Raw genomic sequence first — 144179 nt, forward strand, 5'->3', positions numbered from 1 at the left:
TTAAGTAATAGAGAAAGCTATGAAATTAAGATGAGAATAAAATAATCCCTTAAAAGGGAGTTTACAAATGTTACAGGATGTTCATTTAATTTATCACAAAATGCAATTGGTATGAATCAAATTTTTAATGAAAAAATTAAAATCTCCAAACTCTCTTAGCATAAACTTTTAGATTTAATAGACTTTAAAATGTAGGGGAAGGGAAAATACCTTCAAAACATAATTTAAGAATTGTTAGATAATTAGAACTGAGCTGTTTAACTGACTAATGAAATTAATTAATAACGCATCTGATCCATTTTAATTTAGATTTCAAAAATACATAGTAATAAATCAGCAGTAAAGGGACATTAGTGTAATTGGTCTTCTTGAGAATAAGATGGGGTTTCTGTGAGTTGTGTGAGAGATAGTAAATTAAAATTAATTTTAATTGATTAATTAGAAAAAAACAGCTTCACTTTTGATGAACGACAATGAATTTGACTGTGATGGTATTGCTGTCTTTCCATCTGACCTCTGAAGAGACCCATAGAGTACCGCACAGCCAGAGTGAAGGAAGAGTCAAGTTCAAATGTGTTAGGCATTATTTAGCCATATCAGAATTGCTTGACTTACCCTTTTTTATGTTAGTAACTTTTGAAATTACCAGATTCTCATTTTTAATATCAGTAGAGTTTATAGAATCATTTCTAAGAAATCAATTAATGATGTTATTGGTTAAGCATATACAAATTTCATGAGTTAACATAATTAAATGAACATCTGCATGATTGTTTCCAAGTGAATGCATACTAAATTCACCAGAAAACTGATTTTCTATCATTTGGGGTTGGGGAGACATAATACCACAAAAGTTGTATAACACTTTGAAGATGACAATTAACCAATTATCAATAATATTGTTCTGATGTCTTCTACAATTGTGTTCTATGTCTAATTCCAGAAAAAAGATGTTCTTTTGTTCTTTAAATTCCACTTTGCAGCTGTAATATAGGACTGGGAAAAAAATTAAAATGATGATAGGAAGAGGGTGATATTAAGACAGACACAATTCAATATTCTACCATCAAACACTGCCACAATACACACACACACACACACACACACACACAAATATACACACATACACACACACACATACATACATACATACACACATACACACATACACATACACACACATACACACACACACACACACACACACACACACACACACACACACACACTTTCCAGGACTTCCTTCAACTCATGAGCCTACTTCTTCAGACTCCTAAGTATTGGGGTGACAGACACACACCATCACACTTAGCTTAAGAGAAGCCTGATGTTTATGATTCTCACAATGTCTTTATTTTTCTGGTTGTTTGTTTTATTTTCTTGGGGACTGAAAGCACTTTTTGCTTTTCAAATAATTTACACACAAAAAAAAAATAATAGGAACCATCATGATAGTAAAGAAATAGAATTAAAAGGAAATGCAAATTAGCAACATAATATAAAAAAATTAAGATGATAAATTGAACATTCTGGAAAAGATATAAAATACTGTAAGATTTTAGAATTAAGAATATCTGGACTGAGCCCTCAGATTATATATCTGCTTCTAAATGCAGGTATCTTAGCTAGATGTCCTTAGATGTGTTCTGTTGCTTTGGAGCTCCATGTGACTCTGTTCACTGTATAAAACTTTGCAACATAAAAAGTCTTTTAGAGCTGGAATTCACCTGTATCAAATAAGTTTGTGTAATTTGTTTTGCAGTAAACCATGTAAGAAATGAGAATACTTTTCATATAAATTCTCCCAAATGCCAATTACTTTAACAAAATAGAAGCAACGAAAAATGGAACTAAGTTCAAAATTCGTACTTCACCTCTTTTAAAAAATGTTGAAAAATTTTGAACAAGTTATGTGACTTTACGAAGCTATAAACTTTAAATATCTCATAACAAAAAATAGGTTAAGATGCTCAAAAATAACAAGTAATATGTTTTTTAAGTTAATGGGTGATGAGTCAGCTATATGATCCACAGTTTTGTGTAGCACAAATTTTACTGATAAAATCAAACCTGGTGCCAGTTATTGGGGTGAATGCTGGAAGATCACAGAAGCAGAACAAGCCACAGCCACCTCACCTTGCCAATTCCTCAGCTGATCCTGTTTCCTCAGACTGGAAGCCTCTGAGTCTTTATCCAAATGGATCTCAGCAGAACTGCTGCTAAAAGCCTAAAAGCCTAACTGACTCTAGTTCCTGTTCTTCACACCTTATGTACCTTTCTGCTTTCTGCCATTACTTCCTGGGATTAAAGGCATGAGTCACCATGCCTGGCTGTTTCCAGTGTGGCTTTGAACTCACAGAGATCCAGATGGATCTCTGCCTCCAGAAAGCTAGAATTAAAGGTGTGAGTGCCACCATTTTCTGGCCTCTATGTTTGTCTAGTGGCTGTTTTGTTCTCTGACCCCAGATAAATTTGTTAGGGTATATGGTATATTAGGGAACACAATATCACCACAGTTTTGTGCTTCCATCTTCAAAAGTGGATGTAATTTCTGAGGCTATCATTTCATTGATATACTGAGACATTCCTGTAATCTGTGCTCATGATCTCCTCCTAACTGTGGCATAGGCAGAGAGGGCTGTTCATCTGAATGATTCCACTCTTCCTCAACCTTGATCACATGATTGACATGACTGAATAAGCAGTGCCTTGATCTGTCCTTACACGTTAAAGCAGTGAACAGAAGAATAGGCTAACAGGGTTTGCTATTTACTCTTAGGAAAGAGCAGGTCAATTCCTATGTTCATAGGTATCACTAAGGTATAAACTATAAGGATTCTGTGTGCAAAATGTGGTTATCTTGGTGCTTCTCTGTACCATAGGACCCTTCTGTGGCCACTGGCATCTAGCTTAATGTTCATTGAAACAAAAACTTCAATGTATTTCTCTGATTGATAAATAAAAAGCTGATTGGCCAGTAACCAGGCAGGAAGTATAGTATAGGCAGGACAAGCAGAGAGGAGAATTCTGGGAACAGGAAGGCAGAGACAGGAGTCACCAGCCAGACACAGAGGAGGCGAGATGTAAAAGTACTGGTAAGTCACAAACCACGTGGCAAGTTATAGATTAATAGAAATGGGTTAATTTAAGATATAAGAACTAGATAGCAAGAAGCCTTCCACGGCCATACAGCTTATAAGTAATATAAGACTCTGTGTGTTTATTTAGCTCTGAGTGGCTGTGGCCCTATCGGGACTGGAGAAAACTCCAACTACAAAATATAAATGTACCAAAATGTGGACAGGTAACTATTTACTCTGTGATAATAAGTCTAATTAATACAACAAAAATTATTGGTGATGTCATAAAAACTAAAACAAAACTGCCTATGAGGCAAAATATTATTTAGGTGTGACTTGTAAAAGTTGCTATCTGTTGTGAATTAGCAAGAACATAGGGTGTCTGAGGTAACTCAGGAAATCCAGAAGTAATCTAATGGACTTTCTGAAGAACTGGATGGATTAACTTGCCCAGTTGTGTTTAACCACCTGATGGCAACCCAGACACCCTCCTGCAGCCACAGTGTAATATTGGGGCATGTTAACTTGTCAGGCAAAGACATGATATGAGTTCAACAGATGCTTGCTGAAATGGCTTATCACTTTAAAATGTTTAAATAAACATATACTTACTGTAAATGTTCTTACAAACAGATGCCTTCATCATTCATATGAGATATTGGGGAGTTTTATCAAGTGACTTCTCTGAATAATTTTGGGATCTTGTATCAAATTATTGTAAATAATGTAAAAGTAAATAATGAAAGGTGTAAGAACCTATGAGTCATGGTTTTATGGTAATTATTTGATTAACCCATTTATCCAAGATGTGTGAAAGAAAGTTAATTCATTCCCGTTAGAAACAAATGACAGATACTATTAAGTAATTTTTAAATCTCATTTTACGGGAAAGCAGATAATTAGCAAAGACAATTGTAATACCATATTTGTTTTTCTAAAAATAATTATGGCTAGGGTCCTTTGTGGTGTGCAGTGTGGAATATATTACTTCTGTGTTAATGAATTCAAGGGAAGGCAACACCACTATTAGTAATAGCTTTTTATTCGGAGTCCTCATTTTCCAGACAGGTCACATGAAACACAGCCATTAAACAATAGCGTTGAGATAAATCCATACAATGTATGCTGCTTTTGTTGTTGTTGTCCTTGTTCACCAATCACTTGGTGCAGGAAGAGCCTTATGAAGTGATGGGACTGAGAAATGGAAATAGCTAACCTGCAAAACACCGGGGACAGGAGAGTCAGGACTTTAATCAGGTCTCATTCAATTATGTTTCAAATCAACACATCTTGATAGCCAAAACGCTCATGGAGTTAATGCTCTAATAAATGTTGTCTCTCTGTCAAAAGAATATAATTAGACAATAATGAGTAGATATATAGTATGCTGGTCCTTAGTCTATTCGTTGACCCCAGTAACTTCCACTTCATTGGACAACAAACAGCTTTTAACCTGGTTCTCATAAAGCATACTGCTCATTACTACATGACTATCTTTTAAGGTGCTTTTTTTTTTTTTAAATTTGAACAGTGCCTACATCCTTAAAAGGAAATTTATGTTTTACAAGCGCTCAGTTAATTTAGGGAAAGGAGCAATCAATTTCTCACCCAGTGATTCAGTGAATATAAGAAACAGGGTCCAATTTTTATATGTTGTTTGCAGTAGGGATACATTCATTGGATAAAGAAACAATGTGAAAACCTTCTTTGAGATTACATAATATATTTCTCTTCAGTGTTTACTATGATATAGTATAACACTGATTCTTACTATTTTGAACTTTAAAGAAAACATTTCCATTATTAACAGATGGTGAAATGATTTCATTACTGAAGTTTTATTTGCAGTTCACCATTAAGCAATTTTTAGTTTTTTGAGTCTTTTACTAAAATTTCCAAAATGTAGTTTTCCTCTACTTGAATAGCTCTAAACTTAAAAGACATTATTTTTCGTGTGTGTGTGTGTGTGTGTGTGTGTGTGTGTGTGTGTGTGTGTAAAGCATTCTAAATTCCAGAAACCCCTTTAACTCTATTGATGATATACCACCCATTAGAAACATTGTTCCCCAAAGGTATGATTTTGGCATCACAAAGGTTTCCTTGGAAGCCAAGCACCAGAGTTCTGTGGTAAAGGCAGGTCCCAGGGAGATGAATAAAAGCAAGATTCCCTTAACTATAAAAACTCAGAGTACTGACTTACACTACCACCAACTTGTAAATAAATAATCACTACTAAATCCAGATAATGTATTAAACAGCTAACACTAGTAAATTACTGGTGGCAGCTTCAAGTCAATCCCTCACATATTGGCACAATCAATTTTGAGACTCACATGGTGTTGTGGTGTCGTCAGACACTGACAATACATTGAACAGCTGGTTACTTATAATTAGGAAGTTTTTAAAAATAAACCTACTTTTTGTGTTGAACTTATTTGCACATTGCTTTAGATTTTACTACGTGGTTATCTGAAGAGTGTGAGAGAGGCAGAGCTTGGAAAGACTAAAAGGAAACAGTTTTCCATCAACTTTCAACTATCTATCAAGCTAAGTCATTTTGTAGTCTCCTGGAAAAAGTAACATCATAGAACAGAGACAACACACTGGAGATACATAAGTTGGCCAAAATATAGTGTCAATTGGGTTTCACATGTACAAGATCCCTTCTTTTCTAATTTAAACATTTACAGATAACAAAAAGCAAGAGTAGAGCTGTGGAAAGGTTGTTACCAAGAACCAAATGCAGTTCTCAAGAGAATAAGGCTGATGGGAGTCACCCATTCTCACCCCTAGAACAATTTGGCGAGTGAGGTACAATCTAAAACTTTCGTGAAATGGTGGAAAAATTTCCAGCAGATTTTTTTTTAATTACAAACTTAATTTAGTTCAATGTTTGTTTTGCTTTTCCTTCTGTTTTTAGTATAAGGATTTTATGACATTTATGCTGTTTCTACACTGGCTTGGTGGCCAGAAAAGAAGGCACAAAATTCTCTCCCAGTTTGTAAATAATCTTTTTTTTTTCTGTTCCAGTGCACAAACAGCCTTTATTTAACTCAGCACCACGTTTTCCAAGGTATGGGCTCAAACTGTTTGCCATGAAGCTGTTAAATGCCAAAAACAAAATTTTAATGCTGAAGAAAAATGTCAATCAAGGCTTTTCTCCATCTGCTACTACTTCTGTGAGTGCTAATTTTATTTTTCCCAATTCCTGAAATTAGAGTTGTCATAGCTTAAGAAGGAAGTAGGTTGGAAACTTGCTAAATGTCACAAGAAAAGGTGCAACCAAGTGATGGAATAAAGGGTATTGTTCTCAAAGGACACCAATAAATGGAGGCAGAAGAGCACTGAGATAAAGGAAAACAAATTTTGTTAAGACCAAGACCTCTTGAAACACAGTACACAATGCATATAACCAGCACTGGTACCACACATGCATTAAAACATTTGTCATGTTTAGTAATACAATGTGTACACACACCTGAACCACTGAAGATACTTTTGAGAACCAATCCATGTTATGATATCTACATAGGCAGAGCTTTATGTTACTGAAAACATGGTAAATGAGTTTCAGGTATTGGTACAAATGTAACTCTCATGATTTAGCATGACTTTAATCAAAGCTTCTACAAGGACTTGCACAGAACTATGACTGACAGATGTATTTTTTTTTTGACCTTTCAGTTAGTTCCATCAGCTCACTCAAACACATTTTGAACAGAATTATGTACTGTAGTACTTGGTAGACTATACATTAAACAAGAGACTTTGCTCTGAGGCACTGCTTCCCACGCTCCATGGGGAAAAGGAAGCAGGAAAAAACAAAACTCATAGAGTTCGACAGCTACCGAGGCAACACTTGCCATTTACAATATAAGCCCAAATATTTTTGCAACACAACTATATATTAATTTAATAAAATACACAATATAGCTCTTATACACTCAACAATTTGGCTCATATGCACGGAATCTGCAATAAATCAATAAAAAATATGTCATTTGATGTAAACACATTGAATCTTCTTACATCTGCACATTTAAATGGTCATGTGATTTGTTATGTCTAAGACTTTTTTCACTTTCCTGAGCTATTTTAGTGTCCAAGAATGAATAAAATATTTCAGTTACGTTAATTTTCTCTCGGTATTACCATTCAATGATAACCATAATTCAGAATTGCTCCAATATAAAACAAAGTCACCATCATTTACATCTTTGTTGGACACTAAAATGCTAAATAGACATTTTAAAGTCTTCAAATTTTCTTTAATGAAGTGAATAGGTCTACATGTGCTCAGGACAACACGGACTATATCTTTTTACATTGAACTTTTATACGACATGAAGTGTCTTACAAATGACCAAGGGTTTTTGTTGTTGTATTTTTTTTTCTGTTTTGTTATTATTATATATATATTTTTTTTTTGCTTTCTGACTAATGATATGGAATGGTCTTTGTGTTTCTATGCTTGGCAGGTACTTTATACAGAAATGTTTACCACAAATATGTGTTAATGTTTGGTGTAGCTTGGACTACTGCAAGGTCTTTTCAGGACTTTCAGTAGAAGCCTGTGATGTCAGCTAGAAATCCACCACAGATAACAAATATGACCCTGCTTTGTATGGGGTTTATAGGTAAACAGTTAAGTCAGCATCGATCTCGGAGGACAGTCTTAAAGTGATCAGAAACATTTTAAGTCGCACGTTGTATACCTTCCTAACAGATTGTCAAAAGGTAACTTGTCTCCTCATCCTCCTTTTTCTTCTCTCCAGTTTCTTCTCTCTCTCTTTTCTTGTTTCTCCTTATGCGTCATTAATTCTGTCCTAATATAAGTTTGGTCAAAACCATTGTTATTTCTGTAAAAGAAACAGCAGTGAAAAGAACATACTTGTGGGCACTTCAGATGTTCACTAAAAGCCTGAAAGCAGCATTGGTCCTTTTCCATCCCTGTAAAATGGGTTGTCACCGGGAGTAATCATTTTTAAATCAACAGAAGAGACAAGAAAATGCCAATTGCCTTTCCCCCTCACTTTCTCACAGCTACAGGATCATTTCCCCGGCAGTCCTGCAAGAGCTTATCAATCTCTCTCACAACTTCTTCCGCATCCACGGATTCTCTACCCAGATCTCTGTTGGGGTGATCAAGCTGCTCCAGCACGGCTCCCATCTCGTTGGACTCCCGGCTGGCTCTGGAATGCACATCCGCAAATACTCTCGCCATCTGATCAGAAGCCATGAAGGAAGGGTCTCTTGGTTGCTTACTGGGTGACAGATACTGACTGTCAGTGGGCAGATAGGAACTGCTCGCTTCGGCTAGAGCCCCTGATTTTGCTTCACAGCCATCCAGGGAGCCTTTTGTGGAGGCGCAAGGCTCAATGCATGCCTTGGTGGGGCTGCTAGATGCTGAGGGGACCTCTTGTAGGAGAGGGCTCAGGGCACGTTTGGCTTTTAAATAAGGTTTCACATTGGCAATGAGAATAGTGTGCTCTCGCTTGTCTTTTCCAAATGTACAAAAAGTCTTTTTCCCAGTGGGGTTCACAGTTTCATAAGTCTCAGTCTCAACATTAGCTTCAACTGTGGGTACAAAGAGATTTGTGCGGTAATCTGCGTTTTCGGCCTGATTGGCTGCAGGGAACTGTGGCATCCAACACCTATCAGAATGACCAAGCACTCGGCATTCATCTGTGCAATTAATGCACTCTTCCGGTTCTGCAAAACAAAAGAGAAAACGGCAAATCCAATCATTAGAGTGTCTCTGACATATCTCCTTGAGGCTGTGATCAGCTCTCAGTGGGCTTGCTTGACCTCTGGTCTCTTAATTAAAAAGGAAAAGAAAACAATAATTAAAACATTTCAGGATGGTTGCATAGACCTGCTGGTTGAGACAATGGTTTTATTTAAGTCTAGTCTCCAGATATTAACGAATTCCCATAGCCTGGGAAGAAGTAAAAAGTGGTCACTGGAGAATGATTCTCAGTGGAATACAGCATCACTATAACCTAATCCCCTGAGGATCTAGTCTTTGTTCTATGTAGCCCGTCCTGGAAAGAGTGAACTTCAAAAAGGTTGATCAGGATTCATTTTGTTAAATCAAATAATAGGTAAAGAGTGGATCACAACTTTCCATAATAAGTGCTAAGGTGATTTTAAAATATTTCATCCTTATTTTACTTGTAATTGTTATTTTGGTGACAGTCATGAAATAAAAGGGTTGCGTCCTAAGCTGATTTTTTTTTCCTATTGAGTGTGGCAAATGGATTTTTTTCCTATCAGACTGTGTTATGAATAAGCTTGTCAAAAGGGCACTTTCCTGCCTTATTATATGAGCATGCAGATCTTGTTATGCATCTCCTTCACTTTTGGTTTTTATTTTTGGTGTAAGTAGGTATAATGGATTTACTCAACAGGTATAGTTCAGAATAATGACACTTCATGATTTCCTATCCTAAATATTAATGTTTTCTGTGAGAACTTGTACTTCTCTCTTTTGCCAATAGAGGTATGGAGAGTCTATATAAAGCATTATTTAATGATTACTATTTTAAAGATGCTGACGAGGAAACATGAAGTACAATGCCTTTGTTCTGATGGTAGCTATGAACTTCCCATTGACTCCAATATTTTCAACCATGCCTTTGAATTACATCTTCTCAATTGTTCCTTCCTCTGTGAATGGTTGCTTCCCTTTTGTTTAATGATGCATTTTAGATCAGGGACTTCTACTAGGAGAAGAGGATATTTACAATTTACTTCTATGTGATGGGAGTAGAATTCCCTACACATTTAGGAGCCCTAGGGATCGTCTTTTAATTGATGCTAGATGATCCCTACAAATAAATGGTGTATTTTGCAAGGAAAGAGAAGTCTGCAAACAATATATGATATAGGAAAAAGCAAATTTAAAATGATTTGTGTGGTAATGTTTCAAAGTCATGCAAAGATATTTGATTTTTATATTTAAAGCCCATAAAGAACTTATCAGTCAACCAAACACACCTACAAACTATTTTACCACAAGAAGTTTGAGCCATGAAATAATTATTATGTTACCAAGTATCAGAGTGGCACCTTGACAAAACAAAATATTGTGGTATCTCATAGCATGCGTAATTTACACTTGTGGACTTTTCAGATGTATTTAATTTGCTTGCATCTATTTTAACTTGTCATTTTTAAAGAAATATTTTCCTTGGAATAAATGCAGTATTACCTTTTAAATTTATTATGTAAAGCAGGCAAGAATCTTGAGGAATAGACTGAATTATGCACCAACAGAGTAAGACAGTCTCTGATTGGATTCCTGCTAAGAGGAACTTGAACCACTTGAGAAGAACCTAGACCCCCACCCCCAGAACACTGTGGAAAGACATGTATTTAAATCAGAGCTCATATTAAAATGTGTTTTTAATGTCTCAAAGATTCAGCATCAGGTATGTTTGTTACCTAACCTGAATGGCTATCATATGACTTTGTTAATCTTTTGTATCCTTTAGAGCCAGGCATTTTATCTTAAAATGATGTACAACTAATACACTCTTTGAAATTTGCCGACATGGTTTTATATTTCACTATTGACTGGACTTCCATTTCAGTTACTTAAATAACCAGCATTGAATGAACTCAACATGGATTTAAGGTCAGAGAAACAGATAGACTAATGCAGATTTAAGGAAATGTGAATCGACCCTGAATTTGAAACTGCCAACATAAAAATGGCTGTTTGTGTTCACTGCTGCACATCACAGCTTTAGGCTGGACTCCTTTATGTCACATTCAGGGGAGCAAATTTTGAGTATGGATTATGATACATTACAAGCTATTCACCTTGTGCTCAGACTGTAATTTTGACGCCAGCAGTTCACAGACAGTGAGGAAAATCGAATGGCATTTTTATATAAACAGCAGAAACTATGAGCATAAAGTAAACTATCACTGCCAAAGTTCAAGAAAGAATTAACGAGTGGAACCTTCCTGAATGAACATAAATAAACAGACAAATGGGTAGGTATGAAAAAGGCATGGTTATACTCAGGGAATAGTTAGCAAGAAAGAAGGTATCAGGCAAACTGAAACAGTCGAAAGTAAGTAAAGAGTGAATAGTAAAAGGAAGGATAAAGGAAGTAGGAAAAGATGGGGTGGAAAAGAACGCAGAGGATTTAGACAAGGAGAGAGGTAAAGGTAGAGGAGTGATAGAGGAATATGAAGAGAAAGAAGGCTGTTAGGAAGGTGTACACTTAAAACACAGCTCCATCCACTAGGAGGATAGGGGCCACACACACCATATATATATATATATATATATATATATATATATATATATATATATCCTCAACTAAACTAAGTGTGTATAATAAAGAGAAGCATACAGAGTATTCTGTCAGACATTATAGTTACAAAAGAATATAATTAATTTGTTCTCTGTGTCTTGGAAGGAATGATCCAAGAAAAGACACATGGAATAATAAAACTTCAAAATTGGAGACTGTGGACAAGCACATCATCTGTATTTATATAGATTTGGTATTTGTGTTAGGCAAGTAGAGAGGCCCTGGGAAGAAGATCTCGCAACAAAGTTGATCTGATCCAATTTACCTTCTAATTTGAGATTACCTAGAAATAATTCACGTTTATTGTCATCCTTGCTTCAACACAATGCATTCACCCTTTCAAAGAATGTGGTCATTCTAGGAAAAACTGCAGAGACCTAAAGGAATCCACATGACAGAAACTGAGGCGCTATAAACAAACAAACAAACAAACAAACAAACAACAAACAGACAAAATTCTGAATATCGACAAATAATGAATAGAAGTTATAGAGTCTGATCTCTTAAGTATCTAATTCAAGGAAACACCTCATGAAAACAAGTAGCTTCAATCATTTACTTGGTGTTAAGATTCATTTTCAGCTAAATGTGGTGGTAGATGCCTGTAACTTTATGACTTGGAATAGTGAGGTAGGAAAGTTCTGAATTTCAGAGAAGTCTGGACTGGGACTCTGGACTACATAACCTCCAAATGTGGAGATATGTATGTATGTAGGTATGCATGTATGTATGTATGTATGTATGTATGCCATATAACCACCACTCAGGAAGCTGAGGTAGGAGGACAGCCCGTTCAGTATTTTAGTCTGGGCCACATAGTAAGAGCTTGTCTGAAAAAAAGAAAAGAGAAAAAAACAAAAAACAAAGAAAGAAACAAAGATAGATAGATAGATAGATAGATAGATAGATAGAAAAATAAAGAAAAACCAATACAGGACATTTTAATTGTCACCTTTGTTGTATAGTTAAGAATGTGAAATCAGTGAGTAGATCAATAACTTAATTATATTTAACTTTATATTTTCATAATTAAACACAATACACTTAAATAATTGGACTTTTATCATCCTTAGTGAAAAGGACAGGATTTACCTTTTACACTCAGAATTTAATCTTGGAAGTCACTACATCATTAGACATACTTAGCCATTCCAATGCTCAGTGAAAGATGTTGGCAACTACAATGAACAGTAAAACTAAAAGTCAAGACATTGGAGCCAGCAAGGGTTAGCAAAGAAAAGTGAGCTTTTGTCAAATGTAAGTATTTTGCAGAACTCAGATGATTCTCTGTTATGCCATGTGTGTGTGTGTGTGTGTGTGTGTGTGTGTGTGTGTGTGTGTTTTGTCTACTATAGAGGAAACCTATTGAATAATCAGCCAAAGAAATCTTAATTCATAGTGAAACTATTTTATTATTCTTTTCTGTCTTGCTCTCAGTCGGAAACTTATCATGAATCATAGGTTTAAACTTATTCCCTTGTCTTAGCACTAGACAGCACACCTAAGAAAAAATACTTAGCAATTAACTTGTTACCATTTAGGGAAGTAGTAGAGGACATCAAAAAATTCCCTGCTCTTGGTTTCAGATTTATTTGCTACTTGCAAAGTCTGCATGTTCTTATATCTGAGAAAACACACACACACACAGACTTTCTAGCATCAGAGTTAACATATGCATACAGTATCCTACTCTGATCTACTTAAAAATACTCATATATATGTATATATAATGATGTAGTAATATCTCTGATGCAGACGTTTGAAAACCTGTCTATAAATCAGAGTGTCAGTGAGGAAGTTTCACAGCGCTGTGTCTGTGGGGATTGGTATTTAGAATGCTTCTGTGTTTTGTGACTACTGAGATGCTTTCATTTCTGTTTTGTAAACAGCTTTAAATAGACACAGTGCTCTTCTATTACAGCAGTTTTTGGTAGTGTTTCTTAGAACATCTTAAAATTAGAGTTGTTTCCACGTAGATCACTCTATAAATGGAAGTCCATTTTTATTCTCATTTTATATTTCTAATTTATCTTATTTGACCAATGTAAGCTTCCATAACACCTATTAGCTGTCTGGAAAGTGAACTAGGCATTAATCTATATTTCTAGCTGGCATGGTTCTCTTTAAATTAGTTCTACAGAATCTAAACACAGTATCCATCTCAGATTCTCATCTACCTGCAAATCTTGACAAAACAAGGCCTTTGAATGCAAATCAGGGCATAGAGCTTCATACATCAGCCTGCTGTTTCTCTTTTCTCTCTTTAGTGCATATGCATAAATGCACATATCAGGGTGTACATGCTTCTCTATGAACAAAACACATTGCAATTTCTTCAAATATATTCTTATATTTCAGAAAAAAGTATCACTGCCAACTTGGGAATCTTGTTAGAACACAGTTGAGTAAACCCAATAAAGCTGGCTTTCTTTTACTAAGTTGGCATGACTTGTAACATCCTGTGAAATGACACTTCTCTAACATAAACAGTGTTTTTTTCCCCCTTTTTTTGGCTATATTATTATTAATTCGCTTCCCTTTGCCATTCTGTAAATCCCTAGAGTCTGTGGTGATGACGTGAGTCGTTACAAACAACTAGGATCTTAACAATTTAGACGCATACAAATTAATTCCAGTTACAACTTATGTGACCCCATTTACTAGAATATTTGATAAAAATAAACCTTGTTTCACTGTCCTTGCCTATGAATGGATGGAATACAGATTTCACTTTCAATATTATCCTGAAGAATGTGTAGTAAAGATATGTTGCCTCAAAGACTGTTCTTTTCCCTTTTAGTATACAAAATTATGATAATGTAGCCGTTTTAGATGTACGGTTTTTCTTAACAAGTACTCATGCAACTCACTTGCTTTATTTTAACCACCTTTTAATAAACGTGTCATGTGTTTCATGCAAGAGAAGAGGAGAACGGGGATGGAACATTGTGATGTGGGAAAACCAATCACTTACTTAGCTAGACAATCTTTCATCCACTGCTTTGTAGTTCTTGTATTTCTTATTTGAGCACAAGGGGCTATATTGTTTATAGGTGGAGGTAAGGTGTTAACTTGCATTTTAGTTTTGATGAAATAAATAAAATACCATATTACAATCTACTCATTACAGGAGGCACTTGTTCACACTGCAGTGATTTAATGGGTGTGGGGGGAGAAATCCTTACTATTAGAAACAATAAGTGTAATTATTTTCTAATAATTATCCATAAATGATAAGAATTTAGATACATAATTCACATGACAAAAATACAGTGATATTTTGATGACACAAAAACAATTATTTGGGTCTTAAATGTTGTAATTATTTTCAATAAAACCATATTTTAGTAATTTTGTATAGAAACATAATTATTATTTGATTTAAGAATGGTAATATTAGTTTATTGCATAGAGTCAAATATTGTAAAATGGATCAGGAATCACAGTTTGAAATATCCCACCTAAAAACAAGATGTCTTAATACTTAAGATGTACAAATTACTTCTGAACAAATGTGAACATATCACTCATTTCAAAAAAAAAAAAAAAAAAATACAGTGAAAGAAGCACTCGTACTTTAGCTGAATGCACAGCCAACTCAGCTTGCAGACTTTATTTTAGTTGTGAGATGCCATTCTATCTGCTTTAGATAGGCAGAGAGCACATTTTGAAGAGGAGGTTATTATAATACCATCAAATAGTCAAACCGTGGCAGCACTGAAGCACCAATCCTCAAGCGTGCACCTGCATTGCACAATGCTTCTAAATGTATTGCCACGGATGCATTCAGACACCAGAAACCACTGGCCTATATTGTTCAAGTGAATCCAATCACAGCTGGGTATTTGGAGCTGCTTGGAGCGGTAGCCCTCACTATTTAATGCACCTGCTCACCTTCAGGGATGGTTTTAAGTGCCTATGACCTCTTGGACATAATAAAATGCCTATCAGAGTGGCTTTTTTAGAATATATATATATATATATATATATATATATATATATATATATATATACATATTGATAATGCATAGCAAGTGCCTAGAGATGAAGAAAAGCTGAGATAAATTGAAATGAAATTTATGTTACGGAACAAGTACAAAACAATATAAGGAAATTTGATATCGAAGTACTCGGTATATAAAACAATGAGATTCTAAACCACACGGTGGAAATTTATGGCACAAATATAAGTGTGTCCCACGGCACACTTCTCTGAGATTATCATTTAAAATTTAGTTGCCCTCCTCCCTTAGTCCTGTTATGTGGGCCTGTCTATCACCTGGGGCACCAGCAGATGCTTGGATGTGAAGGCACAGCTAAATGGAGCTATCTCTTTCCTAACAGGCACCCTTAGGAGAACTGGCTCTCAGACTTAGTATAGTACACAGATATGGGTTTGCATATGCTTTTAGAAAAGGACTGTTGCAGAACCACCAAAAGCAAAACAGTGTAATCCCAGTGTTCCAATATAGAGATTCTGTGGGTTCATGAGCTCTGCATGATTCTTCAATTTCTTTAAAGATTGTGCTTGATGATTCATTGTGTATCAATGTATTAAGCAACTACTTTATGTCTAAGTGTTATACCAGGTAGTGGTTTATGGCAAATGAACCACTTTTATATTCACAAGTTTGTGACATTTTAACTCATCCCCAAGGAGCTTAAATTTCAAAAAAGTATGGAGTAGATTTGAATTACACATAAAGGAAATGATTCATGAACAATTACATTTTGAACGGTGTCATAGTAATGCCAAGGTACAGAAATCTGGAGAATGGTGTAGATAATAATATCATGAAGGAATTTATACAAAAGATGCTATTTGATCTTCAATTCAAAGGATGAATAGCACTGATATGGAATTTTAGAAGAATGTGTTCCAGGTAAAGAAGTGGAAACAGAAACAATAACCACATAGAAATGTACATTTCAAGAAATTGTGAGAGATTAGCTTTATCAGTTTAAGAATATATGCTGCATCACCAAACAATAATAAAAAATAAAATTAAATAACCATGGTAGTAAAATTAGCTAGCACCTGGAAATAGAATAGAAAAGTTCTGAATGAGATTATAGACTCAGGTCAGCAGGCATGCAGCACAAAGGTGGTTGAGCAGTTGACTACATGTCTTGTAAGGTATTTGATTTATCTGAGCTTTTAATGGGGAAGATAATGAACACCATTTATGACCCTACAATACTTAGATGCACTAAGAACAATATTATCCCAGTCAGCATGGTTTTCAAAAGGCTTGTATCTCAAATCTTTCTATCTTTAACAGAACCGTTTCCAGAACTGTTCTCAGGCATGGTCATTCTGTTCCCAAATATTTGCTATTCAGATTCCATTTTACTATGCAACCTCTCCTATTTTAAAGACAATCTTAAAGTCTTTAGGTTCAAATAACATTTTTTTCATTTTTCAGTATAGATCCAATATAGATTGCAATCATGCATCAGATAAATGTTTCCTATTCCTATTCCAACCTCTATCTTTCTCTAATATTCCATCATCATCAACCAGCTTTCATATATGTGATTACGTATATAAAGAAGTAAAACCTTTTAGAAAATAAAGTATGTATAAGAGGAAGAATAATCTCAAATAAGGCAACAGTATGAATCTTTGAACTCTATCCAATAATGCAGATAATTGAAATCAATAGGAATAAACAATTACATGAAGCCTCTAAAAAATTTCTCCAAAATAAGCATTTCAGTTTCAGATAATGAAAATGTAATGATTTTCCCAATAATCTGCAAGGTCCATCATTGTGCCCAAATATTTATTTTGGTTAATCCATTCGCCTTAAGAAATAATTATGTCTACTGGATTTGCATCCCCATGGGAGGCCTTGCCTTCTTGTGGGAAGGAGTTGGGGGTGGGTTGCAGGGAGGGAGGCTGGGGGGGGGTGGGAGGAGCAAAAAGGAGGATCTTTGATTGTGTGTAAAATGAATGAAAACATTTTCTTAATTAAAAAAAGAAAAGAAAAAGGATGATTCTGAGTAAAAAGAAAGAAAGAAAGAAAGAAAGAAAGAAAGAAAGAAAGAAAAGAAGGAAGGAAGGAAGGAAAGAAGGAAGGAAGGAACAATTATGACCCTTGAGGAAGACAATAGTATACATACTTTTCAGTTCACTATACTGTGAAAGAATACAATTCAATTTTTTTTATATATATTTCCAAAGGAGAAAAAGAGACTGTGGTAGGAAGGAATGCTAAATTTAAAAGTTTCCAAAGCCAATTAGTGATCTGCAATAGGAACAATTACTTTCCATAATTTAAAACATTTGTTTCAGTGCTTGTAGTGTCAGTTTGCAGACTGATCCAGAAGCTACAAGTTTTACATAGTAGCTCTCTGTGCCTATGATATATGCAATGCTTAGGGTAAAATCAGGTCCATTTGTTAAATACCGTGTCTGTAGAAAAATCCCAAGTTCTAAAGATATCAATTTTAAATGATAAAAAAAGAAATTTTGTCTGGCAATATTATTCACTCAAATTCATAGGTCTGAATACTTTCCCTATGGAAAAAAAATAATAACCAGTGAGACTGCTATTGAAATCAAAATCTATATTTAAATAATCCTTTAAAATTATGGAATTACTGAGTATCTGGGAGGCCTACACTTCATCACATACAGGTTTCTCTTACTGTCCTTTTATTCTTCTGTCTTCTGTGGCAGTGTTGTGTAAATTGAGTCAGCTTCTCCTTTGTTTGAACTTAGCTGCCTTTGTATTTCAGACTCTATCAGAAAGCTGCCATCTACATATAAATTAATGTCTTCGTAATTGTTGGGTCTTGAAAGAGTTAAGATGTTTCCAGAAGAACCTAATTTACATTCAGTGTGAAACCTAAGCTCTGGTATGCAATAGTTAGCAAAAGCTGTTTAGTTTACAAGGACAAATTTAAATTCTAGCAACTTAAATAATTGTGTGAACTTCAGACCAGAGACTATGTAAATATGCTACTATTCTTTGTCTTCCCGGAGGATGCTTTCTTTATGCCTTTATTGCCTCTGTAAGCTAACCCTATCTCTGATAATGGCACCATTTCTGATGACATGGATGAATACATTTAAGATTCAAGTCATCTTCCTAGCAAAGTGGTAATCCTGTAAGGAAGGTCAATAAAAACATGCCCATTAAGCCAAATTCTGTAAGCAGCAAGCAAGATAGTCTTATTAGTGTCTCTCTCTCTCTCATGCCTGCTATCTGATTTCTTTGGGGAAGTACATCTATTTACCAATTTAAATCCTGTTGTTCAGCTCATTTCTAGCATGTCTTTGTTTTCAATTTCTAGAAACAAGTCAACAAATTCAATGTCACTCTTAGCTTCCTTAGAAAAAGAGTTAAGTCATAGGTATCTAATTTTCTGCTTATTACTTATGGACCAATCAACATCTTTCAAAAGATGATAGCTGTTGTAAAGGATGGATTTTTAAGAAAGATTTTAATTGCTTAGATTATCTTTCAATGACATCCTAAAAGAGACAGAGACAGGTAAGGTTTCAATTGCTGAACTAGATGGATATAATTCCAAATGAGCAGATAGGTGCCCTACTTACATCACATCAATATTTTCAAAGTGTGTGTGTGTGTGTGTGTGTGTGTACATATGTATGAAACAGTTGCTATAATAATAATAATTCATCTCCACTAAGGATAAAAAGCAAAATGAAGCATCCACCACGGGTGTGTTTTCTTTTTTTGTTTGTTTTTGTTTTTGTTTGTCTGGTTGGTTGGTTTAGTTCGCTTTGTTTTTTTGTTTTTGTTTTTGTTTTGTTTTTTTGAGACAGGGTTTCTCTGTGTAGCTTTCGAGCCCTTCCTGGAAGTCACTCTGTAGCCCAGGCTGGCCTCAAACTCACAGAGATCCACCTGCCTCTGACTCCCCAGTGTTGGGATTAAAGGTGTGTACCACTACCACCTAGCCATGGGTGTGTTTTCAAGTGCATGTTCACTCTCACAACATTCATAAATCATAAGAAACATGTACTTTCACTAAATTGCATTGTCTTAAAGGAAATTTTTCTAATAGAGTGTTAGATAGTATCTAAAAGTTAATTCAGAGTGAGATATTGGAAGTTTGAATCTCAACAATTTCAACTTAATTTCACTAAAACAATTCACCTATCACTAGACAGCTGACATCACCATTACCACTAACACTAAAATCAAAAATATTAAAAATGAAAGAATTGTTAAAAAAAAGGAGCTATAGAAAACTTTCCTGTCTTCTTGGAATATTTTTCTGAAATCATCTGTTGTTAGTACCTGTAAGCATGCTGTAGTTTTATTGGAAGCAAATGTTTTTATCATGCACGGTTGGGTCATCCCAAGCACGAAAATTTAAGTAAAATCAATAGATTCAATTTCCATGTTCTAGAGTAAATATACTGAAATGTTTCTTGTAATGGATTTTACTGGCAAGGGCAAGCCTTTTTTCTAGTAACGGATTTAATATTCTGTAATCATTAAGACACACTGAAGAGATGAAGAGGCCGAAAAGGAAAGGTCAGGAAACTCAGAGAGCAAAGACATGTGGCCCAGTAGGCTGGGGCGCTGTGCAACCAATCAAGGGCCCAACGCTCCTGACACTTCCGTGTGTAATGCAGCCCACACATCAGAAGATATCTGCAGTGGGTTTTTAAACTCGTCCTTATCTTAGAGAGCACTTCTGATTTAATTGATAATCAACCACATCCAGAACAAAGAAGAGATGATTAAAGGGAAACATATTTCCCCTGAGCAGTAGTACCAGGAAAACAAATTCAAAACGACATGAGAACATATTTAAGTTTCAGCCTTGTAATCTAAATCTAATTTTAAAAAACAAATTCATATTGACCTCACAGGGAGAATTCATTAGGATGTTCTTCTCTAATTCAGGCATGTTGGACTTGAATTTTTTCTCCTCTAAAGCTGTATGCTCCATCTTAAGAAAGAGTGATCTGGTTTTGTTATTGTTGTTGTTGTTGTTGTTGTTGCATTATTTCCCTGGTACTCACCAAAAGGGCAAGTCATTTTAACTACTCAGTGTTGAAAGTGCTCCAGAATCAGGCTGACATAAAGCTTTAGGCACAAGAAAAGAAATGCCTGCGTGTTAATGTTGTTAATCTCTCTCCCTCCCTCCTTCCCCGTCTCCATACTCTAGTAGAAAGATATCTATTCAGTATATTACAAAGGGCAGCGGACTGGGAAGTAACAAGCGAACTGCCTGCAGCCTTAAGCAAATCTCCTTGCAATGTCATAAAACTGCAGCAATCTCTCAACTAAAACCTAAAATTATTTTAGAAATAACATTACAAAAGTCAGAATATGGAAAGCTACTGAGCACAGAGATGGAATCACAAAATTTCTGCTCAAAGGAGAAAACAACATAAATTTGTATAGCAGTCTATTCTCACCTAAAATTCATCCATGCCTTACTTTGTAAGCCTCAGGTATGTATATTCTTTAGCCTATAATTGTTCCTAATAAAATCCCTAGGCTCACCTCAAAATGGAATACAATTTTAACTATTGTATTTGGTAGTTTTCTAGTAAACTGTTTAGTGTTCATTTATTGAATTTATAAAAATGTATATGAGCATGAAAGACACAAATCTGGGTATTTGTAGAATTACTGAAAACTGGAAAATAATATTAGGCTAGCAGTAGTTGGTAGATAGAAACTTCCTGCTCATTTTTCTTTATTTACTAAATAAGCAGATTTTATTATTAAAATTTAAATATATTTACATACACCTTATAAAAATGATGTATTACTTGCTTTAATTTGTTTTTATATACATGACTTATTTCCTTATTGCATATACAACAGAAAGAGTGACAGACTTCCTTCTCGGTATCCATAGGAGCACCTGATATGCTCTGTAGAAAACCATTTCTCAATCTCTAATAAAATGGGATGACTTCTGATAAAACTTATACATATCCACCCACATACTTTAATCATCTCTAGGTTACTTCAGACATCTAGGACTGTAAGTACTTTCTAAATAGTGATTCTAATTTGTAAGTTAATAATGACAATAAAATATGTGCATTTTTAATTCAGATACAATTTTCTTCAAAGTTTATTTTACCTGGCTGGTTGAATATATAACTCTAAAACCCTTGAATACAGATGGACAATTGGACCTACATGAATGATTTATTTATATGATAGTAGATAGTTTTATTTATAAAGTGCTTCTATTCTAATTATTTTACAGTGTTAGGTAATGGTTATATCATGTATGGTAGTTTTGTTATAAGAGACACAAATAAACACATAGATGTTAGGAATGTGTTAAATTCAGTAAATATCCACAATTTATTTCTAAATTGAAGCTTTATTACATAATATATGATAATGAATGATTTTTCAAGCTTCACTATGTTGATGATCTTGATATTTTCAACAACAAACTGCAAATATTAAGATAACTGCAAATGATAAGATAAGTTTAAATTTGCTACATAATTATCACCAAAAGATACTAAATGTAAGGCACACAGGCATATATGTGCACTTTCTGTAAACATGGTAAAATTCCTATACCACATGGAAATGAATGGAAAGGATCTTTCCTTAAGGCAAAAGGCAAGAACTACCCACTGGATATGGAAGTAAAGCTTTTCTGCCTAACTACAGTTTTGGACTTCTTGGTGCTAGGTCACAGCTCACAGTCAGCTCAGAAATTCAAATTCATCAATGATCATGCAAACTACACGTATGTCTTTGAATATGTGACTATGTACCTGATAATACATATGGTATGCACTTGAGCACAAAGTGGATGTCATATCAAGAGAAAAATGTACATAGAAACATAGGGAACAAGGTATGGAAATTTGCATTCTGAAACCTAAGAATATTTTTTGGCATATACATTACCCTTAAAATTAATTTGTACTAAATTACAAAATAAAACTTTCCTTTTCTACCGGTTAAAATGAATCAATTCTTTAAGGGAATTATTTATGATAAATTATTTAAGGAAAAAATGAAGATTTTATATAGACTATGTCTCTATGTGTAGGTACGAACACAAACCTGAGTTTTCAACTTTAACTTAAAAATCTCCAAATCAGAGACAGGAATAATTTTTCACACCAAATGTTATCCATTTAAGGCTTTATTTTCTTTATGTCTTATCTCCAATTTCCATTCATTTCCATACAGGAAATAAGGCAATCTTTTCTCTATTACTGACATAAGTCAAGCAACACAAATAAACTAACAGTGATTTATACATTGCCAGAATATACCTTTATATATTTTTTTCAACACAGCAACAGCCTGACATGACCATTTTCTCCAGTGACTAGGCCTTCCCATATGCAGAGATTAAACTACTCAGAGAGCAATCAAGTCTCTTTAATACATTCAAATGATTCAGTACTGAGACTATACAAATCCAGACACAGAAATATATATAATATGTTGAACTAAGACTTCTCCCCATTCTCCTTCCTGCTTTCCACTCAGCTGGACCAGCTATGACAAACCTCATTCTGCTCAGATTATCTATATCACATCCAGAGCATGCTTAGAGATTAGAATATATTGACAAATTGCCTCCACTTCAGAGTGTTGTGATGTTGTGCTCCACCAGCTATTCAAATTCATATGAATTGGTTGCTTCCTTGCCTCTAGGAATTCACATTTGAATGATGTGTAAAGATTTTTTAAAGTAGTGCATAAAAAGCCTCTAATAAGTTCCCATAAAAGGAGTCTTATCTAAGATGACCAGCAACTGGTTGTCCAAAAAGACACAAGAATTTTGGGGACCTAGATTCTCTGGCAAAACAGAGTTCTTCGGACTGTGGCTGTGAAGTACATTGCCCTACACCCACAACGTATGTAAAAGTCAAGACTCTCTTCCCTGTACAGGCCACTGCAGTGCGTCATTTTTTTTTTTCACTTGGCAAAACCTATCCTGCCTACAATGTTAAATTGGTACAACTGATAGATTTTACATATGAAATGATTGTCAATGACCCACTAAACTCACTGACGTACAATAAGCAACAGAAACCCAGATCTCACGCATTATTTGTATTCTCACTTTGACTCCACGCACACAACTCTTCCCGAAATTCTAGTAGGGCTGATGCAGAAGTAGCAGCAAATCACTACTATTTTTCCTTTAAAGAACTAAGATCTATATTTCTGCATGGCAAATGCACAGTCAGAGGAATGCCATCATCTAACAAGTAAAATTCGGACCACAGAGAAGAAAGCTAGCAGATGAAGAAATTGCTCACCTGGAGGAAGCGGGTCAACAGACTGAAGTCTAGTAGTGATGGTGTGTAGGGTGAGGATAGCAAAGGAAAGCAAAGTCGGGAATGCTTGAAAAATAAAATATTTTTAGTTAACAAATAGAAAGACCAAGTGGGACAAAAAGGGCCAACTGAATCACGAATCCTTCCTTATCAATTTGATTTTTTTAAATGAAATTCCAGAGAACAATCAATTCCAAAACGCTATGGTCACTGACAATTCCTCTTACATAAGATGAGCTTTTCCCATAAAAATTACTTTAAAGGAGATTTCCATTTAACTGAGGTGGAAACAGTACAGAGTAACTGCCAGACTCTCTGTCAGTGGAACCCTTATCAGTATGATGATACGTTCATGTATTCAGCTAAATAGGCTTCTACCTGAGTAAGTCAAAGATGTAAACCAGCAAATAACCAAAATTAAAGTCCGAAACTATTTTCTAACACACCCACAGATCAAGCCTTGTTCAAAATGTTCACTGCATTTTACTATTAGTTGTATCATGTAGGTTGTCTGAAGTCCAAACAATATATTATACATAAATTAGCTTTGTAGGGATCAATTAATATTTATGAACGGATTTACTTTGGTAATGGTTATCTATTAATATGTTATCTAATGATATATTATCTATTAATATATCCTGAAATATGTAAAAAAATTATGTATACCTTCTAAGGTACATTTATATATTGCAATGAGTATCTCTTTCATCCAAAATATACATCCTAATACTATATAATACTTATTTTAAAATTGCATATGTATACATTTTGTGTGTAATTTTTAGTTAAACATGAAAAGAGTAACAACATAAATTTAGAAAAATACAACACATTTTTCCTTTTGATATTTTTGTTTCTCATTTTATGAGCCTCTGACTTAGGTATATCATGGGCATGTACAATTGGTCTACTTCCTAAAATAAAGAAAAAAGAAAGAACATTTCATTTTGCCTTTGTATTACTGAAATGTGCAATGAATATGTGGAATCAATTGCTGCCTAAAAGTCCTACCAGAAACAAACAAACAAACAAAAAAGTAAAAATAAATGATTACTGATGAGCAAAAGTAACTTCATTTTTTTTTTTTTTTAACAATCTCGTTTTCTTAGCTTCATGACAAATTCCACATCTTGTGCTCCCCTTCCCCTGGAATGAGAATATGCGGATTTGGAGGTAAAGTAGGTTGAGTAGTTATTAAGAGTTAAAATATTTGTTCACTATTGCCCTACACATATTTTTCCTTCTCTACCTTCTGCCAGCTTCCTTTTTAATTTGTGTATTTTTCTCCCACTCTTAAAGCACAACTCCAACAACAGATGGAACACCTGAAAAGGTCTGCCTCATGACATGTGTAAATGTAATATTCATCACAGAAAATGAAACTCAGAATCTGCATAATACAAACTGTCTCAAGGTATCCTCATTACAGTGGTCACTTAAAAATTCTGAAAGAACATCAGTTCTTATCACAAGCATAGAAAAAAATGTGTATGTCCGGTGGTATTCATTGATATTAATTGTTAGTAGATATAACGTCATTTCTGCATATGACTCACTTTTCTTATATTTTTAATCCTATCAACCAATAAATAAACCTGCTACTCACCAGTCAATATCTAATGTATTTTAGATATAGCCAAACTACTGTATAGTTTTACAATAATATGGGTAGAGCTGTCTAAAATACAGACCAACTTTAATTAGGAAAATTCAGTAAGTTTATGGCTGTACAGTGAGTAGAAACTAAGACCTCAAATTTTATTTCCATCTAGTACTAGCACATAGGAACTTAAGTATAAATAGGGTCTTTAAGCATGAAATTCCCATGATGAAGTCATACTGGATTACAGTAGGATTAATACAAGGATTGCTGTATGAAGACAAAGCAGGGACATAAAGATAGGCAGGGAGATCTCAGTGGGACCCTGGTGGTAGCCATTAGAAGAGGGTTTGATATTATTGATAACCACCAGAACCTAGGAAAAAACAAGGATGACTGCCTGCAAGAGCATGGCCCAACTAGATCCTTAACTTTGTATGTGTAGACTCTGTACCTGTGAGATCTTAACAACTGCTGTTTAGAGCTACGCAGTCTCCAGTAACTTACTACAGAAGCCCTTGCAAACTAACACTGCCTATTCAAAAAGAAGCATCAAGTCATTAAAAAAAAAAGAGAAAAAAGTATCTATGGAGAAAGGGATGGGACAATTAGGTACAAACTTCGAAGTTAAAACATGACAAGTTAAAAGTAAATTGTTTTTGTTGTTGTCATTGATGTTGTTTTCGATACAATGAGGCTTAAATCCTTTGGCCTGAAGAGTTAAGAATACATGCTGCTGACAATTGGTACTACTGACTACAGGACTTGACAGAGCATCCAGAGAATTAACGTTTTTTTTTTTCTGAAATCTAAAAACTCCTTGAATTACAGATAATCATATTCTTAAACTTACGATCATTCAACTTAGGATTCTTTGACCTTATGAGAATGGAAAAACTGGCATGAATCCAGTAGAAAATACTTTTTATATATTTTCATCGTCTTTCAGATAACGATGCAGGGTCTGATGCTCTCATGAGGACTCTCAGCTCCCCGTCAGCCAGCTGATAATAGGGGAAATCCTTGGTAACACAATGCTGCTTAGCATGGATGCACCCTTGGTCAGGTGAATTAAGTTAATGTTCACAGCTATTGTTGATTTCAGGATAGACTGAGGAGGTGCAACCCCAGAAAAAGGCAAGGAGGCAATGTAGAATTCTTTCTCAAAATGTCTACACTTAGCTGCTTTTGCTGTTTTCTAAAATGGCTGAGGCTTTTCTTTTCATCTGCTATTGGGTTTGAATTTTATGGACATTACAGCACATTGATAGTTCCACAAGAAGGGGCAACTTTACTTAAGGTGTTTTCTTGTCCTTTATTATTAAACAAAATTTGTAACTGAAGGCATTTTCACATCTATGTGTGACTATTTTTATGATCAATAGCAACAGCAACAACAGTGGAGTACTTATCCTCTGCGGATTTCTACAGTATATTTTTGTACTATTCTTTCTATCCCTCATCTCCTCCCAGAGTCTGCCCTCCATCCACCCAAATTCATGATCTTGTTCTCTCTTAAAAAACAAAAGGACAAAAGCCACCAAACAATCATGGAGTCTATGTTTTATACTGCTCCTAGCCTGTAGTATCTATACAGTGTCACTCCATTGACAAAGGTGATTTTCCCTCTCAAACAGCTATAAATTGCAAATACCTCCTTGACAAGGTATACTTCTTTGTGCCAACTTCTCCTTTTCCATGCTGAGGTTTTGTCTGGCATGAGGTCTTGTGAGTTCTGTCACAGTTTCAGTGAGTTCTTATGTGGGTCTGCCTTTTTTTTTATGGAAAATGCTGTTTCCTTAAAATGATCCAATAATACTGGATAAGCTAATTTATTACCTAGACTATTTCTTTTTTATTTTATTTCTAAATATATTACTATAGATTTTTCTCAAGTATACTGTACTTGAATAGATGCTGTGGAAAGGAAGATGAGATGCCAAGAATGCAAGTTTTTACACAAAACAGTATTACATGAGAGCCAGAGATGGATTTGTAAGGATGGTGATGCTGAATGTGTGTGGGGCAGATAAGAAAGGATGTGGATGGCTGCAACCAGAATACATTACATATACATATGAGATTGCTAAGGAACACATTTAAAGTTTAAAAATTTAGTAAAATTTTTCCAGTCTGTTGTGAACTAGATTAAATCATATTATTTTATAAGTAATTTAGATAGTGTTCATCTGCCCCAGTAAGTGCAAAAACAGAGTAAGAATCATCTGTCTATCAAGTTGTATAATACTGATCAACAAGGTGATTTGAACCAATGGTGTTTTAAATGTAACAACTGTTTTAAAATGTTTATTTTATTCATTATTATTTTAAGCGTATGTGTATATGCTTAGGTAAGTTTGTGTGCACCACTAGGATACAGGAGCCTGCAGAGGCCAGAATAGGATCTCTCTGAAACTTCTGATATTGTAGTTACAGGCAGTTCTGAGGCACCATTTGGTTGCTGGGAATTGAACCCTGCTCCTCTGCAAAAGCAGTAAGCTTTATTAACTGCTGGTCAATCTCTACTGTCCCAACAATAGTATTTAATACATGGATGCAATAAAATGTGACTTTCTATTTAGTGATACTGCTCACAGTAGAAAATTTTACCATGTGATACCAGTTTCCTTATGTAACAACTCAAAGCCCATTTTATTATAGTATAGTAAGTTACCGCTTCAACTTCATTTCAAATAATGTTTTCTGAGGAATCAGTCCACATCTTCATTTCAGTAGTTTGTTAATAGGGATTGAGTCACTGGAGCCAGGTTTCACTTTCGAGAGTAGCGATTAATATTATTATTAATATTTGTCTGTTAGTCACTGTAATGACCCAGAAATATAATAGAAAGTCGGATTTAAAAAAATCATTTTGCATTATAGTAACCAAAATCAAAGGGAAATTGTTTGATAAGTTTTTGATTTTCTACAGAATTTTTCTTGCCCACTAGGCTGCTTTAGTGATCAGCTTTCATTATCTGTAATGTTTTCTAGAAAGTCAGAAAGACATAAAAGCCATGCAATAATTATTATTCTTAACAATGGCTACAAAAATCGGTAGAATGACTGAAATCCTTTCACTTTTATGTCAAAACAAAATGTTATATTGGTAATTTCACACTGTGTTTTCATAAAATTTCAGAGACTAGGAATGTATATAACTAAATTCTCATTCATTTAGTCTTAAAGTCAGAGAACAGGTATCTATGGGTATAAATATATCCAACAAGGTCAGAAACAAATCTTATCTAAAGTTCTCTATGCGAATTTCTTTAACTTTACAACAATAGCAATAGCTGTAAATGGAAAAGAGATACATCAGCATTCATAAGACAGAAAACAAACGGTGCTTAACTATATAGTTAAGCATATAGATTTTTATAGGTATTCCACAATTACAGAAGGATTGTTTTCTTATTCACTTTGGAGATTGTTCATTATTTCACTTTTTGTAATTTTAGTGTATCTTATTACATAATAAAAATATTTTACTATGTAAAATGTGAATTTTAAATAAGCTTATAGATTAGTTAACAAAAGCATAGTAAAGCATGTTGGTGCATGCCTTTAATTCCATCACTGAGAGGCAGAGTCAATGGGATCTTTGTGAGTTTAAGGGCAGCCTAGACTACAAAATGAGTTCCTGGACATACAGGGTATATTACACAGAGAAACCCTGTCTCAAAAAACAAAAGCATAAACAAATAAACAAATAAAAACAAATTTTTTCTTAAAAAGCATGATGAATTCAGGCAGTAAATAACAATACTAACAATCTCAAGATAATTAAGTCCTAACAACAGAGAAGAATAAAATACAATAGAAGATCAGGTTGAAAACTACTAGACTCACTTCTCAGACATGCATGTGACTCTCTGAAGGTATGTGAAACACTTTTATCAACTTTAAAATTCATTTCTTTCCCCCTTCTTATTTCTCTACTTAACACTCTTTATCTGTACCCTAAACTTAATTTTCTTTTCTTTCACAATTAGGAACCATCATCTGGGTTTTATTAGCCTGACCTTAGGACTCTTGTATCCACTCAAACGAAAGGCATTATCCTTCATTAAAACCTTCTTTACAGTCAACCAACACATAGTTACTACAATGCTAGGCCTAAAAACACACTGTTAAATTATACCTTAAATATCAAAGAAATAATCCACCTTTTTTGAACTTTCAGAATAACTTCTTGGCCAATAAATATGTGTCTTTCAGAAGGGCAAGAATTTCAAAAGTGGGTTGACTCTTCTGTTTATGAAACTGTGGTAAAAGTAAGTAGCGATAGAAACCTGGAGACATGGCAGAACACACATCTATCCATGCACATGTTCTCATACACACTTCTGTAAGGAAAGAGGCCAAAGGGCCAGTAACATGCGAAGCCTGTAGTATCTCTACCTGAGCCATTTCCGGTAGACTTGCCTTCTTCCCACATTGTGAACTGGCTGCCAGCACCAAGTGTTTGGGTTTTGAAAAGGACACATAGAGCAAAAGAACATCCTTTTATGAGTTCATGTGCCTCATTTGTATTTAATGCAGATGTGTCACTTATATTTGGTACAAATGAGTATATTTGGTTCATGTAAGTTATTTCAATTTGAAGCAGATGGGTCATTTATATTTAGTACACATGGATCATTTATATATCTTGTCCATGGTCATGCACACTCAATGCATATGGGTCATTCATATTTGGACTACATAGGGCTTTCCATTTTGTGTACACATGTCACCTGAAGGTCAAAGATACTTGTACTCTCACATGCAAGTGCATTTAATGCCATTGACTTCTCACAGTATGTAAAGGGAACTCTTAAGACTTTAGCCACCTTCTGTGTTTCAGCTCAAATGTTCAACCATGGGACTTAGATTTTAAAATTCTGAATAAATAAAATTGAGCAGCAGCATTAGAGAAAAGCAAGTTGAATTTAACTAGGTTCAAAATTTTACTTGATGGAATATGTACATGATGAAATCCCTGAAGCTCTATATTGGCTTCATTTTCTTCTCTATAAAATGGGGAATTCATTCTCATTTGCTTGTTTTGAAGACAAAGTGCACCCATCTATGCAAAGCCCTCAGGTCAGAATTTAGTAAAATTTAGTATTAAGTTACCATGCTACAGCAAGTTTGGCATGTCAATGCAAGTGCAGTGTAATTCAGACAAACTCTAGCTGACTGCAGGGCATTTGTGATGTCATTTGTTTTGAGACTCTAGCATTAGTTTTTATTATTTTAAAATGCTTAGTATTATACTGCTCATTTAATGTAAGCATACAATGTTCAATACATATAGTTTTTGGGTGGTGGTTCATTTATAACTAAAGGAAATGGGAACATATATGTGACATTCATTGTCTCTGTTTCATATCTGTAATGAATTGACTTGGATATGGAATGTCATTGATAATCTGTCATCATGATTTTCTCTTTTCTTTCTTAAATTTTATATGTATGAATGTTCACCTGTATGTATGGCGGTACACCAGGTAAATGCCTGGTGTATTTGGAATCCCAAAAAGGTCATCAATTTCCCCAAGAAATTAAGTTACAGGTGGTTGTGAGCCACCACATAGGTGCTAGGAATTGAGGTGGGTCCTCTTCAAGAGCAGCAAATTCTTTTAACAATTGAGTCATCTCTCCAGTCCTCCTGACTTTCTGACAGGAGACTGTTTACAGAGATACATTGCTTGCACATTTTCTTTTGGAAAATTATTATTAGAAAGAATGAATTGATTTCTCTTAATTGTCAAAATTTTTGAAAATAAAGCAAATCTGAAAAATACAGTGAAGGGAAATTTATGTGACAAAGGCCACCCAAACTTTAGAAGTTAAGGCAGTCTAGAATGTATGTCAGTTTCTACTACAAGATGATTGTTCCACTCTCCATCTATAATACATGGAACATAAAATAAGAAGGAAAAAAACAGAATCATACTATGAAAGTGAAATTTGATAAAGTATAAAAGATGATAACACATGTTGTCTTTCTAACAACTTTTTTCAGTAGGCTATATTTGGATTTAAAAAATATATTCCACCAGACCTCAGTTCTGAAGGAGAATAATGAAGGTGTATTTTGGCTTAACTTAATACTCACCATCTACATATCATTTATTAAAACTTAATAAAATGGTAAATCAAAAAAGGACAACTTATTTACTTTTTCATTGAACTTTTTTGATCAACTCCTATCTTCAGAACTGTTTGCACTGAGCTGTTCTAGTCTACCTACTTCAAGTTTCCATGATCACAGTGGATTTCCCATGCAGAGAGTGATATCTGAAGTCATGGATTTATTTTATATATTTTTCCACACACACTTGGTTAGTATTGAGATAACTCCAAACAAAAGAGAGGAAATATTAATTTCTACAATCTAGCTTTTCCAGTCTCTTAAAACCCATACAGATATCCAAGCCTCTTCCCTTGAAGCTTCTGTTTATTTGAATCTCAAATGGAATGTGAGATTGCTTGTGGTTTATCAAGGTGGGGCGACTTTTGTGTCATATAATAGAATGTCCATTTTTCAGATAAAGATATTGAAGTTCAGGTCAGTTCGTGGCAAAACAAAACTTATTCTCCTGGAGCTTATCTTCTCTACACACCACAACAAAATGTTCCCTATTGTTTCACTTGGATGCCGTCATCTAGAACAAGTTGAGGACATAAGGTTTTGTCTAACCAGTAATATTTCAGAAGTTAGGGATTTCTATTGAAAGGCATGCCTAGATAAAAGGTACAGAACTTTTCTATGGTAATGGTAATACATGGTGACTTGTCAAATATGATAAGGCAAAAAAGATAAAGTTTATTAACAACCTTGATACGCAAATATCATTTAGAAAACAAATTGCATTTGAGACTAATAATCTCAATATTATGGATAACAAAGTGAAATATTAACTTCTTAAAATTGAAAACAATTACAAGTGCATTGACTAATGTTTTCATCTTAGTACATAGAAAACATAAGAAAGAAAAGCTTTATTCGTTTTATGGGTAACAAGGACAACCCACATAAACAAAATCAATGAAATGGTAGAAAGAACAATATAAAATATTAGGCTAATCCTATATGTTAAGATAAACTGAAAAATTATAAAATATAGCAATAAAACCATGACTTAAAGAATCTAATCAACAGATAAGAAACTAAAGCCCAGTACGTATTAAAATTGAGAAAAAAGCATTAGAATTAGAATGAAAACATTAACTATGCAAGGAGACTGAAATTAAACACTTGAAATGAAAAGGAAAATACAATGTGCAAATGGGGAAAGAATTTCTATGACACACACTGAATAATCAGAGGAAGTCAAATCAATAATCAAAATTACAGAAAGAGCTGAGAGAATAGGCTCTTAAACGCAAGAAATTGTTATATTCTTTCATCTCCCCCACCCCTAATTTAGATAAGAGAAAATAGAGGTATGGATTGTTTTATATGCACAAACTTTAAAAACACAAATCAATGGAACATAATGGAAGTTTATATAAACTTCCAAATGTCTCTTTGACACAACATCAATGCCTTCAAGGGAATGCACACACATAACAGTAACAGAGACGGAAGTCATTCAGATTTACCACAGCTAGTAATTATCTAGGACACCAAAGATCCTAGCAACAGCTAATCTAATAATTCTGCCATTATCTCTAATACTTCAGATCTTTGCCTGGAGCTAAACAGTTGTCAGGATGGAGCTCTGTTTACATGTAACTGAATCTGATTTGGGGGGAGAGATGCCAAGGCTAGTATAATTAGCTATTTTTTTCTTTTAACTTTATACCTGTAATAGTTCACTGATGTGTTATTCTGATGGTCTATGGGACACTAAAGTTCTTTTTCTTTTTTCCTCGTGAATACTTGTGCCTGCTCATTTGAGTTTTAAGCTCCAAAAGCCTGCTTTATCTATGTATGTAACACCATTCCTGATTTTCATATCTCTATGGCTTTAATAAAGCCACCTCAGAGTGGGAGAGAGCATGTAGGGGCATTCTGAGTGCATTTCTGTGTAATAGGTAAATTCACTTTACTATATGGGAATCAAAATATGTAATTGAAATTACGATAACCATAATGTGCTTTTTTATGTGTTTTTCAGTAACACAAACACAGGAAGCTGTCAAAAGTTCATAATATCAGTTTTCCAGGAAGATGAAAGAAAAGCAATATGAATCTGTAAACTTCTGAGGACAAGTATTTGAACTCCAATTTTCCTTAAGCTGAAAATACTATGATAGACTGCTTGGCATCACTTTCCCCATATGATCAAAAGGACAGTTTTATCCCCAAAATATTTTCCAGGAATGGCATTTAAAATCAGAATAAATCTTCAATTTACAAAACAATTTACATACTCTAGTTCCTTCTAAACAGCCTCTTCATAGGCATGTGTGTGTGTGTGTGTGTGTGTGTGTGTATACATGTGTGTGTGCATACGTGTGTGTGTGTGTGTGTGTGTGTGTGTGTGTGTGTGTGTGTGTATGTGTGTGCGCACAGGCAGCCAATTCAGTCAGTACAGAATGTTTTTATTTAGGATAATATGAAGCATGACAAATTTAGAAAAAAATATACTTGATAAAATATCTTTGCCCAATATTACACACCCAAACATTCTACTACTTTGTCACAGCTCCAAAGGCGTCTGTACCCCACCGTGTGGCATGGTCTCCTATAGTAGCCACTGAAGAACAGCTAGGATACTGAAATAAGTCTTAACATATTTAAAAAAAAATAATGAAAACAAGAATGAGAATTCTGGCCTATTTGACAACAGAGTCACTTTAGATTTATATAACATACTGTCACCAGAATAGGTGTTCATGTTCTGTGGATTCTTTTGACCCTATCCCAGCTTTCTTTGTAACCCTCACCATAGTCATTTTTGCTTGGAGCTGCAAGATGTTAAAGCCTTGTACTGCATTTTACTATTTGTATCCCACTATTTTTTTTCAAGAATAACTGACTTTGGCATAAAGGCAATCATATTCTTACTCATATATTCTACATAAATGATGTAAATAGATCCATTCTTATCCAGGGGGTATGATCTAGAAACAGCGTGTTACAGTTAACTCTTGGTAGAAATGTGACAATAAGGTTGAACTAGCAGAAAGTGTGTCTGGAGAGCTAGCTATTCACGCTGTATATGTAATCAGTTACCTTCTTAATATTTAGCATATTTTGCTTTTTTGTACAAAATTAACACATTGTTTTATATGTGCATTATACTATCAGATGTAAAACTTATTAACATAACTCTTAAATAACAGCATACATCAGTGAGAAGAAAAACTCATTTTAAGTTACTTGCATGAAGCAATCATGTGAAAATTTTCATTTCAACCTCTCTTACATTGTTAACTGTATAAAAATCATTAATTTTATCAGTAAGTAGGAGATATTCCCTATAATCATGGACAAGAAATAGTTGAAACTTAGCCTGAATTCATGAGTTCTTCCCTTACTGGGCAGTGCAATTCAGTGAAGAGAGAGGCATAAAAAATGTAAGCAGGTATAGCAATGCATAGATTGTCTCTATGCATTTGCATTATGAAAAGCAAATGACCACATCTGAAGCGATAGTTTCCCAATTTCCTCAAGCCTACTTAAAAAATCCAAAGTAAGTTAAAACAAACCAAGTGGGCAACTATCAGTTTGCTGAGTGCCAGTGAAGTGGCTGTAAGAACAGGAGTCCATATTCTTGCTGCTAGTGGTCATGTTTGACTCTCTCCTTTTAACAGACAAATACTTCAGGAGCTTCTCCACCATTTAGAGAGAGGGGAAATGGCTTTACTATTCATTGTGATTTTTCAATGCATAATTATTTTATCATTTCTATTGTCAATATCCAAGATGTGTAAAATCATGAGTCTTGCTCAAAAAAGAAAATCATTAACATCTTTATCTGGTGTCAATGATAAAAATATGCTTCATTAACTGTTAACACTGTCATATATATATATATATATATATATATATATATATATATATATATATATATATATATATACAGGATATAGCTTCAGAGAGACTGTAAAATATTAACTAAAAGACATTTAAAATTAGTATAGTTATTTTCTTTAAACTGTTGTTTGCAAAATGGATAAACCTGTATTTCCATCAAAAATAACTACCATTTTCTGTTTTAAAAAATCCTTTCTTACATATGTTTCTGTATTCAATCATTTTCTTTAAATGTCATATCTAAAATATGGTACATTTATACGGAATTTTAAGTCCTTTGAACACATAAAAGCAGCATAATTTGACTACCTAAAAATAAATATTTACAAAGGTTTTTTTCTTTCTGTTTTTGACAACCAAGACGACCTGTATTTCTATTTGTTGTATATTGGCTATTGTCCAAATATTGTCTATTGAAAGTTGAAAGTAACTGATTGGAAAGCCAATGTAGTGGTTATGGACAAAACACAAATTATCAGCTTGTATTCCTTCTTACCAGCAACAACTTTTATATCAGCATCAACTTAGCAGTTACACAGTTTACCCATTGCTTTCCTGTAGGAATAGACTTGAACTTCATCTTGAGGGAGGTGGACATTGATAGGCCTGGATTTCAAAAAAGATCCTAAATCTAAATCGGTAAAGAACCTTGCTATGCTTCAACACATATGAATGAATGTTTTAATGAGAATTTGGATTTTCTGCTCCATTATCTATTGTTCTATTAAAGAGGAAAGTGCAACAGAGCCTGGGTTACATAGAATGCCCAGTGACTACGATGGCTTTTCTAGCAGGGTGCTAGCCTCTGTTACAGTAGGTTTTATCTGGGAGGAAACACCTAATACATAATGGAAGTGAGAGGAATCAGATACCTGGGAAACTTCGGGTTGTTTACGTCCCAGGGTCCATGGGTCAAAATTCACCACAACGTCCTAACTCAAAATGAGTTTATTCAAAAAAGCTTTACTTCTTGAGGAAAAGATTGTTATCGCTAGAAAATAAAAATTTGATTCCCTCTTAAGTAACTAAAGCACTTTTTAAAAATATCTAATGAACACTCAGGTTACCTTTAGAAAAAATTCCTTCTTCCCTTTCTCCCCCCCTGCTCTCTCCTGATAATTCCTCCACTTTCTCCTTGTGTTCTGTTTTCTTCCATGCTCTTATAGTTAGTCTCACTTTTACCCTGGCTGGATTTCTATGGAATCCTGGTTTTGGTAGCATGTCAAAGCCAGAGTTCTGCTCAAAATGCTACATGAGAGGTGACAATTTACATACTACATATGACAGTGTCTTTCCTTTTTGACAATTATTCATGAACTTTATCCACCTACCTGATATCACCAGTTGATAGCATGTTCTCCTTAACAGGAAGGAGGTAACCAGACTTCCCTTCTCCATAATTTTTATTTTCAAATTATTTACAAAGAGAAATGCCATTTATTCCTTTTCTTTTCCAGGAAGTGGAAGACTCCAAATATTTCAGTCCTTGGATGACTGAAGCCTTCGCTTACTATAACAGAAGAGAGTCTAGCTAAAAAGGTAAACTGCAGCAGTGACGAGGTTTGTAAAATACAAAACATTACAGTCTATGTAGCACGAAAGCTCAATATCGTTCTACTCCTCGCCAGGGAATTATGAAAACATCCTGACCCAGCTTCGCTGGCACACAGGTGTTGCTACAGGATTCAGACCTTTGATTAATAAACTCCAGAAGGATACATCTGTACACCCGGCAGTGGCCTACATAGGACTTCTCTGAGGACTGGGGAAAAAATAGACCATCAAAATGGAACAGTCACGTTATGGCATACCATAGCTGTTTTTATAGATTGCATGAAAAAAGAAAAAGGTTGAAATTTAAAAAAAAATAAAATGATGGCTTCATAAGAAAAGATTTTACTTACAGAGAATGTGATATTTATATATGTATATATATATGTGTGTGTGTGTGTGTATACAATTTACATATGTATATATAACTTACCATTATAGTCTGTATTTTGAAGACTGAGAAGAATGTTGAATGAATTTACTCAGATTATATTTTGAAAACTCACATTAGCCTTAACTTCCAATTTTTCTTACAGTATCTGGACACTTAACTTATAGAAGAAACTTCTATATATAAGTGGCAGAAAGTGTGCATTATCAAAATATCTCTGCATATTCAATACTCGTAGGATTTAAACCACTCTGTTTATGGTAACCATGTGAGATATTGCTGATATAATGGTTACAGATAAGACAGTTGTGGTGGCAATCATATTATATCTGAAAAGTATTTCAAAGATTAAAGCCTCTCCACTGGGCGTTTTAGCATAAAACAAAACAAACACCATCTTGGGCCAAGAGAACAGCTTAAGATTCTCATGTGTGAAGTTATTTGCTTGTTTCTGGTGCTCACATCTTGACAATTACTCGACTTTAACAACACCAAGGCAGAAATAATTTAGTTTTTTATGTAATTGGATCTAGATAGAAACATAAATATCAAGGCTAGGCACAGGAGCAGATGCCCATAGACTCAGCAACTTGGGAGGTTTAGACTGGAAGACGGAGTAAACCCAGAGTCTTGTTCTAATCTGGGCAATATCTCATCATGCCTGATATATCCTGTATCTCTATATGTAGTCCACACTAGTAATATATTATATTGTATCATATATAATTATGAAAAAATATATAAACTTGGCTACAAAATATCCAACATGTATTTCTCAAAGTTTCTTATGTCATTCTTCAAGTAATTTGTCTAAATTATACCTTATTCAATGCTACAGTACTGTTTCTAATTGTTATGTAGACACAATTTATGAATTGGAAGTATCTTTACAAATATTTTGCCTATAGTCTCTGAAGACACAACTTACATTATTATATAGGGAGAAAGACACTCTAAAAACTTAAAGTTCAAAAGAAAAAAATATTTAAATACAGTATTTTTCTAATAATATAAATACTTCAAAAACACAGATATGTATGTTCATAGATAAATAGATAGATAGATGATAGATAGATAGATAGATAGATAGATAAATAGATAGATAGATAAATAGATCGATCAAGAGAAAAATAACACAAAATCCTTTTTCAATCTAAGAAAATGATTATTTGGCTGAAAAATGCTGTACAATTGTTTAAAACTCCTCTTATCACAAAATTTTCTGAAATGGAGGGAAAAATTTTAAAAAATAAACTGTTCTCATTGTTGAATAGCTGTGTTTTCCTATCATAATATTTGAAATAATAAGATCCCAAGTCATTTGATTTCCCTCACCTTTGCAAATATTGCATATACAATTTATTCTCACTCTGGCCCATGTGTAATCCCCTTAATAACATATTGAACCTTAAAAATAATACATGAAAATATATGGATTCATAATATATCTATTTCAAAGCTGAACAATTACATTAGAGAAATTATGTGGGGGTCTTCATTATTGATATGTCTATTAAACTTCAGTGAATATATCATGTTTTCTATATTAATTTTTCTACCTCACATATTTCATCTTATAATAGTATATAATATTGATTATGAAAAATATTGTTGTGTTTTGGAGTATCTACCTTCCCTTAACACTAAAGTTCTTAGTGTTTGAAAACTGGAGACCTGGAAGCAGAAATGCTAGTGACTTTGCCACTCTTGAGGTCAGTAGTCTAGAATCATCCCTGCAGTCCAACTGCCTCACAGATAGATTCCTTTCGGATATGGGAATCTCCAAGATTTGTGTCATTTTTCAACTCAAGAAATCATTAAACCTCCTTTGACATTTCTGTATATAAGAGAAATGAACATAAAATAATTTGAACGTAACACAAGCTCAAATAAATCTAAATTCAAAGTATACTATATAGTTTCATTATTAAATGACTGTTTATATGTGTTCATATAATTTGTTTTTAGTGGAAATAGTGACTTTGAGAGTGAGATTTAGTTTTATAACCTAAGCATGGTTAATAAAATGAGCAATATCTTCCTCCTTTTTAAAAAAAGAAAGCTTGAGAGGATACTGTAAAGAGATGAGAAAGGAAGAAAAGTTGTATTTGATCTAAAAATTAGTGAAAAATTGTGAAAATACAAGTTAATTTGTCTTTCTTCTTATGTTCTTCACTTAACATTGTACGTTTTCATTTTGTATTTAGAGATATATCCTTACAAAAGATATGAAACTCATTTTAAAATTACACAACGTAGATGTAGCTTTTAGATATTAAAACTCTTAAATTACTACAGAATTAGTCGAACTGGTTTATAGTGTATCTTAACTCAGTTTAATAGGAAAGATTAAATGTCTTATTTCAGTGTGAATATTTCACTACCATCACCCTTCTTAACCTGAGAACATATTACACTATAGAAAGAACTTAAAGGAAATTAACTCTTGGTAAGCCTCATTATCTGAAAAGGTATCAACTTCTATAGAGATCATTTAAAATTATCACTGTGCTTTCTGGGAATGGCTGAAAAAATTGAATATCCCTTATTTCCTTCTCCATTACATAGCAAACAATTTAGTAATAGGCATGAAATTGTTATTCAATACATGACAATGCTAACTGTCAATGCCTGGATACCAGAGAACTGAGGATAAAGAGAAAATGTTGTCAGCCTGCACCATGAAACATTATGAAGTTAAAATTATCTTCCTGAGTTTTATAAGCCTTTTAACTTCCTGTTCTCATTGGCATTTATTAAACCATAAGTCATCTTAAATTGGTTTACTGGAATTAAAATTTAATAAGCCCAACTGTACTTTCAAAATAGAAAGACACTGTTTTATCTACACTCAAACATGCGTTTGCCTTGAATTAAAAAAATCAAATTCCTTTATCAGCTCATATCATAATAATATTATTATTTAGAAAAAGTTAAATATATAGTACAATATACTTTCTATATGTAGCAATTATTTAGCCTAAATAGGCTTGATAATCTGAGTTCAAAATTAAATGATCTTCTTTCATATAGATTTTCTTTGAACTTTATCATTTTTACTAAATAAACAAGGAAAATACATAAAGCTAACAGTAAAACTAATGCTGTGTAGTACACATATTAAATCTATGTATAGTGCATATAGCTTGCATTATTTTTAAAAATTAAAATAAAAATAATAAAAGATTTTGTATTAAAAATAAACACTAGAGAACCAAAAAGAACAATATTTGGTTTTTCAGCTCATGTTTTATTTTTCTGCTGTAGTTAGGCTTAACTATGAAGTCACTAATAAATTTTGTATTATTGTATCTTAAAAAATGTGAAGAGCATTGTCTTAAAAATATTTATGTGTTTGGCTAACAATAGTTCAGGCTGGTCCTGAAATATGAAGTGAGGTGCAATATTAAAAATATTCTTTTCACCATCAAAAAATGTACTGTTTAAGATAATGAATTACATATGATCATCCTCCTTCTAGTATTACAAAGCTACTGATAAATATGTGAAGTTCATTCAAATGAAAGAGTAGTTTTCTTCATTTCCCTTGTCTTTTATCTCACTGAGGATTATTATTTTGGTTAAAATAGTTAAAAATCTGGTTCTCATTATTTCATATTTGATTTTTGGAGGTCAACTGACTAGTAGATTGAGAAGTAATAAGTCAAGACTTGTGAGATAATGAGACTTCCAGTGAGCTAGTAGATGAAAACATATACTGCAGACATTTTTCTGAGGACATGCTTTTTAACTCAAATGAATGTAAGTTAAATGTCTGCAAAATGCTTCTGCCAAAATGTTGATGCTGCATTTAAAAGCCACAAGGGGTAGAATTTTCAAAGGTTATGCAGTTATTGTGTCAAATGAAGGGCATGCAGCAAAGCTGGCGTAATGCAATTAGTATACACATTGTGTTTGGGTCACTGTGAAAACTGTCTAAGGCATAGCTGAAGGGGACATGATTAATATCACAAATACAAATGCTACAATAAAAGATTTGTGTTTATAGGTCATTGTTATACCATTCTTACTATGGGAATTTTCAGGTCTTTTTCAAATGTCATAGTCTATGATCTCAGATACACACTAAACAATTTTACATGTTAGCAATTCATGATTGTGCTAAATTTTTTCTGTCCTGTTCAGTTTCAGTCATATAATTTGATGAAATAAGGTGTATTTGCTTCTGAATATTAGTTCTAAGGTTTTTGTTTTTAAACTGCTGGGTCTGAATCTTGAACCTATTAAATGAACTCATATTCTCGTTGCATAAAAGACCTCTTGTCAGAATCCTCTATACTTTCCACTGCACAGCCGTATATAGGAATTCCAGAAAATGATTTGTAAGAAACACCTTTTTTTCTCAAATAATGAAGACAACATAAAATATACAGCTTGAAGATTTTTAAAATAAGTGTCTCAAACTAAAGTAATTATTTTAATGCATGATTTTTGAATTCTAATTATATTTACTTCTTAATTCCTTTTAGTTTGCTGCCCTAGTTTTAAATGTGAAAATTGTGAGTTTAATTTGTTTTAGATGCCTGTAAAGTTTTAGCATCTGTCAAGAATACTTATTTTAAAAGTGTTCATATTTTTTCAAACTGCAATTTCATTCAAAGTATCTAACTTTGTGAAAATAAAAAGAGGTATTATTGTAAAAGTCATCTTTAGAAGTATATTAATTTCAAATGTAACTAGAATAGCTCAGTATTTATAAATAATAATTAAAAAATATACATACATCATTTTAAAAAATTGAAGAATGGTTCAACAAATATTTGTTCAATGACAGTTTTTAATATTAAATTGAGTAATACTAAGGATTGAAGGTACTTATGGATCAAGGATTTACTCGGAATGTAATACTAATTGTAAAGAAAAAGGCACAGATTATATGTTAGAAATGACTCCCTATATGTATATACAAAAATTCATTATATTCATTATAGATGCATTTAAATATGTATTTTACATACAGAAATATGATATTTATAATGCATTAAAAGTCTGTATTAAAAATATCTATTTAGGAAGAAACCTCATCTAGATGACTCCTTCTGGGGAACCAGAATATAAGACAGATTGACAGCACTGTCACTTAAGGTGATAAGCAGGAATCCTGCCTCTCTCTCTTTTCACAATATGACATACAATCCATTCTCCTTTCTACAGGTCTTCTAATTTAATCTCATGCTAAGTTGGGTAGGACTTTTTGGGTTGTTGTCCTCATGTCTGACAATTGGGAAGCACAGTGGTCCTGCTTTCTCCTTGCAACTCCCCCTAAATCTTCTAGATCCCTCACCGACTCCCTTTCACTCTTTAGCTTTCATATAATGATGAGAAAGACCTATTCTCCAAAATCCATATCTGCCTTATTGTCAATATTCAGTAAGCTTGTTAAAGGAATGAATTACTTGGGTTGGAAAATATTTATAATGATTAACATTCTATAATCCTATTTGTCATGCTGTTTCCCACAGCATCAATAGGACAGCTGACACTTTTGAAGAACACAAGTGTGTTTCCTTTCTAAAGAAATTTTTAGGGATTAATTTCATGAAATTCATCATTGCTTTTTCTATTTCAAGAAAATAACTGGTGGAATTTGAATAGAGTTTGACAAATCAGTCATGCAATGGCAAAACTTTTTAGTTTCCACAATATGAGGTGCTTAGAAAAATCAAAATTAGTGTGTTCCTCCTATGTGTGGCAATTAAGATACAGTCAAATAAGGGAAGCTCTTAACCAAAGACAGTTATACAATTGGTGTTGTTACTACATCAACAGTAGAGTTAAGTCTACTAACCTGATCTCGTATTCAACACAATCATGTAGAATATTTGAAGTCTCCTGCTGTGTATTTATTTGTCATATTAAAAATACATTGATATAGCATTAGCAATTACCTGTGAGACTCAGACACTTAATGATTAGGAGGAATTTAAAAAAGAATGCAATCACTTAAATTAAGGGGAGAATGGGCTTTAGTGAAAACAGTCACTAACCTTACTGGTACCTGATTGAAACAATTAATTTCATTAGTATGCATTTATAAATATCAAGAGGGAAAATTGTATTATATTTATATGAATATGATCTCCCCCAAATTTACATACTATACCTGTGTAAGTGAATCTCCCAATCTTTAACTGTTGCAGAAATTGAGTTGAGTGGAGAGGAATGATGCTATTAAATTTTTTATACAAATAAAAAAAGTTTCAAAAAATGTCTATATCTCACTTTAGCATTAATGATATAAATTCATCTAGTCTCTGCAACTGATTTTATGGACACCCTCACAGGATTCCACCCATCATGAAACTCTTGCAGCTACTAGAAGGGCAAACATCCGATAGGTGTGAGGACATAGCCCCAGTTTTGCATCCCTTCCACTGCCCCGTCTTGAGTGATTACGTTATATAGTGAACTAGTGGACACCTCATCCTTACAGAGGAATGCTTGTGCACTAACTCTTTTATCCATTATAGTAATGATGTTCTAAGTTGTACTTCACTGAGTTTGAAAGAAAAATGTTCTAGAGGTCTATACGATTTAAATGAAAGTCTATTTTTAATGCTTTGTTTTCTAAAGACATTCTTCACATGAAATCTTCTGATACTGCTACTAGATTTTTTTAACACAGTGTCCAGCTTCTTTTGAACCAAGAACATAGAAAAAAAGAGTTATTGGAAGTTGGTGAGCTTAGGGTATGGGTTGATGAGTGGGTAGTAATAACTTAGATAGAAGTCATCTGCAAGGAGATTATATCAACCAGCATGGATACTGATGATGATAATACACGGTATGTTTCATAAAACCTGTAACAAGAGCCATGAAATAACCACACACACACACACACACACACACACACACACACACACACACACACACAAAGACCAATAACTGTTTCAGGAGGTAAGATAATAGACATGCTTATTCTTGAACATTATACCATGTGGCATGTACCAAATCATTGTATGGTACATCTTATGCACGAACACTTTTTATTTATCAATTAAAGAAACAAAAGTGAAAAGGGATAATTTTAAGAATCTACTCTAGTTTATAAAATGAAAGACTAACCATATCTGGGACTGTTTCATTTATTAGGAACTTCTAAATAGAGTATTTCAAAGCCCCATTTATTGGATTGTTCCATACATGTGAATAGTGTCCACTGCCTCTCTGAAGTTAGTACTGGTACTTTATGGGTCACTTCCTAATTTCAACATTACAACCATTCAACTGCCTGTGAAAATTTCAGAGGTAATTCATTTACCACTTATAAAATGCAAAACCCAAAAATGCTTTTAATAGTAAAAGTAAAACTGCAAATGAAAGTAAATAAGTTGACTCCCTAAAACTTCATTCTCTCCCATCAACTCAAACTTTAAACATATCTTAATTTAGATTATTCTAACAATTAGTATTTGAGAGATATGACAGAGATTTCTGATGGAATGATAGCCTAGTATTGAGCTGATGTGGCTCATTATGGATTCATAATAAAATAGTGTTTTGAACAATAGTCCTACTGGCATTAACAGACTGTAAAACACTGATAGCCAGGTCCAAAATTCTAGGTATTCCTTGATCATTTCTGAAAAAGCTTTAAATTGTTTAATCAAAGAACATTCTTGAAGTAAGTTAAGCTTTCCTTTAGCCTTGCAAATCCAAATGCATCTTCTTTTAGCCTATCTTGCTTGAACCAATCAGGGGCTGTATATTCTAAGCTGAAGATAATATGCTATTTCCCAATTCCAAATCCAGTTCATCGTGTTCCAAATTTCCTCTCTCAATTACTCAGACATTTTTCTCCTATAACTTCATAACCAAAGGCTTGTCAAATATTGTTGATGAGAACCGGAGATAAAAACTGGAGAGGCAGTTTTAGTGACAGTGACCTCCAGAATGAGCAGTTCTGATTCTTGTCCTAAGCCAAAATCTGGATATGTCCTTGGTTTTGTCCTGGCTGGAAGCCAGAAATGCTAGATGTGTTATTTGCTCTGGCTCCAGGTCTTGTGTCTTGCTATCAGTCTTCTGTAAGACAACAAAGAGCACAGTTGTCTGGAAACTATCACAATGGTGTGAATAAAACTAAAGCATGTGACACCTGCTTCTGGATGGGACAGTTGGACTGACAAGCTCCTCCCACCCCTTACCCAAGCCATTAAAGCCTCCTTAACCCCTGGAAGGAGGCTTTGACAGCAATCTTTTCTTGGGACTCATTCCTGCTATTCAGGGTCTCTGCTTGCTTTACTTGGAACACTCACCTATGAACCTATAATAGATTCCTAAAACCTCACTCTTCCTGTCAAGTTCGTTCCTCAAGTTCAAGATAAAAAGACCTTGACATCACTGGCTTTCTGATTTCAGTGATGGTTGATTTTCAGAGACACAAGCCCACACCTTCAATGACTTCTCAGTCACTTTCAAGAACTCCCACCACTCACTCTGCACACCTGCATTGTTAGTTGTTTACAGAGTTTCTAGTGTATATCTTCCTGTACATAATCACTACCACATGGCCTCTTGTCTTTCTTTAGTTTATATGAAACTTTTTGGCTTAAAATGATGCCCTTATAACACATTTGCTTCCTAAATTTATTTGTGTGGTCATAAAAAGCATCTTCATGCATGATAACTTCTTTAATTGAGTTATGGTTGGCAGAAAATTTTCAGTAATAGTCTACTGGTTATTAAAATGTTTAGATTCTTAAGTTAAAAACAAAAGTCTAGGCAGTTTGATTTCAATGTATTTTGTTGTGATAAAGTTTTCAAATTGCCTTTGATGTGGAATAATTTTATATTTGCAGAAAATTTGAGATGATACGAGAGAAAACTGCAAACACACCCTTCACCTACTCACGGTAAGTGTCCTCCCATTCATTCATCATCCTACTCAATGTTTACCATCAACTCTCATCATTCATTGACATTCACATAATAGGTCTAAATGTTTTGTTTTTGTAGGTTTTGTATTTTAAAGGTTTGTGTGTATCACTAGCTCAGTGTGAAACCAAGCACCATGTTCTAAAAATTTTGAATATCAAAAATACCAACTGAGAAAATGAGCAAAAAAAGGCTGAGATTAGTCTTATTTGTGGTATTTTTATCATTAATGCCTTGTAACCCATTTGTCAAAAAAAAAGTCTGTGGAATCCTCAATGAAAACTACACTTGAGAAAGTAGGAAAGAATTGATCCTAATGCATTGAAAAATCAAAAAGTTTCCCTTCAAACATAATTATTTTTAGGTATTTTTCTCTTGTTCAATATTTAAATAGATAATGTATTCAAAAGCACAAACAAAATTATATGAAATACTAGTAGCATTAAAGAAATGAGCTAGCGACCCAAGAAAGTGTATTAACTGCTATCTATTCATCTTTACAATCATAAAGGTTTATAAAGTGACACAATACTGACTCAAGTTGACTTTCATTGTGACATTGAATCAAAGCATGTCATAATTTGACTTCTTGTTAAAATTATTCATGATGCATATAAATACCCCCAGGTAGCATTAATGACATTGTTGTATTATTAAAGTGAATTTGAGTGGTTTGACATCATTGAACTGACATTAGACAAATATTAGTTTCCTCTGAAGGAAACAAGAACTCTCTGCTCAAAGAGCGAAAACACTAACAAATATACTGAGTTCTCAAATGGATTGGGGAAGGAGAAGTAACCAACGCACTGAAATGAAAGCATATGTTTATATTTACAACTCAACATTTTAAAAACTAATTAAGGAAAGTCCTTAAATTCTCTTTGTAAAAAGCATAACAAGTACTCATGGCATAAAATGAGTTACTTGCCTATAGCTTTCTGAGAGGTGTTTTTGTTTTCTTATTTTTTAAACTTTATTTATAAAATGGTGTTTAGTAAAATATTAGAATGTGAATGCAAAATAATTAAAATGATAAATAATGTATTTGAATAGTCTCATGCCAGGAGGTTTATGTGAAAATCCAGTATTATATATTTGTTTATACACATTTTGTAGTTTCAAGGACAAGTTTCCTGTGATCTGAAACAAAGTCCATGCACATCACGATACATTTGACACAATTCTACTCTGAAAATCTTTGCTAATTATAAACTTATAAGTGATAAAGATTTTGACATTCAAAGTTTAATGACAAATATAAATGTCTCAAATATATTATGCATATTTGACCAATATATGTGAGAGCATAGGCATGGAATATGTTCAGTAATCAAACATAAAAAAACTAAAATCACAACTCAAAGAAATGTAAGAGAAGACTTATTTTCTAGCCTAATGGAATGCCTAATTTTTTAAAATTTCAATATACTACCAAAAGGGAATTCACCCAGATAGTGCTGCTATTCTCAATAAATTTCCAGAAGAAGACAGAAAAATTCTAGCCTCTGGAGAGATGGTTTAAATTTCCAGAAGCCAGAAAAACTCTAGCCTCTGGAGAGATGGTCTTTAACCTTTTTATTAAAAGTACATATTCTCCTTAAACTCAAGGGGATCTCATATCATGCCCTGAAGAGGTACACTTAGCCTTCTCTTTAGGAACTATTCACTAAGTGAAGAATTTCTGACTATTCTGTTTCTTAGTGATGTTTACCCTTTTGACAAATCCTTTACTTTTCCACCACTATTTTCAGCGAATCTTTACTGCTCTAGATGGATGTACATAAAACTGATTGATTTTAAAATCAGTATATATGCATTTTACACTGCACCAATAATATTTATGACAATAAATGAACACTTTCATCTGGCTACTCAAAAATCTGGCTGTTTCATTGCAAATATGTCTTCTGGGTCTAGTAATATGAAGTCCTATTTCCGATTCCCGAGACATATTTACCAGACTCTTACGTGTTTTGACAGGGTTTCTCTGTGTAGCTTTGCGCCTCTCCTGGAACTCACTTGGTAGCCCAGGCTGGCCTCGAACTCACAGAGATCCTCCTGGCTCTGCCTCCCGAGTGCTGGGATTAAAGGCGTGCGCCACCACCGCCCGGCCCTCTTATGTGTTTTATATTGTGTTAACTAACAGGACGAGTTTTCTCTTGCTGATTTGTCTTCTCTTTTCAGTGTCAATTTGATCAACTGTTCTTCTGAATGTGTCAATTTTTTACTTGCTTTGTTGTATATACTTTATAGTACATATTGTATATATGTTTTGTATATACTTTATATATGTGTTGTATATATACTTTATAGTATATATTGTATATATGTTTTGTATACACTTTATATAAATTATTTAACAGACATTCAAATGTAAGATAACTCATTATACTCTGAGGATGCCCACATTAGTTAAAAGCAGGCATATGCTTCATATGATTCAGTAGATTGTGCACAGTTTTCCATTGTCATTTCTCTTGTAACACTGATGTTCTCTGTAAGTTATTTTCGCCAAACAACACTATTCACTTGCCTGATAATATCCGTAACACAGTCTCAAAATATGACCATATCTCTGATTCTTTGGGAAATGATGAGAACGTTATTTCTTTGCTTTCTATTTTTCTTTCTTTTCTGTTTATGGTTTTAACATTGTTGCTTCTTTTGTTTCTTATTTTGAGACCATTTCTGTAGATGTAGCCCCTGCTGGACTTGACATCTAATCCCTACAACTTCAATTTCTCTTTTCCCGAGTTGTTGTATTACAGGGTGCTTACCTTGGCTTAGAACTTCCCTATTTCTCACATGAATTATGGGCACTGTGAAATACAGAAAACCCACGAAATTAGAATTAGATATCCTGACAAAATTTTGTATTTGTGTCCTTAAAATCTCAGTGACTAGCTTTTCTCTAGTTTTTCTCTTCAGAATGGACACAGCAATGCCTATCTCATGAAATTGTATGCACAAAATATGAAAAAATGGGGAAATGTACATAATTAAGTTCTTTGAAAACCCACTTACATATTAGATCTAAGAGAACTGGCTTCCCTGAAGCTTAAGGATGAATAAGTATGACGTCTTTATTTTAATCAAGATCCTCTCCTATTCACCTATTGAGTTCAAGTTTTCTAAAATATGTTACTGCCCCCAAGCTTTATTCTTGGAAAGTAGCTGGTTTTGTTTCTTGTTATTTTTCTCTTGTTATTTTAGTAGCCATTAAGAATGCAGTGGTGGATCAGAGAAATCACCCCAAACCACATACTGCATCCAGATTATTGAAGAAAATAAATCAGTGCAAAAATATCTCATCATAAAAAATCTCCATGTGAAAAAAAACAAAAAGAAAGATAGAGGAGAGAGAGAGACAGAGACAGAGACAGAGACAGACAGAGACAGAGAGAAAGAGAGACAGAGAGAGAGAGAGAGAGAGAGAGAGAGAGAGAGAGAGAGAGAGAGAGAGAGAGAGAGAGAAGAAGAAGAAGAAGGAGGAGGAGGAGGAGGAGGAGGAGGAGGAGGAGGAGGAGGAGGAGGAGGAGGAGGAGGAGGAAGGAGGAGGAGGAGGAGGAGGAGGAGGAGGAGGAGGAGGAGGAGGAGGAAGAAGAAGAAGAAGAAGAAGAGCAGGAGGAGGAGGAGAAGAGGAGAGGAGAGGAGAGGAGAGGAGAGGAGAGAGGGGAGATGGTAGAGAGGGGAGAGAGTAGAAAGAAGAGGACAATGAGAATAGCTGAAGCCGGGGAGATGATGAAAAATCTCTAAACCTGTTTCAAAATGAGGTCCAGGGTGTGACACAAATATGTTGTTGATATGTTTCATAGTTTTAGTTTGTTCTGGTTTGGTTTCTCATAGTTTCCTGTAGTTAACTGGAGGAGAGAAACAGCGTAATTTACATCTCAAGGAAATAGATATTCATCTTGCTAATGGTGGGTAATTAGACTGGAAAAAACTAAACCCACCTGAGGAAATACTAGTAGATAAAGCTGACAATCTAGGCTGTGAGGCACAGCAGGGTCAGAAATTGTAGACACTCCCTACAGAATTGAGCAGTGCTAACCACCTACGATAGATGGATGTTGATATAAAGAAAAAACTAGAAAAATAAAAAGACCTGTGTGTGCAGCAGATTGGAAAGATAAGGAAGGTACGAGGCTTATAAAGGGCTGGCTGGAGACAGTTCCTGTTGGAAATGGAGCTATGGCGCTGCCAAGGGTAGGGTAGAAAAAATAAAGAGTTGAGCAGAGTTCTGTTTTGTCCTTTTTGCTGCATTTTCTTTATGATATGGCTCGGAATAGGGACTTGAAGATCTTGAACTTTCTTTTCTTCTTTTTATCTGATTTTTTCTTTTATTTTTGAGATTATGATACAATATTTCTCCCTTCACTGTCCTGCTTCCAAACTCTCTAATCCCTCCTCTCCTTCAAAGCATGACCTCTTTATTCACTAATTGTTGTTAATATGCACATAATTATGCATATACATATATCTTCCTAAACACAAATTGTCATGATCTCTGTTACTTTATGTATGTTTCCAGGGCTGAATTTTCTAATGCATGTAGACTACAGTATCATGCATTCAATTCTCTAACAAGTACAGTAAAATTTATTTATATAATATATTTGTGAGTAGTTTATTAGTCTTAATCATACCACTAACTTATTACTGAAACATAATAAAATGGTATTTTACTCAGATTTTATTTATTGCCCTCAAATTAGTAGAAGTGTCATCCATGTAAATCTAAGAGGTGCTGCATATGAAGACAGTGCATACAGAGGAACAAGCAAAAACTGGAGACTTGAAACCTTGTACTTTGTATTTAACAAAATAATCTAATAGCAAAAACAGTGATCTTGATGATGATGACCAGCATTAAATCAGAAGATTATAGATGATGTGGAAATGCCCTTCATAAATCTATATGTGTTAATAGAAAGAAGTCAGTTGTAATTCTTTTTAAAGTGTCATAGCCTATTTTTAACTTAAGAGTTACAACTCTCATTAACTTCCGAACATGCCTTTCACGTTACTATTGAATTTGGTAAATAAGTAACTAGGACAAAAAGAAAGGATGAAGGCTTCATATCATACAAGAACTGAGGCTCTGTTAAGGGCAGTGACTCAGGCCAGGCTCTCGTGTCCTCGGAGTTTTAATTTGCAAACCATCTTTGCAGCCACATATACTGCTGTAGGACATATTGGCTTAAAGGTACTTCGTGCAGAATTTCATAGCAGACGCTCAATATATGTTCTGTTTTGATCTTTTCCTTCTTAGTTACCTGGTAGTACCAGATTATGATATCTGATAAAGTTTACAATGTTATGCACTTATAATCCTTTAAAAGTTTCATTAAAGTTGTATTTAAGTGCCTGGGTGGGCATGGTGGTATATGCTTTTAATCCTAGCACTCACGAAGCAGAGGTAGGTGGGTCTTTTTACAGTTCTAGGACAGCCTGGTGGGGACATCATTTGTGTTATGAGAGAAAATGAAATGAAAAAATCAACTTTGAGTATTATCTAATAATAATATATGATAATATCAGCCAATATATGATGTTTGGTTATTTGTTATTTCTTATGAATTATACTGATTGTTCAGAATGAAATTCTTATAAGCCACAACTAATGTTTAAAATCTAAAAGAGAATTAACAATAGCTCTGCACTTTTGTACCTGATTGTGTGATCTCTTTGACCACAGAACTCTTCCTTTCCAAACATGCTCTGGTCTGTCATTAGCACATCAGTTCTAAGACTAAAACCTGGTTAAATATATCTACTCAAAATAAAGTTTTTAACTACTAATAAAAATCCAGCTTATTCTCCAAAATAAGCCAAAATAAGGCAATGAAACTTCTCTGCAATCAGACTACAAACAGCTCCTTTGTTCTAATCTATCTCTACACTCCACAGCTTAGTGAAAGCACATCTGCTTTTTATTGTATTTTTTATTTTTGCTATTCCTAGGCTGTGCTATCACTTGCCAAATCTCCAGCTCTTTGATGGTATGTTTATTCCACTTGCAATAGTCAACTCACTTTTTAATCTCATAGTCATACTCCACATTCAAGACCTTATTGAATGCCCATCTATTCATTTCTAAAGAAGTTCGCATAGCATAACATATATACATATATATATATATGTATATACTTGAAAATATCGCTGAAGGAATAGATTCTTGGTATCCTTGAAGACTAAGGACCTCATTGATAAAATATCAGAATATTATCTATATGAATTCTATAGTATTATGCACTGTTAATTTATAGATACATTATTTAAAGTTTATAAGATAAGCCCTGAGCAAAATTCACATATAACCTCATAAAACCACCTTTAAAATGTGATTGAAATTTCCTTAAGATTCAGCCTACTTTATGCTGTTTTTAGCAGTATGAAGTAATACTAGCATGTCTCGTGAAATTGTTCAGTATAATACATTAAAGTTTCCCAGGGCTTTTCTCGTCATCAGCTCTTAAATCTTTAAATACTGCTAACACATAAGAGTAAAAGTTCAGTTATCAAGTTCAGTATCAGCTATCTAAGAGTCCTATTTAGTATGTAATAAACAAGCAAAGCAATTAAAATTAGGAAGGAAATGACTCAGGATCCAAACCAAAAAATAGCAACAATGTCTTCCTCCTATATGAATTTCAAAACTTCAAAGAAAAAAGTCCAGAGGAGGCAAATCAATTTCCGCAAAATATATATCTTGTTTCAAAAAATAATTTCAGTGGATGTGCTATTGTTACTGACCTGCAATTCCTAACTTCTTTACTCTAAATGATTCTATAGCTAAACTATTTTGATGGTCAATATTGTCTTATTCCTACCACAGAAAGATGAATATCATATTAAAATTATTACAAAGTAATAGATTATTTTTCCTTTATTGAGTCCAGTGCTGATCTCAACTCTATAGTGTACTATGGTTTCACAGGACAATGGCTATAATAATTTCTCTGGGGAAGATGATTTTTATTATACTGACACTTGAGTGCTTACCATTATAACAGACTATCAAGAATTTAAGGAAGAAAAGGTACAGCATACAAATTCACTCAAGTGTATATATTCCTTATATTCTATTTAGAAATAGAAATACTCAGGTGAGAATAAAATTGACTTGAACTGACTAGAATTGGTATTTCTGTTACTTATTCACCTTATGTAGTATGAACATTTGAACTTTTCACCACAAACCACTGTATTTGAGTTGGGATGCTGCCACAGGCTGTAGTCTCAATCTTTAATAATATGTGGAAGAAACATATAAATTCTCATGGATATGAAAAATTCTTGTTTCTAAAAACTGCCTTATCCTGGGAATTATAAGATATATCATGGTATCAGCTTTTAATTTTTTTAACATAAGAGCTTGAAAAATGAAAGGCAAATGAAATTTGTATGTTGATATTAATATACTTAATTTGATGTATCAAGGTTTCCAATTTATTGTCTTTTACTTAATATAACACAATAGCCCCCTGTATTGACAGATGAGGATCTCATCATAGACTATTTTGTAATTCCCTGATTATTTCTGGGTTTTCACAATATCTGCAAGTCATTTATATAACAAATATTCTATGGAGTAGAGAGAAATAAGATAAATTCCATCTTAGACATTATAGGGAAGATTTAGAAACATCTATTATGAACAGTATTTTTTCCCTCTGTATCCATCTTGCCAAATTTGTCTCTTCTTTCTCTCTGTTCAAGACAGAGAGTTTCTTTGAAACCCTACTATATGTCAGCGAGTCTTTTTTCTCTATTCCAGTGCTTCATATGTGTCCTTCTGATTAGAGCTCTTACATCATTCTATATCGTTTCACTTACTCTGAAAATCCAAGTATTTTCAGCTGTGGGATTCTCTTTCCTAGCTGCCTTCCTTTCCATATGCCCTGTGCTTCTCCCTGCTGCCTTGCCTAATATTTGCTGTCTTCTCAAAGGGGCAGACATCGTCTCTGATTTCTGGCCTCACTTTCACGGTCCACACTCCTGAAGCATCTTTTTTTTTTTTTAATTTTCATTTATTTATTAGTTTGAAAACTATGTCATGGATGTTGTTATGGAAATCAAATGTGACCTGTTCGTTTTCAGTGGAAAGCTGTTCCTTGAGCTTCATTTTGCAGGAGTTTCCTAGTGTCTCCCATTGTTTCTTCCTTACTATTTTTAGCCACTATGACAATGTGACTTCCTACCCACCCTCCTTTCCTTAGTGACATTTTATTTCCTGTTGTGACTGATAATTCCTTCCTCATGCCCTTTCTCCTTTAAATACATCAAACTATTCATTGTCCTTCAAGGTTGGATATATTTTGCATAGACAATGTTTATGCTACTTATGGAGTTTATATTACTTCTCAGAGTAAAAGTCATGTTTATGTATTAAGTTTTAGCCCAAATTTTATCTTGTTTGAATTATATTAAACAACTGAGAGTGTTGTGTGCCCATTTTGCAAGCCATATAATCCCTATTTGTCACATTCTGTTAAGTGTTGAATTGTCTATCCTTATCATTTAGACTACAGGTTCCACAATGCCGGAGAATCCACTAAGAAATATTATCTTCCAGGAACCAAAGTTCTGTGTGAGCTAGAGTATTTGCTTCATTTCCTCAGTCCTTACTGTTTAGAACAGTGACTGGCACATACTAGAAACTCAGTAAATTCTGCATAAGGAGTCAGCATAGCAAGTAAAGTAGTTCTCGATGCATAGTGCACTCAACAAAAAGAGGTACTAACAATTCAGAGTGTAGTATTTCTTCAAAAGAGAGCATAATTGGTGTCCATTAGGCTAGGGATGCTAAAACACACATTTAAAACTAGGTTCAGATTTAGTTTGTGAACTATAAAATACAACAAAATCAATATCATTTCATTTTAGAACAAAACAGCATTGCTTGACTAATGTATTGATTTAACTTGACTACCGATTGTATTTAACTGTCAAATTCTAAAAACTCTAGGCTATAGTTAAATAATTTGAGCAGATGTCTCCTGATGTTGGAGTCACCCAGAACACATGTAATCATTTCTTTACCTAGGAAAATGATTATTGGATTCTATGTCTTCTGAACTTTAAAATATTGAGTTTGGTAGATTCTAATCTGGTCCATGTTTCCTTTCCAGCAAAAATTCTCATCAAGTTAACTGGATTTATGTATAATCTACAAAAATGACTTTCTGTTTATATATCTTGACCTCTCTGATTATCAAATAAAATTTTTAGCTGCTTGACATATCAGTGTCTCAAATGTATCTACACCAGCACGTCCAGTGTATTTCCCTGTAAATTCACCCTTTCTTCGCCACTTTAGCAGCCTGAATCCTTGCCTACTGAGTTTCAGAAGTCACACTCATAAGCTTAAACAACTTACCGAGTTTAAACTACCTTCCTTCTTTTTGAAATACTATCTACATGACTGGAAGTTTTATCTATCTATCTACCTATCTATCTATCTATCTATCTACCTACCTACCTACCTACCTATTTATCAGCAGCATTGTTGACACCTTAAGTGATAAGTTCTTATCTGATTAATTCTTTACTAATTTCTATTAAAATAAGAATTGATCATTTGGAGAAAAGTAATATGGAAATATTTGCTGTAAAGAGCTTTTAAGTCACAAAAATTAAACAATGATTCATTATGGCTCTACTGCAGGCACCAAAACATCTTCATCTCTCCCTGTGCTCACTCCTGCTACCCTTCACTTCCCAAATGTCTTTTCCCTACCACCCTAGCTACATTCCTGTATCCCAAGACATTGCCAGAAAAAAAATCTCTCTAAAATGAACGTTTGAACCGTTCTCTCCTGATGATCCAGTGATCCTCCATCTCCATCGTGTTTCACGTCACTGGGCTTCCAGCCACCTCCCCAGTCTCACATCTGCCACTCCTCACACTTCCCCACCCACCTGCTCCTAAAAGCAACTTTTCACACATTGATTCACTTCATCTGTGCTTCTGAGAGGGTCCTGTCACCTCCCTTCCTCCAACTTCACTATGCCAGGTTAACAGAAGGATCTGCTCAGATGTCTCCTACTCCAGAAATCTTCAGGGTCTTTAATCTGGGCTGAATTTTCCTTCCAGAATTACATGACTCATATGGAAATAAATCACATTTCTCTGATATCATAATTTATATACAGAATTCTCTTCAACAATGAAAGATTTTGAGGATCCAATCTGGACCTTAACACATATTAGTACCATTAACAGAGTTATGCTTTATTAGCGGAATGAGTGAGCAAACAAATGCATAAAAATTCCTCTGCATCCATCATTCCTCTGTGCTCCAATGTATCAGGAACTAAAAGTTGGGAAAAGTATAGCTATTGTGCACAGCAAGAAATGCTCACAGTCCTAGTGTTTGGCATTAAATAGTACGGCATTATCTGTGACTACATCTAGAACAATATATTTCATTATCCTTTGAAAGGTTCATACAATATCTGATCTAGGATCCACAATCAAGTTGTAAAATACGACTGCTTAAATCTTCAGATTCATAAGAAATAGAAGGTACTACAGAGATCAACTGTGTGTTATAGAGGGATAGTGTAGAACAGAAGGAGCTGTAGCATAGAAATTTACAGAATTGAGACTTTTATCCCTCTCTGCCACTTTTGTCACTAATAGAGAATCTGCCTTCTTGTAAAAAGCATGATTACATGTCAGCTTTCTTCTAACCTTAATGACTGATAATATCACTTTGATTAAAAATCAGAAAACCTCTATATCAGGGTTATGTTATCAAAGTGAAAAAATTCAAAATTTGGGAGAGGGTAGTTTTAGATATATTAAATAAGCAAAATGATTTTATTGCTGTTTAATTAACAGATAAAGTAAATATTATTCTGAATGTTTGTAGTTTAAAGACATGCTCCTAATTTCAAAAAACATGTACTGAATATTAGTAAAAAATTATTAAAAAAAACACAAAAAGTAGATCTTTGCTTTTGCCGGGTTCTTTGAGGAATATAATCATTCTAAGGTAGGGTAGGTTACTCTTTGGGATTGGAGAAGTGGTGGATCAAAATTTGTGAGTGAATTTTTTTTTAAGAAAAGTCATTTTTATATGTATTAAAGGAAGAAATTCACAAAATGACATTGAATCTATCATAAATTATTACACTATTCATAGGAGTGTTTAGAATAAGCAAAAAATATGAGAGAATAAAATCTGTCTGTGTGTTATCAGTTGCCAGATAGGAGAAGCAGATATCTTCACTGAAGAAAGGGGCCACAGAAACTTCATTCGCTGAACTATAGCACAACTGTAATAGACTATAAGCAAAACCAAGCCATAGTGTTCACAGTATACTGAATGATTTTTTCCCTACACAAAAGAAGGTGAAGTGAATGCTGAAATCCTTAGAAGGCAACTAAGAAGTGTGGGGCTACTTATACTGACATGCCAGAGGACAGAAACGGTTTCAGAAAAATCTTAGATGAGTAGAAAGTCCTTGCAAGTCTTGACAAATGATGCAATTTTTAAAATGTCACTTACGAGGAAGAAATGTGCTGTGGATATTGCTCTGTATAAATAAAATGCTGATTGGCCAGTAGCCAGGCAGGAAATATAGGTGGGACAAGCAGAGAAGAGAATTCTGGGAACAGAAAGGCTGAGACAGAGAGACACTGCCAGCTGACATGATGAGAAGCAGATGTTAAGATACCACCGGTAAGCCACGAGACATGTGGCAAGTTATAGATTAATAGAAATGGATTAATTTAATATCTAAGAACAGATAGCAAGAAGCCTGCCATGACCGTACAGTTCATAAGTAATATAAGTCTCTGTGTGTTTACTTGGTTGGGTCTGAGCGGCTGTGGGACTGGTGGTTGACAGATTTGTCCTGACCATGGGCCAAGCAGGACCAGGAAATCTCTAGCTACAGAAATGTCTTTGAAATTTTGTACATGACTTTTTCCTAGCATTAAATATTCAACAGCCCCCTTTTACTCTTCTTACACGAAAATAATTTTCAATTTCTTTCCTAAGATAAATTTATTGTTAATGAGTTTACAGCAGCATTTTTAAAAACTGGCATCACAGATTGACAAATCGCTACTAAGAGGATACACTAGGCCATCCCCTTCCCTCCTCTTGCTGTGTGGAAATGGATTTGATTCTGCACTCATGGGAAGGTTTGGGAAAAGGAAAGGATTTTGTTATGAGTTGGAACTACAGAAACCAGAACACAGAACACTTGAGAAGGCAGAAATGTTGGCCTGACTGAAGTTCCACGTTAAGAGAGAATTTTGAAAGTAGGTCAAATACGTTTGCACTCCTAATCCTCTGGTTGAATAATCTACCTAAGTCTGTGCATTCTATGTACACCTAGGTGAGCAAGAGCCTTAACTCCATCTCTTATTTCCACCATAGCTTCTCTCACTAGTCCTCTATGGGCAAAGGACAAGTTGTTAAAGGCTTCCTAAATTGTCTTCTTCTCAGGCATAATTAAAAATACAGTGGAAATACAGTCATATCCAGGAAATTAGAGTAAGTTATTTGATAGGATGGGGAACACTCTCCATGAAACTGAAAAATCATAAAACAAAGACAAAATACTTAAGATAGCCTACATGTACTTTGATTATAGAGTCCACAAGAAAATTCAAATACTAACTGAAACAGACAAAAACCACTAACTTTAGTTTCTGAAGTTTCTAAAATATTCTTTAGGGAGAGGAAAGTCAATTATTGACACAATTTAGCTTGAACAATGGAATTAATTGTAGCAAATGAAGACATTTGACATTTCTAGTCTCAGTTTTCTGTGAATTTTTAATAATTGGGTTTTGATCAAGGACTCTATTGTGAAGTCTGTCTTAATAGACTGCAATTTAAGAAGACAAGATCTCTATAAGTAGAGAAAGGATAGAATACCCATATATTAGGACAAAGCTATAGAAATGACTTCTAAAATGAGCTATGAGAACAAATTTCAACCTAACAGCATGTAGGACGTTGAAGAGTTACCAGAAACCTGGCACAGATGAATGAAGTCCTCCCAACAATGCCTTAGATTCTGTAATGTGAACCTGCCACCTCTGATGAAGGCTGCCAATAAAGTTGCAAAACAAAATTCTATTCTGCTAGCTTCTTCTGACTTGGCATCAATGAAACATGAAAAGATCACAAGTACTGTTTGTCATTGGAAAATTCAAAACTTACATCCAGCAGGCAAGTGGTTGGCAAGTGTTTATGAAGACATCCATTTACTATTTAGGAATCAAACAAAATGACTGTCTTTTAGGTAACGTTTATAAATTATTTGAGATGAAAACATTATTCTTAACATTAAAGTCATTTATAGGACTTCTAATGGATAGAAATCCAACAGTAAATACTTTTTTAAAGAAGTCAAAGTGTGACAAGTATTCTGAAGCATAAATCTAAATTTGCTTCAAAAGCTCTTAAAAGAGATTTAGTATAATAAAACCATATATAGTTCACATTTATAAAAAAAGTATTGTTTGTATTTTATTGGGTCTTGATGTAAGTCATTTTTATTCTAAAATATTAATCAATAAAAGGAAAATTGTGTGTTTTGCTCAGTTTCTTGCCATTATTCATAAAAAATGGTTTACTAAGAATTATAAAAATAATTACTTTTCTTACCAGATAGATGTGCTATTAAACTTGTACTTGCTTGTTTTGTAGGGCTACCTAATTATTTATCTATCATCTATCTATCATCTGTTTATGTATCCACTCACTTATGTACCTTTATTATTTGATAAATGTTGAAAGGGACACATGGAAAACATACTTAACAAATGCAGAAGAAGGGTACAAAATGCAGTCAAAATAAAAAGAACTTAAGTAAATTCTTTAAGAAAAAATTTAAAACACAGCAAAAGAAACTAAAATAGCTTTTTTCTCCTAGAGGTTTTATTAACATAAAATCCTTAAAGCTATTGTTAGCTACAGTACAGTACATCACACCTTCAATTAGCTGCTGAATCCTTTCAAGTATTTTTTGCTAAAATAATGGGCAATGCATACTAGTGCTCTGTATTTGGTATTATTAAGCTGATGGCAGCAAAAATACAGAACTATCAGGAGCAGAACAAATGGATGAAAAAATTAACCCCACCAAAATGGAGGAAAAAAAAAAAACCCTAGCATTTAAATTAATAAAACAAAATCTCAAGATGTCTGAGTCACTTCAAAACGAAAATCATTTTTATCATTGAAAGTATGAAGAATGTATTTGGAATTGCTTCTAATTTACGAGTTTGAAATATTATAATTAAGAAATAAAACATTATTTTTGTAAAGAAACATCTTTTAAACAGGAAAATAATCCACAGGAAATGTCACAAAAATATAAAATACAATATAGTATTGTTTTTTAACTCAAATCACATAAAGTGTTGTCATAAATTTTGTAAGACAAATAGGCAAATGAGTTATTTTATTTAATTTCTATTCTGGTTTTCTTTAGAAATTGTCAAGATTTAATATTTGAACCCTACATGAGATCATTATTTGGACATGGCTGTCATCATCAGTAAAGAAAGTTGTCTCCTATACATGTTCACTCAAGTATTTGTGGCACTGCCTGGTATGATGGTTATCAAACAAATTAGCAGAATATATTGACCAAGAAAATAGCAATATACTTACTCAACATTCCCAATTTCTTCTGAGTAAACTGTTCATCATGTAAATTGTATGAAATACAAATTAAAAGGTAGGCTCTGAAAGCATATTTTTTGATTTATCCTATGCTGTTTTCCTTCAAGTACTGCCTTCACTGTTTATGACTGGCACGCATTAAAAGTACATATATCCATTAAATGTGAGAGCAATAACACTTATCTGTTTGTAAATGATATGAAAATAAATGGATAAGATTAAATGGATAAGTAAAGTGAGTGTTTCATACTCAATCAGTATATACCAGGGACTTTAGTTTCCTTCCCTAGCTCAGCCAACATCAACTCAGGTATTAACTTACTCATTAATGGTGTCCTGATATTTCATCAAAGCAACCAACATGAATCAAAATGGCTACAGGAACAAATCCTCTAATTTAGAGACAGTTTTATAGAAAATGCACATGTTTTGTTCATATATATTCCTACTATTAAACATAGGCTTCTTAAACAAGTTAATAAATTCTAATAACCTTTACTTTCTCATGTCAGATAAAAGGAGATTTTTTTTTAGATATTTCATGTTAAATTGGTTAATGTAACAAATTTTCCATTGTTTATACATAGTACTAAGAACCTAATAAACTCTAATTCTGTTCTCTGAATCTAGATACCTGGGAAGAAAAACAAAAATACATATACATAAGAAAGACAGACAGGTAAGGTAGATTGAACTGAGAGAGATGAGAAAAGGAAAGAGATCTCAACTATATTAGTTATATATGATTATTTGAAGGCAACATTTAGGGCCATTTATTATGAAGTTTCTAAACTTTCATCATTCCTTACTTACATATTAAAATAGATACTTACTAAAGTAATGAATAAAAGAAATGAATAGATCCACAAATTTAGGGAATATTACAGGTAAGCTTATTATTTTTAAAACCAGAAGGTCTGCTGCCTAAATCATAGTTCTCGTAAGTCTGCTTTTCAATTTTATAAGAACCTTTCCGTGTATTTCACAGCAATGTTTGCAAATGATTTACTTTGCAAGTGACATTACTATTGACAACCTCATTCTTGTATTAGCAATTATTTCATGAGTAATAGTAATTCAAATATGTGATTAATTGGACCTTCTTTTAAGAATGATAGTCACTTTCCTAAGACATTATCTTTTAATATCGAACTTGAAGACATAGTATTTTACTATAATTTATATTTTGAGGCATAATTAGCTAGACATTTTTTTCTACAGGGAAAATATACCAAATACATTACTGTAATGATTTAATGTATATAAAAGAATCGGAGTTAATGTTTGCAATGGCTAATGATTTTTTTGCTATGCTTATTATTTAAAAATGTCCTGCAAAGATGTCACAACATATACAAACTTCATTTACTGTATATTGCAGTATAAACTATATTCACAGTGTTATCTCTTATTCTTCTTATTTATCACACACCCAAATGGGCCAGTTTTGTGCTGTGTATTCATATAATAAAATCCAGCAGTAAAATGTGCCTAAAATGTTTATATAAATTATAAAGTCACACTCCAACCATGACCATTTAAGTCTCTTCAAGTAGTCATCCAAAGCTAAAGGAATTGTGCATACTAAAGAAATATTCCACTTGCTTCTGTTAAGAATAAGTTTTAAAACAGTTGTTTCATCACCCAGGATGCTATTATGGTAAATATATAGAAATAGCCATTTATCTAAACCTTATTATTTAAACAGGTATTTATGTGAGAGCATCCTTAAATCCAATAAAACTTTTGGAGTGAACAAATATTTATTGTTCTACGCTGAATATACATTTACTTTTGTATATGTAGGCATAGGCATTTTGACATGTAGGCAAGTACATGTTTATAGTGAAGTTTCACTATGATTTGAAAATCCCTAAAATAGTACTGCAATGCAGACAAAAACTTATCTTGCAAGAATCATCACTAATAGAAGCTGCATGCCCTTGGTTTAAGTATGGTCTCTCACTAGAAGGAGTCTACAATAGTATGTCTTAAATATAAATACTGTTAATATCCTGAAGACTAATGTTCATGTAATTTAATTAGGGTATCTTTATTTGCAAAATTTGATTCATGTGACAATTCTTTTCATGGTACGTAGAACAGAATTAAAATCTCTTCATTGTCTTACATAGGATAGCATCTTAGTTGACTGTGAAGGAATCATTAACAAATGTCTCATAGTAACAGAAATAACTAAAACATCAAAATAATATGAAGTTATACCAAATGTACCTAAGAAAATCTTTTAGAAGGGTAATCCATACACAATATCTTGTATTTCTTTTTCATCTATATCAGTGTAAACAAGTTTATATTAATTTGATATCTATGAGAACATATAGATGTAAATCCAGAGCAGCTGAATCTCTCAGCTATTATTGCATTCCTAAAAAATCTATTTTGAAACTATAATCAAAGCTAAAAATAAACCAACATTGATAAGAAATATAAAATCTGTATCAAGTTTTTTCATCTAAAATTGCTTTCCAATTTGAATAATATAAATGATAGCACAATGTTCGTAAATATTAAGCTGGTGCATGCCAAATTTTCCTTTTTAGTCAAACCCAAATTAGGCCCGGTTAGGAAACATCCATAAAGTCAGAACCTAGTGTGTAGAGTCAAGTTCCCATTTTAAGAACCTCCAAGGGCAGTTATCCATTGTGGTTGTGATAAGGAAAAGCTTTGTTGTTGAGAATTACTGTGGGCCTCACATTTTCTCTGATATTATCAACAGTCTAGTTCACTGTGACAAACAGCATTGCTAGTCCTGATAAGCTTATGCAGATGACTTAAGCTTTACACTTGGTAAGCACTGGAAGACATCACTCACCTTGTTCAAGTGGTTGACTTTTAGTTGAAGTAGTTTTCATCTTGAGTGCCTCCCTAACAGACATGTCACAGCAGGAGCCTTTGTTAGTGTCTTGGTCACTGTCAGCCTGATCACTGTCCCCGTGCCCACTGTCTCTCAGGCTGGCTCTTTCTGGGTCCTTAAACGTGGAGCTACTGAAATACATATAAAGAAAAAGAGGAGAAAGTGTTGTCTCGACCAGTTTAAACCTGGAGTGTAGTCTCTTGCAAAGCAATTTTGTCACAAATGCAAATGGAGAAGCCGAGAAAGTTATTTAATAGGCCTTACCTTTGAACAAACTGCTGCCTGCTGCCCATGTAATTGGGCTCTGCGGGAAAATTGTCTGTCTGTGAACGAGAAGGAAAAAAATACGTATAGTTGTACACTGGACAAATCTCCTGCAGAGCAACAAGATTTCCTAGTGGAAAAATGATTAATAATTCAAAAATTCCCTTAATCTTCAGATTTGTACATTTTAATTAAATTGGAAATTGCTGACATGTAATTATGTTCTCAGAACAATTAAATGATTCCGGTCCACAAATTACCTGTTAAAGTAAACAATGAACTTGTCATAACTGGCATTATCCATTAGTACCAGGATGAATAACACTATCTATGTTGTTTCATTACGTAGATATTAAGATTGAATATTTGTGGGAGGAGTGGAAAAATGACCTAATTTCTCTATATTAAAAGTGTGCATTATTTAATAACTCTCATTTTTATACATAATTGCATCATCTGCTGGGATTCTATGCCCTTCCTGATATAATATCATGTAAAGTCGTCTACTCCATGAAAAGATAGATGGCCTTTCCTCAAAATTTTTCTAGAAACAGATACAAACATGTTATGAATGGTTGAATTCATTTTTTATTTCATTCTTAACTATATCCCAACTACAAAAACTATATGCAAACAATCCATTGGAAATGGATATCACTTTCTGGGTCTTTAAGACAAAGTGAAATTAAAAAAAAATTAAAGTTATTTAAGTATTAAGAGTAAAGACATTGAAAAGCCTGTCTTGTAGTTTTTACTGCTTTCAAACTGACATGGATGTCTGCCAACAAGAACTGAATTCTCCTTGTATCTTGGAACAGAGTCTTTTGGGAGAAATAGACTGGATCTTTCATAGATTCCCCTGTACTGTACATTCACACACGATACTTCTTCGTGCAGCTGACTCAGTGACAATGTTTCTCCTGTTTTCTGCATTCCTTCATATCACACAATTATGTGCTGGAGCAGCTCTGGGTTAGTACAAGACCATCCAGCACACAAGTATCAGACATGCGAAGCATGCAACCCATGAAACCAGAGGACCAAGGTAAGGCTTAGTGCAGTGAGATGTGTGCTTTCTTTATAAATGAGGGGAGGGTAGATTTTTTTTTATTTTTGTTTTTGTTTTTCTTTCTATGTATTAATTGAATTTATTTTCTTTGGGAAGTGCTGCTGGAAAAAAATTTAAAGGGTTGAGGAAAGTATTATACAAATTTGCTTGCCTGTAAGTTTGAGATTATAAAAATACACTCACAAATTTCTTAATCTGTAATCATCTTATTTTGTAGACATGGTGACCTTTATCAAGCTACATGAAAAATTAGGTGAACTGTGTGGATACATGTTTCGCTGTAACTCTATTTAATGAACAGCTGGAGGCCTATAGTTTTCGTCATCATGTACCTGAATCTGGATTCAGTGAGGCATCTTCTTTTTATTCCCATAATGACAAACTAACAACTTCAAGGAAAACTTTGTCTAAATGAATATGGCTAAACTAAAGAGATGGCACAATGTTTACAAATATGTTGGCTAATTCTAACAGTATCTATAAACTTGGGAATACTACAAATTTTATAAAATATAATTAGTCAATTAAGATGGAGAAAATCTGTATCCAGTTCATTATTACTGCCAGGAAAAAAAGCCTAACATAATTATCTCATACGGTTTCAGAATAACAGAGTTCAGTATGTTAAGAACAAAGTAAGAGAGTAAAGTGAAATTGGAAGTTAGTTAGAAAATATTGGTGTATACTATACTATAAAGAATATTACGACTCCAATGGTTTTAATTAGGTGAAACTTCTTATGTATGATTTATATTTGGTGATACATAAGATAAAGACTGAGGAAACTTTTTCCTCTCATCCTAAGGACAGTTTCTGAAAATCCATGCACGTTAGTAAAGTACATTCTCCCTTTGAATAACAGATTATAAAGTGTGCCCATAAATGCATGCATGAATACGTGTGAACACAACACATCAGTACTGCTGTCTACAATTGTTCAGAGGAAGGTAGAAGAATGAAAGGAAGGGAGAGAAATAGTGATTTGGTGAGGGAAAGAACGAGAAAAAAAAGGAAAGAGCTGAAGGGACAAGCTAAAGGAAACTACAGAGAAGAGGAAAAGAGAAACAAAAGGACTGTCTATGAAGGAGGCAAAGGAGAGAGGGAGTGAAAGAAACATCAGAAAGAGAATGCATGGCTTAAGATCCTAGAGCTTCCAAAACTGCAAACGTAAGAGCTTATGATTTTATCAGTAACAAAGTGTCCAATGTTTAGGAGTAATGTCTACTTTTTAATTAAAGTAACTTGGAAAGCAAGAGACTGTATTAGTTTCTGTGTAATTAGCAGAGTAGCCATTTGGCGTTTTACAAACATACAACTAATTCACTCTACAAAACACACAAGTTTAATATAGACCGTAAAATTCTCATTATCTATGCTCAGGGGTGTCTGAAAATTCATTTAACATTATCTGACTATTAAATAACACTATTTTCCTATAAAAGAAAAAAAAAGTAAAAGAAAGTCAGAAGTATCAGCTTCATTCATTAAATTTAAATAGAGAATCTCTTCCAGCTAATGTACAGGACTGTACTTTAAAAATTGAGTTCTGGTTTGTACAGGGATGACTCTTCAAGTTTTAAATCTTCTAAGAGAACAAACATGAGCTCAGACCTTTACAAATCTGTAGCTCTCTGGAGAGTTAGTCCGTATTTTCTCATAACAAAACAATTCTGAACTAAAATAAAACTGAATGTGGCTTTCTCATTTTGTTTTGGTATGGTTATTTTTTTTGTGACGATAAACATTTGGAAATTCTTTACTTTTGGGATAAATGAGCAAATCAATACTCCTAATCATCAAACACTTAAGTTGATTAAGTTTTGTAGAATATAAAAATCTTTCTTGATGATTTGCCCTCATTTCTCCACCGGTACTTATCAAAGTACATGGTATTAAGAAATCATGGTCACATAAGTATTTGTATCAGCAACAATAAATAACAAGCTATTCCTAAGTTATATCACCTTCTGAAATATGCTCCTCCTCATTGCATTATGAAGCACAACTCCTAACTTGAAACAAGTAACTGGGTAATCCTTAAAAAGTATACAGTAAGACTTAATCATGTTGGCTGAAATGAGTAACATTTTATTTATGAAAGAAAATATGCTATGTCATTTTCATACACCTTAGATGTGAACATAAAGTAGATCATAAATACAGGGAGAAAAGATTTTATATTACTAAAATAGAATAAATGGAAATTCAGAAAGCATCAAACAAACAACATCAATTGTAAAAATTCTCTGTCAGCGTGAAACAAATTCCTCAAGTACATTAATTGGAAAGTCATGACAATCAAATATATTAGTAAATTAATACTGTAAAACTAGACTTACAGATAGTTATAAGCCCCTATGTAGGAGTTGGGAACCAAATATGGGTCCTCTGCAAGAGCGATAATTCACTTAACATTCACTTAACTACTGAGACATTTTTCAAGATAACAACTAGTGTATTTTTTAATTTGAAAAAAAAATCTATTTTATAATTTCCCCACAGATTCTTCTTATATCTCTTTTTCTCCTTCAGGGTAAAATTAAGGCGAGTAAGAGAAGATAGATTCCAAAATTAAAGTTGGGACTTTAACTTCATTATGCCTTTACATTTTTTAATCTTTACATTTTTATATGATCCTTACTTAGTACTAGAAATTATATCAACTCTAGCACTGTTTTTATTATTTGATTTTGGGCTCAATATGAGTTTTATTTTCCATTTACATTATAGCCGTGAAATTCTTTCTCTAATTTCAGGTATTGTTAGTTATAGGTGATTTAAGGCTAGATATTTTTATACAACTTATGACGTGAGCTAAATGTGCACTAGTGACACGACCTTGTCCTTTGATCTGAGGAACGCACTTAGGTTCACAGGCCTCCCATCTGGTAAAGAAGAAAGCAAGGTCTAAGGACATCAAGAAAATACTAACAGTTTCAATCCATGGCAATCAAGTCCCCTCAAAAGGTCCCCAGAAATGTTTGTACTGCCTGGGCTGTCAATATCATCCTCTTAATAGGAAAGGCTAACTCACTGTGGTTAGTATACGGTTATTCTGGCTAACGAAGCATGGGCAATATTGTTTTATATTTAATGACCAAAGTGTGATTATAATGATTAGAGATTTCATCCCAGCAATATTTACTTAAGTGGTGTGGATGATGGTGAAAAGCTTCCTACAGAACCCAGCTTCCCAAAGCTCACGTGATTCTCTCTTCTTTTTGCAAGGGCATTTCTCAAGACTAGTATTCCACCATTTTTAAAACATTGATTACAAATTCCAATCAAACACCAGGGTTTTTATTTTTCTAATCCTACAAATACTTTACAGAATACAAGAATAGTTTATAATTTTATCCTAATTTTATTTTATTATTATTTCCTCCATTGCCATGTTATAAATAGGATTTATATTTTTATAAATATACATTTTTTATCACTTAACTAAGAAATCTTATCATCCAGCTAAGAAATCTGCACAAATGTTCTTGTAGAAAACATGCAGCCATGCACTCTAGACAGCATTAGCTTCATACCACTGTCAAAGTTGCAAAATTATTTTGACAATATTCTGCATATGCAATATACCTCAGACATTTACATTAAATATCTTTTAAATGTTTGCAAGCATATGCTACTAAATTATCTCCAAAAGTAGAGACAACTTTACAAGGCATAATTCACTTGGAGAATGTGTCCCTTCATAAGATGGCTCCCAGTGTTCCATGTTTCAATCCTGTCTATTTTCCGTTTAAGATGGGTGCTGCCCCTTTACTGGGCCTTTAGGTGAGTATCTTAGAGCTGTTTGACTTGTGGATGTTGTTAGATCAATCTTCATGTCCAAATGAAGATGAGCTCTCTTCACAGATTTTAGCATTTTGACTCAGCATCTTTTTAAAAGTCAAAAGCAGAACTACTCTGCACTGAGAATGTTTACTCAAATAATGTGCAATTGTATAATCATTTGCTATGGAGAGAGAAATGGCCTCAGCAGACAATAGATCCAGATGATCATGCTAGGTATGCTTCAGCTATTATCACTTGCTTTTTACTTAGTATACTGTAATATGAATGTTTGCGGGGGCATATAGTTCTATGAATTCTTAAACATCTGTAGCTCCAAGCAAAAAGCAGTATAGCAAGCAAGTTGTGTGTCATGCTAATTTTCTCTTGTTCGCTCTGGCCACTTCTCTTCACCTTTAACACCTGACAACTAGTGACCTCATCTGCATTATAATTATATACTATATATAATTGTAACATCTTACACATGGAATCAAATGGTTTGCAATTTGGGGGAAGTAGTTTTATTTATTTTTTTTTAGTTGATTCTAATTTGTTGCATTATTAGTTCATTTATCATTTAAAAAGTGTTTCAGGATAGCACACTGGCTTAGTAGCTAAAAATGCTGTCTAAAATGTGAGTTCCTAGGATACAATTGGGGAAAGGAGAGAAATGACTCTGACAAGTTGTCCCCTTCCCACCACACAAAGACAAACTGGGCCATATATGTGCGCGCGCGCGCGCACGCACACACACACACACACACACACACACACACACACACACACACACACGCATAAGTGTAATAAAAAATAAAAAAATTATTTCATTTTACATGCATCCAGCTGTTGATTTACTTAATGATATCTAGCTTGACTCCAGTTTGGGGGAAAAGTTTCTATAAATATCCACATGCAAATATTTGTGACAATAATATTAATCTTTGAGGGGAAATTTGGAAATAAACATTTTAGAAATTAAAAAAATATATTCTACTTCATAAGAAATTGTCATTTTTCTCCAGAATAGCTATATATTTTTGTGTTCCCAAAAGAGTGTAAAATATATTTAATTACTGTTAACTATTTTGTTTAATAAAGGGCTATGTAGTAATGCTTAAATTGACTTAAGTTGAAACTCCTTATTGTTATTATTGTGTGTGCCTTTTCATGTGCATGTAGGTCACTAATACAATATAATGAATGGATTGCTCAAATACTTTTTATTATCTTGTCATTTAATTTTGAGAGTATATTGTACTAAAAAGTATTCCCCAAATCGGTGACCTGTCTTTAAATCTCATCAAGTGTCATTAGCAAAACTAACATAATTTGATAAAGTTCTATCTTCTCTGGATCTTGGTTTTTTGGTTGTGTTTGAAAGTTCTGCTTAAAAACAATAAAGATTTTTTTGCTGTTTCCTTTTTTTCCTGGACTTTAGAGTTTAATGCTTTACATTTAGAATTGTGATTCCCTCTCTTTCTCTCTCTCTCTCTCTCTCTCTCTCTCTCTCTCTCTCTCTCTCTCTCTCGTGTGTGTGTGTGTGTGTGTGTGTGTGTGTGTGTGTGTGTGTGTGCATGTGTGTGTACAAACTGTGAAATGTTGATCGTGGTTCATTTCCACTGATGTACTATTGAATTGACTCGTCATTTTTGTCCAAAATCAATTTGCCATATTTGTGCAGACTGACTTCTGAGCAGTGTCTTTTGCTCCATTGATCTTTGTTTCCCTTCTTGGGATAATGCTGCAGTGTCCTGATTAGTACAACTTCAATACAGCAGTGTGACTCCATCTTAAGGCTTCTTTTTTGACATTGATTTTGCTCATCTAGTTCAAGTGTGTTTCTGTACAAATTTAAGCATTACCATGTTTGTATCTACAGGGACTCCTTCTACAAATTGAATGGAATTAGGGTTTCTTTATTGATTGCTTGGGGAAGATTGACGTCTCTACTGTCTTCTGTGTGTCTACTGTACACACGAGTTGACTGTCCATTTAGCCCTCTGGATACAGAAAAGGAAATAGTGAGTGAAAATGAAAGTAGGTCTTTCATTATTTGTAAACATGATAAAGAAATCAGCTAATTGGGGGTTGAGGTAACATACACACACCTGTTTGCTAAAAGCCACTGGCTCTCTGAACACTGTGAAATTCCGCTGGAGGTACAGTTAAATTTAAATGCTCAGGATTCAGACACAATGTAGAAAAAGTTTGAAAAATTCCTTTGAATTGGGGACACGAGGTTGATTGTACACATTGATGCCAGGGGTTTAAAAACAAAACAAGTTGAATGCTTCCTTTAATTCAAAGGCACTGCTTTCCACACTGCTAACAAGCATTCTTTTTGCAGCAGACTAAACACCAGGGAGTGTTAAGAGGAAAATAATTCATTTTCAGCCTTTTCATACAGACTTTCCTTCTGATAGCTTTGCCTTCCACAGATTATATGGTGCCGTTCTTTCTACATTGCTGAAGTCGGCAACAGCATTTTAAGTCACTACTTATAAAGTTATCCGACAGCATCCATGGCTTTGGATTTTCTAAAGTGCATGAAGCATGGCAATAACTGCATTTATCAGTGGTTTTCAGAATAATACATTTTATACAAGTATGGTATAGTAGACATTTGTGATTTGTTACTAAAGGGATCATAAAAGACTGGATATTCTCACCATGCAAGCAAAAGTCTGTGTCCTTTAAAGTAAGAAAATGGGAATGGTTATGCCCTGTAAAAGAATTTTGCATCTACCACTCAATGAGTATGACTTAGACTTTTTAAGGAGATACGGTGCTGTGTTAAAATCCTCTGCAAATGCTAACTGTTCTATAAATGACACTGAAAACTTTAGTAATTTAGGTGCCAGAATTTAATTATGCAATTTATAGACCTTTAAGAAAATCATCCTTGACAAGAGCAAAGTTGAGATAATCAGAAGGTAAGATGAGTGCTATTTTGTTATCTGAAGACAGATACCATGTAGAGAATGCAGCTCATTCCCTTTATATGTTTGCTGGTTGAGTACTGAAACCCAGGGACACTGACAGATCACTAAAAGCTAGATGTGCTTCCTCTTTGGCAGTGGTATAGCACTTGCTGTTACTGGACATCATGCAAGAAATAAAACCACGTTTGGTGGTTTTTCTTCTAGCACCCTCCCACCTCCATTCACTGCACTCTCAAGCCTTTCTTCCTCTGTGAGTGCAGTGCAGGTGGCAGGGGGAAGGTCAGAGTTCTTTCTTTTCTGCCTTTTGTTATTTCTCAGGCGGACTCCTTGTCTCTGGAGACTGGTTTCTCCCCTGTCTGCTTTCTTTCCATCTCTCAAAAGAGGACTGAAGGAGTGCTTCCTCTAGAAGTAACACCTAAAGTGGGTTCTCTGCAACTGAGCCTGCAGGACTAAGAACTCAAACATTACATGTGACCAGCAGAAAGCGATTGCAACTCTGAAAAACATTGGCTTTTTCCATTGGCACCAAGGCTTGTAGAGACAGGAAGAGAAAAGTGAAGGAGCTAAATCAGTAATCGTATTTTACTTATCACCACTGTGAATGCTGAACCTTTTGATAGATGAACATTCCCTCAGAATCAGAATTCATTACTTTTAAGGAATTTGGAAAGAAACATTTTTGTGAACTAAATTGTGGATTCAAACCAGTTTTTAGTAGGCTAATTCACTTAGGAATTGAGGAGATGCTGTGAAAGCCTATGGCACTGTTTAAGTGTCTGTTTCTGGAGTATTTTTGTACGTTTGGCAGTGGTGGATTAGCAGTGCTCTGTCTTATGTTAGGGTCTACGAAACAGTATTATTGGGTGTTTATTATTCATTCATCTCAATTGCCAGAGTAGATACACTGGAGTTATTGTCCACATTCATTTTAAACAGAGAAACTGCTGCTAAGGGACTGCCACAGAGTCGCCTGTCATCTACCCAATTCATTTCCAAGCAGTGACACTTGGCAGAGGCTTGCCATGACTCTCCAATTCTATGCTGTCTCTCTCAGATAAGGACGGGAAATAATGTGCCATCTCAATATTTTTAGAAATAAGTTAATGAGAAATTAATGTAACTTTCCTTAAAGGTCTTTTAAAAATTACTGTTATTTACTAAGCAAAATAGTACTATTATCATCCCTAAAAAGTGACTGTGCACTTTCATGTTAAATGATTTTAATATATTGAATACATATACACATATATACAAAATTTTAATAACTAGATTGTTTTTCTGTGACTAGTAACTTAAAAGGATCATAGTGACCATTTATTATCAAAACTCAAATGCATGTATTAGGCTTAACCATATGATTACCTACCAAAACTATACTGAAAGAAATTGTTAGCACAGGAAATTCTAAGTATTTACTTTAGAAATACAAATGAAATTTAAGACATTACGTTTAACCAATAATTATACAAAATTCTCAAGCAAAAATATAATAAAAAAAGAGGAGCTGATTTCATCTGCCTATTTTGTCAAGATTCTGAGGTTAAAAGCATTAAGAATGTAATGGTTTTCTATTAAATATGGTTCAGTAATCTTATGACTCAAAATATTAAATAATCTGTCAAATGATAAGATCAATTATTGTTTTGATATAGGTGCATTTTGTAAAAGAGAACAAAAAAATAAAAGGAAGAATTCTGTGGTTCTTGTGATTTTGTATCATTAATTCATGTTATCAGTATTACAGGTGAATTCCAATTCTTATTTAAATAAAAAAAAAGTTTAAGACTGAGGAAATCCAATGTAAAATTGGTACATGGATTTCTGTTTATATTCCTTCTTCTAACTTTCCATAGGCATAGGGAATTAATTATTGATAAGTATAAACAAGTTAGCCAACTCATTGCTCAATGCATTTTACCATGGCTGGTAAATACTTAGTGGTAATCTAAAGTCTTCAACCTTCCTTATGTGCTGGGGATGTCTTTCTGTATGCTGTGAATTGTTGCTCTGATTGGTTAATAAATAAAATGCTGATTGGCCAGTAGCCAGGCAGGAAGTATAGGCAGGACAAGCAGAGATGAGAATTCTGGGAACAAGAGGGCTAAGTCAAGAGACGCTGCTAGCTGCCGCCATAAGAAACAAGATATGAAGGCAGAACTGGGAAAAGGTACCAAGCCACGTGGCTAAACATAAATAAGAATTATGGGTTAATTTAAGTGTAAGAGCTAGTCAGTAATAAGCTTAATCAAATGGCCGTACAGTTCATAAATAATATAAGCCTCTGTATGTTTACTTAGGTCCAAGTGGCTGTGGGACTGGTGGGTGAGACCACCAGCAGGCTGGACCACAGGAAAACTTTAACTACACTTATGGGCTTGAAAGGTAATTTTTCTGTTAAGCACAAACAAGTCCCACAGTGATGCAGAATTTTGAATTTCCAAAATGTTAATGCATTAGATCAAATTCCTGCTTTAAAACAAGAGTAATTTAAGACCCAATTGAGGAAAATGAGGATAAAATATTCAAACAATGGTGGACTTTTGTTCAGAAAGCAGTATGACAAAACAAGGAGTATTTCCAGATTTGAACACATTGTTAAGTAGTCACAGGACATTATTGAATTAATAGGATATCATTTTTCTATAACATATAGTAGGAAGTATAAAATTCAGTATCTATAATTCAAGAAGAATAGTCTCCTTGAGTTAGGTAGTCATATATGAAATTAAAATCAAACAAAGGTTCTTTACTAATATTAATATTGTTAAGGAAAAAAGTGAATAGTCATATCTCTTCTTTTTATCAATGTCACTTAAATATCCAGTCCTAAAAGTGTGTAGGTTTTACTTTGCCTGGTTATTTTAATTCCAAGAAATTTCTTCCTCTAGGGCAAGAACTGCCCTGATATGATGACAGTTACTTAATAAAACAGTAGCTCAGATTGCTTGAACTCTAGTTTGAAATTTTAAGCTGCTAGTTTCACTTTGTTGAAAACTGCTTAGAATTCATATGGTATAAATTTACTTACACACACGTAACTTAAAATGAACAAACAAATAAAAAACTAAATATTGCTGAGTCATTAATGCCTCACAACAGCCTTTGACCCATGGCTCGTAGCATTTTTAAAAGCAAAATTCTATCCAAATCCTGCCATGTCCATGGAATCCTAAGCTGTCCATAGCCACCTTTATGCTTTAGCAATAGAACAGAGTGATTATGAGAGATTGCTTTAATCACACACCCAAAATGTTGATCATCTAGCCTTTAAGAAAAAAAAAGTCTTAGATATATCTCAATTTTTAATTAAATGATTTAAGCATTTACCATTTATTTCTGTACTTAAAAATAGTAAGACATATTGATATTTGCACTATTTTAATTAAGTTATAGCCTAGAAAAACAAAAATAAATCACTTTTTTTCTCTCTAAGACATAGATGTTGCTCATAGTGTGTACGTTTGAAAAGCACCTGACTGAATAAACTGCTCATATTTTTAAAGTGGAACCAAGTGCTAGGTGATTTTTAGTATGTTTATGTTCAATTCCAAAGTACTTAAAACCATACAAACAGTACCGCCATGGGAGCACCTGAAAATGAAATGCACTTAGACACACAAGGCTTCCTGAAGTATATTACAAATTCCTCTAGAGAGCTCTTATGGGAAGAGTAGGTAACTGTTTTTTTGTGTTTTTTTCCCCCAGTGACAGTGCTCTCAGCTCTGTTATTTCAAAGAACGTTCTATCTCACATCCATTGTGTGTTCTTTTGATGCTGTGCTTCATTCCCCCCTTGACCAGGTGATAATACCACTGTGCAGCAACCCCCTTCAAGTCCAATATTTCCGGTCACCCTCACCTAGAGTAACAATAAGGACACTATCATTAGTTTTTGAGATGGAAAATACTATCTGTGGAGCTGACCGAAAGTAAGTACTGTGAATCAAACTTCTTTTGATTCAAAATTTCTACTCAGGTTATACATGACTCATCTTCTATGTGTATTACACTTACTATTCCATCCCAATCTTTTATATTTATCATTGTTGTTTGTATTTTATGGACTTATGATTGTTATCCAAGGAATAATTGTTAATCAAGCATCTCTACTTTTCCAATGCCAGGCTATACAAATTCAAATGGCTTTGCTTCTACAATGGTTTTGCTTTGAAGACACCGAAATGAAAACATGAAAATCTATGGGTCGGTTTGGTTAAGAATGAAAGAACCATCAGCAATTCTGTGGTTAAATATGAGAAGCACAGACTGTTTCTTGAGTCTCCAATTTGGAACTATTTCTACTATACAGGGCAAGCTAGAGAAAGAAGTCATGACCCTGTGTTCTACAGCAGTTCTGAAAATGTTCAATGTACTGTGTGCATATGATGTGAAGAATTTTTCTCCAAATTGATCAGAGGTTCAGGAACTAAAGAGTAGTGATTCATAGCACCAGTTATCTACACTGTATGGTAATCTGATCGACTATGGTCTCCAACATAATATACTAAAAAGCATAAGAACTCTGAATTTTACATCAGATGAACTTTCTGTACACATGTGGGTAAAACTTTTGAACTTCCATTTTTGAATAAGGAAAGGAATATGGATGACTTTGAACGCAACAATAAGTATTTATATTTATTTTTAAATTTGTTTTTTGAATGAATGTATGTGTATTTGTGCAAGTGTGTGTATGTATGTCTGTGTGTTAAAGCCAGCATGCTAAGCTAAGTGTCTTCCTCAATAATTCTCCATATTATATTTCCAGAGAAGCTCATTCACCGATCCTGGAAATCCCTGATTCAGTTAGATTTAAGTGGCCAGCAGTCACCATCAACTACCCCCTGTCTGTCTGAACAGCACTGGGATTACAGGTATCCATTTAGTGTCACACATGGCGTTCTACCTGGGTACTGGGGGCCTGAACTAAGGTCTATATGCTTGAGCAGCAAGTACTTTACCCACCAAGCAATTTTCTAGCCCCTATACTGATATTTTAATATTCACTGTTTTATAATTCTTTTGCAAAAATGCCTGTTTTGACATGTTGTGAACCTTCTATCCCCTCAAGGCCACCCTGTTTAAAAGAAAGAGAACAGTTTATTAAGGAAACTTACATCTTTCCCTTCAAATTTTAATTTGCTAGCTTAAGAAATTTAAGATATCTGGAATCCAAATTTAACGATGTATTTTAAAAAAATTATTTTCATAAAATGCCTATTTATAAAACAGAACAAAGAGGACAAAACATAGCTTAGAGAATGTAAAATGACAATTTGCAATACAACACATCATTTCAGTAAAATTAATTCAATAGTCATAAGTGTTCTGAAATAAAATTCTTATATGATATAAATTATTGGTTTTCTCTTATATGGTTGCTAGGATTTAGGTCAACTCAAATTATGAATTATGTCTACATAATTCTTCCTTGAGGTTTAGATGATCCAAAATGTTTTATCATTTTTGAGAATAATCATAGTCGTACGTGTTAATGTTTCTTTAACACTTAGTTATTATTGAACATGTGCTTCATAATATGAATGATCTTATTTAGTTGCTATATGCACCATAAGAATAGAAAATGTTGTTATATTCTATAAGAAAACAAAAAATAAATCATAAACAAAGAAGCACCTGTGCCTGGACTTAAGAGCTGCATTTTTTCTTAAAGGAGGAATCATGGGAATAGAACTTCATTGTAAACAATCTGTCTATGGAGAGTAACTGATGAAATGAATCATATCCATTGACGGACCTAGAATTTCCCCATTTAGACAACATAAAACTGCATTATCAACATTGAAAAAAGTCTGTGCCATGTTCATATAATTGTAGGAGAAACACAGTTTAGTATATGTTCAGAGCGTACATTAAAAAACTAAATTGCATGTGCATATACATAAAGTAGAAATTAATCCCTTCCCTAAATCCTTCTACTAGACTGTATCAAAGCCTAAAACTCTTTCACATTTTAAATGTTTGGACATATAGTTATATATTTTTTCATCCCATCAAGGACTGGTACAACATCTCAATAGTGAACATAGTAATCTCTCAGCATGAGAAATGTCAATTCACAATAAGAAGAATCAATAAAAAAATACAAATGATATTAAATATGTTTAGATTTGAGTCCTGTGGATTTTTGTAATTGAAAAGAAATTATAGATTTATAAAATGAAAGGTTAGCAATGACTAGGTCAGATTAGCAAATTATAGGTAATTAAAAATATAAATGAAACCTTTTATACTTCTCGTCATCACTTAGGTAATGAGACCTCATTACATCCCAGAAACAATGATTTTTCTCATGAAATTTGGGGGGAGGTGTATAGTTAGTTTTTTTCAAAGACACTTGGAGAAACTGAAAGCTATCAACAATAGAAAATTACTTCACTAGGAAAAATAGAGTCCGCATATCAGGGCTTTGGGATAGGTAAGTGCTCCCTAAAGAAGTTTCTCTGGCTAGACAAACTTAAAAACTCAGTCAAGTCCAGACAAGAAAGAAGGACTTAGTCTTAGATGTAGGACATTCATCCATGAGGGTTTTTTACAGATCCTGGTGCAGTGACAGAGTAGCTGAAATCCGGGCACATAAGACTGCTAGTCCCTGAGTCTGAGCCACATACGTTTAAAAGCAAAAATTCTAGTGGAGCAGAAGTATCATCTTACAAAAGCTGGGGCCTGAAATCTAATAAATGGATGTCTCATCCTCACTTCTTGAAATTCTCTATGAGTTAAAAAACTAATGTTTCATATTTTAGTTTGTCAATTTCTTAATGGTACACTAGACCTTTTTTTTTGAAAAAGATATAACACAATTTACGTAATTTTCCCTAAAAGAAATAAAGCAACAGGAGATAGTTTCTCAATAGCCTGCTTTCTCCTGACTTTTCTTTAAAATAGAAAACTTGGAGTTGTCATATACAAGTTGAAAAATAAGGCTTTCCCATCTTTGCAAGTGCATGTGTTGTTTCAAATATAATCAGTTTATAAATGACATAGATTTAATATAAAAAATTAAAAAATGAAGTGCATTCCCTAATCTAAGTAAGTTTAAGAATCCTGATGCACATTTCTTTGAGGATACAGAATCGCAGAAATACAAAAATGGAGCATAAGGACCATAGTGCATAATAGCTCTAGCTAAAAGCATAACAATAAGCTTGTTTTCCATTATTGCAGAACCAATAAATAAGCATAATGAAAATCATGACGCATTATTACATTACCCTACATTGCCTCTATTCATTTAAAAAGCCCAGATGAGTGCATTTAAAATACTTCCACATGTCAAATGACAGTAAGCCTTGCAATGGAGAGGATGTTGAAAGAAATATTTTAAAGAGCAGATGCCTGGTCTTATGTGGCTTATATCAAGATTGTGATAGGAGTACAAGAGATCGGAACAGTAACTACTTCACACTCAAATGGTAGTAGCATAGCATCCAAAACATTTATATCTTTCACTTATGATATGTGTGTTCTTGATATTATGCAGTCAATAAAAACCAAATTAAAAAGCTTTAGAAAAGCTTCCCTGTCAATTAGCCCTCGCATAGAATCTCCAGTTTAGTTTCCCTGTGATTTAATATACTGGATTATATTAACAGCACAGGCTTGTAAATAAGGAATATCTGAATCCTATTATTGGGGATAGGCTGCCAAAACAATCAGCCTCTAACTTAACAAGTTTCTAAGTATTTAGAAAAGCTGTGAAATGGGATTATAAGGTTAAACTGTGTACATCTGGCTTGCCACTATATAAATATTTCAGAAATTTGATCTCATGGGCTGAAAAAAACACCTGTCTAATCATGAGTCTTTTCCAAGTTACATGGATTTCACTGAGCAAAGCAGTACATGAATGTTGACAAGAAATCTTCATCAATTTGCATAATTCACTTCTTATGATAGGCACATAATTTTATCACGCTCCTCTCTTCTAAGTGACTACACAAAAGTAATCTAGAAAGTTTCTGTACTATCATACTTATGTTGACAAAAAATGCCAAGGGCAAGTAAATTTTCAAAATTCGTGATAACATCTGAAATACTAAATAGATATACTGATTTTTTTCAAAGGCTCTAGCAGGCAATTTCAGTGTAGTTAGATGGTATAGGCATAAATTAAGGATGCCATGGAGCCAGAGAATAATTGATGAGAAGTAGAGGTCTGTCATAAAATACCAGTCACAATTGGAGCAGTCCCCCTAGTTAATAAGAGAACGTAATGATGTAGAACATCCGCTGCTTTTAATCACACTCAAGATTGAACAACTTTGTTTATTTTTTTGTCAAATACACACCAGGTCATTTAGCGTGGTTTTAGTTTGGCAATTTTTAAAAGGGTGATTAGGTTAGAAATGTGCAGGGTAGAGCACTCACCAAAATTTCTTAAAATGTTCAGTGTGAAAACACCAGTTTTGAATCTGTAGTCCTAAATAGAAGCTAAAGGTCATGAGCTCAAATTTCTAATGACATTTCCTGGGAGCAGATGGGTGCAATGAAAGCTAAAGATTGGATTTTCAATGCTTTCATGCACCATGTTGATTGTACCCTAATGTCCTAACAAGATGATGGGTTATTGCAATTAACCAAGTGAAATGATACTCCTCTTCTCAAATTAGTGTATTTCCAGGGGACACTGACCAGAAGTCCTTTCCTTCTCTCACCCTTTCAGTATGTCATAATATATCCTGAAATTCCAAACCCAGACTATAGCATTCTTAAATAACCAGCACTTCCTTGAAAATTTAATTTCTACATTGAAATCATGAATATTTCATATAAACACCAAATTTATACATACTGAAACTCAATGGGAAATTTCAAGTTAAAAAGTGAGATATGTTTGGTTAAATTCAAAGTGAATTTCCTTTTGTTATATCATGAATGAATTTGCTGGTGTGAACTGAGATACCTATCTGTAAACAGAAAAGTTTACTAGAAAGCAAAATTTAGTGTAAGTCCCTAATTTTTTAGATATGGCAGTTTACATGAGGGCATCTTCAGTGTATCTTTTAGTATGCATTCCTGCCTGAAAGATAAAAAGAAGAACTCACATTGTGAAGTTTCTTTTTTTGCTCCTCTATAAAAGAATTTTTTTTTATTTTAGAAATGTATACTCATTACTAGATGTCAAAAAACGAAGAAATAGTTTATTTTAATAAATACTCCAAATTTTCTTGTCTACTTAAGTGTATTTTCAAAATGAAATACATGAAACTACTTAATTCAATCACTACAGATGAATGTCTACACTGAAATGTCAACTACAACAATCCCAGGTACAAACATAATTCAGTTACTTTAGTCATAAACACCATCGTGTTTCATCAACACATATACCTGAATTTCAAATAGAAAACATTCTCATAGATTTAAATATACAAGGAACTTTAATATATACATTAAACACATACTTTCCACTGGAAAGTCATAGAAAGAAGACCAACATGGCAAAAGATGAGAAGAATGATTATTGTTAGTTTGGTATAAGGCAAAAGTAATACTTCCTTACATATACCCCCACTATTATGTACTTTTTCCCATGGTGTTAGGGATTGGCCTCAAGGCTTTGGACATGGGTAGGAATGTGCTGTACCACAGAGGCAGGTTTACAGACATTGGCTGCCTGAGACAGGGTCAAACTATGTAGCTCAGCCTAGCCTCCCCTTTGGGCTGTTCTTGCCTCTGATGTCCAAATAGGAAGATCACAGGCATGATCCACATAGGTGTTTTAAATGACAGTTTCATTTTTTTTAAATATTTAAAGAACATTTCATAATTGTTAAGCAGATGACAATTTTAAAATTATATATCTTGTGAAAAATTCACAAACGCTTGAAAACTGTGTTTTTGCAAAATTTTCAGTGCTCCCTAAATCATTTAGAATTTGTAGATATGGAAGATGCTTTGGCTATATTCTTTAAAGAAAAATCATGCATATATATGTAAAATGTCTTAAGGAAAAGAAATATAGGAGAGAAATGAATAAAACATGGAGAGATTATGACAGGCCCAGTTTCTGGTCAGTAGTGTTTGGTAGAGCACTTGCTTCAATATTCTTGAAACAACAAAGAAAACAGCCATCCTGGAAGTCACCCATCTGCATTGTATGCATTTGTTAGGATGATTGTCAATGTGCCTTTCTTCCTAAAGGCCAATGTTAAAGCATGAATTAATAGATAGACTTGAATCATATTGTTTAGATGAGTGTGAATATAAATGTCAACAGTGAGAGTTCACCATCTGCAGGCTCACCTCATGCAATATTTAAAACTATTACTTTAACATTTCAAGAAGTGTCTGTCATCTGTATAAAATTCAAAATAAATCATAAACATTAAAATTAGAATTATCACCGTTCCTTTCTATTTTCTTTTACTTTCTATCCTGCATACTCTGGTTAAGTAGGAACACATGACAATTTTTTTTTTCATTCTTAGAGGTTACACCAAAGGTCTTGAATGCTGATTAACTATTCTACCACTAAAATATATCCTCAGTTCTGAATGAACTTTTAATATGATTTAAAAACTCAATTTTCTTGCAGCTTTTATTCTTTCAAGCCCCCTTATCACTTGATATGAACCTTACAAATAGAACTCGGAAAACAAGTAAGTTTTAAAATAGCATAAAAGTAAACATTTTCAATTAACTTAAAAACTATTTTACTATTTGTTCCTTGAATTAATTATTATGAATCAATTAAATGTAGGGTGTGACTGCGAGTTCAATAACAAGATAAAAATGGGCAGCATAATATTTCTATAAAGCTTTTTTAAATATACACAAAAAGTTTTCATCAGCACCTACATGATAAAAACAGAATCTGAAATTTTGTGAATATTTTTGCGAGTTTATTTTTTAAATATTTGATAATTTCAATATAATTTTCTATGAAAATTAACTGATAGACATTTTGTACCAAATTAATACATCATAAAATTATACTTCAACAACTACAAATAGATGTTTATGGCTTCACTATTACTTCATCTCATTTAAAAATTATTCAGGAACGTATTTGTGTGTAAGCACCTCAAAATATAAACAAAATGATTTTCAGATGATTATTTTATTATAGCTGGATGAGACAGCTTTAGTAAATTCATATAACACTGGCATAATTGTAATGCTGTGTAAACCATAGCAAAGAATAAGAAATATTTAAGTAAGTGGCAATCAACACTATTGTTTCTTTGAATGTCATATACATATGCATGTGTATGTATGTATACTATATATAGTATGAAGAAATACCGAGAAAGCTTGATGCTAATAAAAGCTGCACACTTTGAACACTAATATATTTTTTCTATGATTTGCAATATATTTGCATAAACACAGAAATTCTTAATGTTCTTATTTAAAAGGTACCATTATATATGAAAATTTGTCTAAATATAGTGCTTTAAAATTTTTCAAGAGACCATTATTTTCATATCTATCCCTATATATTATTTGTCTTCATATATATATATATATATATATATATATATATATATATATATATATATATATATGTGTGTGTGTGTGTGTGTGTGTGTTTGTGTGTGTGTGTGTGTGTGTGTGTTTTAGACTGGACACTGCTCAAGCTTTAACATATACATATACATATATATATATATGTATATATATAAATACTGATCATTGGAAACTTAAGTAAAAGTTTTGTTTTCATTACAAAGAATGCATATTTTTAAATGTATATTAGATATCACACACTGTATGTATCTATCAAATACAGTATTAAGAAATATAGATATGGGCCGGGCGGTGGTGGCGCACGCCTTTAATCCCAGCACTCGGGAGGCAAAGGCAGGTGGATCTTTGTGAGTTCAAGGCCAGCCTGGTCTACAAAGCGAGATCCAGGAAAGGCGCAAAGCTACACAGAGAAACCCTGTCTCGAAAAACAAAAACAAAACAAAACAAAAAAAAAAAAAAAGAAATATAGATATGGTACCTATCTTCAAATACCTAGACAAGATAAATTAGTTGAATACTATTATTGTACTGTTGAAACACTGATCCAGACATTTAAGACTGTTGAAATTTAAAAGAATTCCCTAAGCTGTATGTAGATACATCAATTAGGTGTTTATCAAGAACCGGGTTTACGCAGCACCACATTTCTGCAGGAAAGAGATGGATGGAAGGAAAGAAGTTGTTAATATTTGAGTCCTAATACCTTTATTATCATCTTTTAAACTTTTAGGCTTCAGGTAGCCTTGGGAGCAAGCATAAAACAAAATTACTACCACAGCATCTACTCACTTAGACACACTTTCGCTGTGCCTCTTAGGACAGCAGGATACTCATAGTGTTTCACTTCAAACTTAACTTAGGCCACGGAGGACAGTAATGGAAAATATTATCCACTTCATCCCAGAGTTGTTACATGTCAGCTTTTTGCCTGGGGCAAAATTTAATGGATGATTTGTGGATCTTTATTTCTGGAGATTTACTACAGAAACACTGACATGACCTTTACCCAGAGCAAACACTCACTCTAATAAGTAGACACCAAACCTAAAAACGCACAAGGAAGAGAAAAATACTGGCAGGAATTAATCTACCATTTTCACACATCTGCCCAAGGGAGGTATTGTAATTGCAAAAATTTACTCTAAGACTGCTGAGACTCATAGTAATTATGTTTCTTTTTTTTTTTTTTAATAGAAATAGCCACAGGTGGTAACAAATTGGGTTTGGAGATGGGGAACTGGGCATGCATTCTAACCCAAATTACTGTGTAATTGTCTTGGTTATTTAAAAAAAAAGTGGAAAGTCTATTGCTCAAAATCAGAAATAAAAAGTCTTAAATGTATTCCTCATCTGTTCTTCATTTTTCGCTACTCAGTCATTTGGTATCAGGCACATCTGATATCAGGACGACATCTCAGAATAGGCTTCTGGTATCAACTCTTAAAAATTGAACTAAATGTTGGTTTCTTTAAAAGGATCATGACTTCTTTTCAAACTTATTATCATATAGGGATAAATAATAGTTTTCCTCCAAAGGTCAGGACATACACACAGCTAATAATTACTAACCATGATGTGCCATCATTAAAAATGCGAAGTTAGAGATGTTTACTTCAGTCGATGAATTGATATTTAACTGTCTTCTGTTTTCATACCTCTCTGCTCTCAACAATTCTACACTAAGCAACCATTCTACACAATATTCTAAATATAAGTTGATTCTATAGACTAATTTAACTGTTTTCTGAGATTGCAGAGACACTTCATATATCCCATGCCCAGTGAACTTCTTAAATGACAAAGTTTAAAATAATGAGATCAGATTACAATTTGAGACAAAAAAAAAAAAAGTCTGAGGTTGTTATTTCAATTTAAGACCGTGTAAAGATTCAAACGAAAATAAAATAAAGCAAACAACCAAATATTTTACCATGAAAGCATGTGGAGATTTTTTTTTCTGTAATTCTTTGTTTAGGCAAAATAAAAATGATAATAAACTGAAGTTCCCTTTTCTGTTTGTTCTTGGTGAAATGAGTTTCTCTTGGACAAACTTTCCTAGAGTATATGAAAGACTGCAAAATCTGCTAGAAAGCAAGGCCAGTGTGTTCCAAGAAAGGGATCACCAAATTTTAGATGAAATACTATCCTGTTTTTCACAATTTAATGATAGAATTCAAAGTAACCCATTTTAAAGTTGTCAGCATATTTGTGTGACTAATAATAACGAAAATATGTATCATAAAGGAATTGCCAGGCTTGGGTTAGAATATAATTCCTTTTAATAAAAGCCAATTCCCTTCTGTTGCAAATCAGGCAAGTGAAACAGTTGTTATAGGCAACTGACTTCTCAAATAATCTAATTTCTTATTGTTATATCATCTACTGAAATAAAGGCACTGATAAGAAGCACACAGTGCCACTTTGTACGTGTGTTTAAATTAATTGTTTTCTGTGTGAAAAGCAACTTAATTCTATACCCGATTTATCTATTGATGCAAAAAAATAACATTGGATATTCAGTCATACAATAATTTTAATGTAATGTGAAAAAATTAGCTGTTTGTAAACAACTTTAGTAAAGGTATCTATGTTGAGAACTATGGTTTGAAAAACAGTGTTATATATTAAAGGAGAAAAGTCTAGTGTCAAGATTTCAAAATGGATAAGAAATTTACAATGGAAGGACAAATTTAAAAATGTGTTAAAGACATAGTCTAGATTTTGATAATAAGAATAAGAAAGCTTTTTCTGATCCCTGAATTCTTTTAAGCAATAATATAACTATATATTTCCATTTTGTACAAATATACAAAAGTTAAATTTAGGGTATAATCAAACTTGAATTTTGGGTTGAATTTTACTGGAAGATATTAAAGTTGTATATATCCATATGATTACTAAGAGTTCAGTCAAAAATAATGTAAGTACATATATTTAGGTCTTACATATTAACTATGTTTTAAGTTGTTATATGAAAATAAAGATGAAAAAAATCTACATATAAAGCATCATAGTTATGTAGAGAACATGAGTCAGTTCTCAAGTTCTGTTACCTAAAATGTGAATGCCATTGAAATAACACTGGGACTGTTCAAAAACTATAACTAGCACCTACATATTTATTAGCATAGTTTATAAGCATAAAACTAATGTTTGCAAAGAGCAGTAAATATCTACAAACAATTTCAAATGTATACCTTTGAAACTTGAAATTAATTTTAAAATCTTTGGCTTTTAAACTCTACAAAAGACTGCTTTTAGCTAATAAAGGAAGTAAACAAGAAATTGTCCTTTAAATGGTCCCTTTAATGTGTTTCAGTAATTAAAAATCAATAAAGACATTGCAAGTTTAAAAAGTATTAAGTATTATTTAGGCAGAGTATTTTTAAACCAAGCAGGATCTTTAAAATTAAATTATCTTTATCATACAAATTTTATATAACATTAATATGGTTGATAAGACTATTTCATAGAATTTAAATATAAAGAAAATAAGATAACATTGGTCATGAAATATTTCAAAATGCCCAAGTAAAATGCATTTTTAATATCATTAAAGCATTTTAATATATTCCATTCCTCTAATCAGACCAACGTTTATTTATGTAGATTAGTTACATATAAAGTTTCATTTTTCCAACCTGTATTTATTCTTTGATCACAAAGCTTGTTAACTCAAATAGTATTTTATTGTCATGATTCATTTTCCCATAATTATGCTGTTTAACTGCCTTATTTTTAAATAAATATATGCAAACGTGCCAATCATATTCGGCATAGTTATGTTAGATGCTCAATGAACCATAAGAACCATTTCACTACAATAAAACTGCCTGGAACAGATCCAGAGCAAAGCCTACAAATACCAGTAATCAGAATGTCACTATGACCAGAACAGACAAACAATACTGTGTCACATGTATATCAACAGATTCTCTCAAACACTGCCTGAAAACAATTTCATAGTCTATTAGAATACAGGGCATGTAAGTGAAATATGCCTCCCATAAAGCCACAACTTGCATTTATATCTTGCTGTGAGGTTTTCTTTTATGCTACACCTTTAAAATACTGAACTGATTCCTCTGCAGTAGCAAGGAAGCAAGAACATATTTCTGCTTAGTCACAGTGAGATGTTGATGCCATTAAGGACTTCTTTATTATAGATGATTTATTTCCAGAGACCAAAGGATAGCAATACATCACTGTCAAAGCTAGCGGTGAAAGCTATGACTTGCTATAAAATACAGTATGCTGCCATTGAGGGGAATTCATGTCAAAGTCTCCTTTACTAAAGTAGGTTGACAATAGATTAGTGTAGGTCTGATGAACTTCGAAAGTGTCTTGTAAGTGGGTGGCAGAAGTCACGCTATCTCCAAAATGATAAGTAAAAAAAAAAAAAATGAACTGTGCTATTCTCTACCAATTATACATCACTGGTTGAAGGAATTTAATCCAAAGAAATCACTCCACTAATGCTTTACTAAAATATGACTTTAAGGTAATGCCCTGTGGGATTTATTAAACAGACATATTACCTAGGGGAATACATTCTAGAGCAATGAGTAATATTGTAATTAGAAGGTGCATTTGTAAGAATGTACCCACTATTGAGTGTATTGCAAGACTTCCCTGCATCAGGGAGTTAAGTTTCATTTCCTCACTGACCTGAGCCCAGCTGTAGGGACTTCTTCCTCTTGGTCTTTCATCATCAGTCTTACACCATATGTTGTTAACATTTCCAGCCACCCCACCAGTCCCCAAAGTACCAAACACTTGCCTGACATTTGTGTTTACTTTCCTTAACCCCTATGAGCTCTAAGTTCTCACGTTGAACATATTTTCAAAGGAAAACATAGGTCTCAGTTGTTCTTTATAGAGTGAACTCATTTGAATTAAAATATATAAAAAATGAGATATTTGTGCTTGTATATTTACATACATATTTGGTACTGAAAATATTCAGATGCATAGGCAATAAATACATAGGTGTACACATAACTACTTTTCTCAAAAGTTTATTTCTTCATATTTTAATAAGCATAGGCAAGTCCAACCTTACTAAATACAAGTAAACTTTTATTAATTTTAATATCTTAAGATATTTTAACTTATAAGCACTGTGTTTCTATATGCATTTCTGTTGCACTATGTTACATAAGTTGTACTCACAATGAGGAATTTTAGATCTCAGACATGACAGTAGTGCTGTCTCATGATATAGTAAGAAACTGCACTTAAAAACAACACTAAACATTCACTCCCAAAAGTTGAATGGTCCCCTCTTATAATATACATAATTCTTTAACTGAGATGATAGTTTGGGGTTATTTTAGGAGTAATTATTTTAAATTCACATTTAAAATTTTTTCTAGGCACTGTATATATGTTAATAATACACATCATCTATTGCAACACTGACTTAATAGACAGAACTTTCTGTGAGTGAACAATACAATCAGTGGTCATTTTTTGTTCTAAGGAATATAAATTATTTTCTAACTAAATTTGAGAAGTTGAGATAAGAATTTCAGGGCATTTTTTTTCTCTGATCACATAAAATTTTACATAAGAAAAGGTGCTAAAAATATAATTTTTAAATCCTTAATATAAATGTATATGTAATACATTTACAGTATTAAAGTAACTCAACTCAACCACACAAGTAAAATAAAATAAAAAATTGAATTGGTTCTACAATCAATCAAAACCTACAAAATTTTCACCTTGAAGGTGGTCAAGGATCACCTGCCCGTCATTTTGGAAAATTTGTTGAAATCTGGAGGCAAGTAGGTAACAAACTTCTTAATTCATGAAGAGATTTGTGTCACCTGATATTAAAAATAAAATTCTGTGGCTTCTAGTTTGTAGTAACTTTTTTTTTCTTTATCATGAAATAGAGAAATGCATACAGGTTTGCAGTGGAGGTCAAATAGCCACAGAAACACATATGGCTAAGAATAATATTAGCTTTTTGATAAGAACACTAGTCATAAGTTTAGAACTTTACAAAAATTTAAACCCTCCTACAAAGAAATTTCAAACACCTAATGCTTGGTTAAATTTTAGATTGTTAAATACTTCATATGTTTTCAATGCATAATGAAACAAAAATGTTTGATGGTGTATAGTCATTAAACTAAAGTAGAAGTTAATCCTCCTATGTTTTGAAGAATCTTTGAGGGGGGAGAAACGAAAAGTGCAAAATATCTCAGGAGACATGCAGTATGGCAGTGCCATCCCTTTCCTGCTCAATCCAACATAATCCTCATAAGTAAGGATTATATACTTTATGAAGAGTGACGAGTGTGTGGGATTAAGCAAGTGCTAGCTTCTTACCACAAAAATTGTAGCAAAATATCTTCAAAATTTGAAGTGACACAAAAACATATTTATACTGTGCATCTGTTGCTGAATTCATTAATTTAAAGGAATACAAGCTATGGAAGATCATGTGTGGTCTTGGGAACTCATATGAACAGGATTATACAGTGAAGAATCTCCTGTGTTAGTGGGAATAAAGACAGACAGTGGATGATATCATTATCAAAGACAATTCAACTTTCATCTTTTCTAAAATACAGTTAACTCTTTACACATGGTAGCTTACTCCTTTTCAATTCAATCTCAATTTTACATATTTGGGTTGGCTCTAGGCACTTACAATATCCTCATTTATATTCAATATATTGTGTTGAATTTATATTTGCTGTAATTCTGTTGTAAGCCCCATGTACATATTTCAAAAGAATTTTATTGTTTTTTTTTTTTTTTATGAGGACTCTGAAGTGAATGGACATAATTTTTTTAGGTTGATCTGTAAAACTAAGTATTTTTAAAATTTAATTTCAGGAAACCTTTTTGCTGAGTTAATGCACTTTCTTCTATAAGAATATATTAAAACTGACTGCAGTAGGAACTGGGGGAGAACACAGACATTTAAAACAAAAAGAAGCAAGACAAAAATCAGGAAAGCCTGTCATCAGAAAGGTGTCCCTACCTTTTCCCTTCTTCTCAATGAGGACTACACAGAACACCTGTTGAGAAGTCTGTGAGACTTAACTTACTTTTTTGTTTTGTTTTGTTTTCTTGAGGTGGGGCCTCATGTATCTCAAGCTGTCCTCAAACTCTATGTTACCAAGAATGACATAGAACTTCTGACTGATCTCCAACTTCATCTCCCTACAGCTGGTATTAAAAGTATGGGCTTGTACCTAGTAAACCAAGATTAACAGTTATTCTTCAGAATTTGTAAAGTTTACTATATGAATGTTATGTTTTACATCACCACACAAAATAATACATATGGAAATATCTGCAATGGAAATGATGTTATGTTTATACAGTAGTCTACCTTACCTACTAAAAATCTGTGTTCCTATTCTTCAACACAACTTCTATACCTTAAAATAAATACAATTTTACAAAAACTTTAATGTAGTACAGTGATTCCTGTGCTGTTATAGATATTTTAGTCACATATCTATAGTCTAAATACTTTATATCCTGATTTTGTTTATACAAATTCACAAAATTTAATAAAAATAAAATCTCTTTTCAGAAATCTTTGTTAATAAATATACATACACCTATAATGAAACAAAAACTGAAAGCATGAACCTTGGGTCCAGCAATAAAAATACTTTCTGACTGAAACCAGTTTTTACTCTAGCTGGAATGTGAGGCTTCCAGTCCCAAAGTTGCTGTATTTCATATCACCTTTTTGTACAAGGATATTGCAGCACAGTTATGAAAGTTTGTTTAACCCATTTGTAAATGGATACTAAGCACTTTCAAAGCACCATGCAAGATACTGGAAAAGAAAGATGAAACAGAGCTACTAGCTGTTGATCCAACTTGATTTTGTGAAATAAGAGTCTACCTTTAGGAAGAGACATGAAATTAGTAGCATATTTACTTTTCAGGGTAAATTACACACACGCTAACAAATGAGCTTGATGTAAGATAATGGAATTCCTGAAGACTTTCATCACTCCACTTGAGCACAATGTGTTTGCAGCACTATCATTAAGGGAAAGAAAAGGGGTAGGGATAGCAACTTGATAATTTATTATGGTTTTCATAGTAAATATCAATAAGGTACATTTCCAAGGAGATTATCAGGATTTTATAACTCATCCTTTAAAGGACTGCAAAAACATGATGGGGAAATAACTGTTATCAGTTTAGGTTGAGTTTTTTTTTTTTTTTTTTTTTTTACTTTGCAATACAATGGTTGAGATTTTTTAAAGACAGAAATAGCATAGGAAATTGAGACACTTTGGGGAAAAATTGCATACTCAAAACTAAAGTCCATTTTGTATTTTGGTGGAATAAATTAAGATTCTAGAAGCAAAAGAATATCAAGACAGTCTTTTATTTTTTGCTTAAATTATGTGAGGGGTTGGATAGTATTTGTGATTTCCTTGGCATGAGTTTTACTGTTAGGGAGGAGCCATCAATATCCTCCATAACCAATGACCAGCTTCAAAGGTAATGTTGTTAACAGAGTATAAGCACCATATCCCTCCAAAGCTTTTGATATTTCTATTCAAGAGTGCTCTTCACTAGTCTAAGAAGCCAGACTTGTTGAGAATTTTACTGTACCAACTTGATTTTATGATTTTTTTTAATGTTGGAAACTAGATGAGAATTCAACTCACAGCCCTTAAAGTAGATGACTAAATATTAGCCCTTAATGACAACCTTGCCATTGGCGTAAATATAGGAAAGCTATACAAAATATTTCCAATTCCAAAATTACTACAGCACATCTATAAATAAGCATTTTATCATAATTCCCTTTATAGATATATTAGTGATCATAAATATCAATTTCACACAATTAGAGAAAGACAAGTTTTTATAGTTGAGAATTTCTTTCATGTATTACATTAACTTTAAATCCATGATAGCATGATTACTCATATACTACACAAGGTGGAATTCGATACTTCAGTTGTCAACAGCATCATAGTTGATGAGTCTGGTTCATTACGCTGTCATAGGAAATATTTTCTGTTAAGTATTAGGGTATGAATGGTCTATATTAGCAGGGCTATGAAGCTTCAACACTATTTGGACAATAGTAACTTTACTGTGTCAAGCTTTTCAAGACATAATAATATGGACAGGTGACTTTTCATTTATTTCAAACTAAACTTCCACCCCAAGTGTCACTTTGGGTTATGCTGAATTGCAAACTTCAAGCATTGCTCATTTGGGGTAATTTGTAACAACACATGCTTATGAATATTATGATAACCAAGAATTAGTATTTTGGTGATTTGAGTCAGTAGTGAATAAAGGAAACCAGATGGTTACTTAGACCATTACAGCATAGTCATCTTTCTTTAAGAATCAATGCCTATGCTTTTGGCAATGATTTTATTTTCACTTTATGTTAACAATATATGTTGATATATAGCCTGAAAATATACATGGTTCAAAAAATAAATAAGGTGGGATTCAGTGCAACTTCCTCCCCTGTCATCAACAGCATAAAATGATCTTATGACTCTTTGGAATAGACTATTCATTCCCTGGTTACTACAGGAAAACCACAAGGAAACCCCTGGAATAAAGAATTTCTTTCCAAAGATTTTTCCTGATCACTATGCCTAACTTGTACAAAGTACTGCAGAATGTGATCCATATTTCCAACACTTCAGCTGAAAGTTTAGTTCATGAATAAATGGGGCTCATGTCCCTAAAACACTTTCAAAGCATAAAACTGATTTCTCAGGGAGTGAAACTTTGTTCAAATAGATTCACAGTACTGATTTGGTGACCATTCCATACTCAAGAAGTTAGCTCTTATTTGGGATAAAAATTTCATATCAACATAAAAGATTTTAGTGGAATACAACTCATTAAAGAGAATTACTTTTTTTGGTTCTACTGTAGAAATCTTGCTATGGAAAAAAATGTAGTCCTACAGATAAAATGAAGTTTAAATATTGACTGCTGCTATCATTTTTAAATCTGTAAAAATAAACTTTAAAAAATGCAATAGAGGTAAGGCATGCATTTTAAACTATTTACACAGGAGGGATTCTGAATAGGAAATGGTGTGCACACAGGGACAAAGGTGTGGACCATTTTTTAATTAACTACTACCCACCCCACGCACATTGCTGCTGGCCATGTGGCTTTCAGCTATCCAAAGGTCTTGGGAAAGCACTACCAGCAACTTTCAAGTGAAGTCCCTTTTACCCTAAAAGTCTCCTACCTGAATTATGGACATCCGAGTGGCAGGGGTCTCGCTCGAATTAGTCCCTTGTCCGGTGAAGCTGGTGTGGCAGCCTGCGTGCCCCTGCGGGACAGTCAGGTTGTTGGAGGCTGGCTTAAGATACATCACCTCTGACCGGGGCGAGCTGAGGGGCAGGCGGGTTTGGTAGTCGAAGTACATGGGGGAGGTGGCCAGGGAGGGACTGCTCACCACGTTCATGACGTTCATGGCGTTCCTCTCCTCCACCTCGCTCTGCACCAGCATGATATCGTTTTTGTTGATTTTCTTCTTCTTGCCCTTCCCCCCGCCTAGCTGTGGGTGGCTATACTCGGCGATGCGGCAGTTGTAAGTGCGAATCTCCTTGTTTTCCCGTTTGCACTTGACAGCTATGGTGATCATGGCCGCTAGGAGGATGATAGAAATCGTGCTCAGAGTCACTATGAGAGGCAGCGACATGTCCCAGTGGTGCTGCTCCCCATTCACACGCGGTACCCCCTCAGGCAGAGAGCCGCTCACTGAACGAATGATGAGTTTGGCCACCGCGGACAGGGTGGGCTTGCCATGATCAGTCACCTTCACTACTAGCTCCACCACGGGGGTCACATCCTCCCAGAAGGGGTGCAGCGTGCGGATCTCGCCGCTGGACGGATCGATCTCAAACAGGTGGTCGTCGTTGCCATCCACAATCTCATACGTGAGGCGCCCGCTCTCTCCAAAGTCGCTGTCCAGGGCGCGCACGGTGCTTACCAGGTAGCCCAGGCCAGCATTTCGTGGAACCTGCAACTCAGCTGTGTCGTTCTGTAGAGTGGGGAGCACAATCACTGGAGCATTGTCATTCACGTCTAATACTGTCACCCTCACAGTGGCGTTGCTCTCCAAGTGTGCTGGTGCCCCCGAGTCCTTAGCCAGCACCTTGAATTCAAAAGCCTTCGTTTGTTCATAGTTAAAGGAGCGCAGGGCATATATGGCCCCGTTAGTGGGGTTCACCGACACATAGGTGTAGATAGACACGTCGCCAATGTGTGAGGGAAGAATGGAGTAGGACACTGTCCCATTTTGGCCCAGGTCGGGATCTTGGGCGAGCACTGAACCGAGGTATTCTCCTGGAATGTTGTTCTCGTGTACTTGGAGAACGTACAGCCCTTTGGTGAACCGAGGCGGGTTGTCATTCTCATCCAGAATCTTGACAGCGAAGGACTTGGTGGAGTTGAGTGGAGGGGAGCCCCCGTCCCGGGCCACAATTGTCACGTTGTACTCGTCCTGTGTCTCGCGGTCCAGCGGACGGTCAGTAACCACGGTGTAGAAGTTGTCATAGTTCTCTTCAAGCTTGAAGGGGACGGAACCCGGCCCCCCTAGGCCACCTCCACCGCCAGTCCCTCCTCCACCCAGTACCCTACACTGCAGCTGCCCATTCTTGCCTGAGTCTCGGTCAGTGACCCGAACCAGGGCGATGACTGTGCCAGGCGGGGCGGCTTCGCTCAGCGCCCCCTGGCGCACGGAGACGAAACCAATGGACGGCGCGTTGTCGTTGCGGTCGATCAGCTTGACCGTGACCTTGCAGTGGGCTGGAATTGGGTTAGGACCTAGGTCTCTGGCCTGCACGTCGATCTCCAGCATGCCATTCTCCTCATAGTCCAAGTTGCCCTTAACGCGGATCAGGCCGGTTTTGGGATCTATGGAGAAGAGCTCCCGCACGCGGTCGGGCACATAGCTACTGAAGGAATAGAGTACTTCCCCGTTGGGACCTTCATCAGCGTCCGTGGCATTCAGATCAATGACCACGGTGCCCAGGGGCGCGTTCTCGGGCAGTTCCACTAAGTATGAGGGAGCCTCGAAGACTGGACTGTTGTCGTTGGAGTCGATCACCTTCACATTGATCTGCACAGTGGCAGAGCGCGGAGGCTCACCGCCATCCAGGGCAGTCAGCACCAGAGTGTGGTGGTTCTGCAGCTCGCGGTCCAGGGCTTTCTGGATGACCAGCTCAGGGAACTTGGTGCCGTCGCCGCGGGACTTGACGTCCAGTGCAAAGAGGCCATGATCATCTCGGGTGAGCAGATAGGTGCGGAGCCCGTTCTCGCCAGCGTCAGGGTCGTGTGCGCTAGTAAGGGGGAAGCGGGTGCCGGGCGCCGCGTTTTCTGAGATGTCCATCTCGATCTGGTCCGAGGGGAAAGAGGGAGCATTGTCGTTGATGTCCTGGATCTCTACCTTGATCATGCAGATCTCCTTGTCGTTAGCGAACACCTCTAGGGACAGCTGGCACTTGGCATTGTGGCGGCACAAGGACTCCCGGTCGATGCGCTGCTTAGTGTAGAGGAGCCCGCTGTCCGCGTCCACGTCCAGCAGGTGCGGTGCGGAGTTCTCCAGCACCCGGTAGCTGCCGGACTTGCTTCGCCCGCCGCCGCCACCGCGCTCAGCCGGCGGAAGCCCGGGTTGCAGTCGGGCATCTTTGCCTATGTTGCCTATCACCGTGCCGGCCCCTTGCTCCTCTGGCACTGAGTAGTTGAGGTTTTTGAGTGTCAGGGCAGGGGCCCACAGGAGAAAGCAGCAACAGATGGAAAGGTACATCCCAGACCGGTGGGGTGGGAGCAGGAGCAGCCGGACTGGAGGTGCGAGCTGGTGGGTGCGCGCCAGTCTGGAACCGGGGCGGAGCGTCAGAGCTCGGAGCGAGCCACAAGTCTGTGAGTCCTTCCTTCCCTCCGCACCCGGGCTGCGGCACCAGTCAGTCTCTCCTTATTCCGCTCAAGTTGTCCGAACCTGTTGATCTACAGCATTCGCACTGGATGAGAAGCAGCGGCTCAGCGAAGCTGCAGCAGCTCGGAGCAAGGCGGCGGCTCCCTGCGGCTGAGGGCGAGCCCAAGGCTTTGTCTCTTCCGCCTGGACTTCAGAAGGCTCAAACTTGCGTGATGAGGCTGGCGATAGGAAGGAAATAGAGTCTGGGAGAGATGATAATGAGCTGAAGAATTGGTGGGTTTTCCTCGCTCCCGCTAGGCGCTGCAAAAATCCACTCCCTCCGGCAGCCTACAGAATACTCTTCGATTCGGTGGGGGAGGGCTTTGGGAGGTGTGTCTCCAGGCAGATCGGAAAGTGGAATCCTTAGTTACTCGTATTCGGTGATGAAATGGATGGGAATGAGTAGGGACGAAGCAAAGAGTCACAGACACATATGTATGTTTGAGGCTTCCCTGGAGCACGGAGAAATGTCTGCTCGTTGTGTAGGATGGTCGGCTTTCAGGCAGTGTATTGCTGCATTTGAAGATCTAATCTCGCATTGCTGGCTTAGGCAGCGGCGGCGGCGGCGGCGGACTGCGTCTCCGAGCCAAGTCTTTTTTCTTTTCTTTTCTTTTCTTTTTTCCCCCCTTTCTCTCTCTCCTTTCCGAGCAGCCAAAGGGAAGGGAGGAAATGCAGCGGAAAAAAAAAAAAAAAAGAAAAAAGAAAAAAAAAAAAAACAACCTAGTGTCCCGATTTGTAGTTTCCTCCCCTTACCAGGCTCCTCCCCTCTCTTCCTCGGAGAAGGCTCTCCCCCAAAATCAAAAAAGCCACAGCCTGATCAGCATTTGCGCTGAGAGCCTATTGGGAGGAGAAAATATAGAGATCTCTCTCCGCCTCGGTTTGTCGAACACTGTGGTGTCTCTACGCCAAGCCGGGAGCCGCCACTACCATCCCATCCTCTTCCTGCAAGCAAGGACTTCACTCCACGCAGTTTAATTCCAGTTTGCTTCTCTTGCCAGGCGAAAGGAAATCAACAGGCAACTCATGGTTAGACGTGCAGATCTGAAGGGGGAGGGCAGACTCGAAAGGAGGGGGAGGCAGCCCTCTCAGTCCTAGCACACACACACTCTCCCTGTCTCTCGCTAGAAGGGAAACAGTCTCTGCATTCACAGGGCTGGGCTGTCAAGTGGCTCTTTTCTTTCTATTCAGCATCTCCTTCCAGTGGCCCAGCCTCCCAGTCCTTTTCAGCTAAAAAGGAAAACCTTGGCGAGGAACAAGAGTGGGGAATATTTTAAGGAAACGAAGCGCAGGCTTTCACCCCCTTACTGTTATTACTATTATTATTGTTGTTGTTTTAAACAGGCAGGAGTAGGGTGGATGGAACACGTCAAGGTTTGGCGTGTTGCATTCTGCAGCCTGGCTCTCTCACGGTCTCTGGTCGAGTTGGGGAGGGCAGAGGGTGAGGAGCTGCGGCCACCAGGGGTTCTGCCAGGGCGCCCACCCGGGGAAACTACCTCCACCACCCAGGGGAGGTTAGGCGCGGGTTGATCTACACATTATTTCTGCTTCTCCAGGCGCCTCGGTATACGGGAATGACACATTCAGAAAATGCAGGTGTTCTGATCTGCCGGATGAGTCAGAAGCAGCGGAACGAATCGTATTCACTCTCCCCTCACGGTCCTCCCTTCACAGACATTAGTTGCGGCTTCTTCCTAACGCTTTCTCTGACTCACTCAAGAGGAAAAATAATCCAAAAAAAAAAAAAGCAGCTGGATTCATGAGGGGTGGGGGTGGGGGTCAGAAAACGAGAAAAAGCGAGTGGGGGAGGAAGGCGAAGCTGAACCCAGCAGCACTTTTTACTCTACCTCTTTCGGCCGGAGTCCGAGGCTCTGCAAAACAAGGCGTCTGCTTTGCTTACGAGTATTAATCTGATTTTTTAAAAAAGAAAAAAAAAAAAAAAAAACCTTTCCACTTGGTTAGGCGTGAGATGCCCCCAAATCTCTCAGTCTTAGGGGGGGAAAAGCACGTTTCCAGTAATGATTCACAGCTTAGCCCAAGATCATAGTTCAAGATTTTTCCTCCCAGTGGTCTCTATTCACAAAGTCCAGCATCGGTGTGCATAGCTAATTGTGCAGTCTGTTGAGGAGGATTTTTTTTTCTTTTCTTTCTTTCTTTTTTTTTTTTATTCCTCCTTTTTATTTTTTTTTTTCTGTCACGGGTGGTCTCTTTCAGTCTGGTGCCTGTCAGAATCACCCCAAAGCCTGAGAAAGCCGTGCAGATTTCAGACCGAATAAATCCATCTCCGCCAGCCAAGGCGCGGAGGAAATGGAAGGTGGAAAATTCAATTCAACAGTTGGAGTAGCGTCTCCGGGCTGCCCCTCCGCCGCTGCGGCAGCCGCCGGGCTGGCAGTCCGGATTCTCTCCCCAGCGTCTCTTGCTGACTGACTCTATTCACCTCACGCCGCCGCTTAAACATTGATACTGATTCTCCGCCAGCCAATCGGCGTGGCGAGCCAGGCCCTGCCTCCTCGGCCCACGCCCAATGGGAGGTGGGGAAACGGCGGGCGGGGGCGGGGCCAGCAGCCCCAGCGCTTGAGAGTCATTGACGAGCTGAGTCCCGGGCGAGAGCTATGCGGCCAGCAGAGCCCGCGCTGCTGAGTCTCCGCGGTGGCGGCGGCGGCGGCGGCGCCCAGCCCTGAGCCATCCGGCGTCCGGGTCCTCAGCTCCAGGGCGAGGCAGCTCGGCTATCTTTCTCTAGAAAGAGAGAGAGAGAGAGAGAGAGAGAGAAAAAAAAAAAGTTTGACAGTGACTCGATTGTATTTGGGGACCGGATACACAGGCAGGCTTGAGAAACACCGCCTACTTTGCAGAGTGAGGTAGCTGCGGTCTTCCTGATGCATTTCTGTTCACACGCGTTCGAACACACGTCGTCAGCTCACACACACACACACACACACACACACACACACACAGAGGCCAAGGGAGATGCAGATTTTCTGACTCCTCGTGCACTCATCTGAAGGAGGTGCGGAGTGTGTGTGTGTGTGTGTGTGTGTGTGTGTGTGTGTGTGTACGCGTTTTCGCACAGTGCGTTGCTTATTTCAGTGAGTGCCTGTGAAGTCCAGCGTTGGAGAGCGGAGTAGTGTGCAAGCTAGCTAGGGAGAAAACACGCCGGGAGCAACAGTAATCAATATGTAACTTTCCTCATCCTCAGAGAAATCCCCGCTGTCCCCAGGCACCCATGCAAGGAAAGTCACTTGATTATGAAAGTGTTTCAGAAGAAAAGCAGACGCCGGTGGAGAGAGAGGCAGTGGCTCCTCGGAGGAAAAAAAGCCTCTCTTAAGACATGTTTTGCAGCTTCGTGAAACTGCAATCTGCTGAACAGTATTAGGGCTCTACCCTTCAGCCATCTCCTATCACAGCCCACACTGAATGCACTCCAACGCCCCTGGACACCCAATAGCTTTGTTGTCTGGTTCACCTCTGTTCATCTTACTAAACTTCCAAATAGCAATCTGATATTTTTTCTAAACTAAATAGTCATTGATGATATTTATAAAATACTTTGTGTATAAAAGCTGAACTGTTAGTCAAGAATTTACATCAGTAGATCAATGATTCAAAGATGCCTGTTTTATACGTACACACACACACACACACACACACACACACACACACACACACACACACACATACACACTACCCTGGCTCTAAATTTCTTATCTTCTACGACTGAACGGTCTCAAAACTTGCTTTTGCCTAAACTCAAATCAAACAAGTCAAGACCGGTTTGCGTGTGATCTAGCAGTCTCGAAAAAGGAAAGTGATGCATTGAAGTAGAGAAGGTGAGTGTTTTGATTGCTAGAGTATTGATTGTAATTCATAAATACTGAAGTTAAGTTGCCATTTATAAATTGTGAATGACTAACATACAAATCTGTAACATGAATCATTCAGGATTTCAAAGAAAATCAAATCCAGACCAATTACAAGAAAGTTCTGGAGATTGTTTTGAGGATAATTGCTTAAAGATTCAGGTAGAGGAGCTATTAATTTCCCAGAGCTTCAAGGAGATAACCTATAGTCTGATTTTGCAGTCTGGTCTCTTTCCAAATTTACCACTCCCTTGGGAGACCAATAGCTCAAAAATTCAGAGAAGCTCTTTTTTAGTGACACCTTCAAATTCTAAAATGCTCCTGTCTTGTCTTTTCTAAATAGATGGTTTAGTATATCTATGTTTTTACTGAACAGAGGGCTCAGCCTTTCCAAAATCTAGGCTGTTTTGCTAAGTGGTCTTTTAACCATATAGCCTTGTACAGTCTGAGCTTTATGTCTCTGGGGTTAATAATGATGTTGGTTGAAAACATGTACTTTGGAAGATGAGGCTTCAAATCTTTAAAAGCAGAAACTGGCTTAAAGAGTAGTGATCACACATTTAGACATTCATCTATCAATCTTTATTTGTTATTTTATTTTATTTTTTTTACCTCATCCCAGCCTAGTTCTAAGGATAAACACCAGGGCCTTGCAAAGATAAACAAGAGCTGTAACTCTTAGCTATGTCCTCAGGAACGTTGCGAATTACCTTTTCAAAATGATCATTCTAAAGTTATTTTTAATTGCATAGTAATGAGATATCTTTGAATTCTGCCATAATTCAAGAACAGAACAATTAAAAAATTCCAAGGAAGGTTGTTATGGTGTATTGATTAGACTTAATTCAACATAAATCTATGCAGTTGAGGGAAGACTAGAAACACAATGCCTAAGAAAGGACTTTATGAGAAGAATAATATATCCTCAGAAGCATGTTTGCTGAGGACCGCCCCCCACCAGGAGTAATTATGCCACATTGCCCCTAGTGTTTACTGGAAGAATTACATGCATATGGTGAATGCCTTAGGGCATCTGCCAAGAACTGAAGAAACACAGGAAGCCTATTATTTTTCATGTACCTCTAGAGTTGAACATGATTACTGTTATCCTAAGTAGCTAATTTTATCTTTATTATTTATACTTTATTTTTAAACCAGAAATGAGACTGACTGATGTCTCAGTTCCAGTTTGGATTGTTTTCTATCCAAATGTGATTGATAATCACATTTAATGTAAAAACAAAACAAAACAAAAAAACTTTAACGGTTTTCAAAGCCTATCTTTTTCTTCCCCTCATGTATATTTTGTGTTCATAATACACTTACTTAAGGATTTATGATGAACTGTTCTTGAAATATTGAGCTCCATTAGGAAAAAAGAGGTGATGTAAATATATTAGGCAGTGAAAGGCTGTGCATGTATGCCACCATGCTAAGGCGTTTAGAACACTATAACGATGTCTGCATTGCAAAGCAATCTCAGATTTCTGAAGAACAGCTCGGTTCATAATCACTATTTGTAATTTCAAACCAGATTGAATCCTAAGCCAACGTCTTATCCTTCTCTCTTTAAACGAATATGTTCTGACCATCTAAAGATCGTGTATGCTTATTTAGAATCTATGTGAGAACGTGCAAAGGACTTAACATTTGATTAATTAAAAAAATTGTGTAGGTAAGTTGAGTGTAAAGGCAAATTGATTGATGCGTCGGACTGACTTCAAATAGAAGTATTGCATGTTAATTTACAGACTAATAAGGAATAGCAAATGCTGCTATGTCACTCCAATAATTGACTTCACAGTATTAAAGGAGAATCTTAAAATAGGACTTTACGGAATTTTGTACAATTTATTTAATTTTGGCTCAGACACATTGCATAAAAACGCATAATTATGTGTTAAAAATGTAGTTTCAAGAGTTTATTCCTGTAGTCAGAACCACTATTGTAGCAGTTTCCTGTAACTCATTCTGTTTTGCTATAACCTTCAATTTAATAGTATATAGCTCTTAGGAAGAAAGGACGAAGCTACTGCTTTCTATGCAGCCACTGTTTACATGGAAAAAAATCCTTCTTATAATTCTGTCTCTATCATTTCACTATCTGATTCCACAGTTTTTTTTTTTAATGTTTGAAACATTACAAACTAAATTTAATAGCAGAAGGTATTAGAAAACCAAATCCCAATCAAATATAAATCCTCAAAAGAATGAAGTATTGTGTTTTTAACTGGTGCCTCTCATCTTTTAAAGATATGTATGGCTCCCATCTTATACTAGTATTGACTTTTTTTCTGACTTTCAATCAAAGCATCGCCTTTTAACTCATGATGAAATGACACTACTCAAAGTCTTTCTCCTTGGTGATGACTATGAATTAGAATAAGCAATGTAAATTAACTATACATTTTACATTTTAGATTAAATGCTTTATATTTTAAAAGATTTCTCTCTCCACATGGTAGAAATCTAGAACCAACTCCTGCAAGTTGTCTTCTGACCTCCACATTTGGGTAGAGGCACACACATGCTCTCCACACTAATAATAATAAATAAATAATGAAACCTTTAAAATAAAAAAACAGAAATCTCTCATATAAAATAAATTCTAAAAATGTAAAAAAAATATCAAAATAGCATTGTAAATTAAATGTAAAATTTTTGTCTACTTTTTATTAAAGTTATGAAATATTGCAATTAAGAATATGGGTAAGTAAAAATCCTATATTTAAAATTGCTTCTACATACCATTTCTGTTATTATATGTTGTGGTATGAAAGCCTATTCAGATATATGCGTCCTTCTTACTGCAATATGTTAACAATGGAGCTACATAGTGAAGCCAACAGATGAACCTGTGAGGAATTAACTCACGGTTCACACCATTAATGAAGCAGATGTACAACAAACATCTGTATATTTTCCATAAAACTAGAAGTGTATAAGTCAGAAGAAAACACTGATAAGTTTATAATCAATGATCAAGTGAGGAACTCTAATATGTCTTAGAACAAATATTCTGAATTGCAGAGGCTAATTTAAAATTTAAAGGTGAGAATTCTCTATTTAAAATTTATGATTAAATGTTATTTAATATAAAATGTCTTTTTTCTTTGTGTGTGTGTGTGTGTGTGTGACTGTGCAGGTGAGTGTGAGTGTATGTAAGTATGTGTAAGTAGATAAACTAAGCCACACTTAAAAATGTATATTAAGCCGGGCAGTGGTGGCGCACGCCTTTAATCCCAGCACTCGGGAGGCAGAGCCAGGTGGATCTCTGTGAGTTCGAGGCCAGCCTGGGCTACCAAGTGAGTTCCAGGAAAGGCGCAAAGCTACACAGGGAAACCCTGTCTCGAAAAACCAAAAAAAAAAAAAAATGTATATTAATATATATTAATGCATCTGATGTGGAGCAACCCCAAAATGTTACTCCATATTAAGTATTTTAATGCATATAAAGATGAGGATTAGGTTAAATTGTGTACGTTAACATTTAACATTAACATAAAAGTAACATTACCTTCATCTCAACAAATTCCAAACAGCATATGTATGTCCTTTTCTGTCTTGCCGGCCAAAAAGAACAGGATACATTAATTCCATAATCGCCACACTCCTGCCCCATAAGAAGTTACATACTAGCTCCCCCTTGTGTTCACTTTGAGAGACATTCGGGTATTTGGGAAATTTGCTGCATAGGAAAATTAGATGTTTAATATTGGCATATTACGTTTTAAAATGCAGAGCTTTTGAGTGAAATAGTTAATTTATAGATGTGACTGCTAGATCATTAAATTGGTTGACACTGGGAAAAAAGATAATATTATGATTTCACTCATTGTGCAGAAATTTCATTATTTTTTAGAGTTAAACATATTAGGGCAGTGCTGACTGAGGCTGGGAAATCAGCCCTTGGAGGGTACCCGGGAAATACAATTCAGTAGGTGGCACTCTTTCCTCAGAGTCAGTTTTACAGTGTGACCTGAAAAGATGTTTCAAAACGCTGTGTCACAGGAGGTCCTGCCTTTCAGGTGAGGCCGGCACCAGATGCTTATGATCAGTAATGATGCTAACGGCTCACACATTTCTCTCCATTATTATAAGATATTTAACTTGCTTGTTATATAGCTATCATACAGAGATCAATGAGAGGAATATGCTAGAAGTAGCTGAGCTCTTAGGAAAACAAATAAGTGTTCTACAAATCCTCTGCATTTTAATTATCTTTATAATCGTTAACCTTCCCAAGTTTCTGTGACAAGGTCCTACTTGGGTAATTATGGCTTCCTTATGTAAATTCTCTTTTAGTGAGCTATGAATATTATTTTTTTCATCTTTAAAAAGCCTAGAAATATTTCAGTTTCAAATCAAGTGCTGTCAAGCAGCTATTGTCAGTAACTCTGGACATAGCACATTTTTGCTTTACATAAAGCACCTCCATTTAGCCTTCTCCCAGTTCAAAAACAAGTCCATGCTCAGAAAATTACTCCCTGGGTTTCTTTGAGTGATATTTTTGAAATCATGTCAAATAAAAGAAATCAATGAAATAAAACATCATTAAAAATCACTGAGGTGGAATTGATTTTTTTTTTTTTTTTTTGGAGCTTCTGAACTCAGAAACTTCAAGATTGTCCATACCTTTCTGAATGAGAAATGCTGATAGTATCCAGGGAAAGGGCCATGAACCATCTACAAATCACCCATACTGATAGAAACAGAATGACCTTCTATTTTAATTAAGCACTAAAGGGTTTACGTCCAACTTTGATTTAAAAAATGAGTGAGATATCTTTATTTGTCATACAAAATGGCGTTTAGAAGCTTGATATGAGACAACTGTAAATACAGTATTAATCAGAAAGATGTATGTGTTTAAGTGTGAACATATTGAAGAAAGCTATATTAGTAATTCTTCTCAAAACAATACAGATTAAATTTAGAAATATATTGACTATATTTAGACAAGTCTGGGTGATCTATTTTCCCTCTCCTCGAGGTACAGGAATCAGAGAAGGCCATAAAAAATGAAAGATATAATGAAAATAACATTTATTACAGCTCTGGCATTTGTAAAATATGAATTAACAATCTTTTGAAAGCATATCAATAAGGGCAGTGGTAATTAAACAATTTTGTGACAAAGACCCCAGGAATTCACAGACTGCTGCAGAGCCCTTCCCTAATAAATTTGGTAGAGAGCTGTAATTTAGATTATACAACTATCTTCACAAACACTGTAAGAATCACATATACTTATTACATATACTCACACTCATGATAGGCAATTTAATATACTCATTATATGCAAACATTACTATAGGCTGTTCACTTTAGTACTCAGGTGTACTAGCTGTAGCAGCATGTCCATTGAGAGACAGAGATCTTTTTTCCTCACATGGGGGAAAGAAGGACAACATAATTCTATTTTGTTCGTGATGAAGTGCCTGCTAGCTAATATGAACAGACAAGGGTATAATCAATTGTGAAATTTTAGAAGTTTATTTTGTGTTTCAACATTTGAAGAAATGTAGATCAGCCCTATACTAACATTTTTAACTAGCTTCTTGAATCATGGGATTGTCCAAGAATCAACAGAAGGCATGAAAATTCAATGTATACATTTTGTGGGTTTTTTGCATATGAAAAAACACATTTAAATAATTATCACAATGTGCCTAATCATTAACATTATTTACCAGATTGTTCAGAATAAAATAAATGAATGTAAGTCATTTTAACACACAAAATCCTGATCAGTATATTATGAAGCACTTTGAGTTTTTGAATAATAATTCACAATTGAGTTAAGGTAAGAAGGATAATTTAAGAAATTATCCTTCTAGAAAGGGACTAGAAAGAGGCTCACATTTTAAGAACACTGGCTTCTCTTCCAGAGGACCTGTGTTTATGTCTTAGAACCTATATGGTGGCTCAGATCTTTCTATAACTCCAGTTCCAGGGGATCAAATGTCCTTTTCTGGCTTCCTGTGCCAATACATGTATACACATGGTGCACAAACATACACTCAAACGAAACTCCAATGCACATAAAATGTAATTAACTTGTTCTAATTTAAGAAAAGGAAACCATCTATACATAGAGAAAATATTATGTAACATCAATCAACTTCTAAGTCCTTCCCCTCATTTCAAACTGAATAGGTGACAATGTAGTTACGCTTTCTTTTTTTATTTTTTCTCATCTCACATCTTGCTAGTAAAACAAAGGCAAAGAAAATTGGCCATTACTATGATAAGAACATCAGTGATATTTGAAGAGCTAACAGTAATTTAAAATCATAGGTATAAAGAGTATAGATAAAGGCATAGTTATCAAGTCTTTAATCATTATAAACCTTTCCCTGCGAATAGGAGGGAGAGAAGCTGGAGAAAACTAGATATTAATTTCAAGTTATAAAAATAAAAAGAAAGGGACTGGTGTTTCAGTAAAAGAGTAGGTACTTATTTTCCTGGTAGTTCTATGAACCTGGTAGCCTGTGTCCCTGTTTTTGTTTAATTCAGATCAAAATCTGAAGTGTGCTAACTTGCTCTGTAAAGATGAAAAGTTGCATGGATCATTGCAGAAAATGTGTTACGAAGGTCAGTATTGAGAAATTAAAACATATTCTCTCATGAGGCAGAATTAAGACAGCAATAGAAGTAAATCTTTATAAGAATTAAAGCCAGTGTGATGATTTTATTGAGAAACTTCCCCGTTGGCTTGGGCATTTGAACACTTGGTTCCTTATTGGTGATGTTTTGTGATGAGGTAGCACAGCCACAATGGAGAAAGTATGTCACTGGGAGTGGAGTTTGAACTGCTAGTTACCTCTCTCTGCTTTGTGCTTGTGGACAAAGATATGATTTCTCAGCTAAGCACATGATGCCTGCTAAAAATGAATGGTTCTGTCCCACCCGCCAGTTCCTGTATACCCACCCAGAGGCTTAATATTACTTATAAATGCTTGCCAATAGCTCAAGCTTATTACTAACTAGCTCTTTCACTTAAGTTAACCCATAATTCTTATCATGTTTAGTCACATGGCTTGGTATCTTTTCTCAGTGTGGCATTCTCTTGCTTCCTACCTAACTTTCTGCCCAGCTACTGGCCAATCAACAGTTTATTAAACCAATTCAAGTGACAAATCATTACAGTGTACAAGAGTATTGTTCCACAGCAGCCTTCCTTTGGCTGCTATACTTTTATGTTATGGTAGATTCATTCTTCTGGATTTATAGGCCAGAATATACTCACCTTCAAGTTGTCTTCATCATGGCATTTATTTCAGAAAAAGAAAAATCGTTCATATAGAAGTTGGTATGAGAGTATGAAAAAAAGAAAGAAAGAAAGGAAGGAAGGAAGGAAGGAAGGAAAGAGGGAAGGAAGGAAGGAAGAAAGAAAGAATACTAACCATGTTAATTTTTTTTTTTTTTTTTTTTTTTTTTTTTTTAGAAATGACGAGTGGTTTGAAACTTGGGACTGGAAAAGTGATTGAATGTTGTAAGCAGAGTTTACTGTGACATTCGAGTGTGAGTCTAGATGAGAGTAATACTGTGAGCAATATAGATTATGGAGGCTCAGCTCAAAAGGTTTCATTAGCAACTGTACTAGAGGCTATTTGTGTGATATTTTGTCAAAGAATCTGGCTGCTTTCTGTCCTTCCTAAAAAAGTATCAAAGGCTATATTGAAAATTAATGGATGCCTTTTCTCCCTTTTTGTGGAAGACATTTCAAGACAGCATAATATTGAATCTATGTAATTTATTACTGATACTGCTTATACAGATCTATAATGCAAAGGGAAGTGGGACAAAAAGAAATACAAATGTACAGTATGTAGAGAAAAGGAACACCAGCAACCTCAATGTTGAATCCAAGGCATGCGCTAAAAGGGAAGATGTAACTGTTAAGGAGGTTAGCACAGTTAAGGAGGAGTCTTTTACTTAGTACTGGAACAAAGGGAAGAGTGCCCTCAGGGGGAAAAAAAGCCACTCCTGGTTCCAATTTCTCTGATAAAACATTGACCAAAACAAGCTTGAAGAAAAAGGCGTTTGTTTATGATAGATTTCCATGTCAAAGTCCATCAACAAAGAAAGCCAGGGAAGGAGCTCAGCTCAGGAAACTGGAGGCAGAAACTTTAGAAGAGGCCATGAAAGAACCCTGCTTATTGGCTTATTCCAAGTGGCTTGCTCAGCTTGCTTTTTTATACAGTACAGATCACATACCCAGGGCTGGTATCATTTGCAGTGTGCTGGGCCATCCTACATCAACCATTAATCAAGACAATCCACTCCCACAGACCTGCTCATGGGCCAATCTGATAGTGGCAATTCCTCAGTTGAGATTTCCTCTTCTCAGGTGTTTCTAGTTTGTGAGTTGTTGATGACAGAGGCTCCACGAGGCCCCCAAACAAAATGGGCTCTTATCATTCCCCTCGGTTGTTCAGCAGAACTAAATAATAAGTCACCATGCTGAAACAAATAAGCTTGAGCTGAGCTGTAAGCATTCTTTCTGACAAATAGCTTTCATAGTTATGAAGGTGCAATGAGGGCTTCAGGACAAGAAAAACCCGCAAGGTTCTTAGCCAGCCATGACTCTTATAAAAGAAAATGCCAACCTTTGAGAAATGATGTAGTGACTCATGAAATTGTGGCGCAAAAATTAGAGGCTAACCAAACATACTCGGATTGTGTTTGAAGTCAGCTTCACAAGAGAATTCATGCCTTGTACTGTAAGCCTATTAAAAATTATCCATTGTGGGGGAGGTTACAGGCCCCATGCGGGAACATAATACCATAATGCTCTTATGACACTGAATAGTTCACAACTAACCAGGTAGTTCAAACCCAACCAAAATGTCATGAATCTGAGAAAGGGATTGGTTGAAACAAGGACGGGGGAATGATAGAGACTTGAAAAAAAAAAAGAAGTAGTGTATAAGAGTGATCAGAAAGCATTATAACATTTATGTGCATTCTGTAATGCAGAAGAAACAGGCAGCATTAAGTAACAGAAATTCTATAGGCAGAAAAACAGTAGAGTAAGAAAAATGTTTAATTATGAAAAACCGAGCACAAAGGTTTTGATGAGAGATAAAGTATGTCCAGGCCTGTGAACTACAATAATTCATTGAGTATCAGATAAAATTTAAAAACTAATATACAAGATATGTTCTTTTAATGATGGAACTTCAAGAATTCTGAAGGAAGTATCAATTCTCATTCTAGGTGGTACTCTGCAGTGTTGCTTTGGGTGGTTCCTCCTCTCAGGTCAAGGGCCAAGATGAGATGCAGTTGACTGCATTTGTCCAAATTCCAACCGACTAATCAACACAAGAAAAGGTCCTGTTATCTCCAGGGGAGGTGAGCTTTGGAGGCAGCACTGATATTTGATACAAAGAGCAAGACCACTTGAAACCTTCTTGCTTGATTTGTGGATACATTCTTAGCAAAGGTCAGCAGTTGCTTTTTTCGTGTCCTGCTGGTCCAGTTTGGGTAGCATACTTTCAGTAGTTGAGGCAAGGGCAGTTTCCTGCCCAAATGGCTAACTTTGGCCATTGAAAAAGTAAACTCCAATTGGAGGTTTTTCAATACACATCTTTTTTTTTTTTTTTTTTTTTTTTGTAGTTAGTTGGTGCTCTCAGGAGCAATTGTGGCCCACTGTCAAGAAAAGCCTTATGTTGTTAAAACATTTTTAAAATGCCATATTCTGTAGGTCTTTGAAGTGTTTGAAGATCAGCTATTTATATAAAATTTATCTCTGTATGACCTTGAAAACACACCTAAAATAACTATAAATTTTATATTTATAAATGACTGACTATTAATCTGTATTTCTTTATTTTCCTAAATAGTTTTCAAGTACTAAAACTTTACAGTGTACTATAAAATGAGCTGCATAGGTGTAATACCTTAAATAAGAGTAGAAAAATATACAAAGTATAACAAAAATAACCTTATATTTATATCAACATACAAAATATCTTAAAACAGAATAGAAACATATATAGTATAGCAAAATAACCTTAAATTTCTATCAATATACAAAAATCCATACCAAAGTAAAATAATAGAGATTAATAGTTGCTTTTAATTTAAAATACAAACAATGATTGGTTCTTTTTAATCCTATACTTTCCGTATTTGCTTTTTTCTTTTCAGAATGAGAAACCTGAATCTAATTTTCTTTGCTTAGTTTTCTTCCTGACCATGACTAATAACAACATGTAACCAACCTTCATAAGTCATGACAAATATCCATTGAAGGACCAAAGAGCAGCCACCCCATCTCTTGGGAATGTAGGTGTCATGCTCTTAAAATTACTTACTGTTGTCTGGGATACAACAATATCTTTGGGGGCCCTGAAAAAATTGAAAAAAAGACCAAGTTCTTGGAGAGTTAGCTATTGTCCAGTCTTGAAGTGATGCAAAGACGCAAGACTTATCTGAAATCCTGATTGGAGTAGTCTAGAAGGCTAGACCATTTTCACTAACTACTTTGATGTTGTCTTGAGAAGTTTGTAGTACTAAGCTGATCTTTTGGGAGTGATCATCAGCTTAGTGGCATTACCACAATCCAGGTGGATTCACCATTGTGAGGCCCCAACATCCTTTTGTAGACTTTAAAAGTTGCTGTTAGGAATGGTCATGGTTCACTGAAGGAAACTTAATTTAAATGTCATATGTAGTAGATATAAGAGGGGTTAAGGACCACAATCTAATAAATACATGTGTGGTATACAAACTTATTTCCTAGTTACCTGATTCAGACTCAGGCCCAAAATCACATATAGAAAGCTAGATGAAACCTATTTCCAGGATTAGTACTATTCTTTATGACCATTAATATCATTACAAACAGTTTAAATACATTTTGAGATAATATTTATACCTAAAGAAAAGTCTTAAGGAGTCAAAAACTAAAGGATTATGAGTTCATGGCAATAGAATTGTCCCCAATTTTTGTTTTTTGTTTTTTTTTTCTGTCCCACACCATGTGGCTCTTCTGACATGAGACAGAAATTTTGGAATTTCCTTTAACATGCACACTTAGATTTCAGAAGAAGAGAACCATGGTCCAACTCCAAAGATAGCTTTAGGTTTCAATTGAATTGAGGCTACAAAAATGATCACTTACCTTATATATCTGTAAAGAACAATAGAAAAAACATTTGGGAAGACTTAAGAGATTTTATTCTGTTGGAAGAGTGCTATTCCCTTAGGCTAAATTACTCTTTTTCTTTGGGCATTTCCTCTTAGTAATTTGTCCTTATTGCTCAGATTTCTCATTTGTCCAATGGTATTTAGATTCCTTAGTTGGATATTTTTATTCTGGAAAGGCAAAAACAAAACTCTGCCCCAATCTTAACTTTGGGGAATTTCCCTTTTTGTCAGGTTGAATTGCCACACTGTTTATTGAACTATTGCCTCTCCTAATCAAGAGGTCTCATGTTCAATTCAAATCTTTATCAATTTTGATTATATTAATAGTTTTTCTTTTCCTGTAGAAACAAAAGCAAAACCTCCTCCCCAATGTAACACATATCCTGGTTTCCATTCTGATGTATGGAATCCTTAAAGCATACAAGTTGATTTGGTCCAGCATTTTTCTACTATCCAATGTCTTTCCACAGCTGTTGTTGCGTTCTCATTTACATTTAAAAAATTTGAAGTTTATAAAGCCTTGTGCAATCTATCTCTGGGGATCTTTATTATTCCCTTCTGTTTATTAAGCATATCTTTTAATCAGATCTTTCTGTAACTTCTTGTCCTATTGTAGTATACCTATAATATCCTTTATATTGTAATACGCAAAAAAGTTTCATTTTACTAGAGACATATGCTAAAGCATTGTCAGTCTTAATTTGTATAGGTATTCCCATAATGGCCATAACTTCTAATAAGTCCATGATTACAGAATCAGCCTTTTCAGAACTCAAAGCAGTTGACCATTGAAATCCTTAATATTTATCTTTGGTATAGTACATATACTTTAATTTTCCAAACTCCACAAAATGAAACACATCCATTTGACAAATTTCATTTCTTTGAGTACCATTAGAATTTGTTCCTTTAGGTAGTAGAGTTTGGTTATACAAGGTACAAGTAGGACATTTCCTAATAATTTCCTTGGCTTGTTGTGAAGTGATAGAAAAAAAATCTTTCTTCAAACCCTTGTTATTAACATGGTGTTTCTTATGAAATCATGAGCTTCTAGCACATTTTCTACCAACAGCTGATCAATTTCATCATTACCTTGTGATAATGGGGCCTGGTAGACCCACATGGGATCTGATATATGTTATATACAAGGAGTGATTTCTATTTCTAATTATCTTTTGTGATTGAGTAAACAAAGTTAATTCTGAATCATCTGTACTAAGTTCAGCAGTTTCATTATGTAAAACGACTCTTTCTACATATTGAGAGTCAATAACTATATTAAGAAGTTCTGGAAAATTTAATAGTACCATGAGAGTAGCATATAGTTTTTACTTTTGAATGGAATTATAAGGGCTTTAGGCCACTCTACTTATGATTCCAGAGTCACAACCTGTCTTTCCTTATTTATTTGCATCGGTATAGTATGTAGGCATTCCAGAAATTGGTGTTTCTCACACAATGTGAGGAAGAAGTCAATTGGTTCCTTTTATAAACTAAAGTCTCTTGATTTGGGGATATTGGTTGCTAAACTCTCCCAAAAAATTACTGCAAGTTTTTTGCCTATGTCAGTTTTCTGTCAATAATAAGGAAATTTCCACGTTAGTAAAAGGCACTACAGTTTCTGCTGGGTGTATTGCTGTTAGTTTATGAAGTCTCAATTTTCCTTTCAGAATCAGTTCAGAAACCTTTTATACATAGGTCTTTAATTTTTTTATCCTGTTTACATGTGGCAAAAATACCCATTCTAAAATATTATCTTCCCTCTGCCTAAGAATTCCTGTAGGGGAATACATAGAGGGTAGTATGATGAAGATACAGTCAAGCCCTGGATTCAAATGATCCACATATGCATCCTGTAGGTTTTTTTTTTTCTATCAAAGCTTATTCTCTCTCAGTCTCAGCTGATAATTTTCTTGGACTATTTAAGTCCTTATCACTTTGTAAGATTTGAAATAATTTATTTAGTTCTTGAGTTGTCCAATTGTGGGCTGTTAATATCTCCCAGCAATTTTTAAAAATCATTAAGCGTTCACAATTGATCTCTCCTACTTTGTACTTTTCGTGGCTGTTTTATTGTAAATCTATCTCATATTACAGGTAATTAGTATAATATTCTCTTGGCATTTCTTCAGGAGCAGTTTGTAATCTCCAACTTAGCAAAAATTTCTTTGCTTCTTCAAACACTTTTTTCTAAGTTATTTGCATTTGAATCAGCTAGTAAGATGTCATCCATATAATAGTAAATTGTAGATTGAGGAAACTACCCATTATTCCCAATGGCTGTTGTACAAAATATTGACACAGGTGGGGATGTTTAACATCCCTATGGAAGAACTTTCCACTGATCCCTTTTAACAAGCTGAGAATTATTATAAGTTGGCACTGTGAAGGCAAAATTTTCTCTATCCTCTTCTTGTAAAAGTATAGTGAAAAAGCAGTCTTTTAAATTAATCACTGTAATGTACCATTATTTAGGTAATAGAAAAGGCAAGGGAATTCTGGGCTGAAAAGAGCCCATTAACTGAGTCACTTTATTTATGGCTCTTATATCTGTTAACATTCTCCATTTTACAGATTTATTTTTAATGACAAATATAGAATTCCAAGGACTGCTAGATGCTTCCATATGTTGAGAATTTAGCTACTCCAGTTTCAGCTGTTCTAATGCTGTAATTTTTCTGATGCCAAAGGCCATTGTTCCACCTAGGCAGGTTTGTCAGTTAACCATTTTAAAGGTAGGAATATTGGTACCTTTGAAAGATCATCAACTGTTGTGCCTGTTTACATACAACTTGAACAGACTGTTACCATTCTTGATAATACTTTTTAATATTTCTCTCAGAAGCATTCTTTATTTTATGGTTCATTTCTGAGATTGGAGGAATGTTTATCTGTGTTTTCCATTGTTGTAACAAATCATGTCCCCATATATTTATTGCTATGGTTTTAATTTTCCTGTCTTTCTTTCTGTCCCTATATATTCTACCCATCATGCACCTTGTTTTACCTAAGACAATGTTCCAATCCCTAGGTGCTGAATATTTACTTTCTGAAGAGACCAAATTGGATGCCGTCTTCAGTGAAATTTTGTTAAATCTTTCCCTGTCTTTACTATACCCTCAGTTTCAATGTCATTTATTGGTATTTTAAGTTTACATCTGGTCATTTATAGAAATTTGCCAAAATACTTATTTTATTGTTCTTCCTGAAATTTTTTTTTTTTTTGCCTATTGAAGCTGTTCTGTCATCCATAGCAGTATGGGTTTTTTGTTTGTTTGTTTGTTTGTTTGTTTAACAACAGGCATTAGGTCCTTTAATTGCTCTGTAGACGAATTTCCTCTATGGTGACAGGGAATGATTAAACCACATTTGACATGGGGATCTGCAAGAGGGCCCCCCTAGGCTTTTCCCAATGGCAAAGGATTATGTTGACTGTCCTTTGTTGATCTGAATTCAGTAGTCCAACATCTGAATTTGTTGTACCTTCTGCATACTCCGGAAGGCTGGAGTCTTCGGGTTGGATTATCTATAGAAAAAATATTGTTTCTAGGAATGCCCTGCCTACAATCCCTTTTTAGATGACCTTGTTTACCACAATCAAAACAGCTGACATTTATGTTTTGTTGTTGTTGGTTTTTTTTCTAAGTTTTTGGAAATCACCTCTCCTGTCCAAGTATGATTATGAGTATAAGATTCAATATCGACTGTATGTCAGGCCCATTTATCTATGGGCACTGATCTTACCTTTAAAGACCTGATTATCCTTTTGTATTGTGAATTAGCATTTTCAAAAGCCAAAGATTATATTAATATTTGTCTAACTTCTGGATATGATTTACAGATGAAGCCAATCTTTGTAAAAAGAAATCAGTGAAGGCTTCTTTTGGCCCTTACATAATTTTAATCAATTATTCAGTCCTCTTTTCTGATTCTTCAACCCTGTCTCAAGCATTCAGAGCTGGTGAGTGGCATAGAGCCATGGTGTGATCATCAAATACAGAATATCTTTGTAAATCAGCATACTGGTCTTCACCAAGGTGTTGATTTTGGGAAATTTCAATACCTCTAGGCCTACTTCACTGTTCTAGTTTCCTCTCTCTACCATGTTTTCCATTGTAACTGAGCACCAGCTTTCAATACTGCTGTAACTAAATCTTTCCAGTCTTATATAATAATTCTATTCCTAGTTGACCATGAATTTAATATCTATCTCACAAAAGGTGAATACACACCATATGAAACTATTGCTTCCTTAAATCTCCTAAAATCTAACATTCCCACAAGATTGCAGTAACCTTCTGCATAGCTTTGGGAATGCCTGTCATCTGGTGGTCATTGTTGTATGGTAACTGAATAATTCAAGGTTGGCTTTCTAATCACCATAGGCTGCTCCTGTGCAGTTTCATAATGCAGTGGTACAGTAGGTTCTGTTCTAAATTCCTCTGTGTCTGAGTATTTTTCTTATTTTTATTAGTAGATCTTTCTAAGGTTTGTATCTCATCAGTCAAATTTATTATTTTCATTAGTAAGTCTTTCTAAAGGCTTGTATCTTACCAGTCAAATTTTGATTATATTCACTAGTAAGTCTTTCTAAATTTGTATCTTGTCAATAGTAACTTTTTCTAATGCATGTATATTATCAATAGTAAGTTTTCCTAAGGCTTGTGTCTTATTAATAGTAAGTCTTTCTAAGGCTTGTATCTTATCAGTCAAATTATCATATTTGGCACAGTTATCAAACCGTTTTTAAGGATAAAGTATGAATTAATCAACTGATAATAATTATGATCCACATTATGTCACTATCAGCTAAGTTGTTCATTCTCCTGCTCTTACTACAAGGACCAGCTCTTCTGTTCTCATGCCCCAAAGGCTGGCTATCCTACCTTCCATGATTGGCTGAGGGGAGAGGGCTATATTTCCTTCACTCATGCCATGATTTGGCATACAAGGGAGAGAGCAGGTGCCACTCTCCCTTTTCAGTCCACAGGACCAGCTCACCTCAGTCACACCAAAAAGGTCAGTTCTAGTGTGTTCCCCAGGTGACCTGCAGGGCCTGCTCTCCTGTGTGCTGCAGCTGGTGAGAGCAGGGCCAGCTCTCCCACCTGCCTTAGGTGGTAGAGAGCAAGGGGGTGAGTCTTTCCCTCACCATGCCACCACATGGCAGATGAGGGAGGGTGAGGTCAGTTCTCAGGTTTCACACCCATCAACAGGGTCAACTCTACTCTGCTGCCCCCATGAGGTGCAGAACCTGCTCTTCTAAATGCTGCAGCCAGTGAAACTCTCGTGACCCTGAGACCAACTCTTCCCTACTGCCATAGGTGGCAGGGTCAAGGGTAGGTTGTTTCCTAAATTCTATGACTTCACTAGCCCTGCGTAGTTGACTAGGCTTCCAGCATCAGTCATGGTTTCTTTCCTGTTGAGAAGTTTTAAGTCCAATTAGAGAGCTGCTGGTTACTGCCAAGGTATGCTTACCACCATTGCATCCATTATTGTGCCATGCTGGTCATTGTTGTGGTTCATAGGAATCATAGTTGCATTGAACTGTTGGTTGTTTCTCTCCTTTGGAAGCTTGCATTGCACCTTCTGGTACTATAAAAACTACTCCTCAAGGAGGAGATATTTCTCAGTTCCAGCTCAGAGGCCTAAATGCCCTATGTTTAAAGTAAATGGTGTCTCGAGCAATAGGTATTTACCTTTCACCTCCTGGGTACAACCAAGAGCAGTAGCAATAGCATATAAAATTTTGAGGGTCTCTTGAACAAGCCAAAAACAACAATGCAAAAGACAGCTTCTCATGCCTAGTGTTAGAATAGTTATTAAATGTTCTTTGGCCCTTGGAGAAGCATTGTCAACCCAAAAATCATTGGAATTCTTATGTGACCTACACTTTTTTTAAGGACCTTGGGACAGCATGTAGGGGAGCTGTTCAGAGTGATAGTGATTCTATTGGCTTTTGTTTAGTTTTAAAGGTAATTTAGCTAAAATCACAAAAACCATTTTCTCACAAATTCTGATAAAATACCCAATTTCCACTTCCACATTTGTGGGAATCAGATAATAGGGAAATTTTCACAAATTCTAAACAATTCTCATTCTTTTGTAGCTAAATCATTACAAATACAGGTACTGTGAGCATATAATAGTTGTAAAGATATCCTCATAACAGATACAGCATTAATCATAAAGTAATTTATATATTAAGTATTTATTTGTTTATTTTCAGCACTGAGGACTGTACCCAGGAGCCACAAAAGATCTACTACTGAGCTTTCTCTCCAATCTAATATACTTGCAACAGCTAATCTCTTGACTGTCCCATTTATCATTGAGTGTTTTAAATATTTAGAAATGTGTTTTCTGAGTTGATATTTTCTTTGATCTATCCATTGTTTTATATATTTGAAAGTGTCTTACTTCTGATATATATGCTTAGCTGTAAATAACTAGTAATTTTCTTCTGTTTATTTAGTTGTTTGCTTCTTAATGTGTGACAACAGAAACAAAATTATAAAGAGCACAGGCACACTCTCTCAAAATATCACATGACATTTACACAAACATCTGTCAAATGTAAGATTAAGATTATCACTTCTTGAAGAAAATATATACCAATTAGCAGCAGTATTCTGCTGTCAATAGCATGATTTTTGGCAGGAGGAACTGATGTGCCTTTGTGTATTGGGCAGGGCATTTCCTATGGTACTTCTGCTGAAAATTCCCCTGATGATTTTAAGGATAATTTTTACCCATGATTTTGATAGATGCTTGATACATATACAGCTAAAATGCACATTTGTCTGACTACAGAATAGACATATGGCTAAAATTTAACACTTAAACTCGCTAACAGTAATCACTTAAACTAGTTAACTTATTCCAAAACACTAATGAATACTGGTTTCCTTTTGGAGTTTGTAGAGAGAATTTGTTAAAAGGCTTATTTAATAAAAATCTTTAAGTTATAATACTGTTTGGATGTTGTTATGTTGTTATAAACCACACAACTGTTTTAGCTCAATTTCTGATTTTTTAGGGTGCAGAATACATTTAATAATTTATATTAGTCTCATAATTTGACTGTTTGGTATAAGTTATTAACAACATATTTTCAAAATGGATTTCATTCAAAGCTTCTTCTTTGTTTTTGACAGTGTCTTAACATATAGCCTTTGCTGGAACTCCAAGTATAGACTAGATTGCCCTAGAACTCAAAAGATATTTTCCTGCCTTTCACTCTTGAAGGCAAGATTATAGGTGTATGCACCACATCTGGTTCTAGTCATTGCCTTTTATAACAAGAAATATCCAACAAGGCATATTATATTATGTTAATATTTCTATATATTGATCATGTCATTTTATACTAGAACACTGTTCTCTTGAATGGGTTAATACACAGGATATAAAATCTCACAAAAGAAATATTGTCACCTATGCAACTGGCTCCTATACTCTATATGATATATATACATATATGTTAATAATAGTGCTTTACTTTTTGAAGATTGAGATTTGAAAAATTTAGAAAACTTTTACACATTTGAAGAATGTGAAAATGAGAATAACTTGGAAGAAACTAACTAGCTATGTCAAAATGAATATTTATTACTAAACAGGTATATCCTAAAAGTTATGGAAATCATGCTCTTCAAAATAGCATTTATAACAATAAAGAAAAACCATGAACATATTTAAGAATTAAAGAGATAGCAGTAGATAAAAATGCATAAGAATTTTAAGAATTCTTAACTTATAAAATGTTACAAAGGACAATTATGGTTTAGTATGAGGAGCCTATCATCCACAATCTAATATGTTTGAAAACTTTGCACCCAGTTGGTGGCACTATTTGGAGGTTATGGAAGAAACAGGAGGTCAGACTTCACTGAAAGTAGATACCTGAGAGGCCAGTCTTGATGATATAGTGGACTCTAGTAGTTCCAACTCATCCCAGCTGGAATGTAGCAAATGGCACACCTCCCTCCCTATTGCCATATCCTGGACTAGCTTCAACCACCATGTCATCCTTGTCCTGATGGACTGCAACAATTCAAATGGTGAACCCCAATAAACCTCTCTTCCTACAAGATTTTTTTGTTGTTTTGGTTAGGTCATAGTGACAAAAAATGATATCTAATCCAAAGACATAGCTAGATCAAATAACAAAATTTAAATTTATATTGCTTATATTAAAGAAAAATCATATTGTGATTTGCCTTTTAACTTGTTTTATTGTTTCAATTATCTTCATGAAGTTAATTCCATTTGTTACTGGAAGAATCAGTTCCACCAATTTTAGCACAGTGCTTTATGCACATAAGTCATACATACAAATGACTTGATGCTGTGTTTAAGATGTTTAAAGATGTGCTGTATCAATTAATCAAGTTCTTTTCTTGTTTTAAAAGAAAGACTGAAGAAAACATTATTTCTATATGCATTAGCTTGATCTTAGTATTAAAATAATTCTAAGGGACAATAAATTGTAATGAGCAAAGATATTTGTTGTTAAAAAGATTTAGTTGCACTTCACATGGTTTTAGTCAGTATAACAGCAATATTTACATATTCTATTGTATAGACATTTTCTGTTATACATATGCTGCATAAATTTTTCATTTAAACTATGATTCAGTGAATGATCTATTAGGGAAATGATGTCCATCCAATACCTCACACAGGAAGCAGCAGGCACTGAATTCACCTGTCGATCTTCTCCTCTAGCTCTCCTTAAATCTGTATTTTATTCTTGCTCTTGTGACCAGATTAGCATGTGAGGCTAGAACATTAACTGCGATAAGGCTGAAACCTGTGGGTTATGGATAAAAATATTTCCAGAGTATGCTGTACTCAAATAACAAAAGGTATTAAGCTGACTGTTCATAACATTAACATTTAATTGCCCTATTGCTACACTGTGTCTGGTTTAGATCCTGGTTGCTGAAACAGAGACCATCACATGACAGTATGGACTTCCAGGAATACTCCAACAAAGTTCTTTGTCATGTCCATTTAGGACTACACCTATGATTGATAATCTAAGGTAAATAAGACATTATTGGTGGCTAAGTTTAACATTCCTGAAATTAAATATTAGATTCTGATAATGACATAAAATTAGTACAGTGGAACTTCCATATGCAGTAGAATCTATCCATACTAGAATATGAGATTTAAAGAAAATGTGAGTTTATTTATTTATTTGTTTACTTATTTATTTTGTTTGTTTGTTTTTCAAGACAGGGTTTCTCTGGGTATCCCTGGCTGTCCTGGAACTGTCTCTGTAGACCAGAGTGGCCTCAAACTCAGAGATCCACCTGCTTCTGCCTCTTGAGTACTGGGATTAAGGCATGTACTACCACTGCCTGGCAAAATTGTAGTTTTTTAAAAAATCATGTTTTGAAGTATATATTATTTTGCTTCTTTATTATTACCATTTGTTTTTTCAAAACAGTGTTTCTCTGTGTAGCTCTGGCTGTCCGAGGACTCACTCTGTAAAAAAATTAGCCTTGAGAACACAGGTCTCCTGAGTTCTCCTGAGAACTCTGCCTCTTGAGTGCTGGAATGAAAGGAATGTGTCACCACATCCAGCTAGTATTTCTAATTATAAGCCCAAGATATATCATAATGAACTGACTCAATGCTGCATTTTTATAACAGACTTTTTATTGATTTTGTAAGGGTAAAGTTATTCTTTAAATTCAATTATAAGAAATACAGTAGTTAAACAATATCCTTAATAATAGATTGAATTTTATTGCACTTTATTTCATCTTTTGTTTATACTGCAGAAAAATAATTTTCCTAAGCTTAATGACAAAAAAGAAAATAACTAATAAAAATATGTCTTTAGTATGATTTTTCTAACTTCTAAGCACACCAGAGCCATTTCATGTAATTTTCAGGTGTCATTTTGGAGACACAATAGACTATGTCCCCAATTATTTTCCTTTTTTTCAGACAAGAGTTTGCAATCAGTGGAATGCATGATGAGGTGTAATCAAAGATTAGAACTTTTTAATTAAATGGGGCCTTTTGTGACTTGTCATTTGACATTAATTACTGTTTTAGTTAGATTCCTTTTGATTTGTAAAAGGCCCCGAGTACCACAAAAATTATATTGCATCATAGAAATTGTTGATAATTAAAACAAAAGCTTTACTGCATCAGCCCATCACACATCTTAAAAAGGAACATCATTTTAAATGTTAATGGCTGCCTTAGATAAACAGACTAGAGGGTTTTGAAGGAAAAATAACAGATGGCATGTTAAGCCGGTTACTTTGGATGGACAGTTTGAAGGTTGTTAATTGTGATGATTTATAAGGTGTTTTCAAATGTGCAGTCACACTTTTAGGGGTTGACTAATGGTGAAAGGTATATTGCTGTTCTAAAGGCTCCACACCTGGTGGGAATCATAAACCTAACTCACACTATAGCCGAAGCTAAAGATCATCCATCTAACTCAATGCTAAAGATAAACTGACCTAAGAGTTCAGACAATATTTTCATTTGTGGACTCATGGAGAATGAAATGTAAATTAAACTTCTTTGTAAGAGCTCTGGATTAAGGTAACATATCTATAGTAAAAACTGCCACTCATACCTATGACTAGAAAAATTTATACAAGTGTTATTTACACTAAAAGGATGAAGTAAATGAAAAAAAAGAATTCAGACTTATTTTGATACTAGTGAATTACTAACTCTTCTAAAAAATAATCTAAGAAATGTATGGCCATATACTAATACAATTTATTTTATTCTAATGTGCTGCCTTTATGTAAGATGAGAAGTTTGATATGCAGTTACTAGATCTTCACAAACATGGATACTGAGATTTTCTTTAGTTGTGGCAAAGGAACCACATATATTCTAATCCTGGCTGCTTTATAAAAGAAGACATTTAATTTTAGTACAATTTACCTTAAGTTAGAGTTATGGTTTGTGAACAGAATAAAACTAATTGGCCTGAAAATGTATGTCACCATGCCCATGACTTCATTAGCAGTGTATACTATGCAGCTGAGTTAAACGCGTGGACATAGATGCAATAAAACAACTTTCAAAACACTTGATTGTATGAACAAAGAATATGAAGCACTGAAAAGTGGAACATGTAATTAATTTTGTCATCATTGCACTACAGGTAGACTCCAGTTAGCTAAAATGTGCTGACTATAATTTCACCAAAATGTCTTCAAAAATTTTTGAGGTTATAAATAATTAAAATATCTATTGCTTCCCTTTTCTCCCTCCAAGCACTCCCACATACCCTTCCCACCTTCCTTCAAATTCATGGCATATCCTCCTTTTAAATGAATAATTAAATCATACATATAAACATACACACATACACATATTCCAAAACATACCTTGATCAGTCTATATGTTATTTGTATATGTATTTCCAGAGCTGCCCATTTGGCACTAGACAATCAATTGGTTTGTTTGTCCTTGGGGAAGGCCATCTCTCCCACTCCCAGCTTTCCTCAGTTGCCTATAGTTCTGTGAGTAGGGTTGGGGCCTGAAAGGTTCTTTCCCCTTGTGGTTCAGCACATTTGTTGGTTCCATTCTTGTTCAGCTCATGTTTGGGCAATCATGCTGGTGTAACTTTAAGAGTGTACCTTCTGATGTTACTTGGAAACAGTCTCACAGCAAGCTCCCTGGCTGTCTGGCTCTTACAATCTTTCCACTTCATCTTTCACAATATTCCTTGAGCCCTAGGTGCCAGAGTGTTTTTAGATGTGTCCACTGGGACTAGGTTCTACAACTCCACATTTTGTTTGGTTGTGTTTTTATTTGTAGTGGTCTCCACCTGTTGCAATAAAAAATTTCCTTGATGATGGGTGAAGACTACATTTACCTGTGAGCAACAACTCTCTAATTGGACTTAAGGACCTACTCAACAAGAGGGAAATCACTCCTGGTACTTGAAACCCTGCTAACTACTCAATGTTAGTGAAGTCACATTTATTGGAGGAGAATCTATAACCACTAATTTAATAGACTATTATAATCCCTACAGGAATCTGTAAACATTGTTCTCATACCCAAAATGTCTTTTTAAATTTTTATTTTATTTTATTCTTTTATTTTTATTTATGTTGGTAACTGAGGCTATTTTACTGTTACTGAAAAAAAATTAATCACAAACTTTTAAAAGGGAAAATTGTGCTTTTTTTAGACATATGTGCATTTATAACTTTCTTAGCAAATGTGTTAAACTTGTACTTTATAGTATTTTCATATCCAATGAGGACTTTATATGAAAGAGAGGAAATTAATTGTTCATTATGGTGAGTATATCGAGAATACTGAGAAAACTGTATAGACCTGGTCCCTCTCTTCTCCAGGTTTGGGAGTAAATACACTGGAACTATAAGGGACACCTACTTGCCAAACTTTTTCATGGAATGACTGTGAAAATGCTCTGCACCAAGGTAAAGTGCTCATAATATAATTAAATATAATTTAAATAAAGCCAGGTACAGAAAGGTGTACAAAATTAAGAGACAAGACAGAATATTAGAGTGACAACAATTTACTATATATGTATAGGTAAATAAGTGAAATGGATTGATGATAGATTTTATATATATGATAGATCAATATATATATATATATATACATATATGCCAATAGATAGATAGATAGATAGATAGATAGATAGATAGATAGATAGATAGATAGGTGATAGACAGAAAAACAGACATACAGGTAGATAGATAGCAGATAGAACTGTTATTGGTAGGGACCAAAGCCTGGACCTTATACTTTTTAGAAAAGGGCTGTACCACTAAGCTATATCTCTAACGTTAAAGTTCATGCTTATTGTTCTACTAACTTTAACAGTTAGTCTTCCAAACAACAATTTCAAGTATAATTATCCAAACTTAAAGATGAGAAAATTCGAAAAGGGAAGCCAATATTTTAAGATGGCTCTATCACTAGCAATGATAGATTAATATTAAAAGAATATTGTTAGAACATTAGATTTTTGAGGTATGATTTTAATAAGAGGATTTTCTTTGTCTTAAATGATAACATACCATATAAGGGATGAAAAAATGAATAAAATATATAAGCAAAATTTGAAAAATGTTTTGGAAAAGAAGTTAAAGTAGAGATAAGTGTTGTAAATATATTTGTACACCAAGCCTTATAAATATGAACAAGGGGTTGATTCCTTTCCTCAATATTCATCCGTGAATTCAATCACTGTCTGTCCAGTTCCACCTTTAACACAGTACTTCCTACCCAAACCATGGGAATCTATTTAGTTTTTCATCTGGTATTATAATTGATGAGATAAGCCCCTTCTCTATGGTTTTCTCTCGCTAATATACAGAATAAATGACTGGAAATATCTAGTTCATAACTTGCATCACAAAAGAAGTCCACACTCACATTGGTTTCATATACATCTCCATGTGAAACAAATTTTTTTATCACTCATCTCCCTTTCTGATTTGTCTAACTTTTCCCCATGGTTCACTTGACACCATATATAAAAGTTCCTTTTTTATTCAAACATTGATTTTCAATAATGTCCCTTAAACATACATATTCTTGCTCCCTTCCATAACTTCTTTTAGGAATATTGTGTTCTTCTTCTAAGCTCATATAACAACACTCTGTGGGTTTCCCTAAGGGCATCTTTGCCTGTTATCGTTATTGTTTATATTTAGAAATTGAGTAATCCTAAGAACTGGGTCAAGTTGACAAGGAGTGGGTGGACATTTGATTGCTTACTTTTGTTTGTCATCCTGACCAGATATGGAATCAACTATATTCAAGTTGCTTAGTACTCTGTGATTTTCATGATCAAATTACTGAAAGTAGGAAGACCTATCCTAAACCTGCATGGACAACTGTTTTTAGAGGGAGCCCAGATAAAAGAGAAGACACATTTTTACTTTTTGCCAGTTTGCCTTCAATCTCACTGACAAGTTCATCTACCCTGTTACTGCTCCTGCTGAATTCTCTTAATGATATTAGTACTCAGCTTAGGGTTCCAATGGGATTGAAGATAAACTCCTCTCAAGGAATCCTTTTTGTCTTCAGTTCCAGAATGAGACTAATGAGACATCAAGACACTTAGACTGAGAAATTACTGGATTCTTGACTTCTCCGATATAAGACAGCCATTGTTTGACAACCCATATTGTAGTTTCAGAAGCCAATCTAATAGAGCTCTTTTAATAAATAGCCACTCTGTTGTATTTTTTTTTCCTGGAGAGAGTCAATAATAATACAGATTTAGCAGATAAAAAGGAAGTAAAAAAAATTAAACTTTCTTGCATGTCTATGCAATGTAACTAGACTCTGGCTCCTGATATTTGTAAATAATCTATATTTGGGTATTAAGCTTTGTCTGAGAAACTTTCCTTCCAAGAAAAGGTGAATGATTTCAGAGAGTACCATGAAAGTAACACTGACTACTTAGGTAAAGGCTAGAAAATAAGGAAAATGATTTATTTCAACAACCAACTTTATGGCTATTATTTTCCCAATGAAATCAGTTGGTGTTGATAGCCTGCCACTTTTTCTACTCTTTTAACTTGTCCATGAAGAAAAATAAAAGGGATAAATAATAAAGTTCATTTTTTAATCTGATAGATTTTGTATCTTGATATTGAAATGAATTCTATTTTGCAAAACCCAAGAAAGGCAGACTCAGGCCTAATCTAAGTATTAAATATAATATACTTGTTATGAAGGAGTTAAAATTACTATTCACAGGTTACATTGTGCTTAAAAAAGTAAAAATACCAAACTGCTTCAGTAGTACTTTTTAAAACACAGAAATATATTTTATTAAGGCCAATTAAACATAAAATAGATGATTATCACAAGGTAATCTTGTTTACAATACAAATAATTAAGCCACTTTCCCCTAGAAAATGTAGTTAAGAGACCTTAAAAATTAAAACAGCATTTGGTATTCTTTGCCTTGCTTATTTTTCTGTAGTGAGCCTATCAGTTAAAATGATGAATTTTAACCTTTTCCGCTTCTCCCAGACAAGATATAATTCATATTCTTCAGGCTTGTTGCAGCTGGCTCCTCATACTGATGAAGAAATTATTGTTTTTATAATATTTACTAAGGCCGAGTTACTGAACTTTCTTCAAGGACATTTACTTTACTTTTAATTTGTAAAACTCTGAGAATCTTTTGGAAATAAATGGTGAGAAGAAAAATGCATTAAATTATACAGCTAATTGTGTAGTTTAATGAATTTGAATTAAGTCATAATATATTATACTCAATACAATGTATGTGATGAATAAGAAATAAAAAGGTCATGGTATCTAAGAATAGTAGGATCGAGAACTAGAATGCTAATGGATCAAAAATGTCCTGCATGAAAATGTCTTTTTGCTCTGTGTCCCAATTTTGTTCTTTTCAAAATGATTATTCTCAAAACTGTTCAATAAACTCAGTTTATTCAACTGATTTTTCAGTCTTCTCTGACTCCAAGAAAGTACTGCCTTATGCTACATGTTGAAATCTGCTATTTTCAGAATAATTAGTTAAATAATAATGTTCTGAACATTAATTATCTGAAAATACACACAAAACCCTGTAATTAAGAACAACTTCTTGACTTTTTTACAGTGACAGGCATTGAAAGATACTTCTTAGAAAATGTTGACTCATCTGTCATAAAGTACTGCAGTAAGGTGGCTGTCCATGAACAGTAACCTACAAAGATATGTGTACACTTTGTATATTTGAAGTTAATCTACATGACTTCCAGTCTAAGGGGTTGAGACAGACATATTATTGCTGTGTTTGAATGTGAAATGCCCCTATATGCCTATGGGTTTGAGTGGTTGATCGCCAGCTATTGGCACTGTCTGTACAGCTAGTAGAAGCTTTAGGAGGTGGAGCCTTAATGAGGAAGTGGATCACTATGGTGGCCTTTAAAGTTTTACAGATTGTCCCCACTTTCTGTTTATGCTTGCTTCTTGACTGTGCAGTAGTGTGACCAGCAGTCTCCCCTTCCTATTGACATACGCTTCTACTTTAGACTGGTTCTTCTCTAGTTCTCATCTAAATTCATCCCTTCTTCTCTTAAGATGTTCCTTGTTGGACATTTTGTTGCAACACTGCAAACAGTAACAGATAAGACCTTCAAAAGTCTTTGCCCTAGGATCTATGTGGATGGTATGTATATTAATTGGACCAAATTATGCTATTTGTATTATTTTTCTAAATCTCTACTACCTGATCATCATAAAAAGACTAAATGTTGTTTAAAATAAAATTATGAACACAATTTTATGATGTAAATTTATAAATTGTGAAAATGAGTTGAGAAATTTCAAATTATTCCAGCTTTAATATTAAATATTAACTACTTATGGTTGAGAGCAAGAAAAGAGCCACTATGGAAAAACAGCATCAAAGATATTTTTCTCTTTGCTATTGGCAAAATATGTTCATTAATTTTACAAATGAATATAAAATCTTCAATGAAATTTCCTTTCCTCATGTAAACAGTTACTTTCACAAAAAATATTTATAATAGCTTACATTTGAACCTCATTAAAGTTTGATCTCAACCTTTCTGTCGCAGATATTTCAGAGTTAGTGATTCAAGTGAAGGCCAATTTAAAACTCTAATAGTCTTCAGGAAGTGATTAATGGGCAAAGAGCATGTTTAGCTACAGCAGGTCAAACTTCTGCTCTTTACCCATGGCACTTAAGAATGTCTTTAATATACTAACATGCAAATGTCAGGTACAGGGGATTACCAAAACTTATCTTTGTCCAAATATTTGGTACCATAAGCAGTATAGCTCAGGGTTTGAACACTTTGGGGATCCCTGTAGTACCCCATGCTTACTTTCTTCACAATTCTACTGATGATATGAATAAAAATAGGAGAGATGTTGGAGCAAGGGCTCAATAGATGAAGTACTTGTTGTACGAGCATGAGGACTTGAATTCAGATCCCCAGCATCTACTTGAAAAGTAAGTATAGTGGTGTGCATCTGAAAGCTCCACCTTGGGGAGGGCTAGGAAGGTGTGAAGACAGGTAGATCCCAGAGGCTCACTAGTCAGTCTGTCCAATCATGGACCTCTATTTTAGTGAGAGACATTTCCAAAAAAGGAGTGGGAATAGCAATAGACACATAAAGGATAGAGGAAGACACACAAAGTCAGTCACTGTCATAGAGCACACATAATTAATACATACACAATTCTAACAGTAAGTTGGAAGTCTCTTATCTTAACTATCTGTTAGTGTCCTCTCTAAGGTAGTAGTGATGGTGTTGTAGAGAAAAAGAAGCAGTGGATAAATTTTGTCTTTTATTCAATTTATCCAGCAGATACTGCTGGAAGTTTGTATATTATGTGTAATACTTTTCATCATTCCATTTCTATATTTTATTGGCTATTTTAGAATTTGTGAATAAATAGAAATATATCTGTGTCACATTAATTTCCAGCATGGAAGTTTGACTTGAACATTAGGTACTTATATTATTTTACTAATGTATACTTTGTATTTAGGGTTATTATCATAATTGTAAGTTAAATTAAATTAGAGGAGTGTTGTCATAGCATTTCAAAAGAAGCATATGCACCTAATTTATCTAGACCTGCCTTTGCTTCTCTAGGGGTGAATATAATGAAGAATCAAAGGGTGAGGCTGGTTCAGCATAGCATGGTTCCAATGGTGCTCTGTGCTACCATGAGCTATGGACATCATTATAGATTCCAGCTGCAGCAGGACCACAGACCCAGACAAGGCTCTCAGGAGAAACTCAGGCCCACATGTCTCCATGGCCCCACAAGCCACTCAGATCAGCATGGCCCCGGTGGCTGCATGACCCTTGGACACCCTAATGGCCACAGGTTGTGCCCTAGACCTTGAGCATCTGTGTGATCTTTGGTGGCAACATGGGCCAGGGACGTCAACACAGACCGTGGCTGTGGTAGGACCACGGACCTAGATATAGTCCTCAGCAACATCCTGGGCCCAGATGTCACCACGACCCCAGGTGGCAGTGTAGGTTACTCAGACTGACATGGCTTCTATGGCTCTTGGATACCAACATGGCCCCAGGTGGCAGCCCAGACTCCAGGCCTCTGCATGGCCTTCAGTAGCAACAGAAGCTCCAGACATCAACACAGACCCTTTTGGGTGATGCAGGGGAGCAGACCAATACCTGGCCCTTGGCAATAGCCCAGGTCCAGACATCATTTTGGACTCAGGTGGCTAGCAGACCATTCATGTAGGCCTGTTCCTCATCACCCTCACCTCTTCTTATATGCTTCTCTTCCCAGCCCATGAAACCACTCTACCACTTTCTCTCTTCCATTTCCCCACCTTGCTCACAATAATAGTGCTAGATTGCCTGGTGCCAGGAATCCTGGTTGAGTCACAGGTGGCACTTGTTTGAGCCCTGCATGCCCCAGCAGCAAGGCATGGCACAGAGCTATTGCTTTTCTTCTCTCGCATACCAGGGCCAAACCACAGGTGGCGTTTGGTATGATGATGCCTGACTGCCTAGTGTGAGACAGGCTCTTGGTTTATTGTGCCCTGCCCAGACCAGGAGGTCTGTGGGGGTGGGGAGCATCTGTGTCCCTTGCTGGCTTAGGCCCAAATTTTATTTTTTTTACACTACCTTTTTTAATGTCTTACATCACTTTTCTCCATCTACAAATCTAAAGACTTGAAAGATAAAGATAACGATTGCATTCCTTTGTATACCACAATATTTAGCAGATTGTGGTGCAAATAACATTCAATAAAAATTGGATTAATCTTCCTCAAGACCCAGCCATACCACTCTTGGGCATATACCCAAGGAATGCTCAATCATACCATAAGGACACATGCTCAACTATGTTCATAGCAGCATTATTCATAATAGCTAGAACCTGGAAACAACCTAGATGCCCCTCAACCAAAGAATGAATTAAGAAAATGTACATTTACACAATGGAGTACTACTCAGCAGTGAAAAACAATGATACGAAATTTGCAGGCAAAAGGATGGAACTAGAAAATATCATCCTGAGTGAGGTAACCCAGACTCAGAAGGACAAACATAGTATGTACTCACTCATAAGTGGATACTGGATATAAAGCAAAGGATAACCAGACTATAACCCACAGCTGCAGAGAAGCTAGCTAGCAAGGAGGACCCAAAGATGGATGCATGGGTTGCCCTGGGAAGGGGAAATAAATGAGCTCTCCATGAGTAAACTGGGGATGAGAGGAGGTCATGGAGAGTAGGGGATGGGGGATAAGAACATAAGGGAATGGGATGGTTGAGCTGGAACAGGGATGGACTGGGAAAGCAACGAAAGAGATATCATAATAGAGGGAGACATCATGGGTATAGGGAGAAACTGGGTGCTAAGGAAGTTCCCATGAATCCACAAAGATAACCCCAGCTTAGACTACTAGCAGTAGTGGAGAGGGTACTTGAACAGGCTTACCCCAGTAAGCAGATCGGTGAATACCCTGTCATCATAGAGCCTTTCTCCAGTAACTGATGGAAGCAGATGCAGTGATCCACAGCCAAACACCAGGCTGAGCTCCAGGAGTCCAGTTGAAGAGAGAGAAGAGGGATTCTATGAGCAAGGGGCATCAAGATCATGATGGGGAATCCTATAGAGACAACCAAACCAAACTAGTGGGAACTCATGAAATTTAGATCAACAGCTGTGGAGCCTGCATGGGACTGAACTAGGCCCTCTGCATAGTGAGACCATTGTGTAGCTTGATCTGCTTAAGGAGCCCCCTGGAGGTAGGGTCAGAATCCATCCTTGGTGCATGAGCAGGCTTTTTGGAGCCCATTACCTATGATAGGATACCTCACACAGCCTTGAGGTAGGGGGAGGGGCTTGGACCTGCTTCTACTAAATGTACCTCCCCATGGGAGGCCTTAACTTCTTTTAGGAGAGAGTAGGGTGTGGGTTGGGAAGGGGAGGATGGAAGGGCAGGAGGAGGAAAGAGGGGTATCTTTGATTGGTATGTAAAATGAATAAAATGAATAATTTTTTTCTTAATAAAATAATTGGATTAAGTTGCCCTAGTCTTGGCCAGTTTTATATATTTTTAGTTAAAGTGACTCTCCAGCTATCTCAATGCCTATATTAATGAGATCTATGAAACTAGTCCAGGGAGCAGGGCTAGATCTAGTTTGCCACAAGTGAACCAAAAATGGGCCAGTGAGAAAATGTTTAATAATTTGTGTAACCTTTTATCTTATAAATTGATAAAGATAAAAATGTCTATTTCATAATTCATGAATCTTCACAAAATGGCTGATATCAAATAAATAAAAATAGATCAATAATACATAAAATACATAGTAGAGTTATGAATTTAAGACAATCTCCTAAAAATAATACATTATATAATACTTCTTTTGTAAATTATATATTCCAGTGTATAACTTCATATTCTAAATTTATTGTCTAATTTTAAAGGACTTCAACTTAAGTTTCTTAAAATGTGCCATGGTAATCATTACTATAATTTGTATGAATAGCAAATAACAATGATGATACTGCAGTTCTTTCTAATGTAATAATTCATTATTTATGCTGTTTAAGTGTTATGCATGGCAGCTACCCTATCATCAGCAGTGGAACTAATTTAATGTACATGGAAGAACAGTTTAAATATTAAGCAATCCATCAATCATTCTCTCATCCTAGTTAATAAGACTTTGGTTTCATTTCTTCCCTATCTTCTGAAAGAATGAACACAGCCAAATTGAAGTTTTCTAAAAAATAAAGTAAACTGTCCTTTATATTCCATAATCTTTATGTGTATATAGGTTACAATTGCCAGACATAATTTTCAATCCATTAGTACAATTTCAAACTTATAAAGTTATTTTAAGTCTTAGTCTTTGGTCATAATCAACTGTTACCATCAACAGTGCAGATATTTTAAACATCTGATTATGTTTTATAGATTGGCAGGTTTATTCCTGGACTAACAGAGGAGTATTTTTTTTTCTTTGCAGACATGGAATATATATCTGTAATTTTATCTGCTTTCTGATTTATTGTTATATTTATGTCAACAGTTTAGTCCTTTAGGATAGTGTATTGCAAGCAACCACAATGAAATATGCACTTAATTCATATTTTCAACAAAATATTTGAGATATTTTTTATGCCTAAGGAGAATAATATTAGGGACTAATAATTGCTGTATCACATGCAAATTTAGTGAAGAGTTAATTTACCAAATGTTATCATGTATTCTCTCTATATATTAATATTCTGTTTTAAGTAAATTTACTTGAATAACTTTATTTACTTTGCTGAAATTGCTTATCCCCAAATAATGGAACTCCTTAAGAAAGAAAAAGTGTCATAGAACATGAGAAAACATGTTGGTCAGAGAATCCTGGATTTGGACTTCAGAAGATGAACAAACAGCCAAACGGCTGCAGCAAAGTTCTAAGCTCATGTCAATAACTGTACAAAACACAACACGCCTAGCTAATTCATTAATGAACTTTAATTAAGACATCGAGGCAGCCTGCACTGCCCTCCTCCCATCCACTAATCATACACATGTAAACTGCACATTGGATATTTTGTACTTAGATTTAAAACTACAAGCCACTTTTCAAGTTAATGATAGGTAAGGTATAGGAAATGCTGAAAGCATAATTTAGGGCCCAGGAAAAAGACTCATAGCTTCTATGGAGAACACAAAAAAGTGAAGTTTGAGGACTGTTTTCCTTAGTAACGGTATTCACTGAAGTACTGCTGTCAACGAGTAAAGTTTTTTTGTGTGTGTGTGTGTTGGTGACCGTGCGAAGTTCAGATGCCTAGGCATTTTGCAGAGAGGTTTCTGGCTCACATCCATGATGTTAATTGTTGACCTTACATATTAGGGAAAAAAAAGTCTGTTCTGGATGCAGAATCACAGAAATGAAAAATAAAACTATATGTATTTACATATTTTTAAAAGTTATTACTCTGTGTGTGTGTGTGTGTGTGTGTGTGTGTGAATGTGTGCACACTTCACACACATGATGTGTGCATGGGCTCCTATGCCACAGCAAATTTCTGGAGATCACAGAACAACTTAATGGAGTCAGTTTTCTCCTTCCACAATTCCATGGTTATCATTGGTAAAAGTGAATGGAAAAGCTCTCACAGCAAGTCCTTTACTCACTGAGCCAACTTGCCAGCCCTGAATCTACATTTTATAATAAAGAAAGACTTATTTTTTGTGCAAGTGTTGTGTGTGTGTGTGTGTGTGTGTGTGTATACCAAAAACAAAGATTACCAGGTACATACAGAATAGCAAAACACAAAGAAAAAAGAACAAATTGATGAATAATTCAGGAAGAACATAATAAAACATTCTAATAATAGCATATACTATTGAATTTCTTCACATTTTTAGGATATATATATATATATAATACATATATATTGTATTATTATATTATATTATATTATGTATGGAGAGAGAGAGCAAGCAAGACAGCAAATGAGAGAACCAGATTTAGTTACAGAAAGGTAAAGATCAAAGAAATCAAGCAAAAATCACTTTAGTTTAGATATAGAAAAATCAACAACTAAACTTTTGTGGAACCCAAACTCAACTCCTTGGTAAGATGGACATGATTCATTTCTTGCTATAATGGCCAAAGAACTGTTCTACAAATGTGATAAATTCGTAACTCAATCTAACTCACAGCAAAAGTCCATGAGTTTATTCTCTTCTTGTAGTTTTAAATAAGAATATTTTAGAAGCTGTTGAATGTGAATTTGAATAAACTTGCTTAAAATGACACATCTTTGTAATAAACTACCCACTTAGAATTCTGGTAGTTCTGTGACTGAAGACAAAACCTACACATTGTACTTTGTGATATTGAAGATGAAGTTAAATGGATTTCCAGATATCTAGGGTAAATTATTATGCATTTAAGAAAGAAAGATGAAATAATCAAAAAAGAGAGGGTGGAAGGAAGGAGGAAGAGAGAAGGGGGATAAAGGAAGGAAAAGAGAACACAGAAAAGATAACAGTGAGTGTCATAGTTAATGTAATCAATATAAGAGGAGATTCATAAGGGAAAAATAAATGTGGATAGTGGTCTTTCTAATGAATGAAAACAGCGCAGAATTTTAAAATCACCCTTCTGTATAGTCAGAGCTAACCTTAAAACACACAAACCTTGAAGATTTCTTGAAGAAAACTGCAACAACACTAGGTTTTTTTTCTAGTATCACAAAATTCAGAATGACTGACCTCATGTTACATCAAAAATGCCTTTATAGGCAAAACAATATCTTTGTTGATATGGAAAAAATATCAAATGCACTGATATGATTTTCAAAAATGACCACACAATGTTATACTTCTTCAAGTATGTATGACGTAAGTCCCAACGAAACTTTCCTCCAAATAGTAAGTGTAACAACCACTATGTCAATATGTCCATATGTTTCTTCTGAGAAAGGGAGAAGCTCATTCCTGTAGGATGAACCCCAAGGAACACAAAGATCTTAATTTAGAACATTAAAAAAGGAGTGTTGTGTAGCAATATGAATAACATTAGAAGTTAAATGAATGTACATAGGCATCAATATTTACTGAAGTAATGACTCTATGGCTTTGAGTAAAAATTGGACAGACAATTCAAGAAATAGGTTTAATTAGTTAACTTAGCATAAAATTTCATATAACAGAATTAAATCAAATTAATAAGAATTAAACAGATAATTTGACACAATGTCTTCAGTAATTTCATTTCTTTTCTTCAGAGCCGATTATGCCAGTTTGATCCACAATAACACATGAATTCAATAGGCAAAATCCACACATAAGTTTTGTGATTTTAGAATATGTCTGTAAAATGTTAATGAGCTAGCTATAGTTACGGAGCTGAATTCAGCATAATAGATAATATACACATAACCAAATAACTTCATATTTCTCTGCCCAAAAATTGTTGACTATTATTTTTATTTAAATCAAAAGTTACTTTAAACTAGACTTCTGTATGTTTAAATATGTATATGATATTTCATTGATTTAATTTAATTGTATATTGAAATGTAGTTCCTAATTTTCTTGTATATTGAAATGTAGTTCCTAAAAATTATTATGTCTATTCTTTTTGTTATATATTCACAATGAGTATGACGTAAGTTTTCAACATCTTGATATTGAAACATTTTAAAAGCACGGACTGAAAAGACCCAAATCTGTAGATAATTTAACTCTTGTGCATTTTCATTCATTTGTAATTGCTTTTGCTATAAATGAGAAGCTTTTTTCTTGTTCGATTTTTCCACTCATACTTTTCCTTCTTGCTCACTATTTCAATAGCCTAAAATAGATTAAAATGAAGAAGCAAAGGCTATGCATAGGAGTGAGTTAGTAGAGAATATTCTGTTGGTTTACTTAGTAAATCATTATATGATCTTAATTATCATTAATTCTTTAAATTTAATGCAAGTATTCAAGTTGTGAAATTATCATTCTTTTTAGGCAAACAGCTTTTAATTAATGTATTTTGACAAAGACTTACCTCAAGTTGAAGGACTGTGTGTAGGAGTGGATGTTTAAATGATAAAATAAGGTAAGTTATTTAAGGAATTAAAGACAACGAAAGGGAAAAAAGAGTACAGTTATTGCTATGGTCACCTAATATTACATTGACTTCAAAACCAATTAATAACAAAATGATCTGACAATTGTGGCATTATTTGGCTGTTCTTCACTTCCAGTTTTGTTTGCAAATTTGCATTTATTCAACTGTCAGAAAAAGGTAGTCCTTCTTATCCACTCCTTAAAACCCTTGACATAACTAGGATTCTGTCAGATGAAATAAATGTAAGAGAACCCACACCTTCCTAACAGCTACACACCATCACATTCATTTCAAAGCATCCTGCCTCCCACTCAATGAAATTTGCAGTCAAGTTTAACATACCCAAACTCTGTGACTGCCAGAGGCATTAGGATTGCACTACTGAAAATGCTTTCGGAATCCTCAGGGGGTCTAATATATAGGGTGAGTTCCCTGGTGGTTGATTAATACTCTGTCTTGTAAAATACTGCTGTGCTTTCGTGGTGTTTATCCTAGCCATTCCACACGCAGCAGAGCAGAATCAAGCAGAATCAGCAGAGAAAGTCTGCTTTGAGTCGTACATCCACTTTACAACAGTGGCAGTCACAGAGCTGCTTAAAAACCCAGCCACAGCAGACTACAGGGGATGAAAGCATTTATACATAAAGGAGATTAACTTGGATTTTCATTCCATAACCAGTTATTGTTGTTGTTGTTGTTGCTCTTTTGTTATTTGGGAGAGTTAGGATATCTGATAGGTTTTTGAAAATCACTAACTGCAGTGCCAGCCATGTAACCATTTATTTTGAGAATTATGATTTCCCAGTCATAGTTAGAGCATAAGTTGTTATTGTAGCATTTCTTTAAGAGAGGTTCCAACTACATAGTGATCCAGAAATAAAATTTAATAAAGACAAACTACAGCACATATGACTGTGATGTTTGATATTTGACATTTCCACATAATGTAGAGCAAATACTTTATAGGCATTTCAGTGACCTTGCTTCTAGGAAAATGAAGCAAAAAGTCATTAATATACCATTTGCTCAAAAAAAATTTCTAAAGTTATTTCAATCTAAGAGCTTCATGTGTTGTATGATGTATTCTGCATGTAGTACAGCAGTCCATCTGTGTTTGCTTTTATTCTTAATTTTAGTTCATTTGTTTGGAAGAAAGGACAGTCACCATGAAGTACAGACAGACTCAAGACACTAAAGAAGTTACATTTCTGTCTGCCATTAATTTTCATAGTATTTTCCTATTCCTAACAAATTTTTGACGTCTTGGTTGCAAAAGGAACGTCATGTTTTTTATGAGTAAATTCATAAAGTTTCCCTTTTACTGGTTACTTGATCTTGTAAAAGCAGTGGGGATAATTTCACACTCATTTTGGGCAGCAAATCTACACTTACTTTTGGAAAGTATCTAGCTCTGCCTAAAGTTAAAGCCCAGGAGATAGAGACTCAGTAGCTCAAAGGTACCTTAAAAATTCATAGGAACATTAACACAAAAACAGTGAAAAGTGATATTTCTTCATCATTATTTAGTTTAAATATTTTTACCCATTTCTCATGCTATAATTTATTCAAATATGTATTACATTTTCAAAATCATGTGCATATGAATGGACAGCATTATAAACAATCACCCCTAAGTGATGAATAGTTACAGATAAAAATACTACTGGTGCCTGGCCTCTAGGCTTTAGGCCCAGGGGCACAACCAGTTGTAGGCCAGCAGCAGGACTCCTGCAGGCAGGCTCAACTACAACCATCCCAGATGGGACCCTGTAACCTACAAGCCCCAATTCATCCCCCAAAGTCCACCCATCCTCTGAGACCACAGCTGCTCCCTGAGACAGACTCCATCAGCTCCAATTGGACCAAGAAGTTAGTCTTTGTTCTCCTAGTGGATCACCCCAGCCTCTAGGCTTTAGGCCCAGGGTCATAACCAGTGTCTCCATACCCCACCCATTGCAGCTCCAGTTGCAGGCCAGTAGGCAGGATTCCTGTCAGCAGGCCTGACCACGCCCCCCACTGGACCCTGTAACCTACAAGCCCCAATCCACCGCCTAAACCCACCCATCCTCCAAGACTTCAGCTACCACCTGAGACACAGACTCTTGCAGCTCCAATTGAACCAAGATTCCCATTTGCAGGCCAGCAGGCTGGACTCCTGCAGATAGGCCTGACTACCACCATCCCCCATGGGACCCCATAACCTATAAGCCCCAATTCACACTCCCCAAACGTCTGAGACCACAGCTGCTCCCTGAGACACAGACTCCACCAGTTCTGATTGGACCAAGAGACCCTGTAACCTACAAGCCCCAATCCACCCTGAAAACTTATTTATCCTCTGAGATTGCAGCTGCTCTCTGAGACACAGACTCTGTGAGCTCCTATTGGACCAACAGGTACAATTGGTCCAAGAGTGGCTCCCTGAGACACAGATACCATTTGCACCAATTGGAAGAAGAGATGGAGAGATACCAGGACAAGAATACATTCAACAACATAAAGGGCAATATGGCACCACCAGAACCTAGTGATTCTACGTTGGCAAGACCTGAACATCCCAATGTAGAAGAAGCAGAAGAAAATGATGTTGAAAATGAGTTTGAGAAGATGATAGAAGACTTTAAATATAGGAAATGAAAAATTCCCTTAAAGAAATTGAGGAAAAGACAAACAAAAAATTGGAAGAAATCAATAAATCCCTTAAAGAAGGCCAAGAAAACCAAGAAAAAGCAATTAAACTGTTCAAGACTTGAAAATTGAAATAGAAACAAAGAAGAAGACACAAATTGAGGGAATGCTGGAAAAAGAAAACCTGAGTAAATGAACAGGAACTACAGATGCAAGGATAACCAACAGAATTCAAGAGATGGAAGAAAGAATCTCTGATGTGGAGCATACAACAGAGGAAATAGATTTGTCAGTTAAAGAAAATACTAAAGCCAAAAAAGTCATAACACAAAACCTCCAGGAAATCTGAGACACCATGAAAAAGCCAAACCTAAGAATAATAGGGATAGAATAAGGGGAAGAATACTAACTCAAAGGCACAGAAAATATTCAATTAAATCATAGAAGAAAACTTTCCTAACCTAAAGAAGGAAATACCTATGAAGATACAAGGTTACAGAACATCAAACAGATTAGACCCAAAAAAGAAGTCTCCTCACCACATAATTATCAAACCACTAAACATACAGAATAAAGAAAAAATATTAAGAGCTGCAAAGGAAAAAGGCCAAGTAACATATAAAGGCAGACCCATAAGAATAACACCTGACTTCTCAATGGAGATTCTGAAAGTGAACAAGTCCTGGACAGAAGTTATACAGACACTAACAGGCCATGGATGTCAGCCCTGACTATTATACCCAGCAAAACTTTCAATCGCCATAGACGAAGTAAACAAAATATTACAAGATAAAACCAGATTTAAACAATACCTATCCACAAATCCAGCCCTACAAAAAGAACTAGAAGGAAAAATTCAACCCAAGGTAGTTAAATGCACCCATGAAAATACAGACAATAGATAATCCCACACTAACAAATCCTAAGGAAGGGAAACACACAACACTACCACCAAAAATAACAGTAATTAACAATCACTGGTCATTAATGTCTCTTAATATCAATGGACCCAATTTGCCTAGAAAAAGACACAGGCTAACAGAATGGATATGAAAACAGAATCTAACCTTCTGCTGCATGCAAGAAATACACCTCAACTTCAAAGACAGACATTATCTCAGAGTAAAGGGCTGGGAAAAGTCTTTCCAGTCAAATGGACGTAAGAAGCAAGCTGGTGTAGCTATGCTAATATCTAACAAAATAGACTTCACACTAAAATTGATCAAAAGAGATAAAAAAGGACATTACATATTCATCACAGGAAAAATCCTCAAGATGAAGTCTCAATTCTGAACATTTATGCCCCAAATAAAAGAGCACCCACATATGTAAAAGAAACATTACTAAAGCTTAAATCTCACAGCAAAACCCAAACACTAATAGTGGGACACTTCAACTCCCCACTCTCACCAATGGACAGATTTGTCAGACAGAAACTTAACAGAAAAATAAGGGAACTAACAGATGTTATGGCTCAAATGGACTTAATAGACATCTACAGAACACTCCACCCAAACAAGAGAATATATTTGCTTCTCAGCACACCATGGAACCTTCTCTAAAACTGAACACATACTCAGTCACAAGGCAAATCTCAACAGATACAAAAAAATTGGAATAACCTCCTGTTATTTTTTAAATTTTATCCTGTTATTTTATCAGAACACCATGCCTTAAAGTTAGAATTCAACAATAACATAAATTACAGAAAACCTACAAACTCATGGAAATAGAATAATGCTCATCTGAGTCACCACTGGGTCAAGGAAAAATTAAAGAAAGAAATTAAAGACTTCCTAGAATTAAATGAAAATGAATGCACAACATACCCAAACTTATGGGATACTATGAGAGCAGTACTAAAAGAAAAGTTCATAATGCTAAATGTCTACATAAAGAAGTTGGAGAAATCTCACACTAGCAACTTAACAGCACACCTGAAAGCTCTAGAAGAAAAAGAAGCAAACTCACCCAGGAGGAGTAGATGCCATGAAAATAATCAAATTGAAGGCTGAAATGAAAAAAAACAGAAAAAAAGAAAACAGTACAAATAATCAATTAAACAAAGAGTTGGTTCCTTAAAAAAAAATCAACAAACAGACAAACTCTTATTCAAACTAACTAAAAGACACAGAGAGAATATCTAAATTAACAAAGGCAGAAAGGAAAAGGGAGATATAACAACTGACAATGAGGAAATCCAGAGAATCATCAGGTTATACTTCAAAAACCTATACTCCAAGAAATTGGAAAACCAAACAGAAATTGACCATTTTCTGGATAGCCACCATATACCCAAATTAAATCAAGACCAAATAAACAATTTAAATAGGCCTATAGTTCCTATGGAAATAGAAACAGTCATTAAAAAAGTCTCTCAACCAAAAAAAAGCCCAGGGTCAGATGGTTTCAGTGCAGAATTCTACCAGAATTTTAAAGAAGAGCTAACACCAACATTCCTCAAATTATTTCAAACAAGAGAAACAGAAGGAACATTGCCAAACTCTATGAGGGTACAGTTACCCTGATACCCAGGCCATACAAAGATGCAACAAAGAAAGAGAATTATAGACCAATCTCCTTCATGAACATTGGTGCAAAAATACTTAATAAAATACTGGCAAATCGAATCCAAGACACATCAAAAAAGCATCCATCATGATCAAGTAGGCTTCATCTCAGAGATGCAGGGATGGTTCAACATATGAAAGTCTGTCAATGTAATCCATTATATAAACAAATTAAAGGAGAAAAAACCCACATGATCATCTCATTAAATGCTAAAAAAGCCTTTGACAAAATCCAACACCCCTTCATGGTGAAGGTCCTGGAAAGATCAGGAATATAAGGATCATACCTAAACATAATAAAGGCAATTTACAGCAAGCTGACAGCCAACATCAAATTAAATGGAGAGAAACTCACAGTGATTCCACTAAAATCAGGAACAAGACAAGGCTGCCCATTCTCCCCATATCTATTCAATATAGTATTCAGAGTTCTAGCTAGAGCAATAAGACAACAAAAGGTGATCAAGGGGATACAAATTGGAAAAGGAAGAAATCAAACTTTTGCTATTTGCAGATGATATGATAGTCTACATAAATGACCCCAAAAATTCTACCAGGGAATTCCTACAACGGATAAAAAAAACTTCAGTAATGTTGCAGGATACAAAATTAACTAAAAAAATCGGTAGCCCTCCTATACACAATAATAAATGGGCTGAGAAAGAAATCAGAGAAACATCACCCTTTACAATAGCCAAAAATAATATAAAATACCTTGGGATAACTGTAAGCAAACAAGTAAAAGATCTGTTGGCAAGAATTTTAAGTTCTTGAAGAAAGAAATTGAAGAAGATATTAGAAAATGGAAAGATCTCCCATGCTCATGGATATATAGAACCAACATAATAAAATTGCAATCTTACCAAAAGCAATCTATAAATTCAGTGAAATCCCCATCAAACTCCCAACACAATTCTTCTCAGACTTCAAAAGAACAATACTCAACTTCATATGGAAAAACAGAAAAACTAGGATATCTAAAACAATTCTTTACAATAAAGCAACTTCTGGAGGCATCACCATCCCTGACTTCAAGCTCTACTAATATCTATAGTAATATATCTTCTTGGTATTGGCATAAAAACTGACATGTGGGCCAATGGAATTGAATTCAAGATCCTGACATTAATCTACATACCTATGAATAACTGATTTTTGAAAAATAAGCCAAAACTGTACAATGGAAAAAAGAAGGCATCTTCAACAAATGGTGTTGGCATAACTGGATGTCAACATGTAGAAGATTGCAAATAGATCCATATCTATCACTATGCACAAAACTCAAATCCAAGTGGATCAAAGACCTCCACATAAATCCAGCTACACTGAACGTGACTGAAGAGAAAGTGGGAAGTAGCCTAGAAAGCATTGGCACAGGAGACAACTTCCTAAATATAACACCAGTAGCACAGACACTGAGAGCAACAATTAATAAACCTCCTGAAACTAAGAAGCTTCTGTAAGGCAAAGACGTGGTCAATAAAACAAAATGACAGCCTACAGAATGGGAAAAGATCTTCACCAGCTGCACGTGTGATAGAGGGCTGATATTCAAAATATATAAAGAACTCAAGAAACTAGACAGCAAAATACCAAACAATCTAAAATGAGCTACAGCTATTGGTTCACAGTTCATGGATTTCCACTAGTTTGGCTAGCTATCTCTATACATCTTGTGCAGCCTTGGTGCAGTGGGGAGGGGCTTGGACTTCCCTCAACTGAATGTACTAGGCTTTGCTGACTCCGATGGAAGACCTTGACTTGGAGGAGATGGGAACTGTGGGGGGTGGGTTAAGGGAGAAGGCTGGGGGACAGGAAGAGGGAGGAAGGGGGAATCTGTGGTTGATATGTAAAAGTAACAGAAATTTCTTAATAATAACAATTTTTAAAAAATGAGCTACAGATCTGAACAGAGAATTCTCAACAGAAGATTCCCAAATGACCAAAAGACATTTAAGGAATTGCTCAACATCCTTAGTTATCAGGGAAATGCAAATTAAAATGACACTGAGATACCATCTCACACCTGTCAGAATGGCTAAGATCAAAAATACTAATGACAGCTTATGATGGAGAGGATATGGAACAAAGGGAACACTCCTCCACTGTTTGTGGGAGTACAAACTTGTAGAGCCACTTTGGAAATCAGTATGTTGACTTCTCAGAAAATTGAGATCAATCTACCTCAAGACCCAATGATATCATTCTTGGGCATATATCCAAAAGATGCTCAAGCATACCTCAAAAATACTTGCTCAGCTATGTTCATAGCAGCATTATTTGTAATAGCAAGAATGTGGAAACAACTAGATGCCTTTCAACTGAAGAATGGGAAAAGAAAATGAGCTACATATACACAATGGATTATTACTCGTCTGTAAAAAACAATGACATCATGAAATTTGAAGGCAAAGGATGGAACTAGAAAATATCATCCTGAATGTGGTAACCCAGACTCAGAAAGACAAATATGGGATGTAGTCACTCATAAGTGGATAGTAGATGTAAAGCAAAGGATAATGAGACTACAATGTAAAGCTCCAGGGAAGCTAGAAAACAAGGAGGACCCAGGATTGCCCTGGGAAGGGGAAATAGATGAGATCCCCATGAGTAAACTGGGGATTGGGAGGGAGCCAATAGAGGGTAGGGGAAGGGGAATGAGAACATGAGGGAACAGGATGGTCAAGCTGGGGAAGGGACAGAGTGGGAGAGGAATGAAAGAGATATCTTGATAGAGGGAGACATTGCGGGGTAAGGGAGAAACCTGGTGCTAGGGAAATTCCCAGGAATCCACAAGGACAACCCCACCTTAGACTACTAGCAGTAGTGATGAGGGTGCCTGAAATGGCTTACCCTGGTAATCAAATTGGTGAATACCCTAACTGTCATCATAGATCCTTTATCCAATAACTGATGGAAGCAGATGCAGAGATCTACAGCCAAGCACCAGGCCAACCTCTGGGAGTCCAGGTGAAGAGAGGAAAGAAGAATTATATGAGCAAGTGGTGGTGGTGGTGTCAAGATCATGATGGGGAAATCTACAGAGACAACTGAACCAAGCTCAAAGGAACTCATGAACTTTAGACCGACAACTGTGGAACCCACATGGGACCAGACGGGCCCCTCTGCATACGGGAGACAGTAGTGTAGCTGGATCTGAGGGGCCCCTGGCAGTGTGATCAGGATCTGTACCTGGT

General features: G+C 35.0%; 1 protein-coding gene across 1 annotated transcript; it reads right to left on the reverse strand.

Annotated features, from left to right (window-relative positions):
• Nucleotides 1-7519: 7519 nt before the first annotated feature.
• On the reverse strand, nt 7520-95993 carry Pcdh17 (protocadherin 17). The gene is made up of 4 exons (XM_059274322.1): nt 93429-95993; nt 63906-63964; nt 63600-63772; nt 7520-8792 (listed from the first exon to the last, which is right to left on the reverse strand). Exons 1-4 carry the CDS (start codon nt 95991-95993, stop codon nt 8110-8112), a joined length of 3480 nt encoding a protein of 1159 aa, XP_059130305.1. The 3' UTR covers nt 7520-8109.
• Between the last annotated feature and the right edge of the window lie 48186 nt (nt 95994-144179).

The sequence above is a fragment of the Peromyscus eremicus genome, chromosome 9 (genome assembly GCF_949786415.1).
Source record: "Peromyscus eremicus chromosome 9, PerEre_H2_v1, whole genome shotgun sequence".
Lineage (NCBI taxonomy): Eukaryota > Metazoa > Chordata > Mammalia > Rodentia > Cricetidae > Peromyscus > Peromyscus eremicus.

Coding starts and splice junctions, on each gene's coding strand:
- Pcdh17 (XM_059274322.1), bottom strand. CDS start 95,993: ATGTACCTTTCCATCTGTTGCTGCTTTCTCCTGTGGGCCCCTGCCCTG. Junction 63,773..63,905: donor AGGCAGCAGTTTGTTCAAAG/GTAAGGCCTATT, acceptor TATGTATTTCAG/TAGCTCCACGTTTAAGGACC. Junction 8,793..63,599: donor AAGTCAACCACTTGAACAAG/GTGAGTGATGTC, acceptor TTTGTTTTGCAG/AACCGGAAGAGTGCATTAAT.